General features: G+C 33.6%; 10 protein-coding genes, 1 long non-coding RNA gene and 1 pseudogene across 17 annotated transcripts; 6 read left to right on the top strand and 6 right to left on the bottom strand.

Annotated features, from left to right (window-relative positions):
- Positions 1-2,415: 2,415 nt before the first annotated feature.
- On the bottom strand, positions 2,416-9,560 carry LOC111020694 (uncharacterized). 2 transcript variants are annotated; one of them, XR_015793125.1, is made up of 3 exons: positions 8,848-9,560; positions 4,357-4,526; positions 2,416-2,873 (listed from the first exon to the last, which is right to left on the bottom strand). It is a non-coding gene; the product is annotated as an uncharacterized LOC111020694 (long non-coding RNA). The 2 variants fall into 2 exon arrangements; XR_002602730.2 differs by having other exon boundaries at positions 2,417-2,873; positions 4,357-4,416; positions 8,848-9,553.
- Positions 9,561-19,128: 9,568 nt separating this feature from the next.
- On the top strand, positions 19,129-20,595 carry LOC148209828 (protein FAR-RED IMPAIRED RESPONSE 1-like). The gene has a single exon (XM_088127003.1). It carries the CDS (start codon positions 19,129-19,131, stop codon positions 20,593-20,595), a length of 1,467 nt encoding a protein of 488 aa, XP_087983129.1.
- Positions 20,596-23,377: 2,782 nt separating this feature from the next.
- Positions 23,378-24,097, bottom strand: LOC148209827 (uncharacterized). Its single transcript, XM_088127002.1, has one exon. The coding sequence runs from the start codon at positions 24,095-24,097 to the stop codon at positions 23,378-23,380; it is 720 nt and encodes a 239-aa protein (XP_087983128.1).
- A 4,389-nt stretch (positions 24,098-28,486) lies between these two features.
- Positions 28,487-29,702, top strand: LOC111020712 (uncharacterized). The gene is made up of 4 exons (XM_022297452.1): positions 28,487-28,574; positions 28,930-29,093; positions 29,264-29,395; positions 29,478-29,702. The coding sequence occupies exons 1-4, from the start codon at positions 28,487-28,489 to the stop codon at positions 29,700-29,702; spliced, it is 609 nt and encodes a 202-aa protein (XP_022153144.1).
- Positions 29,703-31,986: 2,284 nt separating this feature from the next.
- On the top strand, positions 31,987-33,366 carry LOC111020714 (BTB/POZ domain-containing protein At4g30940-like). Its single transcript, XM_022297453.1, has one exon. The coding sequence runs from the start codon at positions 31,987-31,989 to the stop codon at positions 33,364-33,366; it is 1,380 nt and encodes a 459-aa protein (XP_022153145.1).
- Positions 33,367-39,083: 5,717 nt separating this feature from the next.
- On the bottom strand, positions 39,084-42,422 carry LOC111020683 (protein DSS1 HOMOLOG ON CHROMOSOME V). 2 transcript variants are annotated; one of them, XM_022297409.2, is made up of 3 exons: positions 42,178-42,422; positions 41,180-41,306; positions 39,084-39,435 (listed from the first exon to the last, which is right to left on the bottom strand). In XM_022297409.2, the coding sequence occupies exons 2-3, from the start codon at positions 41,268-41,270 to the stop codon at positions 39,308-39,310; spliced, it is 219 nt and encodes a 72-aa protein (XP_022153101.1). In that variant the 5' UTR covers positions 41,271-41,306; positions 42,178-42,422; the 3' UTR covers positions 39,084-39,307. The 2 variants fall into 2 exon arrangements, with proteins under 2 accessions (XP_022153101.1, XP_022153100.1); XM_022297408.2 differs by having other exon boundaries at positions 42,225-42,419.
- A 14,432-nt stretch (positions 42,423-56,854) lies between these two features.
- LOC111020689 (uncharacterized) lies at positions 56,855-58,120 on the top strand. Its single transcript, XM_022297415.2, has 2 exons — positions 56,855-57,079; positions 57,184-58,120. Exons 1-2 carry the CDS (start codon positions 56,968-56,970, stop codon positions 57,708-57,710), a joined length of 639 nt encoding a protein of 212 aa, XP_022153107.1. The 5' UTR covers positions 56,855-56,967; the 3' UTR covers positions 57,711-58,120.
- Positions 58,121-60,000: 1,880 nt separating this feature from the next.
- LOC111020717 (1,4-alpha-glucan-branching enzyme 1, chloroplastic/amyloplastic) lies at positions 60,001-66,458 on the bottom strand. The gene is made up of 15 exons (XM_022297457.2): positions 66,330-66,458; positions 65,986-66,205; positions 65,771-65,887; positions 64,707-64,914; positions 64,411-64,480; positions 64,047-64,316; positions 62,953-63,859; positions 62,681-62,797; positions 62,312-62,374; positions 61,982-62,089; positions 61,467-61,568; positions 61,124-61,191; positions 60,905-60,986; positions 60,648-60,764; positions 60,001-60,435 (listed from the first exon to the last, which is right to left on the bottom strand). The coding sequence occupies exons 2-15, from the start codon at positions 66,061-66,063 to the stop codon at positions 60,166-60,168; spliced, it is 2,577 nt and encodes an 858-aa protein (XP_022153149.1). The 5' UTR covers positions 66,064-66,205; positions 66,330-66,458; the 3' UTR covers positions 60,001-60,165.
- A 2,182-nt stretch (positions 66,459-68,640) lies between these two features.
- On the top strand, positions 68,641-71,621 carry LOC111020739 (uncharacterized). Of its 4 annotated transcripts, none has more exons than XM_088127125.1 (4): positions 68,641-68,753; positions 69,839-70,504; positions 70,603-70,686; positions 71,120-71,621. In XM_088127125.1, the coding sequence occupies exons 2-4, from the start codon at positions 69,901-69,903 to the stop codon at positions 71,170-71,172; spliced, it is 741 nt and encodes a 246-aa protein (XP_087983251.1). In that variant the 5' UTR covers positions 68,641-68,753; positions 69,839-69,900; the 3' UTR covers positions 71,173-71,621. The 4 variants fall into 4 exon arrangements, with proteins under 4 accessions (XP_087983251.1, XP_087983249.1, XP_022153185.1 ...); XM_088127123.1 differs by having other exon boundaries at positions 69,839-70,516; XM_022297493.2 differs by having other exon boundaries at positions 68,653-68,753; positions 69,884-70,516.
- Positions 71,622-92,889: 21,268 nt separating this feature from the next.
- Positions 92,890-94,885, bottom strand: LOC111020715 (uncharacterized). The gene is made up of 2 exons (XM_088127001.1): positions 94,879-94,885; positions 92,890-94,796 (listed from the first exon to the last, which is right to left on the bottom strand). Exons 1-2 carry the CDS (start codon positions 94,883-94,885, stop codon positions 92,890-92,892), a joined length of 1,914 nt encoding a protein of 637 aa, XP_087983127.1.
- Positions 94,886-108,703: 13,818 nt separating this feature from the next.
- On the top strand, positions 108,704-113,009 carry LOC111020691 (catalase isozyme 3). The gene is made up of 6 exons (XM_088127230.1): positions 108,704-108,867; positions 110,442-111,590; positions 111,695-111,784; positions 111,909-111,979; positions 112,493-112,586; positions 112,689-113,009. The coding sequence occupies exons 1-6, from the start codon at positions 108,853-108,855 to the stop codon at positions 112,746-112,748; spliced, it is 1,479 nt and encodes a 492-aa protein (XP_087983356.1). The 5' UTR covers positions 108,704-108,852; the 3' UTR covers positions 112,749-113,009.
- Positions 113,010-120,852: 7,843 nt separating this feature from the next.
- LOC111020716 (putative serine/threonine-protein kinase PIX13) lies at positions 120,853-123,684 on the bottom strand (annotated as a pseudogene). Its single transcript, XR_015792712.1, has 5 exons — positions 123,376-123,684; positions 122,686-122,836; positions 122,191-122,324; positions 121,953-122,076; positions 120,853-121,429 (listed from the first exon to the last, which is right to left on the bottom strand). The product of XR_015792712.1 is annotated as a putative serine/threonine-protein kinase PIX13 (transcript).
- Between the last annotated feature and the right edge of the window lie 5,228 nt (positions 123,685-128,912).

Raw genomic sequence — 128,912 nt, 5'->3', positions numbered from 1 at the left:
GTTGAGGAAGAACGTGTTAGTGAGGTAATTATTGGTATATACATGTATTGACAATCTACTTATGATATTTGAGTTGTACAGTTGTATATACATGTATTGACTTTTGTATTTTGTTAATTCTTGAATTGATATATACATGTATTGACAATATTGAGTTTCATGGTGATATATACGTGTATTGAATTCTAATTTTGATTTTTCTTTAATTGGTATATACATTTATTGACCTTTTAATTTTGATAAATTTTCTAATGTTTTAAAGGACGATACAAAGTCTAATGAAGATAATGAAAGAGTGAATAATGAATTCACCGATGAACATAAGAAAAATAACTCATCGTCAAAAGAAGTTTAAGAAACTGAATCTGATAACGATACACGCCCAAATGCTACAAATTTAAGAGGAATCACCTATTTTCCTAATCGTTTTGATTTATTGGTTGTTAGTCTTCGCTTTTTTAATTTTCTTTTGTTGTAAATGATTTATTAAATGATAAAGAAATAAGAAAACAAAATAAAAATAACCTGTGAAGCATATACTCCTTAGTGGTTAGGTATATATATCAATTGATGCAAATATGTATAAATACATTAAGAAGATACAGTAGAACAATTGCAGAACGATGAGATGGGAGATGAATCGTTGTACACAAATCGTTTAAATTAACTGAAATACAAAACAAAGTAATTAAAATAATTAACTTGAAATCCCTTGAATATAGGAAAATCATTTTGAATTCAAAGTTTGTTACGTGGTTGAATATAAGAAAAGGCCAAAAAGACATAGAAAAGGGTATTGTTGGAAAACTACGTTATTCTGTAAAACTCCTAAAATACGCCCTTTAGCCATTTGTGCAAAATTTAAAACTAATAGACATTTTTAAAACGGGTGGCAAAATTTAGTCATCGACTTAAATTTCCCTTTTTAAATTGGGTTGTATTTTGACGAGGCAACAAGAGAAATAGCTAAATTAAATAGTTTAATTTGAAAAATGGCCAAAAGAATTAGATATAGGAAAATAGGTAAGGGCAGTTAGAGCTGAACTACCGGATTTTATGTGGATAAATTTACCTTTCCATCAAAGTAGGTAAATTTATCATGCCATTACCCTATAAATTTATGAAACTACCCTTCAACAAACCTTTAGGGGGTGTTTGGCCCACGGGTTCGGAATCAGTAGCCTGGATTTGTGTAACCTGGGGGTTTGATGTTGGAGTGTTGTATAGCCTAGGTTTGTGTAGCATGTGTTTGGGGTGTAGGGTTACGTACCCTGGGTTTGTGTAATCTGTGTTTGGGGTGTATGGTTGGATACCCTAGGTTTGTAGTCTGTGTTTGGGGTGCAAGGTTGGGTAGCCTAGGTTTCGCAGAAATTTTTTATTTGTTTCTTAAAAAATTGTTAAATATTTGATATAGTCTAATTAAATGTGTAAATGTGTTTTAGAAGGCAATTAATCTATCTATTTCGAAATTTACATTTGTTAATTTATATATTTTTCAACCATATTTTTTTCATTTTTTCTGTTGAACTGCCACAGAAGTTTAATTTTAAAATCAGACAAATAGTTCACTATAATTTGGAGCAAGATCCTATAATTTGAAGTCAAAAAATTGTATGACGATTATGGGTTCCTTCCAAGTAGACGGATCCAATACCTGTACTTCCAATTTGGTGGGAAGTCAAGGAATGTGTTCACCTTATTGGAGTCCGCAAGTAAAGTTTTTCTGACTACCAAACAGTCCTCCAATGTCATTCCAGGGACGAACTCAAGTTTTGCGACCACTCATCTCCTTTGTGTTGAGGCCCTTTCATGTCTTTTGGTTGGCCAAGCTGCAATCTTGTCCAGAACAATTGTTTGCATGCGCATCTCTGATTGGACTACTCCAACCAAGTCCCCAGACTAACATTGCTTCCTCTTGCTCGTTCTTGACGTCCCTGTGCCATCCGGCCTACTCGAAAGGGTCAATGGTATGTTTTCCCCGAGAACGTAATCGAAGGTTGGGGGTTCTGGTATGTAAGGTTCTTCGTTCTGCGTATTCAGGTCCTCGTCTGCACCTAGATTTGGAACAGATGCCATGTCAGATGGAGTCTTCATGACTGCACTTGTGGCCCTATCCTTCCCAAATACAATGGCAAGGTCACAAAGTAAGGGAATGACTTGTTTCGAAGACTCTTGGCATTCGGATGAGTCTGCACATATTAATGCAAGCGTAAATATAACAGACTATTGATTAAAGTATTAATGCTTGTATTCGTCGTACCTTGACCCATTCATCGTACACATCCTTCTTTTTCTCAATGCATTTAAGTTCATCGTTCCAACCGAATCCACTACATGTGGTGATTGATTCTCTATCCTCTTTTGGCTCTTTAGTATGGTATTTAAGACTACTAGGAACTGACGTTGTGTTGTGCATATGGCAGTTAATATTGCAATCAACTCATATGGTTCTATGTCCATATCCATATCCATGTCCATTACTAATAATTTTTGTTAAGGTCCTGAAACAAAAGGATTCGATACATGAGCCTCACAAATTTTTAATGAAACTACTTCCTACGTACAATACAAGTATTCCAAGTATGAACCCTATTGCTAACAATCTGATAACATAAAATCTTCCTTCATATCCTCCTACGCGGTGAGTACTTCTTGTGGGTTGGGCGATAAAACCATGATTAGTAGGTCCTAGGTCAGTCGATTGGCCAACTGTGGCTGCAATGTAGGCATACTCAGCTTCTTCTAGTGTCAAATATGACTTGTGCACTGCCCCAGTGAAGCCATAAACTTGTCTATTACAATCATACCATGTCTTGTAAATTCCAAGTCTACGATCGGCAAATACGACATAGAATTTCGTTTTTCCCATATCCCTAATATGTAGAATAAAATCAGTTTACATCTACCCCTAAATTATTGTAATCTATCATTGCTTCCAATAACATTCCCAAAATAAGTTGTCATTCATTATTTAATCATGGTTCTCATGGTCACTGATTAATTAGAAGCATATTTTAGTAAGCTGATTTTAAAATTAATTGTTACTTATTATTTCAAAATATTATTAGAGTTATGAATAGAATAGTCTATATTTATGACACCACTTTTCCAATCATAGATAGTCCAACTTTAGAAAAAAAAATGCAACCATTTTAAAATAATTTGGACTCATTATTTTAAAATATTATCATGATTATAAACTATTAATATAAAATATTACCTACTTTTCAATTATTATATTAGGATCAAATATTTTGAAACATATTAAGCAAAAAAAAAAAATTCTCAAATTTTACAGCCATTTTTAAAATAATGGTGCAACCATTGCAACTTAAGACATATTTTAGTAAAACCATTTTGCAACCATTTCAAAATAATCTTTATTGATTATTTTAAAATATTATCATGGTTATAAATTACTAATATAAAATATTATCTACTTTTCATTTATTATATTAGGATCAAATATCCTAAAACATATTAGCAAAAAAAAAAAAAAGAATCTCAAATTTTACCGCCATTTTTAAAATAATGGTACAACCATTGCAACGTAAGGCATATTTTAGTAGAACCATTTTTCAACCATTTCAAGATAATTATTGATTATTTCAAAATATTATCATGGTTATAAATTAGTATTATGAAATATTATATAATTTTCGTCGATTATATTAGGATAGCAGAAAAAATTAATTGCAAACATAGACAAATTTTATTAAAAGCATTTTATAACTATTTTAAAATTAATTGTCAATTATTATTTAAAAACGTTATCAAAATTATGAATATAACAATCTAAATTTATAAGACTATTGTAAAAAATAATTGTTATTGATTGAGTTCAAATGTTCTAAAACATATACCTAGAAATCTAATCTTACCAAAAACATTTGTACATTCATTTACAAATATCATTATCATTCATTATTGGAAAATATTATCAAAGTTATACATTTAAGAATATAATTTAATTAACCACTAGTTTTAGGATAATTTATTTTAAAAAAAAACAATCTTAGCATTCATTCCATGTCTTGAATACTTGGTGTTGGGATCTTATTCATTTCATTTTAAAAGAACATCAAAATTTCTCTTATTGTTATGAAAGATATGCAAATAAGACAATAAAATTGGCATAATAAATTAAAATATAGTAATGTCCAATACAGATGTAAGCTAAAGTTGAATCATAATACAATAAGTTAAAAACAAAGGTTTGAATTTGCAATCGCAATCATAAATGAGTAATGAGTTTGAACAACATATAAAAACTAATAACTATAATGACATGTGCACATAGCAAAACACTAACAGATGAACCAATGCGTAAATATAGATTAGGAAATCGAACATTACCTAAATGCAAAGATGCGAGGCTGAGATGTGCAGAGATGACGTAACGAATGGTCTCACGAACTGCAAGGAACATGAACAATATAATAAGTAGGTGCGTGGGGGCATGAAAAAATAGATAAAAGGAGAGGAGAGTACCTTAGGAAGCTATGATCCGTGTGAAATGCATGCTACTAAATAAGAAATGCTTGTAATAAGAAAGTAATAAGAACAAGAATAAGGAAAAAAATTAAAGTGAGAATAATTAGATTATGTCATGCCATAAAAATAAAATATGTTGGGATTATTTTGGAGTCAAAATGAAAGAAAGAAAAGAAATAACCTTTGCCAGTTATTGGGCCAATAAATAACAAAGCCCATTATAAGGTTTTTAAACCTAGCCGTGAAGACCAAAATAATTAGCAGCCGAAGAGAAGAAAAAGAAGGTAGTGGCGGCTGGGTGGTTGATTATTTTGGGCGGCAGTAGCTTGTTGGCAGAGAAGGAAAAAGGAGAACAAGGGTTTGTAGAGCATCGTCGGCAGCCCGTTCTCTTGAGGTTAGTGAAGTTTTTCATTTTGTATTCCTAAGTAGCTATTGTCATAGTTCTTAGAAGCTAGATGGCGATTATTGTGACATCTAGAGAGCGCTTTGTAGAGCGTTTGTGAGGCTCATTGTATTTATCTCAATATCATAGTAGAACCCGTTGTCGCGGAAGATTGGACGTAGCCCATAGTTAGGGTGAACCAATATAAATTCTCTGTGTCGTTTCTGTGCTTTTCCATATATTTGCATATTGTGGTTGTGTTTGGATATTTTATGTGGAAGGAAAAATTATACAGGATAGTTAATTTTCCAACAAGTGGTATCAGAGCTGTAAGGTTGCAGCATCATGGGTGACAAATATCAAGCACACCATTACTATGAAGGGGTTCTAAAGTTCAATGGAGAGAATTTCAGTTTTTGAAAGATGCAAGTAAAAGATCTTCTTACGTGCAAGAAGATACACAAGACTTTGGGGGAGAGACCAGGGGATATGACAGACAAAGCTTGGAATGAGATGGATGAGCAGACCATTGCAAATATCAGAATGACATTATCAATGGGGGTATGCAGTCTCGTGGCGAAAGAGACGACTGCAAAAGAGTTGTTGAAGGCCTTGCAAGATAGGTATGAAAAACCTTCTGCCAATACAAAAATACTTCTATATAGAAGTATTTTAACATCCATATGGAGGAGGGAACCTCGGTGAATTCCCACATTAATGAGCTCACCGATATCTTGAACAAATTAAAAGGGATGGGTGTCAAGATTGAGGAGAAGGTGAAAGCTATGAGGCTGTTGACGTCTTTGCCTGATAGTTGGGAGACGATGAAGACCGCGGTGTCGAATTCGCTGGGAGAAAATAGCTTGAAATTTTCAGCTATTTGTGATGTCGCCTTATTTGAGGAAGCCTGGAGAAAATTAGGGAAAATGTCTGCAACTACTTCAGGGGCAGAAAATGGAGTTGAATCAGTTTTGGTAGCTCAGATTAAGGGGAAGGGCAAGATGAAGTACAACGGGAAGCAGCAACATAGGAATAATAAGGTAACGGGAGTTCCAGTGGAGAAGTTGAATATTTTTGCTGCCACAAGAATGGTCACTTCAAGAAACACTGCATGAAGCTTAAGGAGGATCAGGAAAATGAAGACACTCTAAATTATGTGTTAGCGGATGTGTTAGCTTGTATTGAAGGTAACACAACACCTGTAGACTGGTCATCAGAGTGGATAGTGGACAGTGCAGCTTTGGTGCATGCAGCTTCAGACATGAGTTGGTTCACGTCCTTTGCTGTAGAAAATCATGGCGTGGTGAGGATGGTAAATGGGAGACTCTCCAAGATCAGAGGAATTGGTGATGTTCGTCTGAGAACTGACAATGAGACCGAGTTAGTTTTTCATGGTGTCAGGTATGTACCCAGTTTCATGATGAATTTGATATCAGCGGGGAAGCTGGATGACGAAGGCTACAGAAGTGAGTTTGCAGAGAACAGATGGAAACTCATGAGAGGATCCGAGGTAGTGGTTGTTGGCTACAGAAAAGCTTCAGTGTATGTGTTGAGGTTTAGTGTTGCCAGAGAATTAGAGAGACAGGTTATACACAGGGCTGCAGATAGTTCAGGGGGAGACTTGAAAGAACTAGCAGCATTGACAGTCGGCTGAGAAGTAGAGGAAAGTGAAAGGGGAACAACTCAGTGAGGCTTTCAACGGACTATCAGTTTCGAGCCCCAGTTGTCAGACGGATTAACGAGCTGATGAAGTCGCGTAGGCGAAAGAGTGCATTGAGAAAGACTACAGTTGGTGCTAAGGTAGAGGGTGGTGTCTCTAGAGTGGCAACGAACTTGGGTGGGAGTGCCAAGTCATCAGTGAAAAAGCTTTCCTTTAAGAGTCGTTGGGTGCGAGTGAAGAAGGAAGCGTCGGAGACCACTTAGTTCGAGTGGGAGCACGTGGTTGTGTCTCTAACGTCTGGAAGACAAGACCACGTAGGATTGCTTAGTCTCAGGGCAATCACAGATGGAGCCTTGGTTCGTGCTAAGAAGATTTTAGAAATTGTTGGTGCAGTAAGAGTTAAGCCTTGGTTGGTGCCAAGAGGATGTTGATCAGTTAGAATATGTTGGTGTAGTCAGAACTGAGTCATGAGGGATACTGTTGTTGCAGTGAGAGGCGAGATTGTTATTTTGTCTCCAAGTGGGAGATTGTTGGGATTATTTTGGAGTCAAAATAAAAGAAAGAAAAGAAATAACCTTTGCTAGTTATTGGGCCAATAAATAACAAAGCCCATTATAAGGTTTTTAAACCTAGTCGTGAAGACAAAAATAATTAGCAGCCGAAGAGAAGAAAAAGAAGGTAGTGGCGACTGAGTGGTTGATTATTTTGGGCGGCAATAGCTTGTTGGCAGAGAAGGAAAAAGGAGAACAAGGGTTTGTAGAGCATCGTCGGCAGCCCGTTCTCTTGAGGTTAGTGAAGTTTTTCATTCTGTATTCCTAAGTAGCTATTGTCATAGTTCTTAGAAGCTAGATGACGATTGTTGTGGCATCTAGAAAGCGCTTTGTAGAGCGTTTGTGAGGCTCATTGTATTTATCTCAATATTATAGTAGAACCCGTTGTAGCGGAAGATTGGACGTAGCCCATAGTTAGGGTGAACCAGTATAAATTATCAGTGTCGTTTCTGTGCTTTTCCCTATATTTGCATATTGTGGTTGTGTTTGGATATTTTCTATGAAAGAGAAATCATACAGGATAGTTAATTTCCCAACAAAATATATAAAATAGAAGAAGCAAAATTTTGAAGTTTGGCCTCAAGATCCATTGCTCATACATTTGAATAAAAACTAGTATGAGATCCAACATCAAGTACTCAGATAATGTAATTGCAAATCAAAAAGATACATTATAGCTCATGGGAGATAAATCCATTTTACAAAGCATCACCAAGTAAGTTTTAAGGAAGAAAAAAAATTACAGTAACAATGAATAAGTTAGGGCATGTGTTAAAAAAAAACTATGTATAAGAAGGAGGAATTTTAAAGTTCGGCCTCAGTTTCGAACCATTGCTCACACACAGTGAATCAAACAAGTAGTATGAGATTCAACACAAAGAATGAAAAATTTGAAAGACAAAATATACATAATACAACTTACCATAAACAAAGGCAGAAGGGGTAGCAAACAGAAATTACAAAGAAGAGTCCGAGTGTTGGGGTGAAAAGAGGGTGAATTTATAGGGGATGTGGTTAGTTGAGGAGGTGAAGGTATTTATTATCTATCCATATAAGTTAATTAACATCCCAACCACCATTACACGAATATAAAGAAAAGTAAATTGAACTTCACAGAAAATAGAAGTAATAAGTGAATTATATTTCAGATTTTCAAACAAATAAAAAAAATTAAAAATCAAATAGGAATTATTTTTTATAAAAGTTATTAAATATCCCAACCACCATTTCAATTCATGGGGATGAAGAAGAATAAATTGAAACTGATAGCAGAAGTAAATGGATATGAAGGCTATCTTTAATGCAATTGGTTGTAGGAATACGAATAAAAAATCAAATATTATTGAATAACAGAAACCTCATACATGGAACGACAAAGAACATAGCAGAACATGAAAACATGGAACAACAAACCAAAGGCAACAAGAATATAACAACGCCCACGATGTGAATCACAGACATCTAATCATCTATGTACTCAGAAAATTAAAAATAATGGTAACAAAAGAAACAAAGGACTCAATAGCAAACCTACTCCGAAATTAGTCTTGGAAGAAAGTTGAGAACCAAATGAAATTTTAAACTACACCAAAGAAATTTTCAGATTCGGTTTAAAAGGAGATTAATAATTACATCAATCGGAAAAAAAGGAGAGGCAAGCAAATATGGGAATGAAGCATAAAAATTATAGATGATACAATAACATACAAAAATTTCAGAAAAGATTTCTCATCATCGACCGTAAAGGATAGAAAACAAACCTGTTTGAAGACCCTCCACTACCAAGCTCCAACAACCCTATCAATTGTCCTACCAAGCCTCCATATGAGAAGAATCATGTTCTGTTCATGGGGTAATTGGAGGCGGCAAGAGATGAAATGTTGGGGTAAATTTGAGCGGCAAGGGATCAGATTTGGGATTAGGGTTTCTACAGGGTGGCTATGAATAATGATGGTAGTGCAAGAGAGGGAAATAGATGAAGTGATTGGGAATGTAACACAAATGCAGTAGATCTGAAGAAAAACGAAACCAAAATCATAAATCTAAAGAAATGGAAAACTAAAATCATAGATCTGAAGAAATACAACACTAAAAACGTAGTTATGGAGTTAGGGGAGAGGAGGAAGAAAATTGAAATCATGCGGCGTGAATGGTTAGAATGACGAGGCGGTTGGAGATTTCGATGAGGGGTTTTTGAACTATGATTTTGCATGAGGAAGAATGCGAGAAATTAGTAATAAAATTTAGAAGAAATTAGTAAGAGGAAGGTGAGAGATAGAAGAGAGAAGCTAGAAACCCTAATCCATATGAAGAAGGTAAGAAGACAGATGAAAAATAAAAAGAGAAGACGAGGAAAAGAGGAAGACCAAACCTGTGTTGCAAACCAAGGGATTGCACAGTGTTCTACCCTAGACTTCAAATTAATTCCTGGGCTTCTCTACCCATTGGGCCAAACGTGGGGTTGGCTCAAGATGCCAAACCCGACTCAAGCCAACCCCACGAGCCAAACACCCCCTTAGTTCACCTAAATTTTATGAAACAAGATAGTGAAGGGAAATTATAAAGTTCAAAAATTTTAAATAACATATAGATTTAGAAATTTCAAAATTTATAAAATAAAATTTGTTGAATGCATACTTTGAAATAAAAAAAAAATATTAAGATTGAATCAAAATGTAAAATTGATTTAAAAAAAAAACATAAAATCAATTTAGAAAAGTGGAACATGAATAAAAAATAATATTGAAATTCTAAAGTGTTGTTTTTTAAAATATGGAGGAAGTAGTTGTATTGCAGAAGATGAAAACTAATACTGTGTCAGAATCCATTATGGAACAAGGCAACCGAAAGGATTCCGAAAATACTGGAAGATAGTGTTTCAATCCATCTATTGATGCTAATTTAAACCTCTCATCACCATCAACCTCGTGAGCTGTGTATGTCCTTGCAGAAATACATAGAGTAAATACGCATATAGACTGACTAAAGACAGAGTAAGTATAGGCGGATACTGTACCTGGATTTTTATCGATTAGTCAGCCCGCAAAGGATGGGATGAGAGTGTACAACTGTTTCGATGACCCCCTTAATGAGTTAACGACCTTCTTTCTTCCCCTACAGGCCTTGTCATAACTAATATTGACTTCGTGCTTCTTCCGAACATAATCGATTATGTCACGTTGACTATAGTGCCTCCCGTTGTTCATACTTAACATTGTCTTGACACATTCGCTTATTGTTGTTGCTGTTGCTTGCTTATATGGTGACTACGAACAACGTCAAATGAACACGTATGATCCAGTACGAGTTTCCTAATCATCCATAATTTACTGTTGCCGTATCGAGAGGAGCGGCAATACCACTTGCATGTTTCTTCGATGCACCTCACAACTAATTATTTTTTGTTGCATTTAACAATTTTAAATTGAAAACTCTCTTTTAATGCAATAGCATAAAGCGCCTTCTTCAACTCTTCTTTATTTTGAAAGACATATTTGTCTTTCAAAATAAAGAAGAGTTGAAGAAGGAACTAGAATTATCTAGATAATTCTTTTAACGTGAAATCAGAGGGAGTACAATCAAGAACAATAGGGTCCATGAAAGTAAATTTCTTCTCCCTAAGGTAAAATGTATTCTAGGCGGTGTCTAAACTTTCACTAACCCTGTATATGGTATTATGTATGAGGTCGCTATCTACGACTATGCAGTAGTCGCTGAACATGACATCCGACATAGGGATATGGCCCACGCCACGTCCCTATCTACTAACAACCTCATAATTATTGACTTGCTAGCACCATTTCTGAACAGTGAAAGTCATGTAATCTTTTTTCCTTCTAGAAAATGAAGATCTCTAGAAATACATTCACTGAGTTGTTGTAGGGTGGAATCAAATGGAATTGAAACGTGCCCAGTACTGAACCCTTGATAATTGTCGTGCTCCTCCCAACTTCCATCATGTAAAATCGTGGCTAAGGATGATCGCATAATGTTCCCACATTGATTGATTTAATTTTTGAAAAAATGTAACAAGAAAACGAGTGGGGATTAATGGCACCTTGTGTAATAACATTAAAAAGAAACTATATTTAAGGTTGTTGATTGCAGTGGAATCTTCAAACCAATTAGTTATGCTTGTTAACAAGAAATTAATAATATTTCAAAGTAATTTGAATGATATAGGTAGATTTGGTGGTTTAAATTTTGTGGAAAGATCTTAGTAATTATGTAGATTTTGTAGTTAAGGTGGTAGGGAGAGATTTTAGGGATTTCGTTTGAAGATGTGGGAGGCCTAAAATGTCGATGGGTAAAATGGAGAAAGCCTACAAGGACAATATGGGCATGAGATGTGTGGTAGATATATAAGGAATTATACACCTCCCCAAATTTTAGGAAATCAAATCTGACATGCAATTTAGAAAAACTTTTCCTAAGGATTTCCCTATTTGGATCGACACGTTGAGCTAGTCCAAAGGCCCGATCTAATATATTTATTTATTTAAAATATGATATAACAATCGATAACTTTTCAGAAAATAAAAAAATGGTAAAAAAACATAAATTAAAAACACAAAAACTTGGTTTGAAAAATATTTTAAAAATATTTTTTAATAATTAAGAAATTATGTATTATATAGGCCACTCTCACCCATCTATTTCTTTAATGCATTTGGTTTCAGCAGAGTCCAACCATCTAGTCGAGAAGTCCGTAGAAATGGGCCTCTCGGAAGAGAAGGTTGTCGAGAATGGTTGGAGGAATAGAAAGGTCACCGGTTCGAATAAGATTAAGGAAGACACTGACACTAAAGCAAGCATGGTCTCTGTCGATGAAATGTTCTCCAAATTCCTCGTACTGCATTGACCAAACATCGTCCAACATGGCTCAGAGAAATGAGTTTGGGGTGGCCTTAGAATGAATGTAGCCGTCGTCTCAAATATCTTCCCTCCAACGTTGAATCTCACCGGCTTTCGTTTATGACTTGCCATGGTTGTCCGATCCTGCACACAACAAATTACTGATCATCAATATTCACATGATTCCATCGAGTAGCCTAGCCTAATGTAATGTGTCTCAAATATCTTCCCTCAAACGTAGAATTTTGTTCAGTAGCGTACCACGTCAACGAGCTCCTGTGTCTGACCTTGACTAGTCTGACCTAGTCCTAATTCTTGCAGAAACAGTCTCAAAATCTGTCCATCCAAATTTCAATAATGAAGTTATCTTGACAAGCAAATAAATAATATATTTTTATTCACTTTTTTTTCAATAAATAAATATATGAAAATTATAATTAAACAATATGGTCTAATGACAAAAAATTATTTTATATATATATATATTGAACATAACTCAACTGGTTAAGGTACCTATCTTCTATCAAAAGATCGTGAATTCGAATTTTCATTCCCATATGTTATACTAAAAAAAATTATAATATATATAATCTATAGCAAAATACACCTTTATGAAAAAAATTCTAAATGGTCTAATATACGTTGTCAAATCATCAAAGTACATTCGGCAACTTAACTGCTACATCATTTTGACGTTTAACGATTAAAAGAACCGAGGAGCTATTTAGAACATTTTTCCAAACTTCGGAGACTAAAAGGTATTTTTTTCCCTATAATTATTATTCTCATAACATTTGTTTGTTGATCTAAATTTCATCTATTTTTTTTCTCCAAAAAAAATTCATCTATTTTCGTATAACATAAAATTAGTTTTTAAAAATTTCAAAGTTGAAAATCATCTCTTATATTCTGTAAAATTAAATTATCTTCTATTTTTTTACTATTTTAAAAATTATACATTAACAATTCTTAGACAAAATTTTAATAGAGAGTGTAAATTAATTCGGAATATAAATGAATTGTTTTATATATAAAAATATTATAGCCATTTTAAATTGATTTGTAAATTGTAAATTTTGTTAGTAGACTTAACCCATTATAATGAGTTTGATTATGAGTCCAAACATATCTTTTCCCATATATCTATCCTACCAAGGACTTGTTTGCACCCGATTAATCTTATTTAATAATTGTTTTAACTCTAAAACTCATAAATTTTCATATTATCAGCATCTAATAACTTAATAAAACTTGATTATAACTAACTTGTAAAAGCATGTAATATCATCAAATTAACTAAAAGACCTGTTTGTCAATTTTTTTTTAAAAAAAAAAAAAAACTAGAAAACTTTGATAGATCATAATAACAAATTTCATGCTTCAAAATTGTTATTTATGATTGATGAATAACAATTTTGAGGTATGAAAACTAAGAAAAGTGTAAATGTTGAGAAAATTAAATAATAGTACCTATATCAATGATAAAATTGTTTAGAAGTGTGACATTTTAAATATGATGAGAAATACACTAGAGGTTCTTAATTTGAAGATAAAGTTTTATTTGGTTCTTAAGTTTTGAAAAGCGGCAATTTGATCTCCAACCTTAAGTTCTAAAAGATTTGTTTAAACTTTGGTAAGTGTCACTTGAGTTAAATATTTATTAATTTTATATTACTTTTAATTATGGGGTTTTTCTTTTTCATTTCCCTATTCGTTCTCCAGACTTTTTGAAAAGATGGAGAGAATTTAGAAAAAAAAATAGAAAAAGAGGATGATTTCAAACTATTTAGAAAAAGGAAAGGACTTGGCTCCGAAAGATTGAGGAGCACCGGTAGATAAGATTTTCATACCACTCTCATTCACATTATGCCATATAATCTTGTTTTAGAAATAAAATAAAATAGACCCCACGTGGTTTATGAAAAAAAACTCACATATCATTCTCTCTCATAAATTACATTATCTCTCCTGTATTCTTATTATACTTTCAATAAAATAAAGTAGACCCCAAGTTTTGTTAAATATTTAATTTTAAAATTTTTGTTTTTATATAATGATGCTTACAATTAACATATAGATGATAAACAAAATTTAATTATAATATTTCAAATTAAACAAAAGAAAATAATTATTTTAAAATAAAGTTACAAATAAAAAATAATATATATGGATGAGTAAGAAATAAAATCTAATTATAATATAGATTAAATAGAACCAAACAAGTCAATAATAAAATAATATAATAGATCAAAATGGTTAACCAATAAACTCAAATTATAATAAACAAATATTTATTTAATTATTTTAAAATAAAAAATATTTAAATGAAAGGAACGAACCTATTTAGTTTTTTTTTTTAATATGAACCAATTTAGTTTGAAAAAGAAAAACATATACGAATGTACAGCCGGAGATAAATGTGAAGTTGTTATAAAAATATTTAAATAAAACTGATAGAATATGAACATATGAAAGAATATGAACAGATGAAAGAAAAAAAAAGAAGAAGATAAAAGACATTTTCTAGAAAGTATAAATAAGAATAACTGATAGAATATGAACATATGAAAGAATATGAACAGATGAAAGAAAAAAAGAAGAAGATAAAAGACATTTTCTAGAAAGTATAAATAAGAATAAAGGAAAGAGAATGTATTGTAAGATGGAGGGAGAGGTAAAGAGGTTTTTTTTTTCTTTTTTTTTAATATTATTGTAAATGAAAGTTATTTTAAAAATATAGTTGTTTAATTAAAAATATTGTAGATTTTGAAACTTATTTTAAAAATATTGTAGTTTTAAAAAACTGAAGGCCACATGGTCGAGACGACCATTTAGACCACTTAATTTTTTTTTTAAATTTGAATGTGTTCGTCTCTTCAAGAGACGACTATCCGATGGACAAAAAAGTCTTGTTATATAATGATAAAAGGAAAGGTTGCAAAACTATTAAAGTTCTGCCACTTTTTAATACTAGCAATAATCACGTGCAATGCACGTGAACTTAAATGTTTGTTTTTCAAATATATTAAAAATGATGTTTAAAAAACTAAAATATGAATTTACGAAAACTTAAAAGGCAAAATAAGAAACTTACATTCTCCTCCATAGATACATCTCTACCATTTCGTAGTCTGGATCACACCATATGTGGATGATAACACTCTTCTTTATGTAACCACATTCAATGAATTAACTTCTCTCGACGAACATATTTACCTGAATAATTTGCTCTTGTCAATAAATTTTTGAAAATTTAAATGGCAAAATAGGAAAACAAAAACCCTTATAATATGAAAACTAATACAATAATCTAATATGTAAATAATTAATTTAACAAATCAAGTAATAAATATTCATGGTTAAGTACTCAAGTTAGTTAATAAAGACATAAACATAAAAATAAACATGAAATAAAGAATTTAAAAGTAGTTAAGACATATACAACAACAATCCAGTCTATATTACGAAAAATACGAACATTAATAAACTAAAATAAATCATTAATATATTAATATAAAAATGTAATTTTATACTCTACCTCATCATCAAATCAATAAACTTATGGATTCTTGGATCTTTAGTGTTTCTCTTGCGCGAGAGAAAAGCTTCATAAACATTTTGAGAGAGAAAAAATACACAATTTTATGCATGGTGTTTTCTTTCATGTTATATAGATGTTTATAATCACACCTATTTGGGAATGGATATATCATTTCATCAATCACACCTCTTGGATTAAATTATCTATCTAAAAAAAGTACATCGGTCTATTATATTATATATAAACAATTATCAATCTCAATCGCACCCATATGTGAATGAACACATCACTTCTCCCAACAGTTGCATCCTACATAAGTTTCAAGGGTAAAATAGGTATTTATTTAAAAAGTGGAGGGCAAAAATAGAAGGCAAACATTCTCCTCCATAGCCCCATTTATATATATAGTATAGATATAGATATAGATATATATTATATAATTAAATACTATTAGATGATGATGGAAAACTCTTTATATTCTTAACTCGAATTGTAGTAGAATTTTAAAAGGTAAAAAAAAAACCAATAAAACCTGCGAAATTAAAATAGAATTTCAAAGAGGAAAACAGATATTAAAAAAAACAAAATATCAAAACAAAACCCATGATAATCTAATAAATTAAGGATACGGTATTGAATAAAAAAATTGAAATAAAAAAACATAATTTCAAAGGGCAAAACAAAATTAAAATTGATTTCTTTTTAATTAAAATAGAAAAGAAAATTTAAAAAAAAAATCAGAAAATCAAAACAAACCCACGACATTGAAATAGAATTTCAAACGGCAAAAGAAAAAAATATAATAAAAAGAAATCAAAACAAAACCTACCCATAAATTAAGGGCATATATGATATTGAATAAAAACTGAAGGGTAATATTGGTAAAAAAAATTCTTCTATATCCGTACTAATATAAATATATTATAGATATACTGATTAATAAAACTTAAAAATACAAAAATTAAGACACAAGAAGAAATATTGAATTATATATATATATATATATATATTTACCTCTCACCAATCTTCAAGGATGCTAAACATGAACATTATGCTCTGGAAAATTGGAACGTGATCCTATACACTGAACCTTAAAAATCAAAATATTGTTAGAGAGAAAAATTGGGGACAAAGAAGAAGAATAACAAAAAAAAAAAAAAAACTTACAATATTGTTGAAAATGAGTGAATAAAGTCTTTTTATATAATGATAAAAGAAAGAGGTTTCAAAATTATTAAAATTTTACCACTTTTAATATTATATAATCAAACACGCTTAGATGACGGTGAAAAAAATCTTTACATTCACACTTAGGTAAAATTAAGTGAATTGAAATAGAATTTTAAAAGGTAAAAACAAAACCTACAAAATTAAAACAGAATTTCAAAAGACAAAAAAAAAAACAAAAAATAATAAAAAGATCAAATCAAAATCAACCCATAACCCACACCTACAAATTGGAAAAGAATTTCAAAAGGCAACGAAAAAAATCATCAAAACAAAACCTACGCATATAACGCATAAATTATAGATATGTTTAGTATTACTCCAAAAATGAAGGGTAATATTGTCAAAAAAAAATCAAAATATTGTGAGAGAAGAAATGTGGAGAAAAGAATATCTCTAGTCCATCGATTACGCCTTCGACCTGATCTTAGGCCCTGACTCACCCTCTGAATAGGAAGAAGAATAAAAATAAATCTCACAATTTTGTTGAAAATGAGCTAAGGGAGTTTTTTATATAAAATGACTAAGGGTAGGGGAAATTGGGATTTTTTACCCCTTTCAATAACCACTCTGGATTTTTGACCCGTTTTTAATTTTTACTTATTAATGATCCCTTCACCTCAGATTTCTGACCCCTCCCCTTATTTTATCATGTAAATTGACTAAATTGCCCTCATTTCATAATAAATGCATTTATGATATAATAAATTTTCAACCAACCCACCAACCACCAACTTAACAATTCTCACTTTTTTTTTCAACTCCAAATCACCACACACACGCAAGTCACATATTTTTTTCCAATACTCAAGATTTTCTCCACGTGATTGTTGGCCCACATTATCCAATCGATCGGTCCCCACATAATTCGTTATCTCGAATCCATTGTTTTCACAATATAGGTATGTCCATTTCATCATTTTAGAATATTGTACTTCTTCAAACTTGTAATGATACGAAATTTTATCATTTTTGTAGAAAAAAACGTTATTTTACAGAAAACAGAAATGAAGTCTAGAATTTATCTTGGACCGGGATTGGTACTAGGATGAAATTTAGAACCGGGTTTGAGACTGAGATAGAAGGTAAACTCAAGCCCGGTCCTTCATGTCCAGACCGGGACCGGGACCGAGATGGGGATAAACTGGGGTAGACCGGGATAGGGATTGGGACCGAGATAGGGATTGGGACCGGGATAGGGACTGGGATCGGGACCGGGATAGGGACCGAGACCATGCAATATAAATCTTGAATTTTTCTTGTTTGTTTGTAAATTTATTGATTTGTATTTAATTATAGTGTTTTGGTCTATTTGCAGGATGTTTCGTGTTTTTATATCATTCGGTGGAGAATGGAAAGATATTGAAAAGGATTACGTGGGTGGTCCTACAAGAGGATTGACTGTGGATAGTAATATCACCTATGCTGAATTTTTAGGACATGTATGTAGGCTAAGTAGTATAAATCCATTACAGGAAGATATCATAATTAGACGTGTATATAATTTTAAGGCGAATGTTTGTGTAATGGAAATAACTGACGACGATAACCTGACTTTCTTCTTGACTGGTGAAGATGTCTCTGAATTGCCGCTATACATATCTACCGTACCAAAGAAGGTACATCAGAATGAACCGTACATGCCTTCTTTCCCATATTATTTAGGCCAACACGTGTACAATGTTCCTATTCCCTCAGCTTGTGCCCCCTATTTGCAAACCCTTATTTTCGAGACCCTCATTTTCAAGTCCGTTAGTTCCGTCCTCGTCGTCAAACCCCTCTTCTTCCCGCCCACCACCCCCTACTTTGGTCATATTGGTCACATGATATAGCATCTCTCACACCGTTAGGGTCAAATGTTGTTCCTTGTAATTTGGGAGATGATAGGGCATATGATTGGGATGTGTCTGGCTTGTGGAATGGAAGTGAAAATGTGGATGAAGATAGTGATGAATCATATCGTCTAATGACCGACACGGAAGAAGGAGACGACGAAAGGGAATATGGAAATGAGCACGCTAGTGATCGACTTGATGTGCAACATGAGCATGAAGAGGTAACAATTCATAATACAATGGCTGAATATCCTGTCGATTCCGTCCATGAAACGGCAAGCAATAGACTCACCGGTCAGTCAAAAGCTGATAGATTGCAAGCCATGGTCCAATCGGCTGGGACCAATGATGTTAAGGAGGGTGATGTATTCGACTCGAAGAAGGAACTAGTTATGAAAATGCATTTACTTGCATTGCGGAAGAACTTTCAGTTTCGAGTGAAGAAGTCTACGCCGGAACTATACTTGCTGCGATGCATCGATCCTACTTGCACGTGGTGACTTAGAGCCACTAAGATTAGAGATTGCAACCTGTTTAAGATAAAGAAATATATCGCAGTCCACTCTAAGTGCAATGGTGCCGTTATGAAACAGGATCATCGTCAGGCGAAAAGTTGGGTGGTCGGTCATCTAGTACGATCAAAGTTTACTGATGTTTCTCGCACGTACAGGCCGAAGGACATCATGCAAGATATTCGTGAGGAGTACGGTGTAAATATGAGTTACGACAAGGCCTGGCGTTCGAGCGAAGAAGCACTCCGACTTATCAGAGGGGATCCAGCTTCATCGTACGGGCTACTACCCGCTTATGGGGAAGCCGTGAAAATCATGAATCCAGGTACTATATTTGAATTGGAGTTGGATGATAGCAAGTACTTCAAATATGTCTTTATGGCCATGGGTCAATCAATTAGAGGTTTTATGTGTTGCATTCGACCAGTTTTGGTAATTGACGGGGCACACCTTAAAGGGAAGTATGGAGGTGTATTACTAACTGCTTTTGTTGTTGATGCAAATAACCAAATATACCCAGTTGCTTTTGCAATAGTCGGGAGTGAGAGCGTCGCATCATGGGTATGGTTTATGACTCAATTGAAGAGTGTTGTCGACACCGTTCAGAATTTGGTCTTCATTTCTGATCGACATGCCGCCATTTGTAAAGCGATTGATGAGGTATTTCCTACTGCATTTCATTGCTTTTGTATACATCAACTAAAGATGAACTTGCTGGCCAAATTTAAAATGCACGCGTTGGAGGAATTATTTTTTAAGGCTGTTAAGGCATTTCGCGAGTCATATTTCAATGAGAACTGGGTCCAACTGTGCGCACACCCAGGAGTGAGGGAATATCTGGAAGCTATAGGAAAGGAACGATGGGCTCGCTGCTTTCAGACGAAACTAAGATACTCACAAATGACCACCAATATTGCAGAGTCCGTTAATGCCCTTTTCAGGCATGCACGTAAGTTGCCAGTCACCGCATTACTTGATCATATCAGAGGTGTGTTGCAGAGGTGGTTCTACGAACGTCGGACGCTTGCTTCTTCACGTCAGAGTACGTTGTCTGACTACGCAGAGGAAATGATTGCCAAAGCTTCGGATAATGCACGGAGACACATTGTTATGAACATCGACCAGTTTAATTTTGAGGTACGCGACGGGAACCTCAATGGGGACGTTGACTTGCAATCGCAGACGTGTACTTGTCAGGAGTTCGATTATTTTAAAGTCTCGTGCTCCCATGCTATTGCTGTAGCCAGTTCTCGTAGCATAAATCCGTACACACTATGCGATGAGGCGTACACGGTCAACAGCTGGATGTTGGCATATGCAGAACCAATATTTCCAGTGGGTTCGTCCTCAACATGGAAGAGTTCTCCGGGGTTTGTGAATATCGATGTTCAACCACCGAAGAAGGTCGTTAGGGTTGGACGGCGACAGACGGTGAGGATTCCTTCCACAGGCGAGGTCCGTCCACCGCGCAAGTGCAGTCGATGTGGTACGTCGGGGCACAATCGTAAAACTTGTCGCGAACCACTAAATACTGTGTAGCAATATTATGACTATTTACGTTGTAATATGTAGACATTTATGTACCTCAAACAAAAATTTATTAGAAGGACTAATACATTATATTTTGGTAGATATGAATAGGTTGCTTGTACCGCAAGTAAGAATCCATGCACATGCATGAACAATAGGTTGCTATTCTTTCATATATGATTACAAACGTGTTTTATGTTATGTTACTGTTCATCAGTGACTACAGCTAAAAATAAGTGTGCTAAAACAAATTATGATAGATCATATTTAGGTCGGTGGAAAAAAAATCGATACAAAGAATAATTAGAACTAAAAAAAGGGTCTGCGAGCCCACATTTGTACAGCATATTGACGACGAAATAAAGAAATGTTACTTTGAGTCAAAGTGTCCATCTTTGACCCAGTTACATCGTACTCGAAAAATCTAATACAAAATATGTCGCAATCTGTGAACCCGGCTTGCTGAGATACAGTACATCTTCGGACCCTCCACGGCACCGTGGGCAGGTTAGGCTGAACTGCGAGCATCCCGCTCCAATGAAGAATCGCCGGGATTATCGTGCACATTGGCTTGAACGCCTTCTCGAGATCATCCAACGGGGTGATCAACTGCAGTGAGTTCCATACGGTTAAATCACCCTCCACAAGATCAATCCCGATCATGACCCAGTGGTTGCCGCCAATATTCATCAGCGTGTACACGATATCGGCCTCGCTCCATGGGGTGTCGTAGTCCGATTGTCGACCAAGCACGTACCGAAAGATGGTACGCTCTTGCCTCCAATCTTACGTACATTTCGACGGTAGGACACCCAGCTTCATAGCTGCATATGGCCCGTCTGTTCGTCGTAGCAACTTCTGCAAAAAAAAAAAAAACCCCCACAAACGTCATTCACGTATCGAAGTAATATCGTTTGTTACATGGGTGAAAGGTAAGCCGAACTTACGGATAGAAGTACGTCGCCTATTGCGAATCGCACGCGCAATAGATGTTTACACTTCTCAACCTTCCTTGTCGTTAACATCATGAGCGAGTCGATATACTGCATGTGACATTATATAAAGTATAAGTCTATAATTAAAAACAACTTTGCTGCTTCTAAACTTCACTAACCTCGTCGTTGAGTTGAAACTCAAGATCCAGGAGCAGGCCAAACCAACTCTTGTATTTGATCCCGACGGACGTTGAACGGGAATTGCCGTCGGTTGATGGGTCACCCATCCATTTCTGGAACCCTTCGTCCAGGAGCGGTGGGATGGGGCATGTAGGGTCGTACGCTTGAACTTTGATACCACGTTGGCCGGTGGGCGTGTATATGGCCCGCAACTTCCACGGATATTTCCTCTTCCGAAGACCCTGGCTAAGTGGGCCTTCAATAAACTCAGGTTCAACCTGTAACAAGTATAAAAGAAGTTCAATACAAGACTTAATGACGTTGGAGTTGGAGTTGGACGTTGGAGTTACCTTAACAACGGTCAGGTGTGGAGTTCCTCCATGTGATAAGGGTAGGGGTCGACTTTCTGTCCTATCAGTTTGCTTTCTCGGTGGCCCTGCGGGTTGCGGTGTCGATACGTTAACCAGCTGCCCCTTACTTGCCTCCCCGTCACTGGCGCACTTACCTAAAGTAAGATCCTAAAAATGGACGAACATTTGCTTTAAGTAAATAAAGTTAGGTTAACGTAAAAAAGTTAGTATCGTTACAGAAATACCTCAATTACGTCGACCGGACTAGGGTGGCCACTTGGGACCTCCTGGGTAGCTCCAACAATGGTAGGAGCGTGATCCATCTCCACGTCACTCTCGGTGACGTCGGCGGGTTCTTCACAATTCTTCGGATCCTCGTCCATCCTCGGCTCGTTCCCTGTCTTCGGCTCTTCCCCTGTCTTCGGATCCTCATCCATATCCATATCCTCCTCGTTACGCCCACTCGGATCACGTCCGCCCGAAGAACCATCCTGATCCGGCCCACCGCCCCTTCTATCATATTTATTCTGGCCCTTCGACATAACCTACGTAATAAAAATTATAAATATACGGATGTGAACAAAAAATTCAGATAATACAATAACCCTTACATTTGTTAGCCTCTTCATAAACTTCTTTATGTCCTTTTTGTCAGTCGGCATGCCCGTCAGAGTTGTCTCAATGGCCGTCACTCTGTCGCCGAGCCTCCGTAGCTCCCGACTCCACTTATGCTTCGACCTCTTCTTCTTCTTCTCCGTCCCTTTTTGTGGCAACAATTGATCTTGTCCTCCATCGGTCCCAATAATATCTTCTGTTACATGATCAACCACTGGGGAAGCATCCTTTGCTACATCATCGAGCTCAACTGGATCCCCAACCTCACCAGTAACGGGAGACTTCTGAGCGGTGGAAGTAGTAGCCAGTGGTTCTGTAGCAAGTTCTGTGGGTGCAGGAGGTCCGACAGGGGCCACTGGTGGATGCATAACGCGAGCCATGTGCTGTCGTTCGACATCAGTCGCCTCCAAACGAACTACAACCTTCGACTGTATAACACAAATAGTTAGGTCAATTTTAATATTAAATACTAAAAACAATAAGAACATGTTGTACTCACCTTGACGTTCTCGAAGACCTCTCACTCCAAAACATTAAAAGCACGCGAATAGGTGCAGGACCATCTAAGTAGACGAGGAATAGCATCGTCATTCAGACTCTATGCTACTCGAGTCGACAAGGTTGATATTGTCTCGTATGCCCAAACCTGCCGTCACGTCAAGTTAGACTCTACGGTATTTCACAGGTACATAAATATATAATAAATTACATTTAAATTTCACTAACCTGAAAAGCGTATGGAAACCCATACAAGCTATACGTCTCAACATGGCTTGAGTCCATAGCGACCTTCTGTTTGTACGCCTCGACCTTGTCCTTCAGAGCGTTCTTCAAGCTCCAGAGAGTCCTTTCAAAAATCATTGAACTCCAGTCATAATTACATAAAACTTCCCACCGATCCACAATCCCAAGGAGGCTCGTGTCCATTTTCTGCTTCCTTTCCTTGCTCATCATGGCAAGCTCTATGAAGTACACTATAGCAATCTTCACAGCGTCCTCGTCATTTTCGAATGTGTGTTCTAAAAAAATTTTCTCCGACTCCGAACACTTCACACTCGCCTTGTCTTGAAAATACAGAATTCTAAGTCTCCGGTTACGAACATCCTCATCTACCCTATTCATGGTGTGTCTAAGACCGGTTATTAGGTCGAACTCCCGCTTCCCAAAACAGACCCTATTCCCGAATAGGTTAAAGCTAATGAGGTCGTCTCTAGGTTCCTCCACCTCTCTAAGCAACAGGTGATGGAGCAAAGGACCGTTAAATACAACGTTCATCCCTAAAATCGGACCAAAACATGTTTGACTGAACATGTCTAACTGAGAGGGAGTTAACCTAGCCTTAAGACGAGAAGAGGTTTTCCCTACGTGAGCGAGATTTGACAGAGCGGCCGGGAACCAGTCGTCTTGGTTGATCTTAAGTGTCATATCCATGTCTCCTGTAACAAAACAAAATAATATTGCTTAAAAACGGACCGGGTTGAAGCCTGGGATGGAATCCAGAAAGTCGAAGTACAAGATATAGTCTTTCTGGATTCCATCTCGGGCCTCGTCCCGGTCCATTTAGAACCGGGATGAGTCCCAAGATGGATTCCAGAAAGTCCATCCTTCTTTCTGGATATATTATAAGTAAATTATATATTATAAGTAATTTTTCTATGTATTTTGATAATCATTTATTATTTTTAAAATTTAGTAACACTTATTAAAATAAATAGTTCATTATTCGATTGAATAAGTTAATTTATATATATTTACAATAACTTCATGGTTGTTGGATAAACGTGCATTAATAAGCTATACTGTTGTTGGCCTTAAAAATGTTGTTATTGTGTGTCTAACAATAAAATGTACTTTCAAATAAAATTTTAATTATGAAGATACAGGTTACTTTTAACTTTTTATTTTATATAAAATAACTTTAGATAATGGTATATTTGTTTTAGTAAAATTATTTTTTTACATTGCATTCCTAAAAATTATTATTTAATGTTCATTGAAAGTATATCATTAAAATAAAATGATAGGATGGTTATTTTTTTTTCTATGTATTTGATAAAATCAAAGATTAATCATTGTCTTATACACAACCTAACAATTTTTAAATATGTAAAAGTATTTAAAATAAAAAATAATGATATTAAAATTAACTACAAATAGTCCGAACTTAAAAATAGCAATATTGATGAACAAAATCAAGGCGATTATCCTATATTTTGACAAAATATATTTACTTCTTACCAATGTTTGAGATCAAACACTCTACAACATAAAAAATAATATTGAAAATGTTAGTATTCTATCACTAAATTTATAAACTACGATGAACTAAAGAGAAAAAAATATGTATAAAAAAATAGAACAAATTAGTGTGAAAATGAGGAGGAAGAGAACCATTTTATAGTCGCAAGAAGTAGAAAAGTTAGAAAAACCTTCGAGGTTCTAATACTTTTTATATACTATCATTCAACCTAATTAAATGTAGAAAATTTAATTTTAAAATTAATTTATATAAATAAAGGCAAAACTTTGATATTCTTAACGTTTCATGTTTCATTCATTTAATCCACTTTCTGTGCCTTTAAATTTTTTTCCCTAAAAAAAAATTTCAATATTTAAAATAGAAAATAATGATATTAAAATTAACTACAAATAGTCCGAACTTAAAAATAGCAATATTGAAGAACAAAATTAAGGCGATTATCTTATATTTCCATAAAATATATTTACTTCTTACCGATGTTTGAGATCAAAGGACAAATGCTTGCAAGATACACACAATGATCAACAATTGTTAAACAACGTCACCCTACAACATAAAAAAGAATATTGAAAATATTAGTATTCTATCACTAAATCTAGAAACCAGGATGAACTAAAGAGAAAAAAATATGTATAAAAAAAAAGAACAAATTAATGTGAAAATGAGGAGGAAGATAACAGTTTTTATAGTTCTAGGAAGTAGAAAAGTTAAAAAAAAAAAACTTTGAGATTGTAACACTTTTCATATTTCACCATTCAACCTAATTAAATATAAAAAATTTAATTTACACCGGATCAGCCAAAGATATTTGGGACGAACTCAAAGAAAGATTTCAGCAAAGTGATGCTCCACGAATCTTCCAACTTCGAAAAGAATTAATCACCACAGTGCGAGGAACAATGTCGATTGAAACCTATTATACGAAACTGAAGACAATTTGGCAAGAATTGCAGAATATCGACCAGCGATTACTTGCACATGTGACGGATTGAAATCTCTATTGGAATACCTTGAATCAGAGTATGTTATGGTCTTTCTTATGGGCCTTAATGAGTCATATGCTAATATCAGGGCTCAGATTCTACTCATGGATCTCATTCCTTCTATAAACAAAGTTTTTTCACTTCTGATACAAGAAGGACGCCAACGTGCTATAGGCATAAATACATCTTCTTTCAATTCCATGGCTATGGCTGCATCTGAAGTTTCCAAGAGGAACACGACAAATCAATTCCACCGCAAGGACACTCGATCATTCTGTACACACTGTGGACTTCGAGGCCATGTAATCGACAAATGTTACAAATTACATGGTTATCCACCAGGATATCGAACCAATAATCATGCTGTTGCTCGTCCATATTTGACCCCTGCTTCATCTTATTCCAACCGTAATGTTGCTTCATCTTATTCAAACCGTAATGCTGTTTCATCTTATTCCAACAGTAATGCTGCTGCCAATCAGGTTTATGAGAAAGATAATGGTGCTTCTTCTTTTGTTAACAACCAGTCCTCTGTTAATCTGCCTACTTTTTTCAACAGCCTAAGCTCTAATCAGTACTCTCAACTAATGGAGATGCTTCAGTTTCACCTTCAGGCTGCAAAACCAAAGAACATCACACCTACAATATCTCATGTTGCAGGACAGGTCACAATTGAAGATGATTGGCAAGGCTGAATGCATGAATGGTCTTTATTCCCTCACACTACCATTGCCTTCCATTTCCAACAATGTTTCTATTTTTGCATGTCGTGACACTGCTGACACTTGGCATCAACGCTTGGGACATCCTTCTCCCGCTCGCCTAGCTTCGTTAAAACAGCCTTTACAAATCACTGAGAGTTGTTCTTCTGTTGTTTGTCATATATGTCCATTCGCTAAACAACGTCGTCTTTCATTTTCAGCAAATAATCATATATTTAAGTCCGTGTTTGATTTAGTACATTGCGATGTTTGGGGTCCTTTTAATACACCAACTTCATATGGTTATATATATTTTTTGACATTAGTCGATGACTGCTCTCGTTTTACTTGGGTATATCTTATGCGGGCTAAATCAGATGTGTTGACCATAGTTCCTCGCTTCTTTAAAATGATTGAGACACAATTTTCAAAGACCATCAAGACATTTCGTTCTGATAATGCCCCTAAATTACGTTTTACTGAGTTTTTTTGCCTCACAGGAAACTTTGCATCAATTTTCTTGTGTCGATCGACCTCGACAGAATTCGGTTGTTGAACGCAAACATCAGCATCTCCTTAATGTTGCCCGGACTCTCTTTTTCCAGTCTCGCGTCCCTTTATGTTTCTGGGGAGACTGTATACTTACTGCTATTTTTTTGGTCAATCGCACCCCGATGCCTTTATTATCTCATGCTTCTCCTTATCAGGTTTTATTTGGACAAGATTTCGACTATGCTTCATTGCGAGTGTTTGGATGTCTTGCATATGCATCTACATTATCCATGCATCGTACTAAATTTGATCCACGAGCTCGGCCTTGTGTTTTTATGGGATATCCAGTTGGCGTCAAAGGCTATGACTTTATGATATCACAAAGAAACAATTCTTCATTTACCGTGATGTTATCTTTTTGAGGACCTATTTCCATTTCACACTTTGGGACCTTTAGATGGATCTCTTATTGATGATTTTTTTCCTGATATTGTTCTCCCATATGCTGCATCAGATAATATTTCTGTTGGTTATTGTCCAGACACCTTGTTTTCTCCAACAGATACTATGGGGCCTTCACCCTTTGATGGTGATTCATCAATTTTTTCACCTACTGCTCTCTTACCTAATGATATTGCTGACACTCAGGCTGCTGCTACAAGTCCTATATTTGATGATACATGTGCTGCCATGCCTTTTGTTGCTGCCAATTTGCCTAATTTTCTGGTTGTTGCCACGGTTGATGCCCCATGTGATGCTATGCCTCCAACAACATCTCTGTCTCCTGAGAATGCCACAATAATATCTGCTGTACCACCTTCATCTTCTACGGCTGATGATGTTGTTGGCATTGTACCCGTCGTTGTTGACACACCAGTACTTGCTCAGCCATCTTCTCGGCCACAGCGTTCCCGACATCCTCCCTCTTATTTGAGAGATTTTCATTGCAACCTTTTGCAATCTACTTCTCCCCGATTCGCATCATATCCAAGTGCTCCTCATACCTTGATGAATTATATCTCTTATGACAATTTATCAGTTGATCATCGTAAATTTATTCTTAATATTTTCACGGAGTTTGAGCCCGTATATTTTCATCAGGCCGTTCGGTTCCCACAATGGCATAAGGCTATGGATGATGAGCTTGCTGCCATGGAACGCACTAACACTTGGTCCGTTGTTCTCCTTCCTCACGGTCAGCATGCTATTGGTTGCAAATGGGTGTATCGTGTAAAATATCAGGCTGATGGCACCGTGGATCGTTACAAGGCTCGTCTTGTCGCCAAGGATTGATTTTATTGACACCTTTTCCCCTGTTGCCAAGATTGTGACGGTAAAAGTTCTGTTAACTTTGTCAGCTTCGTATGATTGACCTTTAGCTCAAATGGACGTTAACAATGCATTTCTCAATGGGGATTTATTTGAGGAAGTGTACATGTCTTTACCTCGTGGTTACACACCGTCTTCTATCAGTAAGGGGGAGTCTCTTATTTGCAAACTAAATAAGTCCATTTATGGTTTAAAATAGGCATCTCGTCAGTGGTTTACCAAGTTCCCTCATGCCTTAATTTCGAATGGTTTATTAAGTCTCGTACTGATTACTCTTTGTTTACTCGTGGTCATGGATCTTTTTTTATTGCTTTATTAGTATATGTTGATGACATTATTTTGACTGGACCATCTTCTGTTGAACTTGATTCTGTTAAGTCCGTTCTTCGGTAATATTTCCAGCTTAAGGATTTGGGTTCTGTTCGATATTTTCTTGGTTTGGAAATATCTCGCTCTTCTCGTGGTATCTCTCTATCTCAACGGAAATATTGTCTTCAGATTCTCGAAGACACTGGTGTCCTGCTGTTTCTCCTATGGATCCAAATCTTAAGCTTGCCAAATCTACTGGTGAACCTCTTTCCGATAAAGAGGCTACTTCATATCGTCGTCTCCTTGGTCGGTTGCTCTATTTGCAGATTTCTCGTCTGGATATTTCATTTTCCGTTTATAAGCTCAGCCTGTTTTTTACACCAACCTTGTTCTGGCCACCTAGATGTTGTCCATCATCTGTTACGATATCTTAAAGGCTCTCCCGGTTAGGGTATCTTATTATGGAAGTCTGCTTCTTTTAATCTTCGAGCTTTTGTTGATGCTGATTGGGGTTCTTGCTTAGACACGCGTCATTCTATCACCGGTTTCTGTGTGTTTCTTGGAGAATCCTTGGTCTCTTGGTGCTCTAAGAAGCAGCCCACTGTTTCACGGTCTTCTGCTAAAGCTGAATCTCGTGCTTTGGCCAGTGTCACTAGTGAGTTGGTCTAGATTCATCAGCTACTTTCTAACTTGTTTGTTCCCTTTTCTGCACCCGCGGTGGTTTATTGTGTAATCAGGCAGCTGTGTCAATTGCTTCCAATCCGACTTTTCACGAGCGCACCAAACATATCGAGATCGATTGCCATTTTGTACGTGACAAGATATCTGATGGATTTTTGAAACTCTTGCCTATTCGTTCTAGCTCCCAGTTGGCTGACATGTTTACAAAGGCTTTGGGATCTCCTACTCTCAAGTTTCTAATGTCCAAGATGGGTGTTTATAATATTTACACTCCATCTTGAGGGGAGTATTAGATTTAGATTTAGATTTAACTATAGCTTGTTATATGTGGTTTAATTAATCTAGGTTGGAGTTAAACGGTTCAGTTTGTTACAGTTTGTTACAAACTTGATTGTATATATAGATTATGTGACTCTGAATTAAACAAGAAGAGAAGTATTTCAACCAAGATTCAACTTCTCCCTCTACCATTTATTACGTATTATCGACCTTTTTCATTCCTTTAATCCACTTTGTGCCTTGTGGTGCATTTAAATTTTGTTCCTTAAATTTTTTTTCAATATTTAAAATAAAAAATAATGATATTAAAATTAACTACAACATTTAAATTTTGTTCCTTAAATTTTTTTTTCAATATTTAAAATAAAAAATAATGATATTAAAATTAACTACAAAATAGTCTAAACTTAAAAATAGTATTGAAGAACGAAATCAAGACGATTATCCTATATTTCCATAAAATATATTTACTTCTTACCGATGTTTGAGATCAAACGGACAAATGCCTGCAAGATACACACAATGATCAACAATTGCTAAACAACACCGCTCTACAACATAAAAAATGTTAGTATTCTATCACTAAATCTAGAAACCACGATGAACTAAAGGAAAAAAATTAAAAAAATATGTATAAAAAAAGGAACAAATTAGTGTGAAAATTACGAGGAAGAGAACCACTTTTATAGTTGTAGGGAGTAGAAAAGTTACAAAAAAACTTGAGATTCTGACACTTTTCATATTCCACCATTCAACTTAATTAAATGTAAAAAAATTAATTTATATAAATAAAGGCAACTTTTGATATTCTTAATTTTTCATGTTTCATTCATTTAATCCACTTTGTGCTACATTTAAATTTTGTTCCCTACAAATTTTTTTTTTAAATATTCATAATTTAGGTTAAATCTTAGGAAATTTTTAATATCTCAATTTAAAAACATGAATATTCTCATACTTTATTTCTTAATAATATATTTTTTGTCAACTTTGATATATATAATTTTTATTTGCTAATTATTAATTTAATTTTTTCATTATTATTGTAAAATAATACTTCAAAAACAAATTATTACAGAATAGTATTTAAATTTTTTCTCTCATGAACAAAATGTTCAATATTCATAATTTGTTTATGTTAAATCTCATGAAATTTTAAATTGATTTTTAATATCCCAATTTAAAAATATAGATATTCTCATATTTTACTTCTTAATTATATATTTTGTCAATTTTGATCTATATAATTTTATTTGTTAATTAGTAATTTATTTTTTTATTGTAAAATAATATTTCAAAGATAAATTATTACATTGTAGAATAATATTTAAATTTTCATGAAATACAAAACTAAATTTAGAATCTAATTTTGTTTGAAAATAATATTTTAAATCTATCATATTAATTATTAATAAATTGTTAACTAATTTGAGATATAATAATGTTTCAAGAATTTAGATGGTTGGAGAAAGAAAATCAAAAGTTAACCAGAGGAGTTTTAAAGAAACAAATTAATGAGATAAAAGAAATTATAATTAAATAAGAGAGGGATAAATGAGAAAAGATGGGAGTCTCACTAGGGATGGATGAGAGGAAACATAAATTGAAGAAAATGATAATTTGGATATTACAAAAAAAGTAAGGATCAAAATTGTCAAAAAAAAAAAATTTCTTCCACATCCGTACTTTTTAATATGTTAATAGATATAGATATAGATATAAATATAGATTATAGATGTCTCCATTTAAACTATTTTTTATCTCACATCTTTTTTATTTATTTAAATTAATTTAATTTCTTCTTTTAATTAGTCTTTTAAGATCCTTTGGATAGTTATCACATTTCAACTGTATTTTTTCTGCTCTAGAACCATCAGGAGATTTTTTAGAAGAAATATGAGGTTCTATTTTTGGTGGTGGTCACGTTTATAGTCAAATGAAGAAAGATTGGAATATCAATCTTATAGATCTCATAAGTATCATACCAATCTCACGAGACGTAGTTTGATTCCCTCTTTTTTCGATTTTTTTCTCAAAAAAAAAAAAAAAAAAACATTTCACATTCCTTTCTGAGAAGTCCCGATGCATGTAAAAGGAAATAAATAACTTTAAATTGGCTTTTAAGTTCCAACCTAGAATACCAACGGTACTAAAAAAAATAATAATAAATAAATAACTTAGAATTCCAACCGACTGTGTAGAGTAGTCTTAAAATGGAAAATGGAAGAATCACCACAAAGGAAAGTTAAATAGCATCAGGCTTCAGCTATCAGCAATTGGATAGCTATGGCAAGTTTGAGACTCAGCGTTGGAGGGAAGATATTTGAGACGACGTTGGCAACCCTTTACAAAGCCGCCGCAGACTCGCCACTCAGAACCATATTGGTGGGTTGTGGGTATCTGGATTGTAATGCACTTTTTATCGACAGAGACCCGGCTTGCTTCGGTGTCCTCCTTAATCTTCTTCGAACCGGTCAGCTTTCTGTTCCTCCGACCATTCCCGACAACCTTCTCTTCCGAGAAGCCCATTACTACGGACTCCTCGACCAGCTTCGGGCCGCCAGACATGTCCGCTTAGACGCTGGGAATTTCAAGCTTGCATCCTCCATAACTGGCCGGACTCTGCTGAAACCAAATGCATTGATTAGAGCGAGTCCCAACGGCGGCTGCTCGGTCGCCAATGGCAGAGTTTTCCACGTCTACGATTGGACGCTCCAACAACTCCCCACTGCAAACCTTGATTACATGAAGATTGTGGGTATGGAGTGGTGCGATTCACAAAACATCTTGATTAGTGGTTGTAACAACTCATATCAAAACACGGGTGGTGGTGGAATCGGTCTCTTCAACCCACGAACTGCACAACTTAAGTACAAATTCAAGTTTACTTCTCATGAAGGAGGAGACGATAATGATCAATTTTCTTGTGTGACGCCTGGAAATCTAGCAGTCGATTCAAGCAACAAAATGATGTACTGCTGTTGTAAAGATGAGTCGTATGGGAAGCAGATGAGTGGCATTGGGGCTTGGGACATAACAACAGGCCAGAAGATTGGTTTCAGCTGTGATCTTGGCGTGGACGCCTTCAAGCTCCAATGGCTGCCGATTAGGAACTGTTTAATGGTCGCAATCAGCTGCAGCCATCAATGCAATAATAATTTTATAAGTATAATGGACCCAAGAGTGAAAGACGTGCATTTGGGTTGTTGGGAACGTGGTCGTTCCTACCATCTGAAACATGAAGGAAAGTTAGTAGATGCAGTGGGGATTGAGGAAAGGAACTGTGTGTGTGTAATGAAGAAGAATGGTCGTTTTGGTTTCGTGGACTTGAGGATGCAGCTTGGAAGTGATCACGAAGAAGAACTCTTTCCTTTTGTTGAGGATCAAAGGTTGAGATGTAATTCTGATGATGATGAAGGGCCAAATCTGGGATGGCATGGAGGGAGCTTGTTTTGCTCCATACGAAATATAATCGTGTGTATTGTGGGGCTGGATCTGAATGGAAATTGGGTGCTGAAGTTAAACCCAAACATGGAGGAGGACGCATCCATGGCTTTCCTGTTGGAGGGGACACCTTATTTTCACTTCATTCTACTGCACAAGGACGTTGGGATTATGAGGATCTCTATGAGATTAATGTATGGCAGACACCACCATCACCCTTAATTCCCATCTCTATTCATGTAACAAAATAGGTTCCCTTTCCTTAGTTGTTTCCTTTTCAATCAACCATGCATTGTTCTCCACATTTTTCAATTTTTTTGTTCTCAGCCATATCTTCTTTTTTTAAGATCATAAAGTTAAGCATCCTGCTCTATCATTTGTGTTTCTATCGCTAATTCCTTTTACAAATCTAACATAAATAACTCCTAAAATCAATCAAAGACTTAGACTTGTATGGGACAAGGCTGAACATGAAGGACTCCGAGAACCAATCAATTTGGAATTCTAAAAGCTCTGGTTGAGAAGAATTTAATCTAACATAGAATAGCCTTTTAGAGTATAAAGAGACTATTTATGTTTTTTATGGCCTTGAGGCCTTTTAGAGTATAAAGAGACTATTTATGTTTTTTATGGCCTTGAGGCCTGAGTTCTGCAAAACATTATTATGATGAGACTTTTACCCTGCTCTAATTTCCTATTAGAAATTTATACATCTTTTACTAAAGGTCGCTTGGTCTCCGAGATGTGCTCAATTCAAGGGTAGTTCAATGAATTAAGGCCCCATTTTACTATCTACTCAAGCTAAAACATTGGAACTATATACAAAACTAATTATATTAACAATGAGAGTGATAAAAAAATATAATAGTAATTCAAAGTTTAGGTTATGCGACAATCAAATGTGAAGATCGTCATTGTCTTGAAGACACAGTTTCAGGTTTCATACGACAATGGGTGATGCAAATCAGGTAAAAGCATGGTCTTGAAACACCCTTCTATAGTTTTGGAAACTCATCTTCTGTTCATTCTCTCTGTCATTGTTGTCCAAGAAAGTCATTCCCTTTTTAATATTTTTTTTTTAACTGACCTGTAAGTAAAAGCATGTACTATCACGAAATTACTAAAAGAACCAAGCTCGTTTATTACACAAACACAGTTCCTTTCATCAATCCCCACCGCATCTGCTAACGGTACTCCATGTTTCAGTTTGTATGAATTTTGTTGCCAACCACCCAAATTCATGCATGTCTTTCTCTCTTAGATCCAATATGCTTATATATTCTGTTGCCTTGATTCACTGCCAATTGCGGCCATTAAACAATTCCTACTCGGCAGCGGCACCCATTGAAGCTTTAAGGCGTCGCCAACCTCACTATTATGGTCTTCTAGTGGTAAATGAATCGGCTGGCCTATTGCAGTGGAGTGGATGCTGTTGGAGCATCCAATCGTAGACATGGAAAACTCTACCATTGGCAACAGATCAGCCGCAATTGGAACTTGCTCTAATCAATGCATTTGGTTTTACCAGAGTCCCACCGGTAATGGAGGAAGCAAGTTTGAGATTCTCACCGTCTAAATGGACATGTCTGGCAGATCGAAGCTGGTCGAGGAGTCTGTATTAATGAGCTTCTCGGAAGAGAACGGTGTCGGGAATCGTTGGAGGAACGAAAAGCTCTCCGGTTCGAACAAGATTAAGAAGAACACCGAAACAAGCGGGGTCTCTGTCCACAAAATGTTCTCCAAATTCCTCCTGCACTGACCAAACATCGTCCAACGTGGTTCCAAGAAATGAGTTTGGGGTGCATTAGAAAGGGTTGTTGCCATCCTCTCCTAAGGTACATTGTACAGGTCTATTATAAATTCTTGTCAGGTCTTATCTTATACATGTCGAATCTTTAACATGATCCATCAAAATCATGACTCTTTCGACTCGTTGATCTTAGCCGAATCTCATTTCTCCCTTAATCAAATCTTGAAAATACTTGTGATCGTGGAATCTGATGATCGAGGTGATGGAGAGTCGCTCGAATTTCAAAGATTGAGATGTGTGTGGAGAAAGCGGATCAAATAAATCGCATGGCGAGAAACATCGTAGACATTATGAACATCAAAAACGAAAACGAAAACTCACTCACTTGGCGACCAGCCGACGACGGCGGAGCTACGACGGCGACTGTTGTAGAAGAAAAGGGGTTTTGACTTTTGAATAAAAAAAAGATTTGGGGTTTTAAATGTAGATGGCGGGATCTCGATTAAATGTCCAGGGAAATGGTAAAATGTCTACTTATATTTCTGAAAATATTATAAAAATAAAACATTTGCAAAACATATTTAAATTAATAAATATAAAACATTTGTAAAACATATTTAAATTAATAAATATAAGCCTTCGTTCTTTTTAAATAAGTTTAAAATGATTAATATTATTACGTTTCACTATAAATTTAAAATGATTAATATTATATATATGTTAGAGGTAGTTTGTTGATATTTTTTATATTTTGATATTTTTTTTTTGAAATACTATAAAAATATCAATTTATCCCTCATATCGATGTCGAAACCATAACACTTGTAAATGTCAGTAGAAATTTAATTACTAGTTATTCTCGACGCCTAATTTTGCTTTTTTGTATTTATAAAATTCATGAAAGATTAATATGTCGTTAATATGGGTCCATATCCAAACTTCAATCAAATTATCTTGAAATTCACAAATGTATTTTCATTCACTTATATTTTCCCATTAAATAAAGATATGAAAATTTATGATTAAATAATATAGTAATCACAAAAATTTAATGTGTATATATGCCAGCATGAGCATAGCAATGGCTTATCTTCGAATTCTTATTCACATACATGCTATCCAAAAAGAAATTATAATGTATACAATTTTGAACAAAATACACTTTTATGAAAAATGTTATAAATTGTCTAATATATTTTGTCAAACAAAGTAAGGAAAATTGAGGTTTTGACCTCAAATATATTTGACTTGAGATTTTTTACTATTTTGTTATTTTGGATCTAAAATAAATGATAGAGCACAAGTGTACACAGCAGTAAAACGAAATGAAATGAGTATTCCGAGTATCAATCTAGAGGGACAAATGAAGCCTTTTTCTAATAAAAATGATGTTGATCGGTGACTTTGTAATTGATTTTGGGTAACAATTATCAATGATAATGTTGGTTTTAGTATTTTAAGACTCAATGCAACACACCCAGCCTAATTACTTCAAATTAGCTAAAAATATGTAAACTTTTTCCAACTAGGCGCTAGGTGCCTTTCTAAAGTTTTCCTCCGTTTTGCTTCGTCATCTTCTTATGTCTAAGTGATTTTGAAGGTATAAGTTCATCCCTAATATGTCTATTAGAAAATTGAACTTAATTTAATAAAAATCAACTGTAACCTTAGGTCGAGGTCCGAAAAACATTAATTGGCCAAATCAAGTTTAACTTATAAAAACAACCTTTAGTGATAAAAGAAGGGAAAAACACATTTTGACTTGTTGGATTTTAAAAACTTTAGCTAATTATCCATAACCGGGCTTGGAGAAATAAATTTAACTCATAACTTCATAGGAAAAACATAATTGAACACGGATGTAAATAAGAGACATGATTAAAAGATTAATATAATTAAAACAAGCTGAAAATGGTGGTGTTGTATCCAGAATGACCCTAACTTGTTCTCTTTCAAGATTGTGGTGCAGTCCTCAGTCAATTCCACAAGATTGTGTGATTATAACTTCGAAAATAAAGAGAGAGAAATAAATATGAACATATTCGCTGGAATTTAACTTAATAAGATCAAAAGCTCACAATTGAAAAGTAACAAGTTGAAAAGTAAAGAGCAAACTTGAAATAACTAATTTTAAAATAAACAACTAAAGAACTAAAGGAAAATGTAGTAGACTGAAAGTAAAGTGTCTAAAGCTTGAAAATGATCGCTTGGGATCATGAATGGAGTGAGAGAGATGATGTATTTATAGGGAGCTTCAAGTTAGTTAGGAGGTTGAGAAAACCATCCTTTTAAAACATCTTTAAGTTGGTTTGTCGTTGAATTACCCATCATCAATGCATGGAAGACACGTGGAGGGGCCGTGGAAGCTTCAAAACATACAAAAACGTTGTTTGACATTAAGAGCATTGTTGGAATTGGACAAGGCGTCAAGCGCCTAGCTTGGGTTTTTCTGCACAAAATTGTAATTTATGTTAGAAATCAACTCTAAATGATGTAAAAATGTCTTATATGCATGTATAACATAAGATAACTCCGAATGAAAGGTTTTAGATACTAAACTAAGCTTAAAACACGGTTTTTAAATATAAAACGATAGAAAACCGCACCTAACTGATTCATCTTTACCCTTAAAACAAGGTAAACCATTAACCCTTCCTCCAAAAACTTGCATTTATGACCTCAAAGCTTTCTTGTGACGGCTTTTTTATTTTTGCAAATGTAAAAATACATCTTTGCCCTTGTGTGAATAATAAATGAGAATAATGAATTCTCACCGATGTACCCTCACATTCTCCTCTTTTTCTAACTTATCAATAAACTTTTCTTGTTAAAGTGAGCATAGGTTAGCGATAATTAGTATATACCTTCAACGATGAAGTTGTGAGTTTGATTCTCCGCCCTCACATGTTGTACTTAAAACATCTTTTCTTTTTCTTTTTTTTTTCTTTTCGTTTTCAATTTTTTAATGGAAATTATAAGAAATTTAATGGTTCATCAATCTGTCAAAAGAAAGAAAATATATATTCAACCGAGTTGCATGAATCTTGTATATTATGCAATTTCAACCGAATATTGCATCATCTCAAACCATGGAATTGCATAATCCGATCTAAGATTATACAACTCCAACTGATATTGCATAATGTTGGACAATTGCATAATCTCTGGTAATAATGCAATTTATCGAAATGGTATGAATTTTGGCCCGAGATTTATACAACTCGGTTGAGTACCCTTTTTTTATTTCTTGTTTTGACGGATTGATCGATCATTAATTTTCTTATAATTTTCATATATATATTATAATTTTCCTTTTATAAGTTTTCAAGTTTTGGCAGGTTTTAATAAAATGGAAAAAAAAAATTGAAAACGAAAAGGAAAAGAAAAGGTTTATTGAGAAGTTAGAAAAAGGTAGAGGATGTGAGAGTATGTTGGTGAGAACCGTCCGAGTTTGTGGAGAAATTGGCCTTTTGGAAAATGAGCATATTTAGGTAATTTCACAAGGGTAGCAATTTGGAACGTGGGTAAAAAAATTAGAATGTGAGAGGGTAAAAAAAAATAAGAGGTTTTCTAGGAAGGGTTAAAAATCAAGGAGAAAAATGGTCACAAATGCCAATTTCCCATCATACATTTACCAACTTAACTCCAGTCATTTTGACATCTAACGATGGATAAAAAAAAATTCGAATTACTTAAAACATTTTTCTACACTTCAGAGACCAAAAATGTCTATTTTAAAATATACTAAATAGACACCAATTCTAAATCTCATGAATCAAAAGTATTTTTTTCCCTATATTTATTATTCCCACCACATTTATTTGTTGATCCAAATTCCATCTATTTTCGTATAACATAAAATTGATTTTATAAATTTCAATGTTGAAAACCATCTCTTATAATCTGTAAAATTAAATATTATATTCCAATTTTTTACTATTTTGTAATTTTATATTTTCTATATTTTAAATAAAACATGAAAATTATGCATTAACAATTCTTATACGGTACCTTAATAGAGAGTGTAGATTAATTCGGAATATAAATGAATTTTTTCCTCTATAAAATATTATATAATTTTTTGACCCTGAAAAACTGGTAAATTTTCATCTTATCAGTGTCCAATAACTTCAATAACTTGACAGAACTTGAATTTAACCGACGTATAAAAGCATGTACCATAATCAAATTAACTAAAAGACCATAGAGATCATAAATAACAACGAAAATGCGTTATCTTCTGGGCCAGCGATCATCCTTGGTGTTCAATAATGCTAACAAGGTTTATAACTTCTAAGCATATTCATATCACTATTTGCAAAGATAGAAGACATCATAAACCATCTTGAAGTCAAAACAATGTTAAATAAAACATAGATGTTGGCAGATAAACAAGAGGTGGCTCAAGTCTCTTCATTTTTTCTCACCGTTGTTCTCCAATTCTCTCCTAAGCTGCACCGAGAAGTCGTCGTTGACATCGTCGTCATCCCAGTCATCTTCCCACTGCTGTGTAATTTCTTTACCTTCCTTGACTTCCCACTCTGTAATTGATTTTACCAATCAGAACAGAACAGAAGGAATGGTCATAAAAACATCATAAGGCTTAAACTCGCATTTTCTTCAGAACCAATGTTTTAGCGAAAAATATGTTATGCCAAGAACGAGAAGCAGAGTAATAAGCATCCGAGAAGATTGGAATTGTTAAAGAACTTTGAAAAGGAAGAGATCTCCAAATTCTCTGCTAACTAGTAATGTCTGGCTAGGATTAGGACTAGGACCATGACATTTAGAATTATCTTACGATCTATGTGCTCTCATACAAGAACTACCATGAGTTGGCCTAGGAATAATAGTACACGTCAAAAAAGTATAAGGGCTTTGGAGAAATGCATTCACACCTCATGGTGGTCACCTAGAAAAAATCCTATAGATTTATTGGGGTCGGGCAGTGGTCCCATGAGATTAGTTGAGCAATACTTAAAGACCTAGACACCTATCTAAAAAGAAAAGAAAAGTGCTCTCAAACAAGAGTAAGAATGCAGAGTAACTCCCCACCCCCTTCTAGACTTCTAGTCACAAGTTCATCTTAACTGGCAAAGAGAGTCTCATCACATCCTTCACGTAGCTTCCAAACTTACAAGTAATTTTTGCTATCACATTGTGACGAATGAGATGCATAGCACATACTGCGCAAGCGAAAGATCTATGAAAGCATTTCCTTAGAGAGTTTATTATTGAGAAAAGAAAGACTAAATCACATAAGCATAAGCAAGCAAAATCCAGAGACCTATTGAGAGTTTATTGTTGACAGACCAGCAATCTATAATGCCTTCCATTAAAAACAACCCCAAAACTTCCTTATCACTTTAACTTTTTTTCTGAATATGCAAGATCTTCAAATCATAGTTTCAGTCGACAACACCGTCAAGCAACCATGCATAAGATCTGGATGTTAGATTTAAGATTCTTTATTTTTTTCCTGAAAATCAAGTAACCGCAACAGTTTCTGCTAAATAAAGAAATGCGACTACTTCAACTAAACAAAGAGAAGTGGCTTTATGGTCATCAATTTTATTTTATTTTATTTATTTATCTATTATTATTATTTTTATTTTTATTTTTTGATAAATATGAAGTTGAAAAAAGGGTTTACTGCCAAGGCCATTTCATCAATCAAAACAAAATCTGTAGATTACTCAGAAAGAAACCATAAACTACGTTTAGAAGCTGTTCATCCAACTTCTGTATGTACCACTCTTACTACTTTTGAGCATACAAGTAATATGTATTCTATTAACTCTTTTTAATAAGTTATAACATTAACTTCAAACAGACATCTAGAGGAACTTGATCTCTTAAAGAGAAAAAGGCCCATCTCAACATAGCATAACTGCATAAGGGGGCGTATCTTCTAAAAACCATGCATTATTCCAACTCTTTTTTATCCTAATCAATATTATTTTCATTAATAGTTACTGTTGTAATTGAGTATAAAACATTCTGGCTCATTCTTTTCAAACACTGAATTCTAAGAATTTACTACAAAATAATGAGTGAACAAGCAGTAATAGGGCTTCCAAATGAAGAACGTTAGCAGTTAGGATCAAGTCAGTAACAGGATTATCCAGACCGTTGCATAACATTCACATTCTTTTGGCTGAAACAAAGGAGAAATTGCAGAACAAGAATTGATAAATGGAAAATGAGTGAAATTAAAACTATCAGTGGAGGAATCCAAATAAAGGTAAGGAATAAAAAAGCAGGCAAATGATTCACAAGCCATACCTTCATTAATCTCAAACTCTTCAAACTCATCATCATCCTCAAAGAGGTCAACCTTCATCTCCTCAGTAACTGCTTTCAGTTCAGTTGCCATCACAAAGCTGACACTGATCTACAAATCTTTAGTATTCTGTAAAATCAGCAACAATTTTGAAATTACATTAGCAAGTGATAAATACACCTACAAAGGCATATTTCTCTGGTTGAAAATTAATATTTTAAAGACCCAAGTCATCCGACCCAATTTTTTGGGTTGATTGTATAATAACCAATGAAATTTGAGTCGACACCTATCCAACCCCAGAAGGGCCGGTTCGGGTTGAGCAGACACATATTACACAAGTTTTCTCAACACTTCCTAAAATATTATAAGGTTTTTTAAGCATACATAGTCATGTATTTGAACTTCCAGTATGAAGCTTGCTGAAAATTGATATAATATACATTTGTACCACAAACCTCTATAGAACAACAGATTAAATCCCAGTTGTTACCTAACTTAACTTTTATAAATTCGAAATACACATCTTCTAAGGTCACTTATAACTCCATGAATAAAATATCTTAAAAGCTAAATTTCATTAATAATACAACCATGAACGTCTCTTAAGTTTTGAAAGATCCATTAGCAATAAGATCATAGATGTCTCTCAAAATTACATCAAAATAGGAGACCATGATAAAAGGAATAACACCCACTCCCACTATTCTCCATCTGCATAAACACATTCATCCAAGTTTCTATCTTTAAGTTAATTACAGGAACTAAAGGGAGGAAAGACGACAATTAGAGGAATGAATCCGAAGGGAAGATGCCATTAAGAAAAGGGAGCAGATCGAAAAGAAATGGAAGAATTCAGACAATTTTCCTTTTTCTTTGCAGAGAATACTCTCATTTTGAAGAGAATCACAAACCCAGCAGACATTATCAAGCAAACAATCAGATAAACCCCAATTCAGAAGACAAAATCGTAAGCATAACCGAGAGTGAGAAACATTACATAAACTATGGGCAGATAAAAATCGAGAGAAGAAAGGGGTTAAGAACCTCGAGAGAGAGAGATGAGAGAAAGATTAGAAGCTTGGAATGGAATAGGCGTCGTCCAGTCCAGTATTGTATCTGTTGCTTCCTATTGAAAAAACTCAAACGAGATATCTTGAGGGACAAGTCGTCGAGCCTCTGCAATCTGCTCTCTCTCTCCCCCCCTTTTCTTTTTCTTTTTCTTTTTCTTTTTCAATTAATGTTTTTGACAAACAAAAAAAAAGAGACACATTTATACTTAAATTCTAAATTTAACTTTCATTCCATTTGACATTTGGTAGTGTTTAGGAATGGAATCAAAACGTGTACCTCACCTCAAATTTATAATCTCTTCTCGACAGTAATTTCATTAGTTACAATCTATCAATTTCATTATCATTCCTTAATTTATAAATTCCACACTTTTTCAAAAATTAATTGACAGACTTTTACTTTTTATATTTCATTTTGATTGAACTCTATAATAATTTTTCTTTGTTTATTTACTACTAATCATTTTTCTTTTAAAAAAAATTATACAACTTTTTATATTAGTTGATGCGATTTTATTATCAAATATTATGAACTTCTATTTAGTGTATTTAGCGTATGCTATCAATAAAACAATTGAAATAGAATTATCATTATTTTTTTAGACATGTTATAATAATAAAATTTATTAATGTTTTATATAATTGTTCTAATATAATTTGATCTTTTTAGTTAATGTTATTTTAATTTAAATATTTGTTATGCATTGATATTTAGAATTTATTATTATTTTAATTTAAAATAATATTAGCCGACTTTTTAATTTCTAACTAATTGTAACTATATTAATTAAAAAGTCGGCTAATATTATTTTTAAATAAAATAATAATAAATTCTAAATATCAATGCATAACAAATATTTAAATTAAAATAACATTAACTAAAAAGATCAAATTATATTAGAACAATTATATAAAACATTAATAAATTTTATTATTATAACATGTCTAAAAAAATAATGATAATTCTATTTTAATTTAAATATTTGTTATGCATTGATATTTAGAATTTATTATTATTTTATTTAAAAATAATATTAGCCGACTTTTTAATTAATATAGTTACAATTAGTTAGAAATTAAAAAAATGGGTATTGTAGTAATTATAATATATCTAATTCTTATTAGGATTCTAGATAGTTTTAATAAATAACACATTTCTAGTAAACAGTCTTATTACATTCTCATTCTAACTCATTTTATTCCTATTAATTTTTATTCTAATTTATTAATTAAATAAATGAGACCTTAATCTCTAATATTCTGCTAACACGTATCAATCCATTATAGTTCAATGGATAATGCACCTATTATCATTTCAAATTTAATTGTTCGATTTTTCTCCCATAAAATTGTTGTACTAAAAAGTAAATAACCAAAATATTACTTACATGATCACTAAATATGGTTATCTTTTGAAATTTTTGTTGCTTAATATCGACGTACCCAATACTTGTCTCAACTAATACTAAAGTCGAACTCTAAATTGACTTGAGTGTAAGACTTTTTGTTTCTTTGTACAGGTCTCTCATTGCCAAGTGGTCTCCTAGTTTGCTTCAATTTACCTAGCTTGTCTTGTTGGTCCATCTCGACCTAGTTGGCTGAGACCATTCATCTATTGCACGAACTCATTATTTTTACATTTTTGAATCATTAAGAATCATATTATTATAATTTAATTACATCCTTATTTTAATTGCTGTTTTAAAATCATTTCTCCGCAGTTGACTATATGTCCTCTTTTTGTATTTTATATACAATACAATGACATTTTTAATAATGTTAAGAGACTGAGGATTTTAGGAATATAGATTATGTACTTGAAAATGAAGAATGTATTGATACAGAAGAAGTTGATTTTGACCGTACAAACTATTCTTTTGATATAGACAATGATTTTCTTTCGTGGAAATCATTATCAAACAAGTCGCTAATGTAAATGGTACAAAATATACATTATTTATATTAGGTATATGTTGGATGCGAACTTGGACCTGCCATGTGTCATGATCAAAGAGGTAAGTCGTGTAGATGATGTCGCAACGTCATCGCGACGCGGAGCGGCCGACGTCATCTCCTGAAGGGTCTCTTTCGAGATATGAGTTTGGAGTCGCCACAAATCATCTACAAGGTGTGATTTGTCACCTATTTTAAAAACTTGATCTACGAAAAACAGATTTTGGTTCGGGAGTCGACTGTGCGTAGGGAAAGTGTTAGCACCCTACGACACCCGTTCGAAAACGGTACCACATTTTATCATAAATTATCCTATTATTTTATTTGGTCCAAGAAAAAAATATAGCTGAGACCATTCATCTATTGCACGAACTCATTATTTTTACATTTTTGAATCATTAAGAATCATATTATTATAATTTAATTACATCCTTATTTTAATTGCTGTTTTAAAATCATTTCTCCGCAGTTGACTATATGTCCTCTTTTTGTATTTTATATACAATACAATGACATTTTTAATAATGTTAAGAGACTGAGGATTTTAGGAATATAGATTATGTACTTGAAAATGAAGAATGTATTGATACAGAAGAAGTTGATTTTGACCGTACAAACTATTCTTTTGATATAGACAATGATTTTCTTTCGTGGAAATCATTATCAAACAAGTCGCTAATGTAAATGGTACAAAATATACATTATTTATATTAGGTATATGTTGGATGCGAACTTGGACCTGCCATGTGTCATGATCAAAGAGGTAAGTCGTGTAGATGATGTCGCAACGTCATCGCGACGCGGAGCGGCCGACGTCATCTCCTGAAGGGTCTCTTTCGAGATATGAGTTTGGAGTCGCCACAAATCATCTACAAGGTGTGATTTGTCACCTATTTTAAAAACTTGATCTACGAAAAACAGATTTTGGTTCGGGAGTCGACTGTGCGTAGGGAAAGTGTTAGCACCCTACGACACCCGTTCGAAAACGGTACCACATTTTATCATAAATTATCCTATTATTTTATTTGGTCCAAGAAAAAATATAGCTGAGACCATTCATCTATTGCACGAACTCATTATTTTTACATTTTTGAATCATTAAGAATCATATTATTATAATTTAATTACATCCTTATTTTAATTGCTGTTTTAAAATCATTTCTCCGCAGTTGACTATATGTCCTCTTTTTGTATTTTATATACAATACAATGACATTTTTAATAATGTTAAGAGACTGAGGATTTTAGGAATATAGATTATGTACTTGAAAATGAAGAATGTATTGATACAGAAGAAGTTGATTTTGACCGTACAAACTATTCTTTTGATATAGACAATGATTTTCTTTCGTGGAAATCATTATCAAACAAGTCGCTAATGTAAATGGTACAAAATATACATTATTTATATTAGGTATATGTTGGATGCGAACTTGGACCTGCCATGTGTCATGATCAAAGAGGTAAGTCGTGTAGATGATGTCGCAACGTCATCGCGACGCGGAGCGGCCGACGTCATCTCCTGAAGGGTCTCTTTCGAGATATGAGTTTGGAGTCGCCACAAATCATCTACAAGGTGTGATTTGTCACCTATTTTAAAAACTTGATCTACGAAAAACAGATTTTGGTTCGGGAGTCGACTGTGCGTAGGGAAAGTGTTAGCACCCTACGACACCCGTTCGAAAACGGTACCACATTTTATCATAAATTATCCTATTATTTTATTTGGTCCAAGAAAAAAATATAGCTGATACCATTCATCTATTGCACGAACTCATTATTTTTACATTTTTGAATCATTAAGAATCATATTATTATAATTTAATTACATCCTTATTTTAATTGCTGTTTTAAAATCATTTCTCCGCAGTTGACTATATGTCCTCTTTTTGTATTTTATATACAATACAATGACATTTTTAATAATGTTAAGAGACTGAGGATTTTAGGAATATAGATTATGTACTTGAAAATGAAGAATGTATTGATACAGAAGAAGTTGATTTTGACCGTACAAACTATTCTTTTGATATAGACAATGATTTTCTTTCGTGGAAATCATTATCAAACAAGTCGCTAATGTAAATGGTACAAAATATACATTATTTATATTAGGTATATGTTGGATGCGAACTTGGACCTGCCATGTGTCATGATCAAAGAGGTAAGTCGTGTAGATGATGTCGCAACGTCATCGCGACGCGGAGCGGCCGACGTCATCTCCTGAAGGGTCTCTTTCGAGATATGAGTTTGGAGTCGCCACAAATCATCTACAAGGTGTGATTTGTCACCTATTTTAAAAACTTGATCTACGAAAAACAGATTTTGGTTCGGGAGTCGACTGTGCGTAGGGAAAGTGTTAGCACCCTACGACACCCGTTCGAAAACGGTACCACATTTTATCATAAATTATCCTATTATTTTATTTGGTCCAAGAAAAAAAATATATTTTTGTGTTTTGATTGAAATGTCTCATGTTATATTAATTCACACCTTGTTATAAGATTTGAATTAATAGGTATTAATATGGTTGTTAATACCCAAAGCTCTTGCTAGTGTGCCAAGACCTTAGTATGCAATTTAAAATCGTTTTTTATAATATAAACTTTTTATTTTTTAATTTTGTTTAAAAAAAATAAATGAAAAAATTTATTTAAAAAGAAAACAAAAACTTTTATTTAATAAAAACAATGATAAAAATGAAGCATTCAAAGACTTGAACTTGTGTCAAGTATGTGAATACCCTAGTACATTGCCAATGTGATATTGCCTTAGGATACACATTATGCTCTTTTTTAAAATACAAACCTTTGTATTTTTTAATTTTATTTAAAAAAAAAGGAAAACAAAAGTATAAACGAAAATTTAAATAAAAAGAAAACTCTTTATTTTGTATTCCTATAAAACTGTTTTATAAAAAAAAATAAAAATGAAAATAAAAAATCTTATTTAAACAAACTTATTTAAAATATCTTATTCAAAATTTTCAAATCTTAAATAACAAATCTTCCAAAAACAAACTTTACATACGTATGATTTTAGATTTATTAACTTTAAAACAAAATTTATTTAAAAAAAAAAGAATCAATTTTCTTTTATTTAAAAATAAAGGGAGAAACCGATTAAAAAAAATGCAAGAGGAAATGGAAAGAGACAGAAAGGACGTGAATTGAGACTGTCATTAGACCATCACGGAGAATCTCTATTTCTTTGTTAAACGGGGTGAAAACTCAATAATTCGTCTCACTATAAAACTTGTCTATTCTATTGCCAAAATCAGGGATTCATGCTCTCCCCCATCCCCGTTTATCATCCACTTGGGACAAGAGAAAAGAAAGGAAAAAAAAAAACTTTCATAGTTGACTGATGTAATCGAAATAGGGTGAGATGATTGAACTTACCATGTATGAATTGGAATTTGAGGAGATTTCGACAATGAGAGTGAAGTAAAGTCAGATTTGATGCCCAGGCAAATTCTCAAAGTTGTGTGATGCGCAAGGAAATTTGAATTTTCAAAGCCAATTTCTATGAGATTTGTGCTGCCCCTGCTCTCACGTTGTGTTCTTTTTTGTGTCAGGTCCTTTTCCCCTCCTTAAATAAGCAAAAATGTAACGGTAACAATGGGGAGGGTCAAAATTGAAGAGAGAAAAAAAAGGAGGAAGATAACGGAGAAAAGGCCACGTTATAGTAGTTTTGACGAGTAAAACAGAATCAGTTTTATTAAAAAAAAAACTTTTTTTTTAAATTTAAGCAAATCTTTTTATTTACTTAAAATCAAATCTTATTTATTTATTTATTTTAATAATAAATCAAATTCTTTTAAAACAAAATCTATTTTTAAATTTAATTAAAACCTTACCTTAAAAATAATAAAGTAAAATATGTTATTTTTAATGAAAACAAATAAAATTTTATAATATAAAATATTAATATTAATGTTAATAATAAATAAATAAAATAATAAAATTTGAGCCGGACCAAATACGGTGTCAACAGCTTGCCCCCCTTTGTGTATCCTTGCAGAACTAAAAGGGTAGACAAAGGAAAAAAGACAAAGTATTTGGGAGGCAAAAATTTTTTATTAAAGAGACAGACCCAGCCTGACATTAGGCGGGATCTCGAACATGCAAAAGACCTGTACTTGATATAAGCCTTAACCTCGATCTTGGATCGGGTTTAATTTAAACAGTGCAACGGACCTGGCTTTAACAATAGGCTTCGACCTCGACTTGGATCGGGTTCGATTTAACCGAAGGATAAAATGCAACGAACCTGGCTTTAACAACAGGCTTCGACCTCGACTTGGATCGGGTTCGATTTAACCGAAAGATAAAATGCAACGGACCTGGCTTTAACAACAGGCTTCGACCTCGACTTGGATCGGGTTCGATTTAACCGAATGATAAAATGCAACGGATCTGGCTTTAACAACAGGCTTCGACCTCGACTTGGATCGGGTTCGATTTAACCGAATGATAAAATGCAACGGACCTGGCTATAACAACAGGCTTTGACCTCGACTTTGATCGGGTTCGATTTAACCGAATGATAAAATGCAACGGACCTAGTTATAACAACATGCTTCGACCTCGACTTGGATCGGGTTCGATTTAACCGAATGAGAAAATGCAACGGGACCTGGCTTTAACAACAGGCTTCGACCTCGACTTGTATCGGGTTCGATTTAACCGAATGATAAAATGCAACGGACCTGGCTTTAACAACAGGCTTCGACCTCGACTTGTATCGGGTTCGATTTAACCGAATGATAAAATGCAACGGACCTGGCTTTAACAACAGGCTTCAACCTCGACTTGTATCAGGTTCGATTTAACCGAATGATAAAATGCAATGGACATGGCTTTAACAACAGGCTTCGACCTCGACTTGGATCGGGTTCGATTTAACCGAATGAAAAAATGCAACGGATCTGGCTTTAACAACAGGCTTCGACCTCGACTTGGATCGGGTTCGATTTAACCGAATAATAAAATGCGACGGACCTGGCTTTAACAACAGGCTTCGACCTCGACTTGGATCGGGTTCAATTTAACCGAAGGATAAAATGCAACGAACCTGGCTTTAACAACAGGCTTCGACCTCGACTTGGATCGGGTTCGATTTAACCGAAAGATAAAATGCAACGGACCTGGCTTTAACAACAGGCTTCGACCTCGACTTGGATCGGGTTCGATTTAACCGAATGATAAAATGCAACGGATCTGGCTTTAACAACAGGCTTCGACCTCGACTTGGATCGGGTTCGATTTAACCGAATGATAAAATGCAACGGACCTGGCTTTAACAACAAGCTTCGACCTCGACTTGGATCGGGTTCGATTTAACCGAATGATAAAATGCAACGGACCTGGCTATAACAACAGGCTTCGACCTCGACTTGGATCGGGTTCGATTTAACCGAATGATAAAATGCAACGGACCTGGCTATAATAACAGGCTTCGACCTCGACTTGGATCGGGTTCGATTTAACCGAATGATAAAATGCAAACGGACCTGGCTTTAACAACAGGCTTCGACCTCGACTTGGATCGGGTTCGATTTAACTGAATAATAAAATGCGACGGACCTGGCTTTAACAACAAGCTTCGACCTCGACTTGGATCGGGTTCGATTTAACTGAATGATAATGCAATGGACCTGGCTTTAACAACAGGCTTCGACCTCGACTTGGATCGGGTTCGATTTAACCAAAGATAAAAGTTTGATCACAAAAATGACCAAGCTTGCGAGCTTGGCTCGGATTGAAGGATGACCTTGAGGATGAGCTGAAATGTGCTGAGTAGAAGACATGCAAGAGACAACACTCTGACGCCCAATTTAGGAAGAATCTGAGTTGTATTCGAGAGAAAATACAATGCTCGCGTACCTGGGATAGAAGCAAATGGTTTCTATATATAGGCAAAGTCACTAACAGGATCCCCGACAAGGCCTTCAACGGCTCTTTAAGGTAAGTGTGAATTACGGTGTGCTGTCGTGAAGTTTGTTGAAATATATGGCTAAGCAAGACACATCTAGGTCGGTTCAAACAAAGAATGGGAACGAGACCAAAGAAGATCTTGGTTGGCTCTGCCATAACGGACGTTGGCTCGGTAGACAGTGGAAGTACCGAGGTGATAAAATTTTTCTCTTCTAATAAGGATATGCCACCTAAGTGTAGGGTTTAGAGTTTCTTTTAAAACTTGCTAAGTGCATGAGATATGCACTTGACGCATGACGATAAGACTAACAAAAACCATGTGTTCATGCGAATGTGAACTTCCAATGGTAGTATGCAGTACTTATCGTAACGGAAGTCTGCTATCCGAGCGAAAGGTTAGACCAATCCAATTCATCCTAACAAACCAACAATACACTACGTAGGTACTTGTGCAGGTGAGGCATTGGTCGGTCCTAGAAACGCCCGTAGCGACGTGAGAAGTCAATGACTGGAATGCCCAAAGATCATAAAGTATGGGATAGGAATGGATGCGGTGGAAAGTTGTACTTATATTAAATTGCGTCCCCTTGTAAATGAAAGAGCTCCTGCCAGAAATAGCTAATGAAGATTGGGTACCTTATCGCTAACAATTGAGTGTGGCTTATCAACTATCTTTAACTCTAAAGGTCGAGGAAAAGCTAAAGGGATTCGCAGGAGGCTCCACGGGAAGTTGCTGCGCGACCTCTAGTGCAACTATCTTATGATGGATGTGTGTATCTACAAATGTGTATTGCCCCAATGTCATGAATGATGCTCCATTTTATTTCGCATTTATTTTTATCACTTGAAAGTGTGTGACAACATATGATCTGTTTTTTTATTTAGCTTAACAAATGAATTTGATCTTCAATGCATGATGCAATAATGTACTTGCCTACTCAAAGCTAGAATGTAACATGTATGCATGAAACTAATTTTGTTTTGACAATGGAATGTGACTATAAGTGCACAATACATGATACTTAAATTTCCATAATCTACCCATGATATGAAAACTTTTTTTTTTAAGGCCTTCACTCAATAGGAGATATATATATCAAGGTAATTTCTCAACCATCTAAGGTTTGGTGGGGAATTCTTTTGTATTGGTGGTAACTCATGTTCCAATTTAGAGAACTATCAAAAGTAATTCGTAGCATTGTACATCTTGCTTGATCAAACTACTTCATAAACTCAGCCTTGTAGTTGACAAGAATGTTGGATACAAGAAAATAGATCTAGCTTTATGAACAAACGAGGATGGAAATCATGATTTTCCATCAAGCTTAACGATGAGAAAAGTCAGCGAGCTTTCTTTTTAAAGAAAAGGAAACCAATAGTTCAAGGATATTTTGTCAAATCTCTCGAACAATAAGAGACTAGAATATGTTTTTAAAACTTTGATGAGAGATTAGAGCATGATCAAATGAATAGAAAAGTAGAAATGAATTTATTTGGATAGATAACCTTGAGAAATGGTTGCGTAACTCCTCCAAGAGTTCATCTCGTGTATCTTGCCTCTTTTTTTTTTGGGTTTAGCTCAAAATCTTTGATAAAAATCTTCTTTCTCGCCTTTAGCTTCACTTTATGGCCATGTTGTTGCAATCCACTTTTTGAATGTAAGGCTCCCTTTTAATCTTGACTTCCAATTGTAGTTGTTCATGGGAAGTTCAATTTTTTAATGTAAGTGACGTCTCTTTCCATCCTTCAACTTTAAAGTCTAGTTTTTTTTTTATGGAAGTGTTGTCTGATAGCCCACTTTATGAAGTGAAGGATCGAAAGATTTCCCGTGAGAGAAATGAGACCTTCTCAATCTGAAGACGATCTTTGTTTCGAAGTTTTGAGAATGGTCTTAAACATTTCATTTTTTCCTTATTATCGCTTTTTTTTTTGGCCAGACATACTCTTTTTACAAGCAAAATAGGGTGCACTCACATATAAAAAAGTTGGTCATGCGTAGTCGCCTCTACTGCTGTTCCAAATTATGTCTTTTGCTGCTGCTCCAATAAAAATTGTTCTCAAACAAAACTCATAAAAGGAGACTGAGATCTTGAGACGATTTGTCAAGTCGCTAATTTCCCAATTCTCAAAACTACTATCCTCGGTCTTGGAATCACTTTTACTCAAAAGAAGAGAGTAGACGAAGGATTAAGATAGGAGAACAATAGAAAGTGAAAGAAGGAAGTCAGAGTAGGGAAATTTTGAACAACTACAAGTAAAAATTCATGAAGCGGTCAATCATAAGAGCTCAATGTTATTTTATTACTTTCAAAGTTCTTAGGGCAACACTAGGTGGATAATTTTGGACATTTGCCACGCAATTAGATGTGGCAGGCTTGGTAAAAGGCATTTATGGTAAATAGGCAAATATGGATATTCATCACAAAAATTGTATGTGACGGGCTGAGCAAATGATTTTTTTTTGCAGTAAATGGTCAACTCTCAATGTTAACTATATTTACCATATATCGATAGGCTAGGCTCAAGGTAAATTAGGCTTAAAGCAGGCTAGGCTCAAAGTTTTAAGAGAGTGAGTAATTTTGGATTCTCACCTGAAAAAGGCATCATTGCCCCAGTATGATGGTTTATTGGTTTGCACATGAGAAGAAATACGGAGGACCAAGATAAAATTGGTTTGAGTTACGGATTTAGCCCGACAACAAAGTCCAGAAAAATGGTTGAGTTTTGAAAAATATATCTCATTGAGGACCTTGAAGGCATTCGCATTTCCATTTTTTCCATTTTTCATTTCTTTTTTCACTTTTTTTTTTGTTTCCTCCTAGTGACTTACAAATATTGGTTTATGATTCTTGCTAAGGTCTCCACTAACAAGAATTATAAGAGTAGACCATCCAAAAATTTCATTTTTATCGAGAGCCTTTTCAAAGAAAACATTTTTTTTGTTTTTTTTTGTTCTTTTATTTTTCAACCAATGATATGATATGAGTGATGCATGAATGAATGTATGACTTTGATTTTATTTTTTTTTTAAGAAAAATAGCTCAATTTTCACACACTCACATTCTTTTTTACAAGTACTTAGCTCATGGGTGACTAAAGCTTCATTGCTGTTTTAACACTAGCAAACAATCTCAAAGATGACTTCAAAGAAGAAATAAACTTTATTGAGAATGCAAAGCAATAGGTTAACATTGATTTTGATAATCTTGTACACTTATGATTCTAGTGCTTCATGTGTTGACCATCTTCCTTTGAAAACTTTAGCCATCCTGCCTTCATTAGAACTTGCACTTTATGCTTTAGTGAAGTACAGTTCTCAGTTGAATAACCTACAGCTCCTGCATGGTAATCACAGTGGACTTGCGGGTCGTACCACTTTGGATAAGGTGGCTGCAATGGTTCTACAGGTACCGGAGCTAGTAGATGACTTTGAAATAATTGGGATAACAACTCAGTATAGGATATTGGGATCGAATGAAAGCTCTCTCGCTTTAGTTGTCTCCGACTACTATGATTGTTAGGTAATGTTTGTGGATCATTCTGCAGAGTCAATGAGTTCATGGGGACCGTAGAAGGACTGTATGCCACGAATCCTTGTTGGTACTTCCCTTTGCGCTTCGAAACTACTGCCTGAACTTTATTTTTCCTTTTAAAAGAGCTTCTATTCGTTTCAAGGTATGCCTCTTTATTAATTAAAGGCACTGGCAGTTGTTCTATTGCTTCTCCCCATCTCTGAGCATATTCTTTCCCTGCAGTCTCTTCAACATTTCCATTGGTAACATTTTCTTTTTCTTTACCTTTTAAAATATTTGAGTGAATGACCTTTGATGCTTGTCCATCTTTGAATGCAACCTGACAGATTGTAGGAGCTTGTTGGCCTTTCTTGGAAAGTTGAGCTTCATGTGATGAATTATGCTGGGGGAAGCTCTCTATTGACTGACAAGGAGGTGAGTTCACCTTAGGTGATGAATTATTATGAGGTTCGACTAAATTGTTAGGTTGAGAAATGCCCCCAACAATATTTTTTAAGATATTGAAAATTTCTGTGATTTGTCCCTGAATCTTATCAATGTCTTGTCTCATCTTCTTTAGCTCTACATTCTGCACCTCCATGACCTGTTCATGACCTGTTCGTGGATTTCGATTCTAAGTTTCTTTAGCTCAGCTTTAAATTCTTCCATGTTATGCTGCTTTATGTACCTTGTATATAAAGAATAGTAAATATGTGGTTTTTGAGCTATTTTTCTAAGAGTTCGTGTTAATTATGATGTAATGGAGAATGCACAGATTTTGATTTTTTAAGATAGAAATTGATATGCATGAGACGATGAGATGCAAATGTTGGATCACCAATTAGGGGAATTATGCGAAACAATGCCTGCGAAAATATTGCTTCCTTTTTTTTAATATATATATTTAGACATATGAATGATGCATTAGAACGATAAATTTTAATTTATGATATAGACATGTAAAATGATGCATACAAAAGATAGATATATTTTTTTTAATTTATGATATGAACATGCAGAATGATGCATGAGCATGATAAGTTTTTTTATTTTATTTTCTTTGGAGGAGAAAAAAAAATTATCTAAATATGCTACAAACTGCCCCAAGAATATGATAAATACTTCATGCAATCATTAATACATTCCAAATGCATGCAGATGTAAAGGTAGACTCTAATTCACCTTAAGAGAGATAAACATGAATATATGCATAAAATTAAACTCTAGGGTTATAGAGCCAAACTCCTTAGTTTTTTATAGAAGTGAATGAAAGTTTTTGGCGTGCCTACATAGGAATGTTTAGAATCCCTTTGAAATACAACACTTTTATCTAAACTTAAGCAAATAGTTAGGAAGAAATAAGGTAAATGCTTTTTTTTTAATTAAAAAAAGTGGTTTATTTAAAACCTTATGGTTACAACTCGGCCAAATTGACCCTATTTTTTTATTTTTTAAAAAAATAAACACAACAAAAATAAGATGTGATATGAATATGAGCGTGAAGTTATGTACTAATGCATCTTAGAGGATAATGGCCCTCAAATCTTCCATATGCTTTGGCAGTATGGTCGACTTGAGTGGAGAATTTCATGCGCCTGCACGGGAACCGAAATTCCACGAAGGTCACACTACTCAGTCTCCGATCTAATCTTAAGGGTAAAGCCTGGGTAGGAGGCTTTGTGAATGTGTGTGGGATGCGTGATGATGCAAAATAAAATCCTAATGCATATAAATATTTACAAAAATTGAAAAAAAAAAAATAACAAAAATGGACCCAAAACATATTACAATAGGATAATAAACGACAAAATAAATGGCTTGACTCTCTTAAATGTCCCCAGTGGAGTCGCCAAGCTGTCGCAACGTCATCGCGACGCGGAGCGGCCGACGTCATCCCCTGACGGGTCTCTTTCGAGATTAGGGTTTGGAGTCGCCACCAATCATCTACGAGGTGTGATTGGTCACCTATTTAAAAAAACTTGGTCTACGAAAACAGAATTTTGGTTCGGGAGTCGACTGAATGTAGGGAAGGTGTTAGCACCCTACGACACCCGTTCGAAAACGGTATCGTATTTTGTCAACAATTATCCTATTATACTTTGGTCCAAAAAGAAAAATATTTTAGGTCGGTACCATATTTTCCTAAGGTTGTTTAGGTCGGCGATCACGGGTCGAGCTAAAAGAACGAGCCGACCTTAAACGGAGTCCGTAAATGTGTTTCTTCCGAACCCGACAACACGCCGTATTTTTAGGATGTGTCAGAGTTCCTGTCGGGCCCAGTTTCTATAAATAAAAACCTTAGCCTTAAATGTTGGCTGTAGTTCATCCCGAACAGTCCGAACTAAGACTTATCCGAACTCAGCAATTTCGAACTCAAACAGTATATATATTTGATTTTTATATTGTTATTGTTGATTCTTCAAGTATATATTACGTATGTTATTAAAACATAAAATGATGTCTTTTCTCGGAAAAGATAAACTGATGTCGCTAGGTAGAAAATATACTTTATTTGTATTGTGTATGTACCACTATTTTTGTTGTTTCAAGTACAAGTATTGGGTATATTGTTTCCAACTTTAGAGTTTTTCTTATTGATGTGTTCATTTATAAATTAAAAAAAAAAAGAGTTATACGGACACCTTTTTTAATAAAATAGGAGGTGGGAATTCAAACTTATAATGGGTACGTCTTAACCAATTGAGCTGTATTTAGATTGATTTTTATTTTTATTTCGCTGAAACGTTAAGAAATCATTAAAAGGAAAATAATTTTTTGTATTCCTAAAATGAGATGTGTTTAGATTGATTTTTTTTATTTTTCTTTCGCGTTAAGAAATCATTCAAAGGAAAATATTTTTTTGTATTCCTAAAAAGATATAAATTTTATTAGTAGTTTCATGTATTTTGTAACAAGCGTGAAGAGTCACATTTGATATAGTTTTTAATTTATTTTCTAGAAAGATTTTGTGATCTAATGTCGTCTTAAATAGCCTTACGTTATTTAGCAAAAGAATATTTGATTTACATTTTTTTTTGACAAATTTAATTTAATTTACATTTTTGGAGACGGCAATTTATTGAAAAATAAATCAATAAATAAATCCTCTCACGCGGTTGACAGGTCAGCCTAATCTACTGCTCAAGAAATATGACCGTTGAGGACGCTCCCCTCATTTAAATCTCAATTCAAACCAATCGCCAGAGAAATCTGCATCCATTACCGAATAAAAACCAAACGAACCCCATTCAAAGATTCCAACAACAAAACCAATCTCTCTTTTTCATCTTCCCCTTTGATTTTCCTTCTATCAATGTCGAAGTTGAGATCTGACCGCAGGCCGCCGCTCGCCAGATCGCCCTTGCGCCTCAGATCTCGCCGGGTTCTGCAATCCAACTCAACAACCACGTTGCAAACGCCGCCCGGTATGATCGAATCAACCGATTGAATTTTCTGTTGATTATCGGTGAAGATCTTTCTTGTTTTTCTTATGCGATTCTTTAATTTAATAACCGTTTCGTCTGTGCAGGTTCTTTAACCAAATCGCAGAAAACGAACCGTCCTTCGGATTCGCAGGAATCGGAGCTCCGACCTGAGTATCGGACGATTTCCTGCGAGCTACGGGCCTTGGCAAGCATGGTTCGGATGGAATTAGGATGTGAGGAATCTGAAAATGGCGGAGTAGGCGATCAATTGAGCGTAAATTCGAGCGCTCTGTTCGAGAGGGGGAGGTTTTACGAGGAGTACTCCGCCAGGAGAAACGAGAGGCTGAAGAGGAAGAAGGCCGAAACCGTGGCCGAGATCAAGACTCCATACAACCTCGGCGTGACGGTTGAATCTTCGAAGCGACACAGTTCGAAGAAGCATGCGGAGAGTTTGAGGAAATCAGTTGCTGCGGCTTATTCTGTGGAGCGGAGCGAGGCGACTCCGAGGTATATGCTGCGGAGCATGACGAAGGAAAACAAGAAGCCGCCATTGCCGCTGAATCCAGAGAAATCCGCTGCTGCCGCTGCAGGAGAAAGAAAAGCGAGTACTCGAAGAGGCCGAAGAATCTGAAGAATTAGGGATCAAATCTGGACCTCAGGTCGAATTCTTGCTTTCCTCATTCCGTAATCTTTCGTCTTAAATCTCTGATCGTTATGGAATTGGATTAGTTTTAGTTATTGTTTGGATTTAGATTTTGATTTGGATTGGAATGAACTGTAAATGTTGGGATTGGCTCTAGAATTTTCCAATTCGGAAATATCTGCCCAAGTTTCTCTCTCGATTACATTTGCCATGATGGAAAGAGAGAGGCAGAGAGCAATAGCTTTTACTTTTAGGGCTCCTCTTTCTGAGATTCTGCAAATTTTTTTAGTTTTTGTTATCATTTTCTTTTTCTTATGTTAGGAAGGATTTGAACTGGAACAGAAAATTCTAGAAATTGAATGAGAATTCAATATTTTTAGGGTTCTTTCTTATGGGAATTTTGTGCCCAACAAATCCAAACTATTTTGGGGGTAATAAGACGATGGAATTTGAATGGCGGTTGTAAGTTCCAAATTCAGATACTGTGTTTAACTTTTCATTGTGAATAATTATCATAATCCATGCATACAATAATATGTTTAAACTTTGTCATGAATAACTAGTTGTGCATAGTTTCGTGATAAAAGTTCAAATTTCTACCCTTCATGATGCTTGAAAAAAATATTTTAATTATAAATTTAAGCAGAGATCACTCATAATTATAATTGTATTATAATTCGGCAAAGAAGAGCAGTATAGTTGCAGCCGAACACCCTTTCCGAGGACCGTCCCTTCTTTGTTTTTTGTGTTTCCCCCCTACTCACTTTCAAGGCAAAAGGGTAAAAACGTAAATTATAAGGACAAAGTTGTCCTTTGTATCCTTTCTCGTCCTGACACCAGAGTGAGGGACCCCTATAATAACTGGGGGCCTGCTTTAGGTGGTGGGCCAACCCCTGATACAGACAGAGGCTAGATAATGTCTCTCCAACTAGTTCTACCTTCTTCGACTTTTTGTTTTGGCGTTAAAGAGAGACTCGTCCCGTGGGAAACCTCGATTACTTACTTTAGGCCTCAAATTGGAGATGGAGTGACCTCATTCGGTCACAAGCCCACCACGCCACCACCTAATAATATAAGGATTTTCTTTTAGTTACAAGTTTCGTCTCAAAATTAAAATTTGAGGAAATTCAATTAATGTGAATTAAAAAATTATTAAAAAGTTTAACATTCTCTCTTTTTCCCATCACACGGCTCAGCAATTTGATTTTCCGCGAGAACCATATGTCCATATTAGACACATTTTTAAAAAGTTACATGTGTGAGACTCAACATTGGATTTCCCACAGGTGGAAAATAAAAATCGAAGAAATATTTGGAAATTAAAACTTTTTTTATTATTAAATTAAGGATGCTTATAAATGAGAGATGAGGCGGTGGAAGCAAAGTTAACGTTTTCGCCTCTTGTTATTAGTATGTCGATGTTGATAAAAATGTTGTAGAAAATCATTAAAAAAATATTTAAAGTGACAAATATGCATTTTATAATTTTAAAATAAGTTAGAAATTTTTATTATTAATAGTACATATTAGTGATATTCTATCGTGTTTCGTCGATTTCGATTTTTATACGATATTATAAAAATATTTAATCACCGCATTGGTGAAAATAACGATAAAAATATTAATGAAATTATTATGAGTGAAGGTAGCTTTTTACCTGTCATTTCACACGTATATGTGCTAAAACATTTGGGTAAGTAAGAATCAATATTCCTTGTCAATAAAAAGAACCAATATTAAAAATAACGTACCCACCACCTCTAGGCTCTATCTCATATTAAAAAACTATATAGGAAATTTTAGGCCATTTTAATTATTTTGTTTCTAATTCTTTTTTCCCTTAATTAAGCTTACAAACAACTTTACTGCTTCCTCATTTTGTTATTTACTTTTTAAAAGCCACATATCCATCTGCCATAGATAAAATAATAAGAACAAGAACCAAAATTTGTTATATATAAGTTTATGAACTATGATAGACGTTTTGCAAATTTAGAGGCCAACATGAGAAGAAAAAAACTAAAATTAGGACCAAAATAGAATTTAAATCAGGAATAAAATATGTATCTAGATAAGGTTTCAATTATTTTTTTCTAAATAATTTAAAAACTCAAATAAAATAGTGTCCGTTAAAAACTTGAAAACAAAAACAAAATAAGCATTACAGGTTTACATTTAAAAAAAAAAACATATTCCAAATTTATAGTTTAGATTGGATTGCTTGATTTTACCAAATCTTCTGAATCTCTATTTAGACTTTGCCAAAAACCTATCAAAATATATGGAACATGTGTGAGCTTTCTTTATGAATTATACAATGCACATTAGAGTGAAACTTGAACAATATTAAAGTTGCCGGCATATCACTGCCGTATACATTGAGTTTTATATATTTACATTAGAAACTCAATGCATGTACTTGCATACAAGTCTTCTACTCATCTCATGCTCTTGCTCTGGTCTCTTTCACTGGTAAATCTTCACTCTTGCTCGGGTCATCGTCACCATCTTCACTCTTGCTCGTATCGATATTGTCGTCTTCAACATTTGTGGTCCTAGTCTCACCTACAGCAATGTCACCCTCTTCAGAATGTGTCAACTCTTCATCTTCCTCCTCTGTGTGCCTTGCCGAGACATCTGTGGTAAGCGGCTTGTTTGTACCAACTGAATCGCCATTTTCTTTTTCTTTACTTTCATCAACTCTGTAGTAAACCTTTAAAAAGAATACCACAACAGACATAATTATGAAAATCTGTTTGAGCTCTCGTCAAGGGAAGCACAAAAATGTCATTTGAATGCCATGAGGGAGAGGAGATGGAAGGATCCTTGTTCTTCGAGGATCATACAATGGAAAAACAGTCAAAGGGACAGAACTCAGAAAAGAAAATGCAAAGAAACAGAAAGGGGCGTCAATGTTCAGCATACCACACATGTTCGAGCCGGTGAGAGTACTTTGAAGGAATTCGGTCGGTTGTTAAAGTTTGTTTCAGGCACCCCAGGGATTCCTTCCGGGGACGTAAAATGGTCAGCATCATGGCCTATCTGTTACGGATAAGTAAAAAGCTAAGGATCAGAGAAGCTAACATGCAGTTTAAGATGCATCCCAAACAAAAAACTGAAGAGAAACTTTCAGATCTTCTGAAAGCAGCATAAGTAATGATAAAGCACCACAGAATTCTTACTCTTCCATGACCGCCAAAGTCCCAAGCATCGCTATCAAGTGCGACTCTGTACTTTCCAGGTAAGTCGCACCCGACTTTGTATCTGTATGTGTTTGTAGAACAAAAAATGATAATTGTAAGATTGGATTACAGTAATTGTGATTCAACTCATATGCAAAGACATGAATGCATATATGGACAGACTGGAATGTATCCGCATAGCATTACAAAACCACATACCCGTCATATGTGTTTACAGGGTGAAAGTTGAACACGAACACTAGGTCTCCACGTTCAAAGACGATCACCTACACCACAACACTCGGTTAACTATATGGTTTCCAAAGTTTGAGAATCAGAGCTCCTGATCAACTCCAGGCTCCATCTATAAACAACAGTAGGATGCAAACACAACGAATAAACGTTATAGATTATTTTCATTCCATTAAAATACTAAAGTAATGTAGCATAGTTTGCATTTTATTGTTATTCCATCGTGTGATGATAGTTCCTGACCAGATAATCCAAGAATAAAAATTACTGTGAACAAGATTTAGTTATTTGGTTCTGAGGGAATATGCACCTTGTCTTCTTCACTTGTGCAGCTCAGAATCTGCTTACTTGATGCAAGGAAGGAAAACTTATCATCAAGCAAGTTCATTGCTCTGTCAAAAGCATTTAAAAACTGTACCAAGGAGATGGGGGATGGAGATGTTAGAGTCTATGGACCTGAAGTCAACAGAAATGCATCAAATATGGAAAAACAATTTGAAATCCTGAACAAAATCAAAGAAAGCACAGGTTGCTAAACGGTCAGCGCCCCTGAATTCAAAAACAGAAAAGCTGCAACTGTTCTTCCGTTGAATCGGTATCAATTCATGACATGGGTCTTCTATGATCTAATGATCTTGAACCTAATTGAAGGTCCAGGGCAATTGGTAGTGCTGTACTCATTTTTAAAACTGAAAGGGAGGCATAATATGTTCGAGAAATATAGCAGGGAAAGGATGGCACTGACAATGTCTCCCATCAGTACAAATTTGATTTGAAGACTAATAATGAACAGGGAAATATATATACACACATGCAATGTCAAACCTTGTATCTCAGGTGATCTGTGTCAGGCAGATTCCACTGTCGCCTGCACTTGTCATAACTCCACCCATTGCCTTCTCGTGGGAAGTCGATCCACTCGGGATGCCCGAACTATAAGCATCAATGATAAATATTTAAATATAATTGGTGGTAAAAATGTGAAGTTAAATCATTCAGAACCGCAATGCACATTTTCCTAAATAATGCCATGATCAAAAGAATCTCCAACAAAATGAAAACATGAGCTAAGATCAGGATTCTTAAGAGAGATATAACTTTATATATTAACGACAGGCCAAGAGATCAGAAAGAAAAATTAAAAACTAAGCTCACCTCATTTCCCATGAAATTAAGGTAGCCCTCCCCTCCCAAGGCCATGGTTATAAAATGTATCATCTGCGAAAACAAAAAAATGGCATCTTGGATTCAGAATAGGATCACGCATACGATAAAATTGTTGAGAAGATAACAAGGTGTAAGAAGACTGGAAACTATCGATTATGCCCCGGAAACATAGACCATGAGGTAGTTATGCTGGGGTGTTATACTGTTATTTATATTTGGACAAACTGACAGTCTGGAAACGAAACATTCACTTTCATGACCAAAAACAAGGAAGCTCAACAGCATTAAAAGACTTTTTGGATTTAACCAAGTGATAACGGATCCAAAATGCATCTATGAATTAGGAAGGAACAAAACCTTGTGCAGTGCAATCCCTCTTTCAACTATGGGAGATGCCTCAGTCAAACAAGACATGCCAGAATACATTTCTTTATCCATCAGCAAAAATGCAACGGTCTTGTCTCCAACAATCGCCTGCCCAAAATATGCAAAGACGAAAGGTTACAATGATATTAATTTTACAAAAAATCATGAAAGAACTAAACCAGCAACATCAAATTTGTCATTACTCTCACTATTACCAAAAGATAGATATAGACTACAAATAAAAATATAAGTTACAACCTCACCTGATCATGACTCTCAGCATAAGATATGCACTTCTCAGAATATCTTCTATTTGTCAAGTTCCAACTTATTTCCCCCATGGACCATTCCTCATCAGTTTTGTTCTTCAAGTAATCAATCCATTTATCAGGAATGGCCATTTGGAGGCGGTAGTCAAAACCAATACCCCCTTCGGAAACAGGTCTTCCAAGACCAGGCATGCCCGAAACATCTTCAGCAATTACAGTTGCATCTGGCAAAATGCTGTGAATCAGATTATTGGCTAGCATCAAATACACAACAGCATCAACGTCTGTTGCTTCACTGAAATACTCATTATAATTTCCAGTGAAACCCATGTTGATTCCATGGTGATGATACAGCATTGAAGTTACTCCATCAAATCGAAAACCATCAAATTTGTACTCCTCCAACCACCACCTTATGTTTGATAAAAGGAAACGAAGAACTTCCCAATTGGCATAGTTGAAGAGTCTACTATCCCACAGCTTGTGGTATCCACGATCTCCAGTGTGAAAATAAGAACCTTGGGAACTTTGACCAACATCAAAGCCATTAAGGCCATCAGTGACATTATTACTTGCATGGCTATGAATAACATCCATCAACACCCGTAAACCTAAGCCATGGGCCTTGTCAATAAGATATTTTAGGTCCTCAGGAGTTCCAGATCTGCTGCTTACAGCAAAAAAGTTAGTAACATGGTACCCAAATGATGCATAATATGAATGTTCCATAATAGCCATCAACTGGACTGTATTGTAGTTATTTTCTTTAATACGAGGTAAAATAAAATCGGCAAATTCTCTGTATGAATTAACTCGCGGTTCTGAGCTACTCATTCCAACATGAGCTTCATAAATCCGTGGGGCTTCAGGCTTTGCAGGACGTGGATGCTCAAATTCGTACCTGCATTAAGGTCAGAAAAATAGAACAGTAAATTATCTATTTTCCTTGGATTCAAAGACTAAAAGATAATGGTGGGAATCTTACAAGGCCTAATCATTTGGATTTTGGAAGAAGGATTCTTTCAAACTAAAATTTCAGATAGGGAAAAACAGATTAAGGTTATAAGGAAGTGTTGGACGATCAATACCTTTCTAGAGGAGGTGGGTCCCAATACACACCATCATATGGTGCTGCAAATCTTGTAGGATCCACAGTAGCATATCTAATCCAAGCAGGGATGCGATCGATCCAAACTCCATTTCCATGCTTGAAACGGAACTTAACTCTTGAATTGTGAGTAATAGCCGGTTTGCCACCATTATCAGGAAGTTTTATGCTCCAAATTCCAAATTCGTTCTTTTCCATTTGGTGGTTGGACCCATCCCATCCATTAAAGTCCCCAATAATTTGTGCTTCCCTGAAAATAGTAGAAAATGGCATTTCCATTTTGAGCTCAAAGATAAAGACATTTGTATGATTGGAGCAATAAAATAAGAAAAAGAAAATTTTACTGAGCAGCAGGAGCCCATTCACGATACACAATGCCACCTTCTTCTCGATTAAATCCAAATTTTAAATATCCTAAAGCATCATGAAAGAAATTAGCTAATAGAAGAAAATCATGGTAAGTTGCTGATTAAATTTTAGTTCATTCATGCCAACGAGATGATTGAAAACTGATGCATCCTGTATGAGCACAAGCAAGTTCTAGAGACTAGTAAAGTAAATATTGTAGACTCTACAAATATGGACTATAACGTCAAAGAAATTCAAATGAAGTACTCTTCAATATGGTTTAATAAAGCACCTTGTGCAAATTCGTCAAGACCTCCTTCATGCTTCTCTAAAAGGCTTAGTAGATTTGCGTATCTCCCTATTCTATATTTGAAATGATCTTTGAAGGGTTCCAAGCCTGGATCATGGCTCAAGATGCCCATATTTTCCATGATCTCGTCAGCAGATGTTATTGTTGGTGCATTATCTGTCATGACACAAGAGATTGCAGAACTGTGGCCCTAAACAAGGAAAGTCACCATGTAGTAACATATTACCAAAATAAAATTTAAATAGTGCTAATAAAATGGAGATACAAGGTGAAGATACTTATATAACCATGGCCATTAAGGTTTTTTTTATAAGAAACTTAGAGAAACTTTCATTAATCACAAAAGAAAGAAACAGCGAACGGGCTGGGTAGAGGCAACCCCACCCAAAAACTAGACCAACTCTTTCCAATTGTTCATGAACAAGGAGAGGTTGATATTACAAAAGAATTTTCCGTAATTAATACACCACCAAGAAGCAGTGTGCTGTACATTCCTACAAAAAATGTCAAAAGGGCTGATTCTATCCTCGAAGACTCGAGAGTTCCGTTCTATCCAAAGATGCCATAAAAGGGCTCTTGAAGCGCACTTCCAAATCAAGTTAGCTTTCTTTGGAATCATCCACCCATAGAGAATTTCCACCAACCAATCGTCAATATGTTTTGGGAAGCATGTCGCCACCCCAAAAATATTCAAAAGGAAATGCCATCCTCTTGCCGCGAAGTGGCAGTGAGAAAAAATATGATCAATGGTTTCGCTACTTTCATTGCAAAGGCTACAAACTGAAGGGGACATCACCCAGTTTCTGCACTTCCTTTGGAGTAAGTCATGTGTGTTGAGACTTCTGTGTGCTTTGCATTCAGTTAAACTAATGAAAAGTGAAACCATACCAACACAGAATCATATGAAACTGTTCACCATAGGGTAGGCTTCCACTTGTAACTTAAAGAAGCATGACGCACATCTCAGAAATATTCAAAAGCATTAGAAACAATTTTTCACTACTCACCATATGATAGTGAGTAATCAAACATTAAAAGCAAATTACCCTTTTGTAAGTTGAGATTGGGTGCATAAATGGGTTCATATGCCGATGGTGCGACATTCTGGACACAAAAATCAGCTCAATTTGTCGTCTCAACGAAGGCCATTTATTTCTTGAGCCCTGTCAATATGAAACGGAAAACTCCTCAAACAAGTGGAAAACAGAGCTGGGAAAGCCCTAATGTACGCTCTCAGAAACCAGAAAGTAATAAGACGTACCGCAGAGAAATTTTTCTTCGCCGAAAGTGACAAAGAAGCAAGAGAAGTTGGAGGAAGAACGCAAGAAGAAGCCAGCATGTTCTGCGGCTCAGGATCACTTCAACATTCCGATTCTGAGAATTCTGCTGTACTCTGAATACTTCTTCCCCTCCGATTAAAATATCTCACTCACTGGCACTTGAATCAGAAGAATCTCCATCGTTAATTTGCCTTCTTCTCCCTACAAATGATTTGACCATGGAACAAGAAGAACGAAACATGATTTTCCACGTGACAACGAAGACAGCCGTGAAAATTTTCATATATATCTGAAACGAATTGATAATCCAGAGGAATCCACTTACCAAATTCTTGATTACGAACAGAAAATTGTTGAACGGTGAAGAAAAGATGTCGCACGAATGTTTAATCATTAATGTAACGATCACGAGTCACGACTGAGTATTACGGAGAGAAATTTATTTATTTCAAAAAATAATTAACCGTCCATTTAGGTTCTTCTTTATTTTGTTTTTAATCTTTTACAATTTTTAATTCAATGTATTAAAAGTTTTACTTAGATCATTATTTGAAAAGACAGTTAAAATTTGTTACTAATCTCACTAAATAATTGTTTTATTAACCTATTCGATATATGAACTTGTTGAAGTGGCATTTCTATGAAATTGAATCTAAAGTTAACATATAGTTACTAAAAATACAATTTAATATTAAAAATAAGCTTTAAATACTATTTTAGTCGGATATCAAAAAGAAAAAGTAAAATAAAATAAAATTACTATTTTGTAGAGTCTCATAAGAGGTTGCATGAGAATCATTGTTGATTGCTTACCTTTTGATGTCCAACAAATTGAGTATGTGTACTGATCTTAGAAAGAAAAATATCAATAAAGAACTTTCTCTCTTTACACAACCTAGAGTCATGACTCACGATAATGTAAGAACCTATTTTTGGATTGATGAACCAAATAAACTAGAACGACCGTTGAAAACAAATCCCGACTTCATGGTTTTGTATAAGAAGTTTGCATCTCAAACTTTATGTTGGGGAGAACTTCCTTTACGAAGTTACTAAAATACCCTTCATTTACGTCGATATAAATTTGACATTTATCCGCCCCTAAATAACCATCAGATACAAGTTTAAAAAATTATTCTAAAATTCTTTTTTATAATAATTTGTCGAGCACCACATTATTGTTCCAGCTCCTCATATATTATTATCATTAATTGAGTATTAACACACCTAATTAATTGTAGTCCTCCTAAATTGTCTTGTAAGGAGAGAGGTAGAAGCTTGAATTTTAAAGAGGAACTTCCCTTATAAAGAGCACAAGTGGTTTTGTTTTTGTTTTTGTTTGGTGACCTTTGCATTCTCTTGTGACTAAGCTAAAAGTAATCGTAATCCATGGAAAATTAAGTGATTTTGAACAATGCTAAAGTTTATAAATAAAGCTTCACAATACTATAATAAATAGCACAATTAAGGAAATATGTGCTGTTAACCAATTCATAAAGTCTTACTTTGTCTTTTCTTCAAGTACAACATGTGGGAATGGAGGATCGAACTCACAACCTCTTGGTTGGAGATATATGCTAATTACCGCTGAGTTATATTCGTTTTGATTCAAGTCTTACATTGCTAACCTATGTTTTAGGAGATGAGCTTCAAATATTCTCAAGAGTACAAATTCTCTCCATGGTTTTTATTAATGAGTCAATTAAGTAAAATCACATATTCAATCATTAATAGATTATTTAACAACGAACATGGGTTAATGACTAAAAGTTAAAATATGTATACCTTTGAATATTCGATCTTTCACCTTATATTTGTTGAGTTAAAAAAATGCAACATTTCGTAATGGTCTACTATTATTATTCCACCACATAACCATCTTTTTTTTAGTACAACATCTTAGGGAGGAGATACGAACTCACAACCTCAAATATAAATATAAACCTGAGCTTAAAAAATCGATTCTTCGGATCTCTACTCTCACATTATTGTATTTAAATAAAAAATATAAATATAAATCTAATAATTTATGGATGACATACAAATTTATGTTAAATTATAAAAGTACTTAACATTGCTATTTAGAATATGAAACAATATTTTACTTTTAGCATTAAAACTTTTGAAATAACAGCACTATTTTTTAAACAGTTCAGAGGTATTTTTTTTTATGTAATTTAGTCCATGATTCTAAATATTCTCGATACGTCGATATTTCCATTAACATATCTATGTTTCCGTAGGATTGACATTTACATGAAGAATAAATTGGTATTATAGTACAAAAAAATCGACAAAATATGAAAATATCAACAAAATGTCACTCCTGTATACATAATATTAATATTAATTATTTTTAACTTATTTATTAATTTAAATATTTTTATGATTTTCTAATAAAACATCGATTTAGTCGCAAATTTAATATGCATCCGGCAGCCGTTTTTACTTTTCAGGGGCAGCCATGTTGTGAAGGCCCACTGGGAGTTGTTACCCAAATAGGGTTATTTCCGTAATTTTCCTTTCTTTGAGGTGCTGAGAAATGAAAATATTCACGAAGAATCACAGGTCGTATTAGTCTTGTTTCCTCGTTTTAGGGTGGGCCCTCCACCGCTACTTTTTAAAATCAATTTAAAAAAAAAAGAAAAAAAATCAAAAATAAAAAACCATCTTCTTCGAGCCAAAGTTTTCCCTTTTGAACTCGCCCCTCCCTCTCTCTCGTCGGTTGCAGAACAAGCTTCCCGCTCAGGTACCATTTTTCTCTACTCGATTCCTTAATTTTCTCCTCACAATCTCGGATCCTTGAATGCTCCTCCGCCGCTCTTCCAGCTCTTGCCTCTTTTGTAACGTACCACAAGCTTTGCCGCCCACCCGTTTTCTTCTCTTCTCCTAGATTCGTGCGCATAAATTGAATGGAAACAGGAAGCGCAATCAAAATCGTAGTAACTTTATGGCGGTGGATGATTTTAGTTTCATTTGAAGTTGCTGCAGATAATTGTTACTCTTACTCCCCGTTTGACCTGTTGTTGCATTTCTCTTCACTCATTTGGACCTCGGCTGTTGAATTTCTTCTTTAAACCCTACAAGTTATGGAGATTATTCTTCGTAGATCTGAGTTCATGCTGTTTCTTTTTGGTGTGCATTCAAGTTATTGGTACCTGTTGTGTACTGCGTGAGATGAAACATTCTTTAAATTCCATAATGATTTTTTCTGTTTTTAAGCGTAGGAGAATTACTATACCTAAGTTTTCTTTGTTTAGGTTTAGGCTTTTTCGAAATAGTCATGAGATCTTGGTTAAATTTTGAAAATAAAAGAAGTTTTATGCTGATACTGTTAAATGGATGCTTGCTGAACATTGTGTTGCTGTTGCATATTATTACTGGGATTGAACTTACTTTGTAATTTAGAAAATTCGAATTTGGTGTTCTAAGGTAGCTGAAAATAAGGTTTTGGAAAGGGAATGTAACATCATGGAAGATATAGGCTTGTGATATATGCAATTTTATCAAGCTTTTTACTGAATATGATGGTTTTAAATTTAAACTTCATGATATTATTTAACTGGAAAGTGAATCTTTACTCCAACCTGTATTCGGATGGGACATCGGTGATCATCATGGAAATATATTAACTGAGCATCTTCTCTTATCGACTTAGTGACTTGTATACTTCAGTGGACTTGTGACACTATACAGTTTTAATTTCCAAGCTTTGCAGTAAAAGATAGTTTTCAACTTTGATGTGTGCATATTATTTGCTTAATTGTTGGTTTGGTTGTGTGAAATGATATGGCTATCTTGCCTGTTGATTTTGATTCAATCTTGAGTCTACAGATGGACTTTTCTAGGAGATAATTTGACATTTTTATTCGATTGAAGTTCTTCGAGTTCGCCAAATGATTGATAGCAAGTTGACCAATGGTGGGATGGGTAGCGGTGAGACTCATTTATCTATGTATCAGAACAAGCAATCACCAATTGCACTGAAAAAGGTTGCTTTAAGGGATGTGAACGATAATAGAAATGTCATGTATAACTACCCGGAAGGTTCTTGTTCTTTGGGCGGAAAACTTGTTAATGGAAGTAAGCTCTCAGGGACCAAGAGATCCAACCCCCCTACATGCTCACCTGGCTCTGTAACCCATCAATCCTTCAAGGGGGTTGGTGTAAATGAGCACATATTTTATGCAAGCGGAGAAGTTGACACCAAACCCAGAAAAAAAAGAGCATTGGGATGTGGCACATCTTGTGCACCTGCATTTTCTTCTCTTCTTGCAGCCTCCCCAATGACATTTTCACCGGTTAGGACTTCACTTCCCATTTTCACCGAAAAGCTCGGTAATTTTCTGACAGTTTCTGGATCCAATCTTTTGAGTATCCCTCCTAGTTCGGAGGTTCTTCACTCTGTTGCTTCAAATGGGATTACTGATGAGCGGAGAACAGAACGTTTATTCAATTTGCAGAAGCTCCTCAAACATTGTGACGAGTCGGATCAAAAAGGTTACATTGAGTGTAAGTTGTTTTGAATAATCAATGGCTCACCTTCAGTTTTTAAGTTTGACACTGCTAAGAATGCTCTTCTTTATCTCACTTGATAGTTCTACATGGTTTACCTCCATCTGAGCTCAGCAAACTTGCCATTAATCTTGAGAAGAGATCAATGAATCTGTCAGTAGAAGAAGGTAAAATGTTCTTTTAAATCTCATGTTATGATTATGTATGATTTGAAGAATAGTCAGCATGCTTCTGTTCGATCAGCTCGAAACTTATTACTTATTCCTGAAACTTCACTGCTTTGCAACTTCCAAAGCTCAAGTTTATATTTAGTTTCTTAATAGTGTCCCTATGAGGATTAGTTATTTTGTTTATCATTTAGTATTGTATTACCTTCTGTTAATTTTCAGTTATAGAGGTTACTCATAAGTTGTGCCAGAACACGTGTAGATTCGTGTATATGTTTTTTTTCCCCTCGATTATTCAGTAAAGAAGATATTAAAATTTCTCTCTTCTGTACTCAATAGTCCCTAAGAATAATGTTCAATAGTTTTTGCTTCTGCTTGCAACTGGTATAACTGTATTGATCAAACAGGTAGCTGACAGGTTTATGTTCTTCAGGGAAAGAGATCCAAAGGATGAAGGCTTTGAATATTCTGGGCAACATTCAGTGACATCTGAGACAAGTTTTGTTAGATTAGTGAATAACGACCTTCAGTGGCATCTCGATAAAGCACGACGAGAGTGCCATTGGCTGTTTCTGTGACAATTGCACAGAGGACGAATTAATTGATTTGCTTTTGATGAAACCAGCATCCTTGAGAGCTGTTACAGTAGTCTTTCCATGGAGCTTTCGGTATGGAGTTTGATTTTCGAAGAAGTCCTGCAGGATCGTTTGGATCCTAAGAATCCAATTAACTATAAACAATTTGGATGGGGTTTGAAAGAGTTTTGGATTAGGAGAAGGAAATGGTTTAGTGATAGAAGTATATCTTGAGTTTATTACACATAAATCTAACATCCAAATCAGTCCAATTACTGTTTAAATGTTGTCTTAATCATTATTTTTCTTTGGAAGTAACACACGTTAGTTTAATACTCAGTTACTCTGTTTTTATTGTCATGTGTCTCTCTTTTCCTTTTTCTTTCTCTGTGTGGTGCACTGTGTTTGACATTTTAGTTAAATTTAAGAGTAAAATATACTTTTTGATCATTGAAATTTAAATTTGGTGTCTATTAGGTTCTTTGAGCTTTAAAATAAGCACTTGTAGGTCATGTTTACATCGAGGGAATGTGAATGAAGGAATTAGAATCAATTCTTTTATTCATTTGATGGTGTTTACCAAATTGTTGGAATGTGAATCAAATGGTGGGATCCACCTACTCTTTTCGTTCCCATTCGATAAAAAGGGGCCATCCATTTCTCTCTCTCACCCTTATCAATATCATTTTCATTCCTTATCTCGTGGGTTCTATACATTTATTGCAATAACTTTTCTAATTTTTTTTTTTTGCAAAGATTGTTTTTTTTAGTAGAATTTGAACTCACAACCTCTTGGTTGGAATAACTTTTCTAATTTTACCCTTTCTCTGTCATGATTAATGAGACCCATGACTTTTTATTTAATTGTTTTATACTTTTTTTTATTTCTTTTTTATTTATACTATTAATAATTTTTCTTTTAGTAAAAAATTATATCACTTTTAAAGTTGATGTGATATTGTTATAAAATATTAAATTTTCAAAATTTCCATTTAATTTTGTTATTATAAATTAATATCAGATTTTTAAAAATATAATTCATTATTATTATAATAAAATTTAATCATATTTTATATGAAATAATGACGGTTGTAACAAAATAGTACTTTAGTGAACATATTTTATTTTATTTTAATTATTATTTATTAATGTTGCATAAATTATTTTGGTAAAAAAAATTTACTATCAATAATATAGTAATAAAAAAATAAATTAAATTAAATTAGGAGTAGGAGTATACTAATAATGGTGTTTTGATTTCGATTACAGAAAATTTCTGGTAAACATAAAAGTGATAGGACTATTATTTGTCGATTGAACTATAACTATTTATAATTATGTAGTAAAATATATTAATTTTATATTACTTTTATCTATCGGTAGTTTTTGAGAGACTAGAATATTAAAAAGAGAGAGACAGAAAACATATACTTTTCATATTATTTAGGAAAATAGAGGAATGCATCCTTTTAGATTTAATTGCACATAAACGGACCGTTTTATTTTTTCAAAATTTGCTACAAAGACGCCAGACCACCGGACTTTTTGTTTTTTGTTTTTTATTTTTCTCTCTCTATTCTTTAATTTAAACTTAAATACGTTCGACGGTATGAGGTCCTTCAAACTCTCACGAAGTCAAAATTTTCAATTCAAACTTAAATCCATCCTTTTTATTATTATTATTATTATTATTATTATTATTATTTTTAAAAACTTGAGGCTCTAAGATTTTCGAATTTTAAACTGTTATGCTTTTGTTTTTAATTATGTTTATTTTTAAACTTTTCCTATATACACTCCTGAAAAAGCCTAGTGAATGGAATTAGGATCCCTTTGGATATTGGGTATACGAACCCCCAACCCGAAGCTTTAGGTTAGACACGGATTGCCTTAAAGATCAAAATTTTTCGAGAGTCGAGAACTCTACAAGATAGAATGATCAGTTCTACTTGAATGTTCTTGACATGCAATTTTAAGAAACATGAAATTATGAAATTATTCCAGAAACTTCCTGACTAAACTTGAAAGAAAAAGCTCGTTTACTCATAAAACAACGTAATGACCTGCTTTAGATAGTCTCCTAGCTAAATTCTAAATACCACATCATCAACCCTAAATTACTTTACTTAGTATGTTCAATAAAGGGCAAATTTGAAAACAATAAATTACATAAAAAGTTATTAAATAAAATGTTATCATAATGTAAAGTCATAGGCGATTCATATCACAAAACTAATTTAATAATCTATGTTTCAAATAAGTCGTACACTCTACATTTTTTTTAAGGAAAATATAGTTAACTGTATTTAATTTATTAATATATATTTCAAATAAGTTGTGGGCCTACAAAATAAATCTCGATAAAAAAAAAATTTTTAAAAATAAAAGGCTGGTGGTCTTGCATATGTTAAAGAGATACATTGAAGTAAGATTTGAAAAAAATAAACGGATTGTTAGGAGGCGAAATGAAGTACTAATATATATATGGTGATACATTTTTTAAAAATGTTCTTGAGATTTTTATTAGATTTTAAAAAGTATACATCTCATTTGATTAGTGTTGGGTATTTTGTCCTAAAACTCCTTGTTCGTAAACAGTGAACATTAATGTGAGGTTATTCAGACAAGTGTTGTTAAATGAAAGTGAATTTGTTTTTTAATAACTCTAAATCCAATAAACTACAAACCCTTGGCTATTATAATGAGTACTTAGACTCTATGTGGAGACATAAACTGGATCAAGTTCAAATAAATAACCTAAACAGTCTATAGTACATGGATCAAATTGGGTACTTTTTCCTAGAGACAATATTGAATACGGCCCGCTTTATGATTGTTACAAATGTTGTAAGATGTCATAAACGAAGCGATCCTAATTCGTTCATGTAGAAACATGTGACCGGGGGTGTTCTACATAATGAGATTGTGTAAGACTGACCCTAAAATCATCACTATTACGTATTAACACCGTTTACAGATAACATTGATTAATTTCGTTTATCGATGACCTAGATAACTTGATATAAATCTTGAGTCGTCTATGAACTCCTATTTATTTAGGATTCTCCCGTGATCTGCATAGGTGAGAGTAAGCTCATCAGCGCTGCTCAATATGCCTCCCATTTCAGGGATAAGACTGGGTAGATAGCTGGGAACATAGAATTAACAAGACGAAATTCACTTCTACCCTATTTAAGGATAGTAGAGAGGTTGTTCCCTTAAGGTTGATCCCGGGTCTTGAACAAGTGGCCCCATCCTCTCACTGGCCCGAGAGGAATTGGATTTAGTGATTTGATCCTAAATCAATTGTTCATTACAGGGATAGTGGTACTTAAGGAGAAAAGATGTAATTCAGGGGTAAAACGATTTTTTTTTACCTAGATGAGGTTACGAATGGCATGTGAATGATCAACTTACCGATGACGGTTATATCGAATGGACACAAATATATCTACAGTGAGGGGAGTGCATCTACAGGATATAGTGGACAGTCCTGTTAGTTAACGAATATTGATTAACTAAGTTAAAGAGTTTGACCGGTTAGTCTCAAATCGTTGGAGCTCATGAACTGTAGGTCCATCGGGTCTCCATGCTAGCTCATAAAGGATAAAATTGATGAACTAGGCGAATCAAGAATTTTAAGTGTTCAAATTCGGTTTTTAGAGAATATTATATTTTATATGAGATAAAATATATAATTTAATAATTAATTGAGAATTAATTATATTGGACATTATGACTTATTTAAAAAGTCTAAAGCATGAAAAAGAATTGTAATTTGATTAATGTGGTTAATCAAACTTAGGTGCCAAATACCAATTAATGTGAAATATTAATTTGGCTTGGTTTTTGTTTCAATAGGAAATTGATATTTCAATTTTTGTTTTTATAAAAAATTAGTTTCATAAAAGTTTTATTTAAAAAATCAAGTTATTGAAAAACTCAACTTCAAAATTGGATTTTCCTACTAACCAGTAGTTTTTGAAGTTTTCTTCAAGGCAATGACACCTATCTTTTACATCCTAGTGGGGTTTGAAGTGGAAAGCATGCAAGGCTTGTCCTTGCATACATTTGGTCTTTATATAGGTGATGAACATCACTTGGAGAAACCTAATGCTTCCTTGAATAAGTGTAGAATTTTCCCACTAAAACTTCTATTGTTTTCGCCTAGCCTTTAGTGCTTTCCCTTTGCTTTCACTCATAATTTGGTCCCAGAACACGTAACCAACCAGAGGATAGCACGGATTTACCGTTGGTGGTCCCATTGAGTTAGGAGAAGAAGTTATAGTGGAGGTCTTTAAATGTATAAAGTTAATCACTTCATCTTTACATTTTTCATCATATTTTCCAGCATGCTTATTTTAGTTAAATTGCTTCATTAAGTGTATTATGATCCTTAGCTTCCGCTGTGCATGTCTAAAGTTCCATCAATTATATTCTCTAAAAACAAAAATTTTGATAGCTAACTGACAATTGGCATACATTAAGTTGAGAGTTCGATCCCCCACTCCCACATATTGTAAAAAAAAAAAAAGACTGATGGCTACGAATTAAAAAATAGAACCTTAAAAACATGTTAGATAAGGTAGGATATATTATATAATGGTTTAATGGGTTTTAAATTTCATACTACAACATTTAACAGTAACAAGAATAAACTATGAAAAAAAGTAAAGCGCTAGTTTCAATTATTTCTTAAAAAGAAAAAGTTCTTAATCAATCCAATTTTTTAAAAGTGATTTTTATTTATTACCAGTATTATAGATTTAAAAAAAGTACTTTTAGTCATTTAATTAAAATAATTTATGAAGTTATACTAATCCCACTCTAAATTAGTAATGTTTCTAAAAGCATTGGGAGAGTGCGTTTTTATTTAATAAAATTTGATTTTAGAAAAAAATATTTTTAAAAGGTCCCTAATATTTATTCAATGGGCCTTGTGAGCTGACCCAAGATTTGAACTAAATATTGATCCAATAAACTCATTCTATGGGCTGGCCTGGCCCACCAACTCCAATGGTGATCTGTTTAGTTTGGAATCAATTTTTTGTTGAATGGGCAGTTTGTAATTAATAGAAAAGTGAGTTTTTTTTTTAAAAAATTAAAAATAGATCGAATTATCAACCTTTGAAAGGTGGAAAATTTTTAGCACTATAAAGAGTACTTTCTCTGTTCATACAATAATTTTTTAGTATTGCTAGATCCCAAATTATGATTATGATATAGTAAACAATGAAGGGGAAGAATATTCATTATTCATGCATTATTTAACCAATGTATGCTAGGGGTATTCAAGATACTCGACGACCTGAATCCAACCCAAATTGTAAGGGTATAAAATACATCTACAAATGCATTTAACATATATTTTGAAGATAACAATTTTATATTTTATGCTTTTCTTTTTAGAATTAACATTGCTTGTTATTTCAATAGCCAATTATATATCATTAATAACACTTATCTTTTAAATTAATGGAATAAAACTACTATTCAAAATTTTGAAAAAATATATATCTTTTATCTCTTGTGATTGATTGAAGTAAACTTTTAGGGTCAGGTCTACAATTAATTTTACTCGAAACAACGTGTAGAATCGATATGGCAACACTAAAGGGGTGAATAAGGTTATGTACCAACTTTTAGATTTTAAAAATAAAATCAAGAATAACAAAAAATCAAGCAAAATTTAAATGCAAAAATTAAAATAGTAGAGAAAGAGATGACACAAGGAATTTTTATAGTGGTTTTGAAATTCCTATTCCACCCCAAAGACTCATTCTTGATATTTTACTACATCGACTCCCCTACGGGTGAGAACCAAATCGATTGACCCTATTTTTGTCTTAGGCTAAAGAGAAACTCACGACCCTTTTAATTGGTTCAGGATCTAACCAATTGTGTTCTCTAACAACCCAAATCCAAAAATGTAAAATAACCAACCATGAGTGGATTTGCAAATGTCCCACTAAAGCAATAGCTAAAAAGTTACACTTTAATGTATCTCTCACGAAAAAAGAAAGACAACTTTTTTGTGTGGAAAGAATGAAAATTTGAGAGTAAAATAATTTGAAGAAAGAAAGATGTTTGCTTTGATGATTGGTGTGGAGAATGGTGAAATTTGGTGCCTTTAAATAGAGTTTTGAAGATGAATATTGGCCATTGGATTTACGACAAAATTGAATGAACGGTTGAGATTAAGAAAAAAGATACGGAAAAATGAATAATGAAGATTTAGAAAAATTGGTGGCGATGGACAGAATTTGTGAAATTGAGAGAAGATTGTAGAATTAGGAGAAGATTGTGGAATGTAGAGAATTGTTGGAATTTAATTTCTGCAGATTGAAAGCGTCACATGTCATATTCTCATTTGTTCGATTGTTGGATGTTACATTAGAAAATATATAACTTCTTGACTTTTGAGTGGTTCACTTGTCCACGTCACCTGCCACATATGCTTTTTTTTCACAAATTTGTTTTGTCCATAAAATATTCGTTTGAACTCCAATTCGAGTGATTCAAAATGTGTTAGATTCATCTTTCCGAGCTCTATGCAATGTGACACTTTGAAACACTAAAAGCATTAGTAAATAGAGTTTGTTATTATCAAAATATTTAGCATGATTGATGCTCGTAAAACTAACAATCTCCTCTTTTTTATGATGATAAATCACTAAAGAAAAATATTCTCAAAGTGGTAGGAGTATAAAAATATCAAAAGAATTCAATCACGAATTAACACTTCAACCAATATCTAATAAGACTTGATTAAAGGCTAAAAAGAGTAGTTTTACATGCTTAGTTGGGAGTTGATTATGATGGAAAATGTATGTTAATGCATATAATTCACGGAAATTGTGCATATTTCGTTATTAAGGACTTAGGCAAGTAGTTAGAAGCAAATAGAGGCTAATTGATGAAAATTTGTTTATTTTGTAAGGAAAATTGAAAATTGACGACTACAATGCGTACACATCGCACGCCTAAGTATTTCCAGATTATTAAAGGGATGCGCCAGCCAATTGCTTTGGACATTCTAGCTTCACAATGTTTTAGCCACATTTGATGCCTAGATTGTCAAAACGGGAATAACAACTTTTGACCAAGTAATTGGTCCAAGATTTGTTATTAGTTCCTAAAATCTCTACAACCTCATTTGGTTCCAACCTCCCATGCATTTCTCAACATCTTGTTAGCTCACTGGCCTATAAAAAGAGCTCCCAAGCATCACGTCAAGGCATCTCATTTTCCATGTTTTTGTTACCTTTCTACTTTGTTATCAATTTTAGTTTTGCCGTTTTTATTTAAGTTTTGTTTTCAATTATTTTTCTGCAATTACTCTTGTTTATTTTATTGCAATTCAATTTGTTCCATTCTGTACTTTCTTTCCAATTCTAATTAAAATGGTTTCTTTTGTTATCTTCTCTTGTGTTTTCATTTTTTTAATTCCATGAGTAGCTAAATTAATTTTTCAACTCTCCTACGAATACTTTAGTTCTTTTCACTATCAATTACATTTATCAGTCAGCACGGCGTATTACGCTCCTTTTGCTTATCTTGATTGATACAATTTATCCAGTTGATTTTCTTGTTGGCCGCTTGTTTGAATCACACTAGTTGAATTTAATTCTGAGAAAGTTAGAGTCAAACGGATCTCATCAAGGTAAAACAGAAAGTTACTTAGAAATAAGAACTAAAACAAGATCCTAGACATAGGCTCTCTTACCTGTTAAACGTAAGTTGAAACTTAATTCATCTAGGATTCTAGAGTTTCATAGACATATGTAAACACTAGCCTAAACTTCGAAACAAACCAAAAGTGGTATGGAATAGGAGTTGAACCAGTTTGTATAAATTGAGCGTAATTACGAGCACATTTGGTAGGTGTAATTCATCATTTTAGAACTAAACAGAAGTAGGGGGTTGGCCTTTTAAATTCTATTATTTTCGTGTGTTTTTCGTGTTCAACCAATCTCACCAATTTTTATCACAAACCTGATTGCTCATTCTAACAGTTTTCAAATTCAATTTCAAAAGAAAAACTAGTCCCTATGGAGAAGAACTTGGAATATTTCCAGATTATTACTTGTGACAGTGTGCACTTGCACTTATCCTCTAGCTATTAAGCTGAGGCGCAACAAGTTTTTGGCGCTGTTGCCGAGGACTTTCTTTTTGTTTTAATTTTATTCTTTGTGAATTGTTTTTGTGTGCGATCATTTCACCGTTTCTGTTCTAAAAATATCCCCCTATTCAACCTCAAAAGGGAGCATTAGTGCACGAACACAAATTTAAACTTGCTTTCGTACGATCCCGAGATCGAGAAAACGTGCAAGAGGTTAAGGCGTGAGCAGAGACTTAGAAAACAACAGGAGAAAATCCAAAAAGAGAAAGAAAAAGAAAAAAAGAGAGAATTTGACGAAGTAAGCACCAAGATGGCAAAAGAAGTACCAAATCCAATCTTATTGGCCGATCGAAGAGACATTGGAATGCGCGACTATGCAACCACTACCTTACAGAACTTAAACGCGGGCATTACAAATCCAATTCCAGACGATGCCCAATTTGAATTCAAGCCGATGATGCTCCAAATGCTTAATACTATTGGCTAGTTTGTAGGACTCAAACATGAAGATCCACATTCCCACCTTAAATCTTTTATCCAAGTGGCAAATTCTTTTAGATTACCAAGAATATCTGACGATGCTTTAAGGCTAAAATTATTTCCCTTTTTCCCTTTCAGGTCAAGCAACTGCATGGTTGAATGCCTTTCCTCCAGACTCCACCAATTCATGGGGAACCATGGTGGACAAATTCCTTGCAAAGTATTTCCCACCTACAAAAAATGCAGACGTGAGAGAGGAAATCATTTCTTTTAGACAAAGAGAGAATGAAACGGTCAACGAAGCATGGGAACGTTTCAAGGAGCTAATGAGAAGTTGTCCAAACGTAGGAATTCCAACCCGTGTACAAACTAAACAGTTTTATCGAGGTTGCGATATACCAACAAAAATGATGTTAAACACAGCCGCGAATGGAAAGTTCACTTCTAAGACATACAACGAGATCGTCACCATTCTTGATTAGTTAACTGAACATAACAATATATGATGCTCAAAGAGATCAAGGACTCAACCAAAGACCATAGATCAAGCAGGAATTTTTAATCTTGACGCGATGTCATCAATGCAGAGTCAATTAGATACCCTTACGCAAATGATGAAGAATATGCAAGGGAATAATGCCGCACCTACACCAGCATCTACATCAAATACTAATCTTGCTCCTGTTTATCATATGACTGAATCTATTTGTTATTATTGTGGAGATTCTCATAATTATGAAAATTGCCCATCTAATCCAGCTTCTTTATGCTATGTAGCTCGCCCCACGACTGTAACCCTCCAATTTACAGATAGGTCTATTTGAAAACCCGAGGGCAAAATAGAGGATGTACTAGTCAAGGTTGATAAGTTTATCTTCCTTGCAGATTTCATTATTTTAGATTGTGAAGCAGACTTGGACGTACCTATCATACTTGGAAGGCCGTTTCTCGCAACAGGAGATACAATTTTCAACGTAAGGAAGGGAGAGATTACAATGAAGGTGAACGACGAGCAAGTGACATTCAACGTACTGGATGTCAAAACGACGTCGGAATGAGCTAGGGAAGAGTCGGGTTTTAAAAAAATTATAAAATAAAAAAATCCATAACAAATATTTAAATTAAAAAAATTGTTCGGATTGGTGGAGTCAAAACGACGTCGGAACGAGCTAGGGAAGAGTCGGAATCAAGCCGGAACGCGTCGGGATCGAAGCAAGATGAAAACAGGGGAGAAGCGGGCGTTGCAGGCCACTCGGGCCGAGGAGGCAGCACCGCGGCACTGTCCTGGTGGGGGTGGCGGGCGATCTTTCCGTCCGTAGCGCCATGACGCTGTTTCGATGTTTATAAATACGCAGCCTCGGGTTTTAGGGTTTTACTAGCCGAACAAGGGGTTATTTGCAGCTTATTTTGAGCGGGTTTTGACAGCAAATCAGTGGCAGCGGCTCGGGCATTGACAGAAGCTTTGGGGTTAATCAAGATCAATATTATTGGGTAATTGTATCTTGATTCTATGAGTTTTTCATTCATATTCCTAAGTATTAATTCTGTAAAATACTTAGAAGCTAGGAGGTTTTTGTTGAGACCTCTAGATGATATTGTGGGGAGTGTTATTGTATCCAATCCTAAACAATATTAGTGAATTACCCACATCTGAGTGGAATACTGGGCGTAGCCCTTAGTGGTGAACCAGTATAATTTGTTGTGTCGTATTCTTGTTCTTTACTGTTTTCGTCATATTTGCATATTCTTAGTTGTGTTGGATATTTTCTATGGAAGGGGAAATTATTTAGGTCAATCAATTTCCCAACAAAAATAAGCATTTCATCCTTTAAATAAGTTAAAATTATAAATATTAATATTATGTCTATACAAGTGATATTATCTTTTTTTTCCGATATTATGAAAATATTGATTCACCATTCCATATGAAAATGTTGACTTGTGAAAGAAAATTCAATTAATTCCACGATTGTCTAAATATCTGTAAGTAAATAGTCTAGGAAAAAAAATAAGTATTATAATTCATAGTTTTGAATTTATGAATATGTTACAGAAATAATCTAAATAACGATAATTGAAAACAACATTACATAGGAGTAGTCGTGAAATAGAAAACAACAAATCATTGAAATAATTTATGAGAGAAGCAATAAAACAAGGAGTGAAGTATAAAAAGATTTTTTTTACAAAAAAGAGAAAGAAAAGAAAAAAAACTCTTCATAATTTATATGTCCATTTGTTTAATTGCTCAATATAGTGAAATAAATAAAGTATAAATTATTATTATTAAAAGTATATTTAAAATTTTAAAATTATATATAAGAGAAATATATAGATAAAACAAAAAATTTTAGGATCCCACTTTTTAATATAGTAAAGATGTTGGGAGAGATTCACGAGCAAGCCTAGTTTTTTTTTTTTTTTTTAATTTTATTATTATTTGTTTTAGAAACCAGCCTTTTTTTTAATCTAATTTTTTTTGTAAGTACAATATATTGAGAGGGTGATTCAAACTCAGAACCTCTTGCTTTGATGTATATGTCAATTACCGCTGATCTATGCTCGCTTTAACTTTGAGAATCTAATTAAAGTATAATCAATCATTAATATGGTTATTGACATAAATGACACCTACCTTATTTTTTATATTTTATTTTTTTGAGATCAAAAGTTCAAATCTACATCTTTTGAGTTTGTTGTATTTAAAAAACAAAAAATAGTTAAATAGTTAAGGTGTGTTTGATAACATTTTTTTTGTTTTTTGTTTTTGATTTTTGGCTTTTGTTTTTCTAAAAACAAGCTTGTTTGGTAACCAATTCAATTTTCTGTTTTTTATTTTTCAAAAATTATTTTTAAATCGTGTAAATTTTGAGAAAAAAATTCAAAAATTGATTTCTGTTTTTCAAAATCTAATTTTTTTCTTCTCATACTCAACTTATTTTTTTCTTTCTCATATTTATCTCTGACAAAATTCTTTCCTTCTAAATTTTTTTTCATCATAAATTTCTCTCTAGAAAATTTATTTTTCTCTCGTTAAAATTTTTATATTTTAAATATTTATTATTATTTATCTTTCTCCAAAATTTTCATCTTTATATATCTTTATTTTTTTCTAGCAATTCACTCTCATTTACCTTCTTAAAAAGTTAATATTTTCTTGAACTTTTTCTCTCTCTACAATTTTGTTTTTTAAAACTTTTTTTTGTTCTTAATCTATTTTTCCTCTTAAAATTATATCTTATTTTCTCGTTCAATTATCTCTCACTATAACTTTTATTTATCTTTTTATTTATTTATTTTCTCTAAAAAAAATATTTCGAATCTTGTTTTCTCACTATAATCTCGTTCAATGTAGGGAGTTGGGCATTAAGCACATCTGTTCCAGCACATCCGCAGGCTAATAGGCAGATTGAAGCAGTCAACAAAATCATCAAAAGAACTCTGAAGACCAGGTTAGAAAAACTTAAAGGGTTGTGGGCAGAAGAACTTCCTAATGCATTATGGGTCTACAGAACAACATCTTGTACTTCGACAGGAGAAACGCCGTTGTTGCTATCATTTGGCTCTGAAGCGGTAGTGCCAGTCGAAATTGGACTCCCCTCCCCAAGGGTAGAGCAGTTCAATCTACTTGACAACAATGAATCCGTACAGCTCAACCTCGACCTATTAGAAGAACATAGAGAAATATCACGACTACAAATGACTGAATACAAAAATCGAATAGCTCGATACTACAACTCAAAGGTTAAGAAACGTGTCTTTAAAGAAGGTGATTTGGTGTTAAGAAAGATCATGCCTAACACCAAAGATTCAACTAGCGGGGCGTTCGAGCCAACATGGGAGAGCCCATACAAAATCGCTAAAGTGGTTCGAATGGGCACCTATGCTTTGGAAGACCAATGGGGGAAGGCCTTACTACACCATGGCACGCGCAACACCTCAAAAGATACTACCACTAGTTCAACACATTGGTTCTGGATCTTTTATGTTTTTCCATTATTTTCACCAACTAAAGTTGTTGTAACTAAATTTTTGACAGGGCGATCTTCCTACTAATGAAGTCTTCGACATTTGACATGATACTTGAGTTTTTATGTTCATTCTGAAATAAATTTCTCAATCTGGGGGCATCATATGTAGATATCTACATATCTACGACCAATCAAGAAACTCAAAATTGGGATAGACCTAGAAGCAAGCCAAACAGGCAAAAAGCTAGTAACAACTCAGCGTGGTCAAAACTAAAAACAGAAAAGTACAAGATGTAAAACTATTTGGCATAAAAGCCAAACGAGTTAGAAATCCAAAGGTATCGACATTAGTTCTGTTAAATTTAGATCTCAAGGCCAAAAGTGAATGGCTTAAACTCAGATGAGAATAAAACCAGGCTCAGGAGACTTGATCATGACCAACGAAAATTGAAAAAACTCGAACTTCCAATTCATGAAGTGATGTCGATAAGCTCAAGGTACAAAACTAGTAGTAGGAACCAAGCGGCTAAAATCCAAGATTGGATCAAAAGCTTTCGGTAAAAGCTCTGTGAGTTATAAACCCTGACATAATTAGCCACTGATACGCATATGAATTATGCTATAGAATGATCTCGTGGAAACGACAAGCGACAGGTACTCTGAAAACAAAGATCTTGACACAGTCATTCGTCTTCTGTTTTGAGAGTGGGGGCCATTGTTATAGAGAACAAAAACAACCCAAAACGAAACAAGAATCGAGGCCTGAGATCATCGACAAGGGGAGATCGGCCTGAGACACAAAGGGCCAACCCATGCCAAAAGACGACCCGACGCCGAGGCGCCGGCCTCTCACCTTGGCCTTCGGGCCAAGGTGTAACACGACTTCCCTCGCTCGGATCTAGCGACAAGAGATTAAACACCCCTGTTCGGGGCCGAGCCCAACATCTACCCTCTTCTGTTGATTAACAATCGTTGGGCCTTGCAAACTCTGAATTAGGGCTCAACTACAGAAGATTCTAGAACCACCCTCACGACTATTAATAGTAGTGCAGCCTAACCCTATGGAGGCAAGTGACATATCTCTAGCTCACTATTTTCTCAACTCTTCCTCGCTAACTTAGGCATCGGAATCCGTGTTGACTGAGGTCACATCGGTTTAGATCGGTTTGGTTTTGCAGGTATCAGTTCCCTTAAAATTGAGTTAGGTGTGTGCTAGAAGAAGAACCGGAGGGTCAAAATCCACGCATCAACAAATATATTTTTTCATTAACAAATTTATTAAATTGTGAATAAAATGTTAAATAACTTTTCAAACTAATTATTTATAATTCAAAATAATTCATATATATTTATTACACTTTTTATGAAATTCTAAAAATAATTAAAATTAATTACAAAATCGATAATTCATTAGAGTCAAACTTATAATTATGATTATCAAACAGACCTAAGAGATGATCCTCGACCAGCTAATAAGTACCAAAACATCCTTACTGTAAAAAGATATAATTAAAGAGCGGAAATATTATATATATTCTTATCCACATCTTTATTAGATGCATAAAGATATTTAAAAAAGAATGAAATGAATATCCTAATCCGATCCGATCTACAATTTGGTACCACAAACTTCCAACCAAGCAAGGGCTCCACTAACTTTAATTTTCTTCCAAGATAATATAAATAAATAATAAGTTGGGTGGCTGTTTCATCTTTCTGAAAACAATTGCTAATTAAGCATCCAACATAACTCCTTAGCCTATTTAAAGTTAGTCGATTTGATTTTCCAAAGATTTTGAGTTTGAATCCTTATTTTTATAATTTGTATTCAAAAGGAAAAAAAATACTATCTTGATTAAATTGTTTAAGGTCTTAAATTACTGTGATATCAAATAAAAAAAATATTGTTGTCTACGGAAAAAAAATTATAAAAACGATAAAAATGTTTTAAATTTATAATAAACACGATAACACTGTTTAAATAAATTAGAAGCAGATTTTAATCGAGTTGCCCAGTACCTAGTATCTCACACTTCCACGTCAGCATTCATGTCATTATCAAAAGTTTGACTCTAGGTACCTCTTAGAACCATTTTTTTTAAAGTTGTGGATTAAATTGTCAAATTTTGAAACTTAGAGACTAAATAGAAACTTATCATGAAACAAAAATGTATTTTACCATTTATTATATTGTCAATTAATATTTACGTATCATTAATATATAGTTCATGACATAAAAGTTGACAAAATTAACAGATTCTACATCACTACATATAAATTGAGAAAAGAAAAAAGTGGTTAAAGAAAGTTGGATAGTCAGAGAAGAAGAATAGAAGTTAAAAAAAGTTTTTTAATAGAATAGTTTTGAGCATTGAGGATAATAATAAGTGTAAAATAATAATAATATAATAAATAGAGTTATGTCATTATTTTTCTAAAGATTGTTTACACAAATTTAAAGAAAAATGTGTGAAATGAAAAAAAAAATTTATAATAAAGAAAAATTGAAATATGTGAAATGAAGATGATTGTTTTTTTAATCTTGTGTTAGCAGTAGAATATCTAATTTCTCTATAATTTGATTCTCTCTCATATGTAAATTTAAAATTTGACTCAACCCGCGGGAAACATTCTTCAATCTTTTAGATTTCATATTAATTATTAGCAATTTATAAATAGCGAAAATTTATCTTTTGACCACTGACATGTGGTACAATATGACTGTATTAGTTTATGTCACGATTTTATAAAAATTTTCTATTTATTTGACGTAATTAATGAGGATTTGCAACAGGCCAAAATTTATGCCGCTACAAATATTTTCGATGATATTTGAATCTTTGAATAATATAAACTTTAAACAGCTAAATTAGAACTTACTTTTTTGGAGCATCACAATAAATTAGGAACCATCACCACTACAATTTATATCAATACATGATTGACATTCTATTAATAATTCTACAATTAACTGTTCAATACTTTAATTCTTTTTACATTTCACAACATTTTAGAAATAAGATACTTTCTTGTGTTGATAACGTACATAAACGTTAAAATAAATAAATACTTTATCTTTATATTGTACAAAGTTTTTAAATAACTCGAGATGTTTGGATCTACGTGTTAATGAATGTGCATAGTTTGAAGTTGATAAACGTTTAATTTTTTTTCCCCTTTTTTGGTAGATTTTAGTCACAATTTGTTTTTCCGTAGATTTTAGTCATATCGTGTGAAAAAAAGTGTGGCACTTGCCATTATGGCAAAAAGTTCAGAAAAATAGCACATATAGCATCAACATTTAAGTTTTACCGATGTAGCAAATTAAAGAAAAAAAAACCAAGACCCAAATAATAAAATGTCAAATATACCTTGAAGCTCAAAACTTGATATATCTCTTGACACGACCCGTCCAAATACTAGTCCTAGAATGAGTCGCGCCGACCACAAACCTTCACTAGCTATGGAGTCCACGGTCAACTTTCTTTCTTAACCTTGACCTGATCTTTGACTAACAATCTCTGAATGGATGCAGAATAAAATAATAATCTCAATAGAACAACCATTCTTACATCCATTCTATACATTCATTTTTATCAAAACGGTGCAGATAAAAATTTCTTACACACCAACGAAATTTACATACAAAATGTCATGCAACTCTTGAACTAATTTGGGTGGCAGAAACTGATCTACTTTCTTCTTGAAACTCAGAAACTTAGGTATAACATGAGGGAAAACAAATGATAAAAAGTGAGCTGAAAATCTCAGTGAGTGGCAAGTTGATAAGAAAGTAATCTCGTAAAATTTTTTACATAAACAATTGAAGACTCAGTTCTTTAAACAAACCTCATAAAACTGAAGTAACAAACCTTCTAATTTAAATCTCATAAAACTTGAGTTGTAATAATAATTTCTTTCTAGCCAAACTGAAAAGGCAACGCTCCCAAGCCCAGGATTTGGACCAGGATTTGGATTCCGTCTCGGTATTCCCCTGCATTCCCTACGACCCAGTTACGCCAACTTCTCAACCTACTATAAAAACACATTCTAAAAACCTGTAAAACATTCTTCTTCAATCATAAAACAGATCACAGAAATTTCAACACCACACATTTACCCATATTCTATTATGGTCTACTAGCGTAGAGTAATCTCAATACACACAGCAGAATAATTCTCTCAACGTGCGGAGGCAAAGGGTCCCAAAGATCTTCTATTTCTTGGTATACTATAGAAACACATTATTATAGCATATGGGTAATCACCTGGATACAATAACATGGTGGTTTGAAAACTATTCTCAATCTCAATAAACTGTTCTAAAATTCTTATTTTCTTGTTTCTATGAATTTTTCTAACTTTCTTAAATTATTTCTATAATATATCTCTATAAAACCATTCATGAAATTCTAAAATCTTTTTCTAACTTTAAACATTTCTTTAAAATCATAAATGATAGGACTTGATTAAAAGCTAAAAATAGTAGTTTTACATGCTTAGTTGGGAGTTAATTATGATGAAAAATGTATGTTCAAGCATATAATTTAGGGAAAATGTGCATAATTTGTGATTAGGGACTTTGGAATTCAGTTATAGCTAAATGAACGCTAATTTGTGTAAATATGCTTATTTTGTAAGGAAAAGTGAAGATTGATGATCAAAATGCGTCATGCACATTGTAGGACCAGAATTTCCAGCTTACTAGAGGAATGCACCAGCCAAATTGTTTTGAAAGTTCCAGCTTCACAATGCTTCAGCCACATTTGATGCCTAGATTGTCAAAACGGGAATAACAACTTTTGAACAAGTAATTGGTCCAAGATTTGTTATTAGTTCCTAAAATCTCTACAACCTCATTTGGTTCCAACCTCTCATACATTTCTCAACATCTTGTTACCTTCATAGCCTATAAAAGGAACTTTCAAGCATCACTTCAAGACATCTCATTTTCCATGCTTTGCTTTCTCTTTCTAATTCTTGTCAACTTTATCTTCTAAGTTTGAATTCCAGTTTTAAGTTTTGTTCATCCTTTATTGTTTTTAAAATTATTTTTTGTTCATTTTATTTCAATTCTATTTGTTCTAAGTTTGTACTTCCCTTTCCATTTCAATGAAAATGGTTTCTTTTGTTATCTTATCTTGTTTTGTCATTTATTTTACTTCCATGAGTAGCTAAATTATTTCTTCAACCCTCCTACGAATGCTTTAGTTCATCTATTTAAATTACATCTATCAGTGAGCACGGCGTATTACGCTCTCTTTACTTATCTTGATTGATACAATTTATCCAGTTGATTTTCTTGTTGGCCACTTGTTTAAATCACACCAGTTTGAATTTAATTCTGAAAAGGTTAGAGTCAAACGGATCTCATCAAGGTAAAACGGGAAGTTACTTATAAATAAAAACTAAAACAAGATCCTAGACATAGGCTCTCTTACCCCGTTAAACGTAAGTTGGAGCTTGATTTATTTAGGATTCTAGGGTTGCATAGACATATGTAAACACTAGCTTAAACTTCTAAACAAACCAAAAGCGGTATGAAATAGGAGTTGAACCAGTTTGCATAAATTGAGTGTAATTACAGGCACATTTGATAGGTGTAATTCATCATTTTAGAACTAAACAGAAGTAGAGGGGTTGGCCTTTTAAATTCTATTATTTTGGTGTGTTTTTCGTGTTCCCAACAATTCCACCAATTTTTATTCCCAAACTCGATTGCTCATTCAAGCAGTTTACAAAATCAATTTTAAAAGAAAACTAGTCCCTGTGGAGACAAACTTGGAACATTTCCAGATTATTAGTTGTGACAGTGTGCACTTGCACTTAACCTCTAGCTATTAAGCTGAGACGCAACAATAAAGCATTTCTAAATTCTCACAAACATTTTTAAATTCTCAAACAAATACAGCAGAAATGTTAAATCATACATAATATATGTTCAGAAATTCTGTAATACTAGATAATAGAAAACGTTTAATGAAGTAACCACTTACAAATCCTTTAAAGCGAATCGTCCACTGTTCCAAATTCCGCTTGATCTGCAGTACCAATCAAATACCAAATTATTTTTCTTAATTCCAACATAAACTAATTCCAATTTAAATCACAATAACTTCAAAAATATCAATAATCCAAATTCACAACTTCATTCTCTCTCTTCATTTAAAACCACAGTTACAAGTGGATCCCACAAAACCCATTCCTTTTCAAGTCATCCTCTTCTTCTTTCTTCTCCATTAAAACCCACGAAATTTCTCCATTTCTTCCTTCCTGCTCTCTGTTCTCTTATTCTTTTCTCAACCAAAAACCTCTTTCCAGTTGATTTCTATTTCATCTTCAATTCCTTATGAAAACCTATAGACTTAACCTTCATTTCTCATCTTTCATTATCCACGGCCTCAACAAGTTCTTCCTCGGAACTCTACCAAAGAACTTATAAATAAAACTTAACTTCCCTGTAAAATCAACTATTAAGGCCACAAATCTGTAATCAACAACTCTTCTAACCTGCTACTTCAACATTTAAGATATTAGAGAAAAACCCACAACTAAGAGCCCGTTTGATAACCATTTTAGTTTTTGGTTTTTGGTTTTTGTTATTTTTAGTTTTTGGTTTTTGGTTTTCTGTTTTTAAAAAACAAAAACCATATATTTTGGTAACCATTTTTTGTTTCTTATTTTTAAAAAACAAGAAACCAAAACATGTTTGGTAACCATTTTTAGTTTTTTGTTTTTAAAAAGTTAGAAAATTGAAAATACATATTAGAGAGATAAAATTTTATGTAGAGTAGAGATGGTGTAGGTGCGAGTGAGGATGATCTCCCCCATTCTCGGGCTCGTGAAAATTTTTAGTCTCCGTCTATACCTCGTTCTTGGGTCTGAGAGATGTTCTCGAGAAAAATTATCGGTTTTATAATTGTTTTTAATTATTTTTAGAATTAAAATATAAAAAAGTGTAATAAATATATATATTATTTAAAAAATGGAATCAGGGACGGGGACGGGGTCGGGACATGCATTTTCTATTTTTGGGACCTGACCTTGCGAAAATTTTTGTCTTTCGTGCAGAGACATGAAAATAGAGATATAAATAAACTTTTTGAAGATAAATTTTAGAGAGATAAATAAAAATATTTAGAAAAAAATAGTAAGAGAAAAGTTAAAGACAAAAAGAGAAAAATTTTGGAGAAAAAATAAAGTCGAGAGGAAAAGATATGTTAAAAAAAAGAAATTATGAAAAAAGAAAAAAATTATAGTGGAAAAAATTTAGAGATAAAAACAAGATTCAAAATATAATTTTTATATAAAATAAATAAGTACAAAGATAAATATAGTTATAGTGAAAGAAAATTGAACGAGAAAATAAAATATAATTTTTAGAAGAAAAATAGATTACGGAAAGACAGAAAAGTTATAAAATATGAAATTTTCGAGAGAAAAAAATTAGGAAAAAAATTAAATTTTTAAAGAGAGAAATGAAACTAGTTTGTTAGGAAAAAAAAATAAAAATACAGAAAATGTTGGATAGAGCAAATAAAGCTTGTAAAGAGAAATTTAGAAGTAAAAAAAAATTAGAGTGAAAAATAAATTTTTTAGAGATAAATACGTGAAACAAAAAAAGTTGAGTGTTAGAAAAAGAAATGAGATTTTGAAAAATAAAAACTCTGTTTTTGAAAACTCCGTTTTATTATTATTATTTTCTTTTGAAATTTACAAATAGTTTTTGAAAAACAAAAAACAGAAAATTGAATTGATTATCAAACAATCGTGTTTTTAAAACATAAAAACTAAAAACCAAAAATAAAAAACGAAATGGTTATCAAACGGGTCTTAGGTTTTCAATTTCCAATATTTCTAATTCTTGTTCCACAAATTCCATAATCTCAAACACGTTTACTTACCAATTTCACTTCTTTCTCTTGAACAAAATCTCAAAATCTACACACACGAAACTTAATCTCTCCTCTGTTGGCTCAACAGTTCACATTGTTTATTGGTGGCAATTCAAGACATTTGGCTTTTCCTGGCTCCCTTCTCTTTCCTGTTCTTTTCTTCTTCTCCTTCTCCTTCGTTGGGAAATTGAGATTTTTGACCCTACAAATAGTTCAAATTGGATAAATGAACCCCTTTTAAAAAAATCTAATTTTTGACCCCACCGCTACTTAATTTTGAACCTCTCCCCAAGCCAATTTACCATAGTACCCTCATGTTTAAAAATGAAGGGAACTCCGTCCAAGTAAATAAGTAAAATCCTGAACCCCATCTCGGACGTTTCCTGGCCCAACGAAAATTTTCACCCTTTCTCGAACGTTTCATTTGTCCTAAAGCCCTAAAACCCATCCCGGATTGAACGTTATCTCGGACAAAGGACGTTGGACGATTCATCCATCCCGGACCTTACGAAGTTATCTCGGACGTTTCTCTTCCATTGTTTCGCCATACGAAGCCATCAATCGCAAGGTTAGTGGTCGGGTAGATTATAACAAAATTTTTAGAAACGTTTGTTGTTCTGATTTCATTATCGGCGCTATCTAAAGCAGCCATGTAGATCTAGGGTCATTTTCATGTTGTGCTTGTAGGACTGAGAAATTTGGGGAAAAAATCAATCTCTGATTCAATCCCGTATTCAATCCTGGATGATTTTGGTCCGGGATAGAGTACGGGATTGAATCCGGGATCGAATTCGAAGTGGCTGCATAAGCCTTCCATCCCAGACCTTATCCCGGACCATTTGGCCTCCGGGATGAAAGGTAGAAAATGAAATCATATTCTCTGCCTTTCATCCCGGAACGAAACGGTCCGGGATAAGGTCCGGGATGGAAGGCAGAATGCATTATGTTTGGAAAGCCTTCCATCACGGACCTTATCCTGAACCATTTCGCCTCGGAGATGAAAGGCAGAAAATGAAACCCCTTTCATCCCCATTAATAATGATAATAATAATAATATAACACATAGGGTTACCAATGCATGCATGCATGGTTGGTTGCTTGGGGTACAAGTTACCACACAAATTTATGAAAAAACAACAAGTTACCAATACATCATACATTTACGCTGTGTTAAGGGGTTCATTACATGTTTTGTGATTGTGCCCCGATGTACCACACCGACCGCACTTACGTGTTTGGCGCACCTCGCCCGTGGAAGGAATCCTAACTGTCCGCCTCCTGCCAACTCTAGGAACCATATATGGTGCTTCTACCGGTGTATCGACAAAATCTGGAGAACTGTTCCACGTTGAGACGTGACCAATTGGAAATATTGGTTCTGCATAAGCCATTACCCAGGAGTTCGTCGTGTATGCCTCGTCACACAGAGTGTACGGATTTATGTTTCGCATCATCGCCTCGGCAATAGCATGAGAGCATGGAATTTTAAAATAATCAAACTCCCGACAATTACATGTCCTAGAGTTGAAATCAACAATCCCGTCAAGGTTACCATCACGTACCTGGACATGAAACTGGTCGATGTTCACTACAACGTGTCTCCTGGCATTGTCCGAGTATTCAGCAAGCTTATTTTCTGCGTAGTAGGACAATGTGGTTGATCGGGAAGAGGCAAGCGTCCGTCGATCGTAGAACCAAGTCTGTAACAGACCTCTAATATGGTCCAATAACGCAGTTACTGGCAACTTACGCGCGTGTCTAAAGAGGGCATTCACGGACTCCGCATTATTACTGGTCATCTGTGTGTACCTCAATTCTGTTTGGAAACAACGAGCCCAACGCTCCTTTCCAATGTCATCCAGATACTCCCTCACACCAGGGTACGCACCAAGTTGAGCCCAGATTGAGTTGAAATAAGACTCTCGATATGCTTTCGCAGCTTTTAGAAATAGTTCCTCGAGTGCCTTTGCATCGACTTTAAATTTTGCTAACAAGTTCATCTTAATATGTTGTATACAAAAGCAATGAAATGCCGTGGGAAATACCTTGTCAATTGCCTTACAAATAGTGTGATGTCTATTAGAAACGAAAACCAAATTGTTCACTACGCCGGGCGTACCTTTTAATTGAGTCATAAACCATACCCATGATGCTACAGTCTCACCGTCAACAATAGCAAATGCAACGGGGTAAATCTGGTTATTCGCATCCGCACCAGAAGCTATTAACAATACCCCTATGAACTTCCCTTTTAGGTGGGCCCCGTCGACAACCAACACTGGTCGAATACAAGCCAGAAACCCTCTAATCGATTTACCCAAAGCCATAAAGACATATTTGAAATATTTTCCACCTTTGAGTTCCAATTCGAAAATAGTACCTGGATTCATGATTTTTAATGCTTCACCATAAGTTGGTAGTAGACCGTATGACGATGCTGGATCCCCTCTAATAAGTCGAAGTGCTTCCTCACTGGACCGCCAAGCTTTGTCATAACTTAAATTCACACCATACTCCTTCCTCATGTCTTGTATTATGTCCTTCGGTCTATACGTGCGGGAGACGTCTGTAAACTTCGCTTGGACAAGATGTCCAACCACCCAACTCTTGGCTTGCCTATGATCCTGTTTCAAAACTCCACCGTTGCATGTATGGATGCTATAGTATTTTTTTATCTTGAACAAATTGCAGTCCCTCAGCTTTGTAGCTCGAAGTCTCCAGGTGCAACTAGTATCAACGCAGCATAGTATATATAGTTCCGGTGTCGACTTTTTTACTTTAAACTGAAAATTCAGCCGCATTACAACTAAATGCATTCTCAAACTCAACTCCTTCTTCGTATCAAATACTTCGCCCTCCTTAACATCATTTGTTCCAGAAGACTGTACTATGAGTTGCAAATTCTCATAATTATGCTGTCCAGTGAGACCATCACACCCCATTTGTTGGACCGCTGCTTCATCCCTACAAATCTCAGCATGTACCTGTTCCACATCAGGCTCAGACTCTTCATCAAGTGCATCGTCATAGTCATCATTCACAAATTCTGCTTCATAGTCTCCTTCTTCTGACTCTCCCAACGGGTCATATCATTCATCACTTTCTTCTTGATTATCATTCCATAATCCCGGCACATTCCAATCACATACCCTGCATCTCCTATGTTACATGGAACAACATCTGATTCCAATGGTGTTAAACCCGCTATATCATGACCTAAATGCCCGTAAAAGGGGTGTGGTTGTTGGGAAGAAGAGGGGTTCGATGATGAGGAAGGAAATGAATGTATCGAATCTGTGGGTCTCTGGAATGGGCGAATACAAGCTGTGGGCGTACAACTCGAGGACACGTTTTGGCCTACATGATATGGGAAAAAAGGCATGTACGTTTCATTCTCATGTACCTGCTTTGGCGTAGTAGATATGTATATAGGCAATTCAGAAACATCTTCACCAGTTAAAAAAAAATTCAGGTCATCGTCATCAGTTATCTCCATTACACAAACTTTAGTTTTAAAATGATATACGCGTCTAATTATAATATCGAACTGAAGGGGGTTTATATTACTCAATCTATACACGTGACCTAGAAATTCTCTGTACGTGGTTGTACTATCCACTGTCAATCCTCTCGTGCGACCACCAACGTAATCTTTTTCACTATCGTTCCATTCTCCACCAAATGTTATGAAAACACGAGGCATCCTGCAAATAGATAAAATCAAGTGAGATAAGAATATCGTCCAAAAAAAAGTGGTAAAAAAATAACAAAATACATGTCATCCCGGACCGTCCCGGACCAGTCTTGGTCCGAGACATATCCCGGACCACAGTGCTTCGAGATTGGTCAGGGATGTATCCCGGTTCACTCCCGAACCATCTTTCGATCCGGGATTGAACATGATTTGTCCGGTATTGAACAGTCAATCCCGGATCTCGAAGCTTCAATCTCGGAACAATACTTGGTCCGGGATACCGACTGCATTTCTTTTCTTTTTCCAAGAAGCCAAGTGAAAATGTATGAATGGAAAATATTTCAAATCATTTCAGAAATTTTTATGTTAACGTACCTCTAATTCTTCAAATGTGAAAATGTGGGGACAACGATTTTAGATAATGTGGGGATAATGATCAAACACGTGGCAATGTTTCTTTCCCGGATTTTAAAAAACGTGATCTATGAGGAGTTTGGATGGTGTGAAAATTTTAGATTGTTTCAAACTCAAAACATAAGTAAAATATGAGGTTAAAAGTTTGGTGAAATGGTTGGGTGGAAGTTAATGGGAAAGTTAATGTATCATAAATAAGGGTATATTTGTCTTTTCACTAAAGAATGGGTTCAAAATTAAGTAGAGATGGGGTCAAAAATTAGGTTTTTTAAAAGAAGTTCATTTATCCAATTTGAACTATTGGTGGGGTCAAAAACCCCAATTTCCCTCCTTGGTTCTCTCCCCGTCTTCTTCTTTTTCTGTTTTCCTTTTCCTTTCCAATTTCTTTTTTTTTTTATTCTTTCTCCCTTAGCCACCACATAACACTATCACATACGTGTCTCGATACAAGAATTCCCAATATTTTTTTTAAACCTAGGAGGTAAAAGATCAAAGTGCCCCCTTATTCTAAATTTCTTCTTTTTATTTTTATTTTTTTAAATAGCTAAAAGACCATTATACTCTCATTAACTTCAATAATTCCAATTTTATTTTCCTTTTTAGAAAATAATGACGGACAAATCCTTACACCTCTAATATATACCTACAATATGTACATGATGATCCATCTTATTGATTTACCTTTAATCTACCACATTGATATAAATATGATATATGTGTGCTTTATACCACTAATATATGTATGATACATACTTTTAATATGATTATTTGCTTCTGACATACCTCTAATAATGTATCTCTGATATACCTGCAATATGTATGTCCTGATCTACCTTATTGATTTACCATTTGTATACTATTATTTACTATTGATTTACTTTATTGAAATACCTTATGATATATTACTAGTGATTGATATATTTATACCATTGATTTACTAATACATCCACTATTTTTTTCAGGTTGAAACAAGGATGTAAATAAGGGAAAAAAAATGCTAAAATTAATGTAGACAAGATAGATGTGAACCATGCACGTCCAAAACGACATATTAAACCAACGCCAAAAATCTTGTCTTTACAAAAACAAAAGGTCAAGATACAACAATCATCAAGAAAGAGAGCTGATAAAGATCAACCTAGTTTTGACTTACAGATTGCTCAGATTGAATGAAAACTTGTATTTAATACAATATTTTTTTAGATTTTTATGTTCAAATTATAATACAATATCGCACCCAAAGATATGACAATCACCAAGAAAGAGAGTTGATAAAGATCAACCTAGTTTTGGCTTACGGATTGAAAACTTGTATTTAATACAATATTTTTTAGATTTTTATGTTCAAATTATAATACAATATCTTTTAGATTTAAAATTTGTATCTACCTCTAGTTTTTCAGGTTCAGATTATAATACAAATTTCTTTTTTTAAGAATTTTAATGATATGACAATAATCTTGTTTATAGGTAAAACACATTGTATTAAATTTTATATTTGTCAATTTGTTGATTATCCTATGATTCCCCACTTAATGATTAGGACAGAGTGATTTGATAATTTTTTCAATATGGAATTCCCTCCCTAAGCTTGACATCTTGTTGTTCTTTTGCTGATATACTATTATATATGTCTGATATATATGTTATTTCTATACTTTGATATGATTTTCTAATTCTGACATATCTATGATATGCTTATGATATGTCTGCTACATGTGTGCTTATGATATGTCTGCTTCAAATCTTTTGTAACTGCAGAATCCAAAATGTATTAATAGTTTTTATAAATAGGGGTGAACTTTTTTCTGGCCATTGCAGATTTAAACAAAAATTACAAAAATCAGAGTTTATTCAATTGGTTAAGATATCTATCTTCATTCAAAACTTGATAGATTTGAATCTCTATCTTTATAGGTTGTACCAAAAAAAATAATGTCTCTGTCGATATGGTATTTTTAGTAAGATGAAAAATAAAATTGTATATGTATTTAAGTTCAAATAAACAATTGTACTAGTATGAAAATATATCGTACACAGAACAAAATCATCTGATTTACACGTGGACGAGATCATGATTTGTTAATAGTCAAGGCACATGGATTTGACTTTCCCAATCAAAGAGCCACTTGACTGGTAATTGAGTCAAGTTGGGGAGATAATTTGTTTAGAAAAGGACGTTTATGTTCATGTCTAATTTGTTTGTTTGTTTTAGATTCAAAGTATTTGACAAAACGGAAACCAAGAAAGATGGGCTTCTCAAGAAAAATTATTAATTTAATAAATGAGATGATTCACACGATTGTGCTAACCATGCGCTGAGTCCGATAGACTTTAATTCAAGCAAGTTGAAATCTTGCAGGTAGAATCTTGAATTACGTGCTTATGTACACTCTAAAGTTTAAGTCAGTGTCTTGTTCCAGTTGGTGTCGAGACAAGTTTTATGAGATTGTTTAGAATTTGGTGATATTCGAGTAGAGGGAAGGAATGCATAAATGAACCGATACTATATTCAAATGAGATGAATTTTGGGATTATGGAAGTATGGTTAATTTAAAAAAACCGATACTTACCCTCTATATTAATAAAGTGTACCTTCCTTTTCGATTGCTCAATTATAAGAACGCAATCTTATCGAGTGACCTCATAGTTGATCTAGGAGGAAGCAAACATGCGAGTGAGGATAAAATAGGTTAAAAGAACTCAGTGTTAGCATGTAGGGACATTCTAGGGAATGCTAAAACAATTAGGTATCGGATCTCGATTCTGAATCTTGGATTTGGGGTGTTATAGAATTGCTTTTGTTGGAACTCGATTATGGACTTCCCTTTTATAGGGGAGAGTTTTGGAAAATATTGTACTATCATTTCTATACTACCATTCAATTAATGAATTTGTCTTTAAGTTCTCAACTCGATTGAACCGAAGTCCATCTTAACTCTGACGCTAACTCAGCACCTCGTCTACAATCTTGCATCAACAATTTTTATAATTATTAAATTTTAATTATTTCTACAAGAAAAGAGAATTCTTCCTCTTGAACAAAAATTATGCTAGTAGGTAATAAAAAGATATAAATTTTATATTGGTAAGTTTGAAGGTTTAATTTTAAGTTCACGAGTGGTTTGTAACTTTATGATATAGTAAAATATTAGGTTGAATATGCATATATACCCTTTTTTAAATTTCATTTAGAAGATTAAATCTTGACTAAATAAAAAAAAATCTATTAAAACTCTATTCGAACAGCATCTTTTAAATAAATAAAAAAGAAGTTAGTATTTTCAATGAAATGACGTGTTTTAAACGTAAAACAAATTTCGATTGGTTCGTATTCAATTAAAAAAGAAAAAGAATCTAAGGCACAATTCAATCAAATAATTGAACCTAATTTGATTAAGAAAAAGTTAATTGAATAAATAATATAGGTATTAAAATTTGGAGGAAAAACATATTCCAGCTGCCCTTATTATTATTACAGTCACCGTCACATTCCACCATAGTGACATTGCCTAGCCCTCCTAATCACGTGCCTCCGTGTGGACTACTGGACCAGCCTGTACGTAAACGACAAACGCTATAATTTTGGATCACTGCAATTTAATTATTTTTCTATATGAAATCGAAAAGAGAATCAATCGGAATGAAATTACAAAATTACTTGAAATGAAAATGTTTTTTGATGTTGTTTGTCAGAAATTTCTAGAATTAAAATGAAAAATTATATGATATTATTTACTAAAACGGTTAAAAATCGAAATACGAATTTTATATATATAACAATTATTGGTATAACACTCTTTTCTAATTTATTATATTGTTAAATTAAAACATTAATAAATTTTAATTTATTTTATTACTATGAATAAATATATATTATTATACAATTTATTTTATATTAATTAGTAGTAGATAATTAAAATAAAATTACACTAACTAAAATAATTTCTTATTAGAACAATATAAAATATTATTAAATATTTTTATTATAATATTTTAATAATAATAAATTATATTTCTAAAAAAAATTCATTGTTATTAATTAATAATACCAAAGTAAAATTAAATAATTCAAAAATTAAATATAAATTAAAAATATTTTATAATAAAATCGCATCAACTAATCAAAGTTGTCAATTTTTATTAGAAAAAAATTATTAATATTATAAATTAAAAAAATATAAAACAATTAATTAAAAAGTTATGGATATTGATTGATGAGAGAGAAATGATAAAAACTGTAAATTAATTATAATAAATGTGTGGGGATTGGCCAATGTTGTCACCTCCGACAGTCACATGAAATAAGGAATAAGAATGAGACTAATCAGATTGTAGAAGAGGAATGAGATTATCTATATGAGACTAATCAGATTGTAGAAGAGGAATGAGATTATCTATCAAATTTCGAGTGGGTCTCACCATTTTATTCCATCCCTACAATTTAGTAAACATCATCAATTAATTTTTTATTCCCATTTCCTTGAGACGTTTTTTACCTACTAGGAATCAGAATGAAAATCAAACAGAATCAAATAAATCAGAATGTTACTCCTTTGATGCATTTTACAAGAAATTTTGTAGAGTCAGAATCATAATTCATTTGATGTTGTCTATTAAAATTGTCTGAAATCAAACTCAGAATCAGATATATAACAATTATTAGTCCTCTTTCTTTTTCTAGCTAATCACAAATACATTATTGTGCTAATCTTTTTTTAATTGTAATAATAATAACTATATAATTGATAGTAAATATTTTTTTTATTTTAACAATTAATTTAATATTAATGAATAATAAATAATTAAAATAAATCTAGAGAAACACATTTTTATTAGAGCGGCCATAATAAAATATAAAATATTATTATTATTTAAAAATCTATTCATATTACTTGATAACACTACAACAAATCTACTATTTCATGACGGGCATTGCCCGACATTAAACATTAACCATGTCGGTCACTGACCGACATCTATACGAGTGTCCTTGTTTCCCTTTCATGTCGGACAGTTTTAAGGTCGGACATTGCCCGTCATATATATTTTCTTTCCATCCGGACATGGCCGTCATGAAATGACCCTTTTAAGGTCGGGCATTGCCCGTCATGTATAACATTTTCCATGACGAACATGCCGTCATAAAAGAATAACCATGACGGGTGACGACCGACATCTTTATGACTGTCCTTGTTTTGTGACCGTCATTGTATGTGCGACATTGTTTGTATGCCATTGTTTGTACGCCATTGTTTGTACGCCATCTTTTGTGTGACATTGTTTGTACGTCACTGTATCTACGTCGATATGTGCGTCATGGAATGACTATATTTCGTGACAGATATTGACCGTCATTATTTCGTGAATAAATAAATTAAAAAAATAGTTGGTTGCCCAGACGTGGCTAACCAACTATATATATTTCCTTCACACCTATGATAATATCTCAATATGCAACTAAAACTTTTAACACATTCATCCATTATAAAACAATATCTATTCTAAAACTTAACTCAAAAACTAACCTTAGACTCAAAATACAAATAATCAAAAGTACAAATTTCAACGTAACCTCTCCACTTTTAGAATAACTCAAAACTAGCCAACAATATATCTCTCAATTCCAACCTATTCTATAAAAGCTCAACAATAAACTGAGAGCAAAAGAAAAGGATAAGAGATGAAAAGAAATAAAAAAAAGTATAAAATCTAATGATACAAGATTCAAAGAAGAAATGAGAGCTTCAAAACAGCAGCCATGGAAGGCAAAACAAAGCCCTTGTTTCTCAAAATTCCGCAAGAATCTATTTTTTTTCCTTCTTCTTCTACTTTTCAAGAATCGAACAGCAACAAAATTTGTAGAACTCAAAAGGCAAAGAGAAGAGAAATATTAAAATAAAAAAGATCTAAAGCGCCCACAAAACAGAAAAGCAACATTATAAAAACTGGAATAGAAAATAAATGTCAATTTTAAAAAATTTCCAAAACAACTCTCCAACTTTAAAAAACTTGACTAATATATTAGGATTACACATCCCACCCAAATTTTATGCTCCACCATTGTCCTGATGCAAAACATCTTAGCAATTTCTTAAGTTAAAATCTCTCTATCTCAAGTACTACTTCAGTTGGATAAGAGTGACAAATACCAGTTTTGACAGCGCTAGAATAGAAGATTCAAGTACAAAAATGATAAAAACTTAGTGAACTTTTTACAATTACACAAGATACCATAACTGAATCATAGTTAAAAGACTGTTGTTTCGATCAAGATGTATTAGGAATTAATCATATGTATCAGTTTGTTATCTGGGAAGTTTAAGTAAGTCAAATTTTGTTATTTTGTTACTTACTGCTTTCCGTTACTTTGTATTCTAGCCTATATATATGGCTTTACTTTCAATAAGAAGTTAAGTCAGATTTCTCACGGTTTGATAAAATGCTTCAACAAAAATCCAATGTCACATTTGCAAACACAATCAGTAGTGAAACATAAATTGGAAACTAAAAGAGAAAACTAAGAAAGACCTAGAAAGCAAAATAAGACAACAAACAGAAATTCACCTTCCTTTGGTCCCAATTTTCACGAGAATGGCCTTGGTCTTCTTCGTCTGCTGCTCCACTGCAACACTTATTTCTGAGAGAGAGATAGAGAAGAGAAGAAGAAAAAGTGGGAAATGGGTTAGCTTAGAAGGGATTGTCTTGTGACCCAAATGAGTAAGTGTCTCTCTTCGCTTAACAGTCTGATTCGAACGCTCGAGAGATTGAGGTCGTCGCCGTCAGACTTCTCCATTGCTCGTGGCTCCGAAATGTCGTTGTTGACAGGAGATGGTTTGCACGGCAATGGCAAAGTTGGGTTCACGCGGTGGAGGGAGGCAGATTTCGTTTAGAGTGAAATGTTTTTTTTTCGATGAAAATTATAAGTTAGGGTTAAAAAAGTTGGGTCGCCTTTAATGTCGAGCTGAGCCTGACATTAAAGGTATAATTACAATGTCGGGCCTAGCCCGACATTGAAACTTGAATTTTATTATTTTTTAAAAGTTTAGCGTTTTTTTACTTTGTCCGACATTGTTTACTCCGTGTTTTTTTTGTCCGACATTGTTTCCTCCGTGTTTTTTTTTTTGTCTGACATTAAAATCCAAATTTGTAGTAGTGTAATAACAAACTAAAATTAAATATAAAAATAACAATATTTTATAATAAAGTCACATCAACTCATAAAAATTAAATTTTTATTAAAAGAAAAATTATTAATAATATAAATGAAAAATAAATAATTACAAAAGTTATAAGATGAATAAGATTACACATTTTCTTTGAAGTAAAGGCCTCAAGTAAGCATGACCTAAATGTCTAAAAACTTTTAGGATAATTTAGGTGGGTGGCTAAAATTGAAAACCCATTTTAAAAAATGGCCAATAATATCACATTTGCACGAAGAGCTAAACTACATTTGATTTAAAAATTGGATGATTTTCCAACTTTGCCTTTAAATCTATTTTTATCCCTTCTCATTTTAAATCACCTTACAAGAGTTGATACAAGATGATGAAGAGACTAATAAAAGAAGACAAGTGCCACGTCACATATCAAAATTATGTAAAAATTAATATATTTTTAACCAATTAGCAAGTTAAAAAAGTTTCAATCGTTAACTATCACGTCATTTTTTTGTTAAGTCAACTAACGTTGAAAGAATGTTTAGAGACCATTTAGAACAAAATTTCAAACTTTACAGTAAAAAAATGTTTATTTTGAAACTTTAAAGATCAAATAGACACTTAATCTAAACTTCAGTGACCAAATCTAAACTTCAGTGACCAAAAGAGTTCATTTTGAAACTTTAGGGATTAAATTGACATTTGAAGAACTTCAGAGACCAAAAATTTATTTTTTATTTTTTGATAAACAATGTAACGACTAGAAAGTATATATGGAGAGAGGAAAATGCTATCATGTTTATCAAATCATCATATATGTCATTCATCTATTTTGATATACCGTCCCAGATTGTCATCAAATATTAATCATGTCGAGAAGTAGAGACCAAATATGTTTATAAATTACAAAGATTGAATTATTATAAGATAAAAATCGACACTTTAATTGCGATGAAATTTTGTTGGGAGGAGGTAAATTGTAATAAATTTTAAATTATGAAAAAATATATGGTTACACACTAAAATTGATGGATTGAATTATCATTATTAGCTAGATTAAATGTGTCAGTGATCAGCTTCTCATGACCATCACTCCCAAATTCTGTGTTGTACAGCGTGGATGCCTCCACCCAACTACTAACATAACACCTCTTTGTCAGTGTGACATTTAAGAAACGAGTACAAATAAGAATATTTCTAATTTATTAAAAGCAGTAAAAGAGAGGAAAATATAAAATAGGAAAAAGAATATCCAGAAATTGGTAAAGTAATAAAATAGGTACGTCAAGAAGAAAATATTTGGCAATAACTGCACTCGTAAGCTAAAGTTGACTTGAAAATCATATGATTATTATTATTATTATTATTTTCTAATTTCTTCTTTTAGTTTTAAAGTAACATACACAATATAGGAAATTTTTGTCTCCAAAAGCATTTATTTGACTCTAATCTAATAAGATTAGATTAGCAATTATCAAAAGTATGTGTATAGTTTAAGTTAAAGTATGAATATTAACCTCATTTTAATTTAAAATTCATAATTTTTAAAATTTTATTATTGTCTCAAATTTTTTATTAAAATTTACCAAATGTCTCTACCATTGGTAAAGAGTAATAGAAATTAAATATGAGAGGTGATTTATTAATATTCAAAATAATTAAGTTTCCTAAAGTGATATTATGTTTTAATAATTTAAGAGTGTAGCAACTTACCTAGGTCGAAAACATGAATTTCGTTAAGATATATTTTCTAGATATTATTTTAGTTGAAATGTGGAAAAAATGTCATGGGGTTACTGATATTTTAATTTGGAGTGTAATAAAAAAAAGGTGGAATTATAAGTTATTCTTTGGACTCTCTTTAGTTTTTAATATTGATTTACTCAGATATGATGTTTATTGTAATAAGTATGATTACTTAAGTAGCATTGTTTGATACCAAACTAAGCACAAGAGAGGATTCTAAAATAGATAGTCAAAAAGTTCAATGGAACAGACTTAGAAATTATATTTTTAAAAGAGTTTTTGTTCATAAAACCTTATTTTATCAAACACATGTTTTGAGTACTCTATTACGTCAAATCATCATATGTACATTTAAATAATCACATTAGTAATAGGGACTAAAATCAAAATTTCAATTTCATAAAAGTAAAATTAAAACTTTTTAAAGTTTAGAAATTAAAAAGATTCTATTTTCGAGAGTACTGCAAATAATTTAGTATCCTGCATTTTTGTTCAAAATGTAGGGACGATAATAAAATTTTTACGAAACTAAAAATATTGATGTAGGATTCTGCCAAACTGAATAGATCAGTATGCGTCGAATCGAAATGAGTTGTGAAAGAGTAAGCACTACATGAGAGTGACCTGCACGGAGAACACTTTGAAGCTCTTAGTGAGAGTTTGAGCTAAAATAGGTCGTACTCGGACAGAATGACATCCTAAATGAGTGGAGTAGTGTTCCTTTTGTAGGCAACCAGGGAGGACAAGGTAGCTCGAACCACCTTGACAGGTGGTCACGGACTATTAGACCCAAATAAATTGTCGAATTGCAAGTCAATGTCTTCAAGTCGGTTACAGAACACTTGGGTGATTCTCTAGTTGGTTTGGCCTTCAACTCGACCTATGTGGTAGATCAGTCTTCTCCTAGACGAGTTTAACCTCATCGAGCTGACTTATCTAGCCCACGTGTTATATTGTATTTTCTCCTCCAACGAAAGTATAAAAATAAAGATTATAATTTAGTTTCCAAATTATTGGACATTAAAATTAAAATTATAGTTCCATTCTTTTTTTTTTTCTCCTCTTTTTATTGAAACAGCTAAAATTATGCCATATTAGTGGTTGATCCTTTGAACAGCTATTTTTGCAAATAGACAATAGGGAGGAGGGACGGGAGCAGCATGGGCAAATATGGGCGGGGTCCATTACTCAAAAGAGACACCTTACCAAATTCAAACTTATGGATTTAAATCATAATCATTACTTTACGTCATTATAGCTTTTTTTTTTCTTTTCTTTTTTTGTCCTCTTGAGTTCCTAATAATTTTCAACTATCTTAAATATTTATGAATTATTCAACATCAAATAACAAACTTTATATTTAAAATCAGTAAAAAAAAAAGAAAAAAAACTTTTAATTTATATATATTTAGTTCAATATCGACATATCTGATATTAATTTCCTTTTTATTTCATTAAATAAATCTTCGATTATATTTTTATTTATTTTTTGAGAAGGAAATCTTTGGTTAATTAAAGATTTAATAATGTTAGATAGGTGCATTCTTAATAGTTGGGATTAAACTGTTTTTTTCTTTTGGTAGATTATTGGTTCTTTAGGTCATATTGTATACCTTTTAGATGAATTTACATATTAAATTGTGTTACTAGCTTCATGTATTTTTACAACTCAATTTATTCAACATTTTTATGGTTTGATTTTGAATGGTGTGTTGTTAGTTGTTCATTAGTTGGTTTTCCAATTTTTTAAATTTAGTTTTGAAGAAATAACTATTTATCATCGCACTAAATTTTAAAATATATTGGCAAAAATGAAATCTCTTGCTCAAACTTTTAAGGTGCAAGTTGGCCATCTATTATTTCAAAAAAGTAAAAGTAAAAATAATAAATAAAATAAATTGGCCCCATTTATGATTGCGAAAGGACAATTAGATTTAGCTTTCGTTAGCTTTTTTGTTTTTATTTTTATTTTTTATTATTTTAGTAAAATAATTATAGAGGTAGAAATCTAACTTTCAATCAAAATGTAACTAGTGACTTAGTATTTGATTTTACATAATTGATACAATTAGTCGATAAATCGAGCATAACTCAAGTGGTTAAGACATCTATCTCTAACCAAAAGTTGTACTAAAAAAAAGATACAATTAGTCAAATAAAAAACATCTGCTCACCACATGTGTTGTACTAAAAAAACTCATTAAAAATTTAGGCTAAATATATCGTATGGTCCCTAATTTTTTAGACAAGTTCAATTTGGTCCTAATAATTAAAATCCTCGATTTTATTTTTAATAGGTATGGAAAACTCTCAATTGAGCTCCTTTGAAAAAAAAAAGAATTTTTAAAATTTATTACCCAAAACCTTATGTTTCATTAAATTATTCTTTCACAACATATTTGGACATTGAGGATACTGCTTGAAAAAACGAATTTTGTTGATGGGTGACTGAAAATGTGAGGGATGAACTAAATAGTTGAATTTGATGTGTGAAAGAGCATGATTTGTGTATTCAAATAACTTTAATGAAACAATAATTCAATCATGACTTAATTTGTTCCTAACAATTTTTAACAAATGACTTTAATAACATTAAGAATTTCACAAGAGCACTTAACTAAATTGAGTAAATTATCCAAATTATGAACTATTGGGTATATTTTGTCAAAAAAATTAAAATAGAAATTCTTATATGCCATAGGAAATTTCTCCACAATCGACCTGGTCCAGCACCAAATTGAGTAACATACATGGACTCGCCTAAAAAAAATTATAATAGACGTGGGTCAGTCTTCTATTATCATTTGATTTTGAGATGAAAATCATGAAGGTTAACCTACTACAATATGACAATTCACTAATAATGTTTCATATAAAACTTAAATATGTATCTTTCTACTTACCACCATCAAAAAGTTAGAAGATATTTTGGGCCCGTTTACTAAGGACTCGTTTGGTAATGTTTATATTTCTTATTTATGTTTCTTTATTTTTAATGAAGAAAAATAAATGGCAAGAATCCAACATCCAAGAATTCAAGTATGATAAGACATGATTTTTATTTATGTTTTGAAATAAATTGGAAATGGAAACAAGAAATAAGATAAACTTGTTTTCGTTGTTTCTAAATTTCTATAAATTTTGAGAATGTCTTAAAAAATAGAAACAAGAAACATAATTAATTGTAAAATGCTTAAATTTTTTATGAAAATTGGAAATGAGAACGTTATCGAGCCCTAACGTTCATGTTTCTGGTTTATCGTTTCTAATTTTCTTAAGAAGTCTAAATATTTTACAATTAAATATGTTTCTTGTTTCTCTTTTTATTTGTAGGAACATTTCCAAAATTGTATAGAAATTTCATAAACAACAAAATAAGTTAATTTTTTCTTTTTCTCGTTCTCATTTCTAATTTTTTGCAAAACGTTGTTTTATGATACTTTAATTTATGAAGGTTGGATATACAATTTATTTTTCTACAATAAAAATGAAGAAATAAACCATATTATCAAATAAATCATTCATTTTTCTCTCTTTTAATTGTCAAGCATATGATGTTGGTGTCGTGTGGAGGAGGCAAGCATTATGAATTATAAAGATGAAAATAGAGTTAATACCGTGTAGGTTGGGGCCACGTATGATAGGGAACGGACAAACAACCCTCCGGTAGTGGAAACTGGAGATGCTAATTGCTAAGCTAGGGCTGAATTTTCTTTCCTTGCTACCGAACGACACATCGGAAAAACGACATTGACAGGAACGACATCCCAAAAATATCTGCTAAATTTTCCACGCCCTCAACTTCCCTATTGGATTACTACGGATTGCGATGAGATCTCGGGCCCCATTTCCACACACTCTCCACTGTTGCAGATAACTACACTTCACCCCCTCGGGACTCCGCTCCGACTTGTCGACTCTCACTCCACCCCAAACGACACCGAATCCACTGTCGGTAAAAACAAACTGGGACACTGTTGAAATTCAACCATAAAAGCCCCACTTCCTCCTCCATTCTCCTCTGCACTTCCTCTTCTCACAACTCCTCTCTCTCTCTCTCTCTCTCTCTCTCTCTCTCTCTCTCTTCCCAGATCTCGTCGCCCGCCATGGATCCCTACAAGGTATTGCCTTATTTGTCCCTTTTTTTTCTCTTCAGTACGCAGCGTTTTGCAGATCTTTCCTTCTTTGGATTTCTTTTCCCTTGTGTGTGTGTGAAAAACGTGGCGGCCCAGACAGATCTTCCGTTTTCGGCGGCGGAGTTTATTGTTTTTCTTTTCGCTGTACGGCGGCGCGTGGCGGTTTAAACGTGGTTTTGGTGATGGCGACAGCGTCAGGTCCGACCGATCGGACGCTTTGTCGTCTCGTACTTGTTTTGAGTTTGGAAAGTGGTCAAGTCGGGTCAATTCTTCGGTTTCGGATGACTTGACCCGGATCATGATCTAGTAAAATTAACAACAAAAGTATTGTTTTTTTAAGGAACTTAATTTAATTCATCTTCGGATTCTTTCTGCCAACTTGATCTATTTTAAATTTGATCTCTTAATAAGTTATTGGAAAATCTGTGAAATCGATTGTTGGGATCAATACAATAATAATTCGATTCGTTTAAGGTTATTCCTATGATTAAGTTGATTGAGCTATATATACCTTATCTAAAGTTTTCAAAAACATTCATTCAAAGAATTTTTTTTTCATTTTTATCCTTGAAATAAGAACTATATCTAGGTTGACTGTAATCTTCCTATATTATGAGAAATTTTCTTGCAGGGTAAATAAGCAAGTTTTTAAGTAGGTATTTTTTATTGAGCTATATTTTTAATAAATTTCAATTTTTAGCACATGATATATTAGTACATAAAAAATTATGATTTTTTTTTTTCTTTTTAAGTACTGAACGATATTCAAATTCATGATTGTTTTTTGTTAGAAAAAGGTGTCAAGACAAAAAAAATAAGTAAAGTATGATGATTTGAATTCATGACAAATTAATAAAACGATTGTGAAGTTAATTTATTTAAATCTCTTTGCTTCTTTTTATTTTTGTAAGATAAGACTTTCTATATAATAGTACACACAAAAGAATAGAATAAGATCCCACCGACTTTGTCATGTGATTACTTTTGTAACGTCTATTGAATTATTAATTACGAGTGGAGACAAATAGTTTAGGAAAAAAATATTACCAATACCAGACTACCAGTAGATAAGAACTCGAATATTCACACTTTTTGGTGTGGCTCCTTTTTTAAGTAAATGCAAAATATTAGTAGAACTTGTTAAACGATATACAAATACAATACGTTTCGTTACAAGATAATAAGAATTTCGTACTGTTCAAGTGTTATTAGCCGGTTAGAGTAAATCAAATAGATTTAGAGAATGAATTTAAACTATATGAATAGTCAGATATTTGAAAATTAGTTCATACACTTCTAGATTTAAAAAAAATAAAATAAATAAGACGAAGAGTTTAATTAGCTAAAATATAAGCTATAAGTCTTAATGTTTAAATATATTTTTATTTTGGTTACAAATTAATATTTTTCAGTCCTATGATTTCAGTTGATACATGCTAAAACTGATGTTTTTTTTTTAAAGAAAAAATTGATGTATTTTAAATGTGAATCTATGGTACCAAATTGGGAAAAATTAACCGTGTGTTTTGTTTCATTGGTATGTTATGATGAATTTACAGTACCGCCCCTCGAGCGCGTACAACACGCCGTTCTGCACGACGAACTCAGGCGCACCAATATGGAACAACACGGCCGTGATGTCGGTTGGAGAAAGAGGTCCGATCCTTCTAGAAGACTACCAACTAATCGAGAAAATCGCGACGTTCACCCGCGAGCGCATCCCGGAGCGCGTGGTCCACGCACGAGGAGCCAGCGCAAAGGGCTTCTTCGAGGTGACCCACGACGTGTCGCACCTGTCCTGCGCCGACTTCCTCCGGTCCCCGGGGGTCCAAACCCCCGTCATCGTCCGGTTCTCCACCGTGATCCACGAGCGCGGCAGCCCCGAGACCATCCGCGACCCACGTGGCTTCGCCGTCAAATTCTACACCCGCGAAGGAAACTTCGACCTCGTCGGCAACAACTTCCCCGTGTTCTTCGTCCGCGACGCCATGCAGTTCCCGGACGTCATCCGCGCCTTCAAGCCCAACCCGAAATCCCACATCCAAGAGCCGTGGCGATACCTCGACTTCTGCTCTTACCATCCGGAGAGTCTGCTGTCGTTCGCTTGGTTCTACGACGACGTGGGGATCCCCATCAACTACCGCCACATGGAGGGCTTCGGCGTCCAGGCCTACTCCTTCATCAACAAGGCCGGAAAGGCCCGGCTAGTGAAGTTCCACTGGAAGCCCACATGCGGCGTCAAGAGCTTGACCGACGAGGAGGCCGCCAGAATCGGGGGCACCAACCACAGCCACGCCACGCAGGATTTATACGAGTCCATCGCGGCCGGGAATTTCCCGGAGTGGAAGCTGTACGTGCAGACCATTGACTACGAGGACCAGAACAACTACGACTTCGAGCCGTTGGACACGACGATCCAGTGGCCGGAGGACGTGGTGCCGCTGCAGCCGGTGGGGCGGCTGGTGCTCAACAAGAACATCGACAACTTCTTTGCGGAGAATGAGATGCTGGCGTTCTCCATGTCGTTGGTGCCCGGGATTCACTACTCGGACGACAAGATGTTGCAGGCGAGGAGCTTTGCGTATGCGGACACGCAGAGGCACCGTCTGGGTCCCAATTACCTACAGCTGCCGGTTAACGCCCCCAAGTGTCCCCACCATAACGGCCACCACGAGGGCTTCATGAACTTCATGCATAGGGATGAAGAGGTTAATTTAATTTAATTACTAGGCCTTTAATTTTCGTTCTGTTAGTGTTCTTGTTTTTAATGATATGCTAAGATTTCTTTTTTGGTTAATTTAAATTGAATCAGGTGAATTACTTCCCTTCGAGATATAACCCGGTCAGTCACGCTGAGAAGTACCCCTTGCCGCCCAATGTGTTGACCGGAAAGAGAGAAAGGGTAATTAGTCTTTTTTTTTTTTCTTTTTCTTTTTTGGTCTTACTATAAAATTAGTGGAATGGGATTACATATTATAATTTGATGGAACTTCATTTGTTTTTTTGGGTGTAATTTTTTTTTGCAGTGTGTGATTCCGAAGGAGAACAATAACTTTAAGCAAGCTGGAGACAGATACCGATCGTGGGCACCAGACAGGTACAATAATACATGGCCTTTCAAACATATGGCACATGCGCCTTTCAAATTTATTAATTACTCTTTTTTTTTAAAATATATATATATATATATATATATATATATATATATATATTGTTATGTAATAGGTAGTTGCAAATATGACAAAAATATTTAGTGAAATTTACAAAACAGCAACCACTTCTAGTTTTTTTCATAACACTTAAAAAAATAGATGTTCAATTTTAAAATGACAACTTTACTCGAATGATATACATTTAAAATATATGTGGTTATTTGTTATACTACTAATATGAGTGTCTGTGTAATATATACGAACAACGAAGAAACGAAAAAAAATCAGAATTCTAATTTTGTACTATATTTGAAAATCTAAAAAATCATGTGACATATTTTGAAATACATAGAAGATTTTTGCGGGACAGTATTATTTTTCTGGGATGTGAAAATTTGGGGTGAGTGGGAAAAAAAAAGCTTAAAAATGGTAATATTTGTTTGGTGGTGCATATGCAGGCAGGAGCGGTTCGTGCGGCGGTTTGTGGAAGCCCTATCGGATCCCCGCGTGACGCACGAGGTTCGCAACATCTGGATCTCCTACTGGTCTCAGGTAAATTAATTAAGTTAATTGATAACATATATATATATATATATACATAATTGAGAAGTAATTAATTAAGATAGTATTAATTATTATTATTATTATATGTAGGCTGATAGGTCTCTGGGGCAGAAGATAGCGTCTCGCATGAACGTGAGGCCCAACATCTAAGTAAGAAAAGCAAAATCCAATGTTATTTGGGTTTTGGGTTTATCCACCGAACCGTGTCCAGCTTCAGAATATTAATGTTATGTATTATGTAATGTTAATATAATATATGGTATTAGAAGCAAAAGTATGTGAAGAAGATCAAGAACAACAATCTGCCTACTTTAATTTCCTCTGGATCGAACTTCTTTTGTTTGTATCAATCCTTTGTTGGCTGTTTGCTACCTATTGTTGAATAATAATGCCTACCCTTCCTCCTTTCAATTCAAATTCTCCCTCTTTATTAAACTTCTTGTTAGGGTCGATTGACATGTTTTAGAACTATCGTGTTTCATACAACACTTGATAAAAATTTCACAACTGTGTATTCCATTATAAAATGGACTCGATCACTTTATTAGCTATCGTAGTTTAAAACATTTAAAATTTGTTTAAAGATTCTAGGTAGGTAAGTGATATAGAACACATAATATTCTTTTTTTTTTAATTAAGATTCGGGAGAGAATTGTGTCTCACCTGTAATATTTTTTATAGAATTTTTTTCCCGAGTGAATTATGGTTTTTCAACCTTAAAAAAATTTCATGTAAATTTTTGGGTTAGTTTTTGTTATTTTGCTACTTACCCCAACCACGGGAGCGAGAGGATTTTTTTTTCCCTTCAACAGCTAAGATTGTGTTTATGTAATAAATTAAAAAAAACAATCTAAAAATATACATTCAACATTGACTCCTCAAGTGGGGACAATATTGACACGTTGTCCTTAGATATTAGCTCATCGTTCTTATTTTGTTAGGTTAAAAAAAAGAAAAAGAAATGATGCCTCTAAAGAAAATGTGTCAAGAATTTTAACAAAAATCTAAGATCCAAATTGAAAGGAAAGGAAGGAGGAGGGAAAAAAAAAGAAACTTTACTTACTTTCCCCTAAGTTCAAAAGTTGACTATTTTACATTTTTTTTTAACTCAAAAATAGGAATTGAAACAAACGACCAAGTGTTGCCTTAAAATAATAATTAGAAATATTTTATTGTGTACTAAGTCTACGAATATGTCATATTCCATTTTATTTCACTCAATAAATTGTGATCTTTTCTAACTTTTGACTCAAAAGTACACCTTAATAAAAAAACACTATTCCCCAAATCACTGGATTAAATGAAATTTATAGCTGAGCCACCAATCATAATTTAATATTTAAAAAGCTAACAATTTCAAACAAGTGAAAAAGGAAGAATTACACAAAATAATTAGGTTAGGTAGACTAATTAATAACTCCAACAACTCTAATAATTAACAAATGGAGTGGTTGTCTGTCTCTCAAATACTGTACACCATGTGATGTTTTTTTCCTTTTTTTTTTTTTTCGTTTTTAACAGAATTGTACAATTTTGTCAGTTCTGAAAATGCTAGCGTTGGGGAAAGTAGGTACTATGGTATTGTTCTTTATAGAAAGTTATCTGATGGGATGGTTAGATTTTTTAGGTAATTACATAAATAACGCAACATAGATATATATTTTGAATAAAGTATAAACTCCAAAATTGTACGACAATAATGTAATTCAAATAAAATTCAAACTCAAATCTAATAAAAATCAGATTTATATTATATTTAAAGATATAAAAATTTAGGCATTCTTAAATATATATTTTTTAGTTCAACGGTTTGAATATAGGGTATAAAAGTAACAATTTCGAACCTTCAAATTCTTTTAATCGAAAAAATATATTTACAATAAATTTTATATAGAAGAACATATATAATTTGGTAAATCAAAGTTTTATGACTTGTGAATGATCCATTATGTCCTTGCCTTTATGGGTTATACAGTTTTTTAATACAACATGTGGGGTAGGGGTTTGAACCTCCAAATGTTCATTTTCTTTTTTAATCATACATTCTCTTTTTTCTTTACTGTTTCGCATGTTTTAAAAAATAAATAATAAATTCATGTGAATTGGAACTTTTTTTTTCTTTTAATTACTATAAATGTGGGAAAACGTTAAATTTCATAGAAATAGATTTCTTTTGAATTAGTTTAAATTTGTTAGGGGGAGATAAAACGAGATCTAATCAGACAACAGAAGATAGATGGAGAACCAAGAGAGGGCACGAACCAGGAAAGGGAGCCGGCGCTCAACGATTCGAGTCAGCCCCGATCGACCAATGGTCGGTGTAGACACCGTATTTGGTCCAACTTATTTTTACTTTTAATTTTAATTTATATTATTGTATTTTACTTTATTGAGGTTTATTTTAATTAAAGAATAACATAGGTTTACTTTATTTTTAGTTTTAATATAAAGTTTAAATTAACTAAAATTAAAGTGTTAGATTTATTTAAATGTTAATTTTATTAATAAGAAAATAAAAAAATGATTCGTTTAGATTTTGTTTTATTATTAAAATAAAAATAGATAAATAAAAATTATTTGTTTTTAAGTAAATAATTTTATTTTAAAAAAAATTTGTTTTATTTAACAGTTTTTTTTTCTCCCTTTGATTTTTTCCGGGTCAAAACCTAACGTGGCATCTCCTCTTCCCCTTCCTTCCTCCCTTTTCTCTGGCTTTCTTATTTTAACATATATCACAGTTGTTTTTTTTTAGTATTTAAGGGGAGGAAGCACACAAGAGGGACACACAGTGTAGAGAGTTAGAAACCCATCACCTCATCACCGTATTTTCTTCTCTCCATCTCTCTTATCCCACCATCACCACTGTTCTCTTGCATACCCATGATCTCCGACGACGCGAACGACAGCAGCAACAACCTTCTTCTTCACAGCTTCTTCCAAGCCCGCTGCACTCCGACGATCTCCTCCCCGGTAGTGCGTTTTTAAGTAAGTATCAAATACGTTGGAAAGGGAAAGGCTTTGGAAATGATGCTTTTAATTTGAAACAGATTTTTTTGTTTCTATCAAAAGATTTTTTTTTGTTTTTTTTAAGAAAAAAATGTTTTTTTAAGAAAAAGTTTTTTTTTAGTTTTTTTAAAAGAAAATGTTTTTTGTAAGAAAAAAAAAATCTTCTAAATTAATTTTAAATAAGTTTTTGAAAATAAAATAAGGATTTTGATATTTTAAAATTTGTTTTAAAATAAAAGGTTTTCTTTTTCTAAATAAGAAGAGTTTTTTTTTAAATGAAATAAATATAAATTTTATTTTATTTTAATAAAATATTTTACTTTAAAACTTTGGTTAAAATACGTTGAAAAAAAAGGAGTTTTATAAAATAAATCTTGTTTAAAAAAATTTGGATTCTTTTAAATTTGGATTCTTTTTATTTAAAATGTAGTTTTTATTTAAAATGATTTTTTTTACAAGGGTTATATTTTTTGTGTTACCTTTGTTTGATTTTTTAATTAAAAAAGAATATTCTGCTGTAGGATTTTAAAGAGGGAGATAAAAACAGAGTATTTTAGAATAAAATCTCATTTAAAATTCTTTTAATGGTTTGGTGGTTATGGTTTTCAAAAAATCTTAACAAAAAATCAGTTTTTTAGCAAATAAGTTTTGTTAAAGTAAATTTAACTTTGTTTTTAAATAAAATTTTTTTTCTTTTAAATTATTTTGTTAATTTCGAAATAAATAAAAAAAGATATATTTTTTTGTTTTAATTTAAAAAAATTTGTAGTTTTTTTTTAGTTTAAAAAAATAAATTAAAACATTTGTTTGTGTAAAAGAATATGATGTTTACATCTTAAGATGTCGGCACAGTGGTAAGATGTTTGTTTTTAATGTAAATAACCCAAGTTCGAGTCTTTACATGCCTCATTTTTACTAAATAATTATTTTAAATAAAAGATTTCATTTAGAGTTTTTTTTTCTTTTTTTTTTTAAACAAAATTCAAAAATACAAAATATGTATTTTGAAAAGGAACATAACTTATATATCAAAGTGGTGGCACATTGGTGTGATGTTTTAGTATCAACACTCATGTCATAAGTTCAAGTCTTGATGTTCCTTAAACTTAAAATTATTTTTTTTTTTTAGGTGACCAATCACACCTCTTAGATGATTGGTGGCGACTCCAAACCCTTATCTCGAAAGAGACCCTTCAGGGGATGATGTCGGCCGCTCCGCGTCGCGATGACGTTGCGACAGTCGGCGTCGGCCTCGGCGTCGAACAGGGGCCGAGAACTCCAACGGTTCAACTCGACTACCGTGCATTCCAACTCGAACTCAAAGCATCACGACTTTAGAAAATATTTTTCAGTTGTGTTATTTTTATAAAATATTTTCAAAATCTAAACTAAAATTCTGAAAGCCAAATTATTTCTAAAAAGTTGTTTTTATTTTTGAAAATTTACTAAAAATTTAAATGTGTCTCCAAATTTATGGATGTCTACCATCAGAGTCGACGGAAAACAAAAATATATTACTTTTTTTTTCGGAAGACGAGAAGGGGCAATTGCCCAGAAAGAAACCTACATAATAGCTAAACGGGGCATGGTGGCCTTAGATAAATCTGTCATCAGCAATGGATATAACCCTCAAGGAGGATTTTCACAAATATGGACCCCAAGAGGGCGTCGACAGATTCTGATAGCTAACCAGTCCGCACAGTAATTGGCCTTTCTATAGATATGCTTAATCGAAACATTCCAATCCTGATCCATCAGCTGTGGTTGGATGATGAAGCTTGAGTTAGAATGGTGGACTAAATAAATTAAACCGTAAGATTGCAGTTGAAAATTTCTATTAATGTCATTTTTAATGGACACGAAGCTTATTAAATCAAACTCATACAGATATCTGAAATCTAGAAGGAGACATGGGCTTTTTCTGAAAACATATATGAAGATGAAAAAAAAAGCTTTTCAAACTTTTAATTTTGGTTGGGTAGTCCAATTTGATTTTGAAAATTTAAAAATTCTTTTAAAAAACAAAAGTATTTTAGAAGAGACACCTAATTAGTATTTATTCCATAAGGGATTTAAAATGAAGAAGAAGAAGATAAATATATACTTAGATAAAAAAATTGGAATAGGAAGAAGATTTATTAGCGATGAAGTATATCATTTATTTATCTAGTATGACGAATATACTATATATTCTTGGAAAGAAAAAGGGATTGGAACTGGATAGAGTAGGTTCACAATTAAAATGGATTGAGAAGAAAGGACACGGTGATTTTATATGGAAAACTCCTAAATGAATAAGAGTAAAAACCACATGTAAGGATAAAAGAATTATACTCAACAGAATAAAAGTTATTACAAACTTTCTCGAATTAGAGTAAAAACCATGGGTAAGGATAGAAGAATTACAAAAAACAAAAGTAGGAGTATTACAAACTTTCTCTCTTATAAACTTATAAAGAACACGATCTCTAATTATAAGAGGAGAAACTCTCTCTAGTTTATCTCACAAGGCTTACTCGAAATTGGTGATTTTGGGATTAGGATGGGTTGCCAAGCATGGGTGCCCATCTCTTTATATTCCAACCATATTTGTTCATCAAGCAAATTTCTACGGCTACAAATATGTCACATATTAGCCTTGTACATAGTGTACGTGCCATCTAGTGGTCATATAAATTTTCTATATTGTGGTCTTGGACAACGTGATGATCTAGTGGCCACAGTTTTGCTACATGTTAATCTAGTAACTTCCAATGACTTCAATTTTCCAAGAAAAGTTTATTAGGTAAGTTTGCAAAATACTTAATTTAGTTGCTTCTAGAAACTTCTTAAGCTAGCTTGGTAAAAATATTATTTAACATATATCATATTAAAAAAAAATGTCACCATACCACTTAAATAAAAATTTTCAACCAGGACATAAAAAGGGACCAAGTTTAATCGATACATGCACTATAAAACATCTAAAAAAAAGACGTGTGATTGCGAAAATAATAATAATAATAATATACATATATAACCACTTAAATCAGCCAACAGAGTATTCAAAATTAAAGGAAAAAAAAAAAAAAAAGAAGAAGAAGTTCAGCCAATAGTACAAAACCACGTAGAGTGAATGAAAAATCTGGGCCTCGAATTCCAATAAGATTGGGCTTTGAGTGGTTGGAGTGAGCCCAAAACTAGCGGGTGGGCTTTGATTTGGGCTCCTTGGGCCTGTCTCTTTAGGTACTAACTTTATCTAGAATCTCCAGAACTTCTTCCATGGAAAGCCGCTTGATTCCAAACATTTCAACACCAATTCGGCTTTGGCCCGCTCCTTCGGCCGAATAGTCCTCCCCGAGCCTCGGGTCCATTAGTTTCTTTATCTTTCTTTTTGCTCGTCAGTAACGGCGCGACCCAGTCCACTAAGTTGTTAGATCCACTGGGCCGGTTTGGATCCACTGCTCGGAGTCCGATCAGTAACTCCAACAGCACCACTCCGTATACATCACTTTTTATGTTCAAATGTTCAAATGTGCCTGTTCAATTATGGTAAACTTATATTTTATAATAAAATCACTTTCAACTAATAAAAATAAAAGTAGTCTTGTGAGTATAGCTCACTCATTGCCCCTACTTTTTTTTAATGTCAGAATGTTAAAAGTCCAAACTCTCATGGTCCCAATTTGTTGGACTAAAAAACAAAAAGTAGTTTAGGTTTTAATTAGAAATAAAAATATAAATAGTCAATTACCGCTGAGCTAACTTATGTCAGAAAAAAAATAATATTACCGTCGACCCAGCCCTTGAAGACCCTCCCGAATCTGCCATCTCCCACCACGTTCTCCGGCCAGAAGTTCCTCATCACCGTCCTCAACTCTGTCAAAGTATACACTCTCAGAATCTACTTCGTCCTGCTGTCCATCGGACTGTGCCATCTCAAAGAAGCTGCGGGACGGGACCACAAATTTTACCTTCTAACTTTTCATGCATTATAATATAATGTTTCAATTTTGAAAAATCTAATTTTTTTTCTTTCCCTTTTTTGAACTAATCTTGGGTGTTTGGTTTTGTAGGAGGAGAACATGGAGATGGAGTGTTCTTCGTAGTCTCCCCTAATTTAATTTTCAGCGGGTTGCTTGAGTGTCAAAATTGAGCGGTAATTGTTTTTCTTTGGATAAACGAGCGTAAATTGATTTAAATAGTTTGAGTATATAAGAAGAGACCTAGCAGCAGAGGAGAGGAGAGAGAAAGATTTTTAATACCAATGTTGATATAAATGTCGACATCTCGATTTTACAAAAATGTGATAGAAATATCAATAAAATATTAATGTTAATGGATATTTTAAAAAATCCATAAAAAATATTTAAATTAACAAATAAATATTTAATTGTCTCGAAATAAGTTTTATATGGTTAATGTGAATGTTATATCTATATTAGTTATATTTTTATTGATATTTTTTATATTTTATCGATTTTCTTTAATATTATAGAAATGTCAATTATCTCGAATCTATAAACAAATGTCTCATATAAAATATATATATATATATATATATATATATATATATATATATTATTTTTTAGAGTTTGACTGGTTCTATAAAATTTATTATTATTTGTTGGTTTGTTGAGGAGAGTCAAGAGACTCAATTTTAATGAGCAATGAGGACAATATAAGTTGGTTTTTTTCTTTTCTTGCTTTTTTTCCTTAAAAAAATCTCTTTCTCTCTTTTTGTTTTTAATCTTATCCAATAATATTTAAATTTTAATCATGGTTGTCCAAATTAGAAATAACTAGAAGGATTTAAATCTTATGATCTAGCTCAGCAAGTCCCAACCAACATCATCTTTCGAGAGTCTAAGCAGGTCATGGCACCACATACAGTTCTTAATCTTGGTGATCCCCCGACAAAAAATGACTCGGAAGGACGAAGTGTCCCCAATAATGAGAAGCTAGAAGTTCTTGAGGAAAGACTAAGAACAGTTGAGGACATATATGTTTTTTATTGTGCTTGGTGTCTGGATTAGTCATCCCTCTAAAATTCAAGGTGTCGGAGTTTGAGAAGTACAATGGTTCTTCTTGTCCTAAGAACCATCTTATAATGTACTGTTGGAAGATGACAGCATATGTCCAAGCATAGCTCAATGGTAATTGACATATATCTCCAACCCCACCCCCACATGTGCTTTTGAAACGTGAGAGAGGATATCAATAATGGATCCAAAACCAAATGCCTTCCTCTACCAAAAAAGGATATTGTAACATTTTCATATTTTATAAAATGAAAAGAGGACCAACTTGGATGGATACGTACACTACCACATCTACAAATTTAAAAAAAAAAATGCAAATGAAAAAGTGTGAATAATATATTACCACTTCCAATAGTTCAAAAACCACACAGAGTGGATCGAAAATCTAATTGGGCCTCGAATTCCAATAACATTGGGCTATGAGTGTTTCAAGTGAGCCCAAAAATCCATAGCGGGTGGGCGTCCGGACATTTGATTTGGGCTCCTTGGGTCTGTCTCTGTAGGTACTGACTTTTTCTAGATTCTCCAGAACTTCTTCCATGGAAGGCCGCTTTCCAGGATCAGATTCCAAACATTTGAACACCAATACGGTTGCGGCCCACGCTCCTTTGGGCGAGTAGTCCTCTCCGAGCCTCGGGTCCATTAGTTTCTTTATCTTTTTCTCGGTTGTCAGTAATGGCCCGGCCCAACCCACTAAGTTGTAAGACCCACTGGGCCGGTTTGGGTCCACTGCTCGGAGTCCGGTCAGTAACTCCAACAGCACCACTCCGAACCCGTACACGTCACTTTTTGTGTACAAATGTCCTGTTCAATTATGGTCATTTCCAAAATATTAGAAGGTGAATTGTTTTTCATAAAATAACAAGAATAAAAATGATTGTAAAAATGAAAATAGTCTATAATAATTGAGATTTGAGTTTGCAAAGTCCAAATCTGAACTATTCGGTCTATGAGCCTATACTACAATCAAAACACAGTTGAATTGACTCAACCTCTGCCGTTAAGTACATAACTTAATTACTGAAATTTAATTGATTTAATCAATGTTTTGGATCTATCTATTAGATTTAACTTTTTAATCGCATTGATTAATACTTTCACTATTTTTTGGTTGAATTTTGAACAAATAATGGATTTAAGAATGAGGCTCATTCTTACACATAACTCAAAAGGAAAAAAAAAAAAATCCTCCAAAACGGTTGGTCCATTATTTAAGAAGAAAGTTTTAATAGTTTTAATAGAATAGAGTCCGTAGTCCATAGTTCGATCTCCACTCAAGTATTGTTAAGTAAAAGAAAAAAAAAAAGAAAGAGAAGGAAGGCAATACCGGTTGCAATGTACTCGAGAGCAACATAACCGTAGGTGCCAATTACTTTCGTGCTCACGTGAGAGTTGCCATTGGATGGACCCAGTTTGGTAAGCCCAAAATTTGACAGCTTCGGGTTGAAGTCCTGCGTGATAATATTCTTAAACATCGAGACTATATATAAAAATTTAGCTAATTAATTAAGTAATTACACACATTTAACTAGTAAATCTCGGTAATTATTGGATTAATTAATTACCCCATCGAGTAGAATATTGGATGGCTTGAAGTCGTAGTAAATCACGTTATTCTCCAACATGTGGAGGTACGTGAGGCCACGCGCCGCCCCTATTGCAATTTTAATCCGTGTATCCCATGATAGGGGCTCTACACCTCCCGTAAATATTAGAAATTTTTTAGTGACACAAAAAGGAAAAATAAAACAAAAAGAGGTTCAAGAATAAAAAATTTATGATAGGTTTGATCGGTGGTTTGTAGTAAATTTAGAAATTTAAATCTCAATTTAAAATTCTTTTACCAACTAAATATTTAGTTTAATCTAAAATATTATTAATTAATATATTAAAATTTATGTTATAAATAATAATTATGTAATTTATAATACATTAGGTTTTACCATCGTTTATAACATTAACTAGTATACCTATTAAAGTTTTATATAATTTTTAATATAATTATGCATTTTAAAATTTCAAAACATTAAAAATATTTTTATAATTACCAAATAAGAAACAAAATTAAGGGTTACCTCGAAATAAGTGGTATTCCAAGCTCCACTTTGGCATATACTCATAAACAAGAAGAAGTTGTTTTCGTTCGTAGCAATAACCGATCAATTTCTCCACATTCGGATGCCTCAACTTCGCCAAAAATCCCACCTCCCTCTGTTCAAATTTTATTATTAAATCTTCATGTTATTTTCCATCCAACTTTTTTCTTTAGTATCTCCTTTACTTATTAGAAATCCGTGTTATAGAAACCTATCGATGTTAGAACTGTTTGACATCACTATTATAATAAAATTACGTCAACTAATAAAAGTTGTCTAAGCCAACGCGGATAGCTCAGCATTAATTACCACGTACTCTTAATTTTTTATATAAAGAAAAATGATCTAGATTTTAATTAGAAAAAAGTTTATATATACTTTTAGTATAACAAGTGAGAAGAGTGATTAGAACTCATGATCTTTTTATTAGAAATAGTTGTCAATTACTACTAAACTTAATCAACTAAGTTGCTGATAATAACCATAGTAATAATAATAATAGTTACAATATATAAACAAAAGATAAAATTATAAAATAATTAATTAAAAAGTTTCACAATCAAACCTATTTCTCGATTCAATAGAAGTCCAAAGAGATGAATAGGGTCCCAAATAACGAGAGCAAAAAGAAGAAGATGGAAGCGATTTAATTACCTTCCATTCGCACGGGCAGAGACCCGGAGAGTTGTACGGGTTTGACTTTGTAACAGCGACGGCAATTCCGACGCCGACCTTGGACGGCGCGTAGGTTACGTCGTCGACCCAGCCTTTGAAGATCCTCTCGAATCCGCCATCCCCGACCATGTTGTCCGGCCGGAAGTTCCTCGTTGCCGTCTTTAGCTCCGTCAGAGTGTATACTCTTGGAATTGACTTCGTCCCCTCCGTTGAGCTGTACCATCTCGACGAAGCTACAAGACGGTACCATAAATTTTACCTTCTAACTTTTTAATATTATGTCTATACGAGTCGTATCGATTTTTTTAATATTCTATAAAAATATGAAAATGTCAAGCTAATGGCAAAAATTTTAATAATAAGGAGAGAGGATATTATTTTGGAGTTTTGACTAGTTCTATGAAATTTATTATTATTTGTCGGTTCGTTGAAAACGGAGTCAAGAGACTCAAAATGAGAACTGAGGTCAATAAACTAAGTGGGAGTGGGACCTGCATGCTTGGGCAGAAAGTTTTTTTTTTTTTTTTTCCTTTTTCTTCTTTCTTTTTTTTTTTTTAAAAAAAACTCTCTCCCCTTTTCTTTTTAATCTTAATACAATGATCTTTAAATTTTAATCATTGTTGTCCAAATTAGAAATATCTAGAAGGGTTTAACATAAATTGGATCATTTTGTCTTCATATATTACTTGTTCATTGAAATATTTACTCATTAAGTAAAAGAACCAATTATGGTGCTGTCTTTGTTATATATATTTTTGTTAAATTGTTTATAAAAATAAATAAATAAATAAAATAATAATTATAAAAAAATTATCACAAACCACACTCTATCTGCCTTAAAATGTGTGAAAGTTTAGAAACTAAAATAAAATAAACACAAAATTCATTTTAAAAGTAATAATTAATTTGAATAGATTGTGGAATAATTTATTGAACAATATATTACTAATAAGTTTAATTTAATGGTACAAAATGAATTAATTTTAAATATAAATTATAAAGTATGAAAGTTTGACTTAGTAAACCCATAAAAGAGGAGAGTGGAGTTGAATGGATCATGTATGTACCCATTTGAAATCAATGCCAAAAAGCTTTGGTGAAGACTAATTCCTCTCATGAATAAGTGTTCAACAAACTCTACCATTCATCCAATCCAACTCATTTGAATTTGATTGTTAACTTATTTGCTTTATTGGATTTTTGTTTTTTTTTAAATTTTTCTGTTTTTTTTAAGCATATATCTTTGATAAACTATTTTTATGTTTTCTTTTTGTTTTTTAAAAAATAGAAAACTAATTTTGTTTTTTATTTTATTTTTTTAAGTTAGAGAGATAGAGAAATATGCGGAAAATCTAATCTATGTAAAGTAGAGATGACAACAGGATAGGACGGGAGTCGGGATTCCTCCACATCCTGGCTAAAATTTTTAGTCCCCATACCCACCTCATTCTTCAATTTCGAGAATCGAAGTCCAGATTGAGGAATTCTTGTTTGGAGAAGCCATTTTTTGCAAGAAAATTATCGGTTTATAATTAATTTTAATTATTTATGGAATTTAAAGAATGTTGACGGAGAATTTTGGAGAGGTCCACGTGTCCCTCAGATTGGCACTTGTTCGTCAAGGAGTAAATGAGCCTATAATAAGAAAACTCAATGCTGGTGCGGTGTTGTGCCTAATGCACTGTGACGATCAAGTCCGTAATCAGTAAAAGAAATAGGAGTAGACACCAAGGATTTAGTGAAAGGTTTTTCACTTACTTGGTGGCGATGGGGATCCTTTCCTTTTACAGGTGTAGATGACCGACATGGGAGGATGATGGTTAGAGGTGTAGGGGCACGTCAGGCTGTACGAGACTCTGATGGAGGGTGGTGGTTGTCCCCGACAATCGGTGGGTGGCGCCTCCGTCTGTGGGCTTGTTCCCCTGCAGCTGCAAGTCTCAGGCCACAACCCTCGACCTCTTACTCGTACAGTCCTAGAGGTGATGCGCCCGTACGCACGTACAGTGTATGTTACTAATCATCTATGGTCTCGCACGCACCACGTTGTTGCTCCCAGTGCTCGACACGTGTCCTGCTCGGATTGTAACGAAAAAACGAAGAGAACAACAGAGTGGAAGCAATAGAAAAACTGTATGAAGGAAGAACTTCTATTTATTTAATTAATAATTATTACAAGTATTTATAGGAAAAGTAAATAATTGACCACTAATCCACTACTAGGCCACTGACACACTACTTAGGCCACTACCCTTCAAAACCTCTCTGAACCAACACCATAACCACACTAAGCCATTAAGCTACAAACTCTCTCAACTTCCATCTACTCTTCCCACTGCTTAATTAACTCACAACAACTACAAATTATCCATTAAGCATAACTCTTAAAAAATGGAAACAATAACATAAACTAACACATGTTTGCATTAATTCTTAACATGGATTTCTCCTTCGACAAAGAATAAAAAAAGTAATAAATATATGTAGATCATATCTATTTTATTGAAAAGTTATTATTTACTAGTATAAATAATAGATTTTGAAAAATATTTAATATTTTATTCATAATTTAGTAAAACAATTAATATAATATATATTCATTATTTAAAAATATAACCGGAGATAAGGTCGGGGCATGGTGGGAAATGCATTCCTGTTCTTGGAGCATTGACCCGATTATGTGAAGATTTTTACCATCCCTGATATATAGACATGAAAAGAAAAGTTTAGAGAGAAAAAAAAACTATAGAAAATTAAGTGCAGCCATTGCCTCATTATCATTAACTCCATGATTGCTCCTATCAGCTCTGGAATCTGACCAGTGGTAGTTATTAGCAGAAATCCTTTCCAATATGTCAATTGCTTCTACATACGACTTAGACAACAATGCTCTATTAGCAGATGCATCAACTACCAGGCGTGTTGCTTCACTCAACCCATTGTAGAAGTTCTTTATCTGGATACACCTTGGCAAACCGTGGTATGGGCATCTCCTTAACAATTCCTTGAACCTTTCCCATGATTCGCTCACAGATTCACATGCCTCTGCTGGAAATTATTAATGTCCCCTCGATACTTGGACATTCTTACTTGGGGGAAAGTATTTCATTAAAAACTTCTCAGCAAGATCATTCCAAGATGTAATGGACTCAGCTGGCATAGAGTTTAACCAGTCTCTTACCTTGTCTCTCAGCGAGTATGGAAACAATTTCAAATGCAATGCTTCCTTGGATACTCCTTACATCTTGAATGAGTCACTTACTTCCAGAAAATACCTCAAGTGCAGATGGGAGTCCTCACATGGATTTCCAAAGAATTTCCCCACTGTTTGAAGCATCTGGAACATAACTGGTTTTAATTCAAACCTCTCAGCTTCTATCTCTGGACCTGCTATAACTGGATGAAAACTATGAAGTACTAGTGCAGCATAGGCTCTGATAGCCCTTTCTCCATCATCTGCCAATAGAATGGTGTTAAGAGTGGGAGCAGCTGCTGGTACAACTACTTCAACCATTGGATTAGGGAGTCTTGGTAATTGATCCATTGGGTTAGTTTCCACTTGCTGTCTACGTTGCTCCCTTATTCTCCTAGGAAATGTACATTCAATCTCATTGTCAAGTAGATACTCTAGCCTTTGCAGATCATGCATTCATCTACAAGACCCACCAAACAGTGATTAAAAGAAATCCTTCTAGCACAAACTTTCTCGAGCAAAGATATAAAGTGTACAGTGTAATAAATTCCATGGCAACGACGTCAAAAATTTGTTGAACGATAATGTGTTCCTCATGTGCAAGTATACACGCTCGTTGTAGCAAGTAATAAAAAGTTTGAATCCACAAGGAATGTTCACTAAACATTTTAACAATTCTTCAAGAAAGCTAAAACATAAAAGCAAAATGGTGGGCAACACAAACAACACGGGCAATGTAGAAACTAAACACTGCAATGCACAATAAATACTGTATACCCACACCTAATTTGGATTCAAACCAAATTTTAATCAAAACAGTAAACAATGGATATGGATAACAAATTTCTTTTTATCAGGGTAAAGGAGAAAGTTGAATGTGACTTTTCTAGGCTGCTCAAACAATGCTATAGCATTAACAATTTGAGTACTGGCCAAACAGACATGGAGTCTTTCCAGGTGTCCCATATTTTCTACTATTAGGGTTCATCGACAAACTTAAATAGCATTTAGAAGCAGTTATATCTATGCTAGGTGGGCCCTATTCCTAAGTACCCACCCTCTAACACAAGCAGAATTTAGCACTAAGTTGAAGTTTATCACTCCCTATTACACTTTTCCAAGAGTTAACAAAAAGATATTCCAACAATGGTGATCAAGCATGCTGAAAATAAATTTAAGCACAACTACAACTCAATACTCATTCACCATTAACGCTAAAAGCACAGTATACAACCCAAGAAAAAGAGTTCACAACCTTTACCCCTTACAAATGAGTTTAGCTACATATAGTCATAGGGAAATCAAAAGTAAAACAAAAAGAACTGCAATGGAAAAGTACATGCAAGAGTGAAACAAGGAGCTGAAGTTCAGCTCCTTGTGGGCCTCTCTCTCTTTCCTTAGCTTCAGCAACGACTTCGAGATTCCACATTCTTCTTGCCTTTCTCGAACTGACTTTAGAAGGATTTCTTGAAGTGAGGGTTGATTGATGTAACAAATGTGTGGAGGCTTCCTTAAATGTTGCTTTTATACCCCTATTTGTTTTTAGGGCAACAAACAACATTCGTGGACCCCAACTCTCACTTCCAGGTAATTTCTTCATTTACTGTGGTAACTCCCAGATTACAGCTCTGTCATTGTCACTGTTAGCATGTTGCTTTCCTACAGTTTTTCTGGTTGCAACGTTGTAGCATAGTTGATGTTGTAACAAAGTGCCCAAAATTAGAACTTCTAACAAAATTCACAAGGCTAAGAAGACTAGAAGTATTCGATCACTTCAGACAACACTTAATGTATAATGGGTGTTAGTGTTCCTTAGTTAATTTATATGGAATTTCTTGCCCAAATAACTCTCTTTTAAGGAGTTATCATGCAACTACTCTGTGCATTCTCTGTCTCAGTGAACTCTTGGCATCCCCAAATTCTGACACATAAATAGATCTCTCGTGGCATGTCGCCACTACCTTATATTCCCTCTTGAGCTTACAGCAACCCCCAACAAACTCACTGTTGTGGCCATCGTCGTATAGCTTCCTTGCAGCTAACAAATTCAATCTAAAGCTAGGAATATACTTAAAGTCTCGCAACACCAACTCGATCCCTTCACATGTCTTTAAACAAACATCTCCAATTCCTCTAACCTTGGAGACAATCTCATTCCTCATCTTCACTGAGCCATAATTACCTGCAGCAAAGGATGTCTGAAGTAATATGCGTGGATGCTACAGTATCCACTACCACTTTGATGAATAGTCTACAAATGCGTTCCTCTCAATCAAGCTAGGAACTTTTCAATTCGTTCTTCTCTTATTACAACATTTGCAGAATT

This window comes from Momordica charantia (assembly GCF_013281855.1).
Source record: "Momordica charantia cultivar OHB3-1 chromosome 8 unlocalized genomic scaffold, Mcharantia_2.0 BLBB01000008.1, whole genome shotgun sequence".
Lineage (NCBI taxonomy): Eukaryota > Viridiplantae > Streptophyta > Magnoliopsida > Cucurbitales > Cucurbitaceae > Momordica > Momordica charantia.
This window is presented reverse-complemented; position numbering and strand designations above follow the sequence as displayed.

What these genes read in the sequence shown, in the direction of transcription:
- LOC111020717 (XM_022297457.2), bottom strand. Translation starts at nt 66,063, where the DNA reads ATGCTGGCTTCTTCTTGCGTTCTTCCTCCAACTTCTCTTGCTTCTTTG. An exon ending in TTAATTTCATGGGAAATGAG is followed by an intron (nt 62,090 to 62,311) that starts GTGAGCTTAGTT and finishes TGATGCTTATAG; the next exon opens with TTCGGGCATCCCGAGTGGAT. An exon ending in CAGATCACCTGAGATACAAG is followed by an intron (nt 61,569 to 61,981) that starts GTTTGACATTGC and finishes TCCTTGGTACAG; the next exon opens with TTTTTAAATGCTTTTGACAG.
- LOC148209828 (XM_088127003.1), top strand. Translation starts at nt 19,129, where the DNA reads ATGAAACAGGATCATCGTCAGGCGAAAAGTTGGGTGGTCGGTCATCTA.
- LOC111020689 (XM_022297415.2), top strand. Translation starts at nt 56,968, where the DNA reads ATGTCGAAGTTGAGATCTGACCGCAGGCCGCCGCTCGCCAGATCGCCC. An exon ending in CACGTTGCAAACGCCGCCCG is followed by an intron (nt 57,080 to 57,183) that starts GTATGATCGAAT and finishes TCGTCTGTGCAG; the next exon opens with GTTCTTTAACCAAATCGCAG.
- LOC111020691 (XM_088127230.1), top strand. An exon ending in TGACCGGAAAGAGAGAAAGG is followed by an intron (nt 111,785 to 111,908) that starts GTAATTAGTCTT and finishes TTTTTTTTGCAG; the next exon opens with TGTGTGATTCCGAAGGAGAA. An exon ending in CGATCGTGGGCACCAGACAG is followed by an intron (nt 111,980 to 112,492) that starts GTACAATAATAC and finishes GTGCATATGCAG; the next exon opens with GCAGGAGCGGTTCGTGCGGC.
- LOC148209827 (XM_088127002.1), bottom strand. Translation starts at nt 24,097, where the DNA reads ATGGATATGACACTTAAGATCAACCAAGACGACTGGTTCCCGGCCGCT.
- LOC111020712 (XM_022297452.1), top strand. Translation starts at nt 28,487, where the DNA reads ATGGACGTTAACAATGCATTTCTCAATGGGGATTTATTTGAGGAAGTG. An exon ending in TTACACACCGTCTTCTATCA is followed by an intron (nt 28,575 to 28,929) that starts GTAAGGGGGAGT and finishes TATTGTCTTCAG; the next exon opens with ATTCTCGAAGACACTGGTGT. An exon ending in GTCTGGATATTTCATTTTCC is followed by an intron (nt 29,094 to 29,263) that starts GTTTATAAGCTC and finishes GTTCTTGCTTAG; the next exon opens with ACACGCGTCATTCTATCACC.
- LOC111020714 (XM_022297453.1), top strand. Translation starts at nt 31,987, where the DNA reads ATGGCAAGTTTGAGACTCAGCGTTGGAGGGAAGATATTTGAGACGACG.
- LOC111020739 (XM_088127123.1), top strand. Translation starts at nt 69,901, where the DNA reads ATGATTGATAGCAAGTTGACCAATGGTGGGATGGGTAGCGGTGAGACT. An exon ending in TCAAAAAGGTTACATTGAGT is followed by an intron (nt 70,517 to 70,602) that starts GTAAGTTGTTTT and finishes CTCACTTGATAG; the next exon opens with TTCTACATGGTTTACCTCCA. An exon ending in GAATCTGTCAGTAGAAGAAG is followed by an intron (nt 70,687 to 71,119) that starts GTAAAATGTTCT and finishes TATGTTCTTCAG; the next exon opens with GGAAAGAGATCCAAAGGATG.
- LOC111020683 (XM_022297409.2), bottom strand. Translation starts at nt 41,270, where the DNA reads ATGGCAACTGAACTGAAAGCAGTTACTGAGGAGATGAAGGTTGACCTC. An exon ending in AGAGTTTGAGATTAATGAAG is followed by an intron (nt 39,436 to 41,179) that starts GTATGGCTTGTG and finishes AATCAATTACAG; the next exon opens with AGTGGGAAGTCAAGGAAGGT.